At 35.0% G+C, this 144,179-nt stretch overlaps 2 protein-coding genes across 2 annotated transcripts; both read left to right on the top strand.

Moving 5' to 3' along the window:
• The first annotated feature begins 586 nt into the window (after positions 1 to 586).
• Positions 587 to 54,039, top strand: galnt13 (polypeptide N-acetylgalactosaminyltransferase 13). Its single transcript, XM_088930463.1, has 12 exons — positions 587 to 981; positions 6,309 to 6,593; positions 17,293 to 17,461; positions 18,780 to 18,946; positions 19,307 to 19,514; positions 21,130 to 21,300; positions 23,131 to 23,248; positions 23,766 to 23,946; positions 30,558 to 30,697; positions 34,121 to 34,219; positions 38,854 to 38,988; positions 50,748 to 54,039. The coding sequence occupies exons 2-12, from the start codon at positions 6,452 to 6,454 to the stop codon at positions 50,886 to 50,888; spliced, it is 1,671 nt and encodes a 556-aa protein (XP_088786589.1). The 5' UTR covers positions 587 to 981; positions 6,309 to 6,451; the 3' UTR covers positions 50,889 to 54,039.
• Positions 54,040 to 76,964: 22,925 nt separating this feature from the next.
• On the top strand, positions 76,965 to 141,565 carry kcnj3a (potassium inwardly rectifying channel subfamily J member 3a). Its single transcript, XM_088930462.1, has 3 exons — positions 76,965 to 78,444; positions 79,291 to 79,507; positions 138,821 to 141,565. Exons 1-3 carry the CDS (start codon positions 77,773 to 77,775, stop codon positions 139,402 to 139,404), a joined length of 1,473 nt encoding a protein of 490 aa, XP_088786588.1. The 5' UTR covers positions 76,965 to 77,772; the 3' UTR covers positions 139,405 to 141,565.
• The last annotated feature ends 2,614 nt before the right edge of the window (positions 141,566 to 144,179 follow it).

Genomic DNA, 144,179 nt, shown 5'->3' with positions numbered 1-144,179 from the left:
ATGAATGCACAATGATTAAGACATTTCAGTGAAGCAATATGAAGTTTTGTACATCTATTAAGAACAAAATATAGAGATATTTTATATGAGGGCCCAAATGTGTTAAAAAGCAAGGAGCTTCTAGTCAGATCTCACAAGCTAAGAATTTTTGTGCCTGGTGTGTAATGGGATAGATCTCTACAGCAAAACCAACTTGATGTGTGTTAGGTGGTGAGCAGCAGATGGTATTCTTCCCTCCGGGTCAGTATTTCAAAAGCAATTCCCCTTATGGTGACCAGCAGAAATATATTGTAGAAGATGCCATACTGTACGTCCGATGAGTTCTTAAACCTAGGTCCTAAATACCTGGTCATTAAAAATGCCATAGCACTGAGTCTAAGTGTATTTATTTGTTATTCTTCGCGAATAGTAATTTAAATATTGTTTGTACATCAGAGTGACAAAGAAATACATTTACCAGCGGTCTATGCTACATTTGCAAAAGCAGTAGAAGGAGATTGGCACTCTCTGCAACCAATCGTATCCTTATAAAGGGACACAAATCATTGGACTTTCATGTTAGACTGTGTCTGCTGTTCGAAGCTTTGCCTTTTTCCGTTATGTTTTTATAGAAAGGCAGTGAAAGCTGTAGATATCGCACAGTTTCCAATTTACATTGTAAAAACAATATAGAAACTGAGAATTGAACGAAACATATTCGTGTTGACAGATCTGTATATAAAAACGATGTCGAAGAGGAAGAATGGAAACACTGCGTCTTGTAAGAAGTGTCATTCCGTCTCAGAGGAACGTAATTTTTGCTCCCTAACGAGATCATGACCATCTTCCAGCAGCGTAACCATTACAATACAAACATTTTGTTTTGCATTAATCGCTTTTGATTGCATTTTTCCTATGCTTCGCTTTTATTTTCTTACTCCGTATACCTATGCAACACGTTGCTGGCAAACAGGACTGTACAACAGCATCTTGTTTTCCTCAGTAAGTATTTTTAAATAATAATAACAATAATGAGGACAACACCTGCAAATATAAAGTCAGTGCATTAAAAGAGGAAATGCTATTTCGATGGTGCAATTTTATATCACGCGTATAGCTGCAGTTGATGATTTGTTATTTGGCTAAATTTGTTAAGGCAATCTTTTGCCATATTTTTAATCTTTTCTAATTTAAGGTATTCACGTGAAGTATTGCGTTATTCGATCGGTAGTTTCAGATCACTTACCTTTTCTTAACTTGGCAAGTGACAATACCGTGAGTTAATTAGTATATTTTTGTATACTGTACATAGTTATCAAAGTGGCTGCTACCTAATTATTATTAAATATTAAACGTTTCACAGGTACTGTAATACTAGAGGCAGTTTGGAAATGATAGTATTTCTTTGTGCCAAAGGTACCTCTTTAATGGTTGTAGAAGTGACCTGATGATAGTTATCTAAACATCAATGATATGTGACTACGGCTTACAGTAAGTGCCTTTGTCGCAGGTACTGAAGAAGGATTTTAAATAGATGCCGTGCATATAAAAGAAATTTGTTTAACGATAGACCGAACTTATCTATAGGAAAAAGGAAATGAGTCATTTGAGTCATTTTGTAACTGTATTAGCACACTTGCCAAAAACTAAGTGTGCTATTGACTGCCCAGACCATGCTGAAATCTCTTCTTGTGTGTGTGGTTACATAAATGGAATTTATTTTTTCTGAAATGTCAAAGTAACTGGTAGAAAAGATAACTACTAAATGTAAGAATGCCGTTCTCATGTGATCAAGGAAATATTGCAATACGGGGAAATAGCTTACTTACTTCACTGCATAAATTGGTGTTGTGGACGTGTGAGTAAATCACATAAGCTCTTACATTTATCCAGCTTTCAATTATATTATATTGGATGATAAAGTGACATTTTAGTATCTGTAAATACAGTACCAGAAGAATGCCAAGGATGTCTATAACTTATCAAAGTGTTTATTGATTCTAAAGGCTCTCCTGCAACAAGGGACAATAAAAAAGCAAAAGAGAGATTTGAGTGCATTTACAGTAGCTACAGTATATAAAACCACATACTGTAGCAACATTTACTAACTTGAATGCACAGTGACTGTAAGATTGTATGTCCTATTTAATATCAATCTTTACACATTGCACAACAACACACGTGAAGCAATGCCAGCTTTCTCAGTCAGATATCATCTGACAGTCTCTTCATTATTTCCAACCTTAAATTCTGAAGTTGTTTTCATCATGCAACTTTTCATTGATATTTTCATATCATTCCAGCAAGCCTATTGACACAGCTTTCACAAAATTGTAGGAAGACAAGCTTTAATTTGCAGTCCAGGCGAAACAGAATTATTACTCACTGCAATACTACAGTAGGTGAAGAGTAAAATTTCCAAGCATGTCCGTGAAACCCTGAGCTGAGCAACCTCTTCAGGAACAGTCGCCTGAAGGATTGTCATTAATCATGAAACCTAGGAAATTATATATTTTTTTGCGCTGAGTCCTGTCTTTTTAAAACAGATTGGTTCTGTAATCAGCAGCTACAAATGAGAGGTGGCTGTTTGGCCCAACATATTCATCTGGTTTTGATTTAATCCCATTACATTACTGGTCACTCTCAAAACAGTATCCCTCCCCCACTCTCAAAAGTGACCATTGAGCCACTCAGTTATTACCTGCACATCAATGGGAGATGCGAGGTAGGAAATCAGTGAGCCCTGTGAAAAAATGAATACAGGGAGAACTTGGAAGTTTCACAAAGGGAGTTGTACAGCAAAAATCTAACTCAGCCCCTTGGAGCTGGAAGGCAGTAGTGCTAACTGCCATGCCCCTGTTGTCTGCTGCTGCCCCATGTAGAGTACATGTGAGTTTACTGTGTGATGGTTTTATAGCATCGTGGTCTTACCTGCGTGCCTTCAGCTGGCAGTTTCATGTTAAAAAGTCAACAACACGTTATGAAGTTTGTCTGGAAACTTGGCATAGTTTCAGAAGCGTTGCATTTCACTGCTGAGGTGTTTAGGTATCACATTTCGATTTTAAAGTGGTTCTGTTTTATAAATGGTGCTTATCTGTTAAACATTATTTATCCAACTGCAGACACAGAGGCTGCACACTGCCTTTGTTTATGGTTCTCTCAGTTTCCCCGTACTACACAGAAAACTTGAGAATACTTTTCTCAGAGGCAGTAAAAACATATCCCTTAAAACCGATGTTCAGCACCAGCTTCTTCAGAATGAGAAGGCATTGTTCAGTGTGGGCAGGTTGGCATATAAATGGGCAAAAAATTAAAAGGTGTAATCCAAGTTGTATTCTTTCCAAACATGTTATGATTCAGAAAATGTTTGAAAATCCTAAATCTTCAAATCTTGAATCTTGAAAATCCTAAATCTTAAACAGGAACTGTAAACTGGCACGGCACGGCATTTCCAAACTAACAAAGATTTCTCATACAGTATGTTGTATTGTTGTATTGTATAGTGTATAAAAGAAACTGTGCAGCCCAAAGTATTGTTTCAGAGCTATATTCCTTTTGCTTCTCTGTCTCTGATTCCTGATTCCATAGGTATAGTTTTTGAGACCAAACTACTGACACCAATAAGCAATATGAGTTTTTATAATTAAAAAGTTTTAACATTGGTGGCTTTGCAAAAATAGATATAAAATGCAGTGCGACTGGTTTAACTATTAAACTGTTAATGTTGGGAATAAAAAAAAAACTTAAGTTGCATTATGTTGTCATTTTACAGTAGTGTAACATTGTTTGAATGTGTAAAACTGAGCATTTACTCCCTATGTGAGCAATCAGCGAAATCGTGAATCTGCTCTTAAGTGGGTAAGTTAATTTGTTTTCCTTCCATGGCTTTAGATCCTGTGCAGAATACAATCTCTTAAAGACTTAAGAGACTCGGGACTTAATAATTGGTTGGATAAAGTGTAACAGTACAGAGAAAAGATGCCTAGGCCTGTTTTTATTGCTGGTTCCTCTGAAGATTGCTCTTTTCCTGTATTCTTTGTTCCTGCAGTGTAGTACAAGGTGGAGGGTAAGGAATTTGTATGGATCCCTGGTTTTAATAGTGTGTGAATATTGTATATAAGATAGATGGCTATGGATGCATCAGACAGAATTAAATTCTTGTCGTTATCTTTAATGCTTGGTAAGCTTGGAGGGCTAGACAACTGTTTATTTTAATTCCTAGTTGTAACGAAGGAAGACCTCATGGTACTGCTTAACAGAGGAGAAATTTCATCATGCAGATGGCTGGACTAATGAAGCAATCTTTTAAAGGGAGGGCGGGCAGTGCCTCAAGCTTGGTTGGTGGCACTTAAACCTTTAACAAAATCTGTTGCTGAACATGAAGCAGATGGCCTGAACAGCAAAAAAGGATCCAATTTGATATTTGGAACAGAAATTATTGCTGCATGGGTTTATCACGGATCTATCACTTCCAGACTTCTTGGTAAATACCGTTTCAAGGCTGCCAGTGTGTTGTGTTCAAGAGGTCAGATAAAAATCAACAGACATATATTTTGCAGTGTAGATCAACGCACATTGCTAATTTGGCTTAGGAGGTGAAGTCATGTAATGATTCACTGACATGCTTGCCAAAATATATGCTGGTAGTTCGTATTGAGAATTTAACCTTGAAAGTGTAAATCAGATTACCGGAAAGAATTATGATGCCTCTACTTCTATAACTAGGTAATACTGTATTCTTTCACCTGGTTTTGAAGCATCTCACAAATAAAATAAGTATGTCTGCACAATACATTGTATTTCTTGAGAATGAGCTGTTCTTGAATTAAACCATTTTATATTTTTTTAAATTAAATATCTACATGTTTATAATATGTTTATATTATAACAGTAGAAAGTAATACAATCACCAGTCATATTGTATTTATTTATGATCATGGTTTATAGTACAATATGGCAACAAGAGGCATCGACATTACTAAATTACTGTATAAAAATATCCCAGTTCCCTAAAGATTCCTATTCTACAGAAACCCATTGGCTAGGCCATCTACTGTATATACAGCATATGTAAATCTTTTGACATACATGTGAACATTTCTTTATGTACTGTAAGTTACTGGTAACAGCTGGTGGATGTCTTTCTAGGTGTGGTAATCGTGTCTCTCCCAAATGCTCAAGGGTTTTTTTTCTGGACCCAGGAATACTGGGTAAACTGCATTTCTGTACCCATACTGTAGCTGTGCCCTCAGTGGCAGAGGGTTTGGAGGAAATCACAGGACAACCTAAGGCAGCAGAGCAGAATTAAAGCAGTTGAATCCATTTGATAATAGTCAAATTTAATTCCCATGCTATATACATTTTTTAATTTTGGCAGATTTATGAAGCATGGCATTTTGTCTGACTTAAACCCACAAAGGGGTGTTCCTCATGGAACACATCCTGGTAAGCCCAAAGGGTGTCCGGAAAAAAAATTTCATTCCATGACCAGGACCTTGAGGTGGCTTTTAACATGCCACTATCAGAGTTTAATAAGGCCAGAGAGTGGGTTTTAAGAAACCATCTGAGATAAAAGTGAATCTTAAAGACATGGTTTTGAGTTCTTTTCCCTCTGTTTGTCAGAATCACCGTGATTTTGAAAGATGGTGATCAAGATCTGGAGCATAGAATGAATTGACATTAACAAAGGATCATTCACATCTTGCTTATATAACTTTTGGCATTATTTAACAAAAGTACAGGAGGGGGAAGTCAAATTGTAATCTTGCACTTCCACTTTCATCTGCTGTGTATAAATATTTGCTGACTTCCCATAACTCTGCGCACATCTTTTCTAACACCCCTATCACCTCACCAACTGCATCTTTACAGCAGCTCCCCGTTTCATTCCTCAGAAGTGAGGGGTGTTGTGATGGCACTAATTGTCAGCAAGTGCTGTCATTGTCTCAGCCAGGCAAGCATTCGGACAAATTTACAGATTGTTCATCTGTAAATGAACAGTAATTATTTATAATGATAAATGGTTTACATTGCTGTGTATATGAAGTAAAAAAACACAAATAATAATAATATTCACTGTAGCTGATCTTTATTATGAACTGATCATCATAGACAGATAAGAAGGAAGACCCCATGTAACGATGTCTAGGTTCCTGCTGCATTAATTTAAGGATAATAGCAACAAACAAAAAATCAATAGGAGCAAATAACAAATGCAGGGTAAGAACTTAATTACAGGTTTATAATTAATAATGTTTTAATTGATTTGCAATAGAAATATGGTGAACTTTTATTAAGTCGTTAAATATTTTTCTCCCGTTTGTTTTCAGTGGGATAAAGTTCCTCTATCATCCATGCGCCATCCCTCCTGCGTCGCCTCCTCTCTTCAAGGGAATCTCTTCTCCAGCTCAACGGGGATTCTGCTGATTCCACCGTCTGCCGTTTACAGCACTCAAAAAACAAAATTAAAGACATGAGAAGATTTGTCTACTGCAAAGTGGTGTTGGCCACATCTTTAGTCTGGGTCCTTGTAGATGTGTTCTTGCTACTGTACTTCAGTGAGTGTAACAAGTGTGATGACAGGAAAGACAGATTACTTCTTCCTGCGTTGAGAGGTGAGTTAATTCTTTGTTTACTGTGTTCTGTATGTACAGTATAACAACACAGCTGGTCCTGGACCTTTAATAAAAAAAAGGTGTATGTTAACTACTGTATGTCCGTGTTATGTACAGTTTTTGTTATCGGCAATGTTATAAAATGGGTGTCATTGCTTCCTGATCAACAGAAAACAAATCAGAAATAAATGAAAAATAAATAGCAGCAACCTGCTGTGCAGTATGTTGATAAAAAAACTCCCCTAGCTGCAGTATAACAGAAACGTTTAATGTTTTCCCTTCCATCTTTGAGGATGTTATAGAATAGTAACAGTAATGCTTTATTTAAATTTGTTTTTGCTTTTATTGCACAAATTGCACAATTGACAAAGGACATGCCATACCATTTTCTGGGCTAAGTAGCGATTTTAATAAATTAACCACAGCCTGTTGTGAAGGTTGGTAATGCAAACCTACAAGACTGTCCAAATCTACAGTATACGATAAGATAAGATCACTTTATTAGCCATATACAATTTCTAGCATTAGGAACTTGTCTTTTCGCATACTCCAGCTTGCTCTCCATGAGACACAGACACACAGACAGGGAGAGAAGCTTGGGGTCAGAGTGCAGGGTCAGCCATTGTACAGCGCCCCTGGAGCAGTTGGGGTTAAGGGCCTTGCTCAGGGGCCCAATGGAGTAGGATTCCTCTGCCAGCTCTGGGATTTGAACCGGCAACCTTCCAGCCATTTTAGAACACAATTGTTTAGTTAAAATAAACTGCTAATCATATAGTCTAGTCTAATCATTATTGCTCTGTATTATGAAAAATGTTAGATCTTTAATTTACAAGTGCAAGAGAATTGTACAGTATATTCATGTTAAAGTGTTTAATATGTTACTAAATAATAAAATAAAACATGTTCCCTATACCTTACCTAGTTTAGTTACTAAAACTCTTTGAAAAGATTTGTAAACATTTTTTTGGAACATGGTAATGACAGATTTTTCCACTTGAAGAAATACATCTCAAGAGAGAAGTTAATTGATTTGTTTTGTTTAATGTTTTTTTTCTGGGTTTTTTTTTTCAAAAGCATTCAGCTTTCAAAACACTTAAAAATGCATATTTTGTATATTTTTGGCAATTTCAAGTTGTATGTATTTATAGTGTGAGAAAGTGGCATGACAGTTAATTCTTCTCTGCAGTCTCCGGTTTGCTACTTATTCATTTGCCTAAGCAGAGAAAAGCCGATTCTGAGTTCATGAAAGGAGAAAAAACAGTGCTCAATTGAAAGATGGAAATCTAGAATTCTTATGATAATGATTCTGGCACACTTTGCCTTTCTTTTCAATTCTAAACATTTTGTGAAGTTTCAGTTGAACAAAGAGTTCTGGTATATTTAATTTTTGGTCTAAATTGTCTGTATAAGCTTTTGGGAATTAATTGTGTCAAATGAGGTCTAAGTAGTGTTTTTTTCTAGAAAAGCAGGGATTAGGCATTTGGCAGTCTGTTACTCATTCAGTGTTTCATTTTGTGGCTTACAAATGCAAGGATTAATCATAGATGTTTAGCTTTAATATCACTCTAGCATTGTCTTATTCTAAGATCGCTTTTCCTACATTGTTAAAATGAAACACCTGATTAAGTTTAATTTAGAAATGCTAAGAAGGAATTTCATAAGTGAATTAAATAGAAGTTTCTCCCTTTCATTTGCCAAGGTTTATGAATGTTTAAACTAACGGAGTACTAATACTGTTCATTCAAATGGTACTGTTGATTAATGCAAATACTTTTTATTATCTGCATATAATTATGTGTTGTAGTTGCTAGAACTACATCAGCTTTTCTTGTTCGACACTGTGTAACATCTCAGTCTATTTACTTGGAATTTTACAAATAAATCTTTACAACACATTTTTTTGTTTTTTACCTTTTGCAAAGGAAACAGCTCTAGCAACTATGATAAGTAACCTTTCTAATTACACCTGTCAAATTAAATTGATATAATTGATCTGTAAGTTCAATCCACCTGGAAGTCACCTATTACACACCCACTTTTAGATGCTCTTAAATAATTCTGATTTTACCTAATACAAACATACCATCAAATAATACATTTAGATTTTTTTTTATTATTGGCTTGTGTTGTGAGCTGAAATGTTGAATTATTCAAGACCAAATTTAATTTTATCTTTGTGCTCTCATCAGGCCTGAATTTGCTTTCTTTTCTGGTTTATTAAATAGAATACATGTATCTTGAACCAGGTACCGTTGAGCAATAAGTATGTCAAGCAGCTTTGTTTTTGAATTTAGAAGATCAGACACATGTATTCTCAAAACAGTACTTGCTACTTGTAAACTTTAAAAACACATTAGTAAAAAAAACCAATAGGAGCACACTTCGTTACTTCAGTTTTTGTTTGCATTTTGTAAAGGATCAGCTGCTCCCATGATATTATCTTTAATATATAATTGTGCAAGCACCCTGATAGGCATACAATGAAAGGATTTTGTTCATTTACTGGTTCACTGTAGCTAAGATAACAGGAAGATGTCTTGCTGACAGGCAGATATGAAAGTTCCCATTAGGCTGTTGATTAAGAGTTTGTGGGCCATTTAACATTATCATAGAATGACTTGTCATAGTTCCAGAAATAGCTACAGTTATTGAAAGCATTAAAGCTTTATATGCAGTTCCATACCTCATGAAATTACTAGCTTACTGAGCTCTTAAACTATTATTTTCCTCAGTGCTGTCAGTCTTAATAGTTTTATAAATGTCTTTGTACTCCAAGGGTTAATCCTACAGAAATGACGGCTTCCAAAATGTTGCTTTCTATAACATGTAGAGATCACAGTAGTAGATAATAACTGGAACTGATCAATAAAGCTGCATTTACATCTAAATTGTAGGTTTGATTTTGGTTATGATTCAGTGCAGATGACCTGTAATCCTCATTTTCTCCTCTACCCTATAAATTATTTTCTCAATACAATTGTAAAAAAAAATAATTCATATGTTAAAGAAAATTGCAGTAGTTAATTCATTTGATTGGCATAATCTTAATGAACAGTTTTTGAGAAAAAAGAATTACTGCATTGCATTATGTAGGGGTTGTGTAGGGCTTATATAGGAGTTATGTATTGGAATAAATTATTTTAAATGGCATAAAAATGGAAAATTAATATATGTAGAAAGAATACACTTTACCATTGAGGCTCTATTTAACTGTGGTATAAAAATGCAATTTGACAACCTGATAAGAATACAATATAATAATATCTATATATTATTATATCATATATTAACAACATGAGTAGAACAGAAATGAACATTTTTCAATGTGCACAGAATGGCCATATACTGTACATGTACATATATTTGACAATGCCTTGCTCTTTGAAAATCCATTATGTAGACTTTATTTTGTAAAAACTCAAGCACCTAACCCATTATTCCTTTTATCCCCGATGTTTACTTGACATCTCCACATTACACGTAATTAAAACTGCTTCTGAACTCTAATGTTTTCACAGCTGTTTAGTGACACACAGTATCCTAGTAGTTCAGGTGGGTAGCTGCGTCAGCATGCGTAGGCTGCAAAGGAACAAGTTATAGGTTTATTCCATGCTGAAAAAAACACACCTGAAGAAGGCTCCACGGCCGAAACGTTGTGTTCTCTTTCTTCTTTTTTTCAGCATGGAATAAACCTATTACTTGTTCCTTCACAGTATCCTAGTATTGAGATGTCAAACAGTTAAGCACCTTTTGCATGCAGGTGTAATAATTAACATTATCAAGAAAAGTTGTATTAAATCTTTATAACCTTAGTTATTTACTTTATCATTGACATGTGGCTAAAACGTTAGTATAAGTATCACAAATGTAAACTGGCATATACTGTACATTAAAATTCTAGATACAGTAAATGCCACATTTTCTTAATAACAACTTTCTTTGTGATCCTACTTATTATTTGCAAATGTACTTTTTCTTCTGTGTATATATATTTCTAGAATCTTACTGGTAAGATGAATTTAAAATATTTTATAATTCCAATGCAATACACGTTTGTCCTACATAATTTAAATTGCTTTGTTCTAGGCCGGGGCTGAAATTCAAATCAGGACATACAGTACTGGATATTGTATTTTTCTTAGATATTGTAGTCATTCATATTGTACCTACCTGCTAGAGACACAGTCTGTAGCAGTAGTATAATATTTTCTCCCATTATATTTTGCAAAGCATGCTTTGTTGCCCTCTGTAAATTTAAAGCTATCAGGTATACTTTTATGAAGCATTTCAATTAAATAGTGTCTCGTCAATCTTTACATATTTTTATCATCAGTTGTCTTCCATCCTTCACATTTCACTTCCTTCACCTCCTCTGTGATCACCAATCTCCTCCATTACATTTGACAATCCATATTCCGTGCAACTTCATCAGAAGGCAAAAATGTCATCATCTCTGTCTTCATAAGAACTGATTTCTCTGTCTCCCTAAGGAGACATGAAGGTCTCCTCGAAGGTGAAGGTGATATCTTATATCCTGGCTGATTTAATTGGTTTATTATATCATATATACTGGTAATTTCTTATTTTTCAAGTGAACGACAAATAAAAATAGGATTTTATGTTCTGGAATAGTTTGGAGAATTGTTTTGGGGAATTGGCATGGCTCATTTCATGTGACAAAGCATACTGTATACTATAAAACTGAAATATACTGTGAAATATTCCACTATCAAAAGTATGTCTGGAAGGGATACAAGCTAAATGTATTCATCCGCATCACTGTATAATCAATCTAACTCTAACAATTATAACCATTAAAATCCCACAGTGAGATCTTTTTTTTATTATCCGGCTTGATGGTACTAATCCTTCCACCAAACATTTCTCATAAAAAAACAATAAAGATACAGAATTTCAGTACAGGTGTGCCTACAACAGGTAGTAAAATACTTTACACGTATTCTCTTCTGTGCTAGTAATCTGTGCTAGTACCAGATTCTTCTAGCAGCTGAGCATGGTGCAGGAAATTTTAAGACGATTGTAATAGAAAAAGACATGAAAGAAGAAGTCTTCTCCTTTTTATTTATCTGCTAAATGGTGCAGAGTGACTAACTGCCTTGACAAGCATTCCACTCGTTCCACTGAGAACAGAACTAGTGGCTTTTTGCATATCGGATGCAGACCCCAAAACAAAAACGTCACATTTTTTAAAAAGGTTGCTCAGGCTGGAGCCAAGCTGTTTTTTTGGGAGGATCCTAATTAATCAACTCCTGCTGCATTGCTGAGCATTCTGGTAATTAATTACAATGTAAGAAAGATATCCCATGAGGGCATAGATCTACTGCATACAGTACATGTGTATACAAATTGTACATAATGTATGCACTTACTACATTTACTGTATACACGTGTGCAAACACACATGCCTCTAAACCTCTGAGGCTCCCCATGTTTTTGAAAAAGTACGTCCTTATGTTATACTAATGACAATAAATTAAAACCAAAGGATGGTTAAATCAGAGTAGAAAATACATGCTTATGGTTAAAATATTACTCATTCTCATTGTACACAGTAGTAAGTGGAAAACATGTGACAGCACAAAACTGATTTTACCTGTCAGTTTCAGCTTTGTGCAACTTTATATATAAGAAAACCGGGATACTGTTAATACCTCAGATGGGGTAGAAAAACTAGCTATTCGATTGGTAGTACTGCATGTAATGAAAAAAAAATCACAATATAATTTAATGAACAAACATCTTGAGTGCACTGTTTCACCTTTATGTGGCTTTCTTTGAGGGCTGCCATATGCAGAATTATTTTTATTTCAGGTTTAATCTTAAGTGCGATTTATTTTCATTTATTTTTCTCATTTGTTTATAGGGAATCACAAGCAGTTTTGATCTGATTTTTGTGATGCTGGTAAAATGTATTTCAGTAATGCATTGTAGTTTCCAAATGTTTTTCAGCATACTGTGTATGTTTATGAAATACAGTACCATTAGTCCAGTCCTGCAGCTGACACAATCATGGGGCACAGGGGTTCCATTGTTGCTGTTTATTATTTTAGGTGTACCTTGGTAGGCTTGGAGAGGAGTACCACTGAGGTGATTAGGAATATACAGTATAGGCATCTAGACAAACAGGAGGTGGACATGGTGGTGCTGCCTTGCAGAATAAGGGCCCTGGGTACAATTCCAGGCATAGGGTTCTATCTGTGTGGAGTTTGTATATTTTCCCTGTGTTCATGCAGGTTTCCTCCATGTGTTGTGGTGCTACTGGTACAGTAGGTGAATTGGCTTCTGTTAAAGAAAAACAGGCCTTGGTCAGTATGTGTCTGTGTGAGCCCTGTGATAGAATGGGGTCCTATTCAGGGTGTGCCTGTTACTTGCAGAGATAGGCTCCAGCTCCCCCAGAAACCCAGGATTGAATAAAGCAGTTAGAAATAGGGTGGATTACAAACAGGATAAAAAATTTATGGCTCATGGGTTCATAGTTTAAAAGTGCATAGCAATAATGTGATTTGCATGCTTGCTGAGTTTTAATTTTTAATAATGTGGGCAATTCCTCTTTACTGGACAAATGTCAGTTGACAATTAGTTGAGGTTGTACGTTGGTTGTTATGGTAATAAAAATGTTAGAGAAAAAAGTAGTCGGTTTAATGAAAAATAATATTTGGAATGATCACTAAAAGGGGTCTGTTACTGCAGCAAGGCACAGCTTCTTTCTAGACGCTTGAAAAGATTTCATATTTATGGAAAACATTCATAGATTACATAATTTTAAATATAGTCATGCAAACAATCTGTGCATGTCTTGTGCAAAGAAAAAATATTTTATCATTGTAGTGAAAAATATTCATACTTTCCAAAATGTCAAAGAGGAGACTTTAATAAAAATGTCTCAAGAAATTGACTGTACAGTAATACAGTATGTAGATTATAATCTCCACAAAGCTAACTTTTATGAAAAAGCTTGGTTTTTATTTATGGCACACGAAAACCAGTCTAAAGGTACTGTGTAGCTAAAGAATGGAAAATAATATTTGGAATGATCCAAATATTATTAGGCTATACTGATTATGTAATGTTTGGAAGGGAACATGAAATGCCCTATATGTTAAATTGCACTTAGTTACAGTGGAAGAAGATCACATTATTGTTCTCTTTTTGCTTCTTATGTGTGTTGCACATACAGTAGCTAAATGAGTACAATTTCAGAGAGCATGCTTTCGAATTTCGAAAACATTCATATTACAGATGCTGAAATATCAGTTCATGCATTTGTTAGGAAATTGTTTTATCCTTGCATGTTTTCATTCTAGTATGTTATTCAATTCAAATAAATAGCTGCTAAGGACAATGGTTCTTTATAAAGAAACCTTAATAAATTAAAATTGCTTGAAGTCTGAAAACCACGGATGTTGTTTTTTAAATCCATGGATATTTGTTTGGAAATGAAATAATGAAGATGCTTTTTCAGTTGTTTTTCTTTCCCTTCCATTAATGCTGTTTAGAAAGTTTATTAACAGTATAAACAGAATTATGGTATTAAAAAAAAACTTTAAAGGTTTCTCAGTCAAGCATTGGTTTTAGATGTTGTATACAAATTGCATTACTGATTATAGTCTTTTTACTAAGTACCAAAAGCCATCTTTTCATTAATGGAATGGAATTGGCAACCTGTTCATTCATTTTGCCTTTCTCTTATTAGGAATCTGGGATAAAGCTGCTAATTTACAATGATTTAGAAAACCTTCAGCAGCTTACCAAGAGACAGCTAAGTAAAGTAGTTGTATTGTGTTACCTTGTTTTTCCCTCAAAATATTCATGTTTGCCAGATACACGTCCAACCAAGGTTTCAAACCAAGGATAGATTATGCACAGTAGGTTGATTCTTTTTTGTCAAAATTAATTAAAACTAAATGGGTGCTTGAAATGATGTTATGCATTAGCATGCATTTGCAAAAAGTACAGGCTTATTTAACATTTTACTTGGTGTTGATTAAATGAGAGCATCCTTTCTGAACAATCTGTTACACAATATTAATTCAATTGTAATAATTGCGTCTGCTTTGCCCGTGGAAAACAGTTGTCAGATGTAGGTTAATTTACCATGACTTTGAGGTGCATAGCATAAAAAAACATTATCTATACCCAATGACACTTTCCAGTGAAACTGGCTATAACTGTAGCAGAGTTAACATTAGTGGCTACAGTTGCGCTGAAATAATGAAAGATGCAAGTGTGCTGTAAAGAGATTGATATCCATGAGTAGAAGAAACATACTGTAATTCAGAGCAATGCAACCTGGGTTTTACAAACATTTAATCTACAGTCCAAAAGGCCAGAAATGTAATAAGATGCATTGACACACTGTACTGTATATACTGTATATATACTGTATATTTGCACAAACCATAGTGCTATATGCTTCATAAATGCAGAAACATACAGTATGAAACATGATTTGATTCATTTATGCAAATCCCAAACATACCAAAACATCCCAAAAGTATCACTGCATTGTTTGTATTGCTTTAAATTACAGTTTTTCCAGTTCTCCTTTTTTGGCACTTTTTCACTTTTCAAATTTGAAAATGGGGTTGTTTTGAAATACATCACATCTCTCTCTAGCTGTATAACATTGCTCAAATATCTTTTTCTTTAGGTTAGACACCCTTTATAAATCACAATAAAATTATAATTTATGGCAAAGTATTAATGTGGTGATTGCAACAAAATTCAAATTAAAATTGGTATAATCCTTGTAAATATTGGAGGTGAATTTAGTGTATGATCCATGCCAGCATTCAGTAAAGTGTTTCAGTATGTCTGTGCCTCTACATACAGTATGTATAGAGTCTGCTCTAGTCTTCTGTTTAAGCTTTCAGAGTTACTGTATAATGAAATAGTCACATTTGTGTGGAATTATTGTAGGCTAATCTGGGGAACTGCCTTTATAAACCAGTTAAAAAGCATCTTGAACTCAGAGTCACAAATGCTGGAAAATAAGGTGTTCCTATTTTAATTTTATAACGATAATAGCACATAAGATAGTTGTTATTTACAGTGCCCTCCACTTTAAAATGCAAGACTTAAGCCAAAGTGCATAATTAATTACGCAAATGTACAATAGGCAACGTTGCACAAATTGCTGACAGTAATTTCCACAACAATGTTAACATGTAGGAGCACAAGTTCCTACTTATGTTTCCAGGCTGGTCCTGTACTTGCAGGCCAGCGCAAATTATGTTACATTGTCCTCGTGTAGAGATGATACCATCATTTTTTATTTCCACACTCCCCTGGGTTGTCAAGCTGATAAATGTTTTACCCACTGTTTGTCTGCAGGAAATAGTGCAGAAACTAAGTAGCTCAGTAATTGATTTTGCTAGGAATCTATCAATGGTCTCCAGAGACATACAGTAAGGCATAATCTCCTAACAGGTAGAATTCCTGTATAACGTAGGTTTTACATTGTAAAGTTAGTCAATACCATGAAGATTCATAGTTGTTTTGTTTTAAGTTATGTGCTTTTGATAGTCTACTTTTTTAACAGCAAAGGATACTGAATTGTAAAACACTATGTAGTGTTCTGCAATTTGATTTTTGATTATTCATTCACTAAATATAAGCATTAGCATTTGATAGTAAATACTGTATATAGTTAGCATTTAAATTAGTTGTTTAAACATTTGAAGTCATCTGAAAGCTTTTGTATAGAAATGTATTGCAACTGTGTGTGATTGTCTGCAACTGTGAAGAATGAGTTTATTATGATTTAGTCATTTTTCTTTGGTGGCGACAGCATAAAAGGGAAAAGTTGCATCCTAGATTGAAAAAATGTAACTTGATAAGGTCATGGTTTGAAGGAAAGTAACACAATTAGCCAAAAGAGGTAAGACCTCTGTTCCTCTGCTCATAGTCACAGAAGAAACCTTAATCAAGTGGATTAACAAAGGCCTTCTTGAGAACATGCAGAAAACACAGTGAAGATGCTAGTGGCTTCCAACTATTATTTTCTTGAAGTATTAAAAACAATGAGACTAAGAAACAATTAGCTATTTTTGTGCTTACTACCCATTTGCTAATTCTATATTTTTTCTTTTATGTTCAAAACAGCTATAAAAGATATACATTATGAATAAAAATCCATATTTCTTATATTCGGTATTGCCAAGAGAATTATGTTAAGAGTAAAATGTGATCATTTATGTTAAGAGTAAAATGTGATTTAGCCATGTTGGGTTGTCAAAATGCGCAAGTAAGATACAAATGGAGAACACAATTATCAGCACGAGAAACAAGACAAATTAATAAAAGGAAATTAATGCATCACGTCATTCTGGGATGTATTTCTGCAATAGCTGTTTCACATATCCCTTGTTTCTGTGTTCCAAAATACTTGATGAGGGATACTTTTTAAAATAGTGGTATTCTCTTAATTTCAGTTTTATTGTCATAAATTTAAAAGCTCAATGATCTGTCTCGTTTAACAAAAGACATCTGCAGCACACTGTACATATTACATTGCACTTTTGTAAAGAGAGATTTTTATTTTATTTAGCTTTTATTTACCTAAATAAATGCAATCCTGTGCTGAGTCTATGACAAAACCCACACCATTCTCGTATGACAAAGAATCTTGCGTAGATTAATAATCTTTCTGTGTTCTTAACTGTTTCTTTTGTTTCAGCTGTCATATCAAGAACACACGAGGGCCCTGGAGAAATGGGGAAACCAGTTGTTATACCCAAGGAGGACCAAGAAAAAATGAAGGAGCTTTTTAAAATCAACCAGTTTAACCTCATGGCCAGCGATATGATTGCACTCAATAGAAGTCTACCAGATGTGAGGTTGGAAGGGTAAGTCTACCTGCATCTAGTCAGAGACGGATAAAGAGCGACAGACACTGTTCACTGGGCTTGTACTGCAAAATACTCAATTGACCTTAAATAATATTGCTTAAAAAGGAGAGAGTACAGAGTTCTGTAAGTTAAAATAACCTTTTTATAATGTGTATTGGTATCTTTTAGTTTACAGAGACAGCCTTTTTTAGTTAACAGGGCAACATCTATGGTTTACAGCAGTTTGTTATCAATCATCTGTATTTTTGGGCAGTTCCAGACTGAAAAAAAAATTGAATGGAGGGATTTTCTGGGGATCTCAGGCTGCCCCCTTTGGGTTTTAAGGGGAAACCTGAAAACAATGCATTTCCTTGAATTGTAAGAGTTGACTGAGAGGAATCATATACAACTGTATACTGTATATATCCAGTGCTATTCAAAAGTAATTTATTTCAGGGAAACATAATTGCCATATTGTTACAACTGTATCATAATATTGCAGTTAAAACATACTGTGAAATAGTCATTTTAACACACGAATGTAGCAAAATGTGCAAATACATTACAAAATTCAATATCATACTTTGGTTAAACAAAAATAGACAAAATCAGATTAATGTCTGGACTCTATGTTGACAGTTTGAGCATGGCATAATGGAAGATATTGCGTGGTTTCAAAATTTAACACAACTAGGAATGTATGGCATACATACATGTATTTCTAATGAATGTTATCCATGGGATTATCTGGAGTGATTTTTTTGTATCTGACAAGACTACTGCTCATCACAGATTATGTTAATTTAGTGAAAATGGTTGCTCAGTCTTATGAAAATACTTAGGATCAAAGCTATTTTATAACGGTATTGTGAAACACGAGTGACAATAAGTAATAGGCAGGTTATGTAATTCTTTGTGTGAGAATGAAATGATAGGTCTACTAAAGGTTGAATAATGTACTGTAGGATATTCTAAGTTGTAGTATAATAAGTTGTTTTTTGTGTGTATTTTCTGCTGGCCTCATTCTGTCATCCTCATGACTTCCCGATTCAAAGATAATTCAGGAGGACTGAACAACATTGGCGTGAGTGCTTACCACTCACAGCTACTCTGAAAAAAAAAAACAGCAGCTTTAAAGATTCAATTTCCTATTTTTTATTAGTTCAGTTTCATAATTTCATGGAAAGTAGCCAATACCATGATATATTGGCCTGATGCTTGGAAAATGAGATACTGAATACTTCAGTATTTGTGTTGTCCGACACACCTTGAAGTAGGTGCTACAGTACCTTGTTATCTGTTTATATATCTGTTGCATATTTTATCTGTTTTGCAGCTGCAAGACAAAGGTATATCCTGATGACTTGCCCAACACAAGTGTTGTCATAGTGTTTCACAATGAGGCCTGGAGCACCCTGCTTCGAACAGTCCACAGTGTGATAAGCCGATCTCCACGACATTTACTATTAGAGATCCTGCTGGTGGATGATGCTAGTGAAAGAGGTGAGAAGATTTTCCTTTGCATGTAGTGGGAATGCTGCAGAGAAAAACTCAGCTACTCTTATTGATGTTTTACTGAAATACAAATGTAAAAAGTCACTTAAACTTTTTCTGTTAGAAAACTGATAATATTAAGCTAATATATTTTTTCTTTTTTATAACCGAATATATCTAGAATACAGATGTACATTATTTGATCATATCATTCTGTAATCTATCGGGCTGTGTCATTGAGTTTGAACCGTAAATATCATTTGTTTATACAGGCTGAACAGTGCACTAAATCTGTACAGTACTCTGGCTATAAAACGTGAACATCCATTAGGAATGAATAAAAAATATATGGCCTGTCGTTGATTGCAGATTTCTTAAAGGAGCGATTAGAAAGTTATGTGCACGGTTTGGAAGTGCCTGTAAGAATTTTGAGAATGGAGCAGAGGTCAGGGCTTATTCGTGCCAGGCTCCGAGGGGCAGCAGCCACAAGAGGTCAGGTCATAACTTTCCTGGATGCCCACTGTGAGTGTACAGTGGGCTGGCTGGAGCCACTGTTGGCGAGAATTAAAGAAGACAGGTGAGTAATAACATACATTTTCAACTGCTGCCTTCCGGGAGGTGTTTTAGAATGCCTATGGCCAAGAAAAATCTGTACAAGAAATCTTTTGTTCCAAATATTTTTTTTCCAGCTTTCTTTCTATAGGTTTAGTGTTAATTTTTTTTTGCAACTTATTTTATTCCTTTATGCATGCTGTTTTTTTATATTTTATTCGTTTCTATTACACTCATCTCTTGTTATATGAGCACCTTGATCATAAATATTCACTAAAATTAGCAATACATATACAGTGCATACCAATTTTTTTGTTATACGAGTTAACTTCCCCTGTTTATATGAGCTCCGGCATGTAGCGCAATCTTCCATTTTTATTTTTCACTCTGCTCAGCTGCTATCTTCTTAACTATTTTATACTTTTTGTAATCATAGCTTAAGAAAACGACTAATCCTTTTGTGACGTATCACAGCATATTCATATTTATTATAATTGCACATTCTCTTTGACTAAAGGTAATTAAACCTTTCAGCAGCTTTCAAAATGTTTTATATTGCGACCTATTAGATGTATTTGCATTCTATGGTATTTTCAAATCAATAATCACATGTATAACATTATCATGCTACTTGTGCTCATTATAAAGAGCAAAATCACAGCTACTCGTAGAATCTGTCTGCTCAGCATAAACATGTTTTCATAATTTTTTTTTTAATTTATGAAAAATAGTCTTGGGCTATTACCTTTGTAAATGGTTTATTCTGAGAGTATTATGATAAAGTGTTCCTGTTTTTGCCGTGCCAGCAGTTTAGCTTTATGAGAAATTTAAGTTTACAAAGTATTTGGTTTAGTTATGATGGAAAAAAGATTGAGAATATTGGTGTAAGAATGTTCTTTTGTTTTTTTGATTTTTTGGTATTGGACATTAATTGTGATGTAGCCTTAATTAATAGAATATTATTGTTATATATTCATATAACAATATTATACTGTTAGAAAAACAATATAAGCCATTTTAGATTGATAAAAGACATTTTTCAGGGTGTCAACGTAGTGGCTGGTGGAGAGCATTGCTGCCTCTCACTCCATGTGTTCAGTCCTGAGTTTGAATAGTCAACTCTGTGTGGACTTTTCATGTTCTGCCCTGATTCGTCTGGGGTTTTCCTGGGTATGTCGGTTTCCTCACAACCTCCAAGGACGTGATTGTTTCTAAAGTTTGCTGGTGCATGTGTGCTCTGTAATGGAGTGGCATGCCATCCAAGATGCAGTCCTGACATGAACCCTATGCTTGTGGTGTAGACCCAGGATTGTTGCACCCTCACCAGGGATAAGCTGGTTTCTAAAAATGCATGGATGGATCCATTTTTTTAGAATTAATTTACTGGTTTCTTAGAAGCCTCAATTCACCTTGCAAAGTTGTGTGACCCGTCAAACAGATGAAAAAATAATCAATTATGCTGCTTCGTTGTACTTCTTATCTGGAACTTTTTTCAAGGTGGCTATATAAACTATCATAACAGTACTGGATTTGTTATGACAGTGCATCTGAGGAACTGGATTTTTAAACTACAAGGATGTTTTCTCATCAGTTACATTTGAAAAATAGAAACTAGTTGAATTTCTAATTTTATTCAACAGGAAAACAGTAGTTTGTCCCATCATTGATGTCATTAGTGATGACACGTTTGAATACATGGCTGGATCTGATATGACGTACGGTGGTTTCAATTGGAAGCTGAATTTTCGATGGTACCCTGTTCCACAGAGAGAAATGGACAGACGAAAAGGAGACAGAACTTTACCAGTCAGGCAAGTAGCAAGTGGCATTATGGTTTATAATGTGGATGAGCCATTCTACCGGTATTATTTGATAAAACATGTTAAGATGTTTAAACACATTTAAATTCCCAGAGATTACAGAGACAGAGGCAGGATATTTACCATAATGAAACTGAATACATTGATTCCTGTGTACTGTAGATATTATTGTGAGTATTTTTACATGCCTTTCATCAAGACTAGACTTCTTTGAAGCCTTTCTTACTGGTGTACTAAACAGGCTTCAGTACTGTATATCAATAATTCTGTGGCTTATGTGGCATTAAAAGTAGTTTAAAATTTCTCTTTCTCCCAGTAAAATGTAAAGTGGTCTTCAAGGATCTCCTGTTCATATATAATGCACTGACTGCTCCAGATTGTTTTAGGGATTTATTGCATAAGGATAGTCCATCTTTTAATCTGAAATCTGTTGATTCAGGCCTTAGACCAGACTCAATGGGTGATCGGGCTGTCTCAAGTTCAGCACAGCTGTGAACTCACTACACAAGACATGACTGTCAACATTTTCTAAATTTAATCTTTTCATTCAAATTTTAATCTACTGTTAATAAATAATCTTAGTTTATCTTTTGGTTTCATTAAGACAGTTTTTTGTGTTCTTTTGTTTTCTGCCTTTTGTGCTGTTGTGTATGTTATGTGTGTTTTTGAATGGAGATAATAGTTTTCTTCTTAACAATGTAATAAGATAATAGTTTTCTTCATAAATCAACAAGGAATGCATTGTTAATTCATCTTCTTAGTGGTCTTTCCAGGTGAGGTGAGAATGGTGCACACTGAACATCGACAGAAAACAGGAAAATAATCTTGAGAGCATGTGTTCATCTCTGAACTCATCTTCTAGTGTGTCAGAAATAGCTTTTTATAAAGATTCTTACGATTGTTAAGAAACTTATAGGAACTATAAGTGCTTTCACAAATTATTGTACAATGACTCGGTATATAAGCTCTGAGAATAAAATTACTTACAGTATCAGATTACATTCACACACTAGTATTCTAAAATGTCAATTAACTGAAATTAATGACACAAAAATAAATTAGATGACTAATGAAACATTTTTGCAGCATATTGTATTCTTATACATTATGCAGCAGGAAGGTTACTAGACACTCATATGACCAGATTACAGTGAAAGTGTTGATGAACTTCATAACAATGCTTTACAGATACTGTAATTGTATTGGGTAGCTGATAAAATCAAATTTTCAAAAGCCCCACAAATCCCTGAGTTTATCTTCACTGTCATGAAAAATGTGTTTTATGAAAATCTTATTTTACCTGCAATTAAAGTGATTTATCCACTTTAGAAATATATTGTGCTATAAAGTGCTATAAAGCCTTTAAAATGAGTCATTAGGAAAGGAATGCTACATTTATATCAGTCTCCAGTGTAGTGTAGTGTCAATTTCCTGCCTTTTTTAAACATGACAGTACCAAATTATACATACTAAAGTTGCTGACAAGTCATGCCTGAATCTTTGTGTAGGATGTAAAATTGTATTATACATACTGTATATATATTGCATTGTTTACCATTATGTTGCCCGATTCATATTTTGTAATAAGTAATTCTGACATTAATACTGGGATTTGAATAAACTTTTTTGGCAAGTGATGTAAACTAATTAAAATAAATGGAAAAAAAAGTATTCAAATCAAACTTTAAATAAATGGTTACCATTTCCTGTTATTAGTGTTTTAGCCTTATTCAGTTTCGGCTTATATTGCATGTATGAAGTGTAATGCATTTTTTTTAATTTTAGACTTTCAAAGTACTTTTATTATTTCCTTTCATGTAGGACCCCTACAATGGCTGGTGGGCTGTTCTCAATTGACAGAGATTATTTTGAAGAAATTGGAACATATGATCCAGGAATGGATATTTGGGGTGGAGAGAACTTAGAAATGTCTTTCAGGGTAACTACAGCTCATTGCTTTAATGCCCATTGAAGGTAGAACTGTATTTAACCGCTGGAACAAATTAATTCAAAAAGTAACACAGTGTAATTTAGCTTGAAGAAAAGCAGTTTTCAGTTGTTCTCTGAATGTCATGGGCATTTCCAAGGGATATTTTTTTCATACCAAAAGTAAAGATTTTGTTTTACCAAGTCTGTTTAAGTAATTTGGAAGGCTTGTCATGATATAGAAACACATTGCAAATTTTGACTATAAAAAGTACTGTAAAACTAAATTTCAGCTTCTCAACAAGAATTACAGTACATGAATGTTCTATACCCTTTCCTCTTTTTGTTTGATTGTTATCTTTTTTAATTTATTCTTGGAGAGTCTACTAGATAGCTTTCTTTAAATATTGCGTCTGGAAATTCTTTAAGGCTAAATGAAATAATTGACTTGGGAAATTCCATTAATGTTTCACAGTTTCTGTTCATGAGATTCGTTTCTGAATATACTGTAATTGGTATCTTTTCTCTAGATTTGGCAGTGTGGAGGATCTTTGGAAATTGTTACTTGTTCACATGTGGGACATGTGTTCCGCAAAGCCACCCCATACAGTTTCCCTGGAGGCACTGGCCAAGTCATCAACAAAAACAACAGAAGGCTCGCGGAAGTCTGGATGGATGAATTTAAAGATTTTTTCTACATCATTTCACCAGGTACACTTACAAATTTGCCTCCGTCTAGCTGCAAAATGTAATTAAGGTTATATTATCCATTAAACAAAAATCAGTTAATTTTGCTTCAGGATTTTTCACATGTAAAGACTGCAGAAAAGGAACAATGCAGATCTCTGTTACGGATTGTCATCTTCACTGCAAGTGTCAATTTGAGATGATTCTAAATGTGTTGATTTTGAGAAGCTCTTAAAAAACGTGAGAAAGCTCTATACAGTGCTTTCTGATCTGTAGCCTGAACCTGGAATAATTTTTCTGTATTATTTTGAATCTACTGAAATGCATTTTTTAAGTGTTTTGTAAGAACTTGGTTACTACAGAAATAGAGTTGATAAATTATGGTGTTAAATACAAAAATAAGGAGATAATTGACTTTAGTGACTTTCGGAGAAATAAAGTTACAGGTATTTGTAGATAACCCTGATTCTGCAGAGCCCCAGTTCAGTTTTTTTTGGTTAAGGAACCCTGTACTTTAAGAAGTCCAGATTGCACAAGCTCATAGTAGAATTTAGTCAGGACACAGGGATTAACGTAAAATTATAAATTTAAAGGCTTGGAGCAATTACCTTGCTGTAAAATTAAGTATTAGAGATCATTTGGGACCACAATCTGAGTACTCCTCAGCTCTTCGGGACTGGAGTTGATTATTTGAATAAGGTATTATACAAGGTGTCAGACATAGGAGACAAAAACAAGAAAAGGAGCAAAACAAGGAAAAAAGGAACTGCCATCTGTATGACAGGGGTGGAACAAAAGAGGAAGGACAAAAAGATAAGAGACTGGAATTTGTTTATACTGGAACTATATCTTCTGATTCGCCCAACGTCTGTCGAACCAGTCTTCTTGCCTGTGTTACAGATTTCCCTTTTTTACCTCTGTCAGTTCTTCATTTCATCTGTTCTCTCTCAATCTATTCCCTGTCACTCCTCACATAATAGCTCCATATCTGTGCTGTTCCCTCTGTGCCCCTGTTCCTTCCTATATCTGTATACCAGTACATCAGTGCTATCTCTGCTCCTTTGTCTCCAAACTGAATTCTACCCTCAGCTGTATACAGTTAACTTCTACAGGTTAATTACCTAGGCAACCAAGATCTTGTGTCAACACCAGCTTATTACCTCTTATCACTGCTCAGCCTGTAGGAGGAATGCTGAAAATGCACACCTAGCCATGGTTAATTAAGGTGAGAAGAAGCATGTACAGTTACTTAAAGGAAATTTATAAATAAATAGCTAAATGTTGGCCTTCAATGTCACAATGCTGATAGCTGTGCAAGTACAGTACATGCTCTGTGGAGGTGGCCCAGAAATTCAGGAATGATGGTTAGAATGTTATGTTCTAGGAGATTTATTCCCTACTTCAGGTCTCCACCCAGGATGCCAGCTGGATCCTGACTGCTTTAATTAGGAAGAAGACTGATAGTGAGGGACTACAAATGTGAACCTTCTTTTGATGAGTGGTTTTTACATCTTGGCAAAATAGCTCCTTATGAAAAACTCTAATACAGGTTAATTAGTAGTGCTTACAAATACCAGATATGGGTTAAGCACCTGTATTATATTAATCAACTCTGACAATGCAATCTATATGCAGACCAAGTGGTACTCAAACTTCAAATTCAAAAGTCTGTTTTAAAAAATGAAAAAAAGAGTGAAATGGTGACATGCCACTGGAAAGTTAAAAGAAATGCATCGTCCCCCAATTTTCCTTTTCTCCTCTATCCTGGAATTTTACTTCTGTTTTTATTCTTACCTTTTTCCTTTCTTCACCATTGTCTATTCAATGTGCACTTGTTTTTGCCTGTCAATGTACTGTACAAGAAGTGTCTGCAACCAAGTGTAAGCTGGTTCTACATGTTGTGCAGGTAAAAAGTTTTCATCATAATTTCATCACAAAAAAGAATGGTTTAGCTGGAATGTATTTTAAAATTCATGCAATGTTTCTCAATTGTATGTTTTCAGTACTTTGTAAATAAGGAATAAGAAATTGTTTTTTAAAATATACACTTGGAATGTGCTGCCTTCTCAAGTAGTCACAATGCTAAAGAAGGCTGTGCAACAGTGTCCAGTCAAGCATGTTCTGGAGTCACATTTTAAAATGTATTCAAGGTGTCATATAAGAGGGCAATTTGAACAAAGTGAAGAATTGGACAGCAGAAAAGTGGCATTTTATAGCTGTCCTCTTGCCCTTCAAACTCACTCAGGTGCCAATAATCTCATGTACTGTAAGTGGTTGATGCCCACGCATAAGTGGGCATTAGTCACACATAAATGGGCAGTAGTCTCATATCAGCTCATATCCTCAGTTCAAATTCACATTGGTAATGGCTGAATGCTTCTACTGTATTTCTGTGGATTTCTGGACTGCTCTAAGGATGATTTATCATCAGTATACGGGACTGTTCAAGTAAAGAGAGAAAAAAAATGGAAGTATTTCTCTGTTTTCCAAACTTGGCCATTGACTGTTATTTTTTTCAGAAGCATATTTGCACATTCTCATTGCAGGCTTTCATGTAACCATTCAACTTGAAGCTGCAAAACTTTGAATACCAATATGCAGTATCTGTACCACTTGTTTACAGTACTTATAAGAACATCTCATACAACTTAGAAGGATTACTTTAAGGAAAGCTTAGATAATGTTAAACAGACAGATAAAAAGAAGAAATGGGATTTTTAAAAAGGCTGTTATGGAAAAGAGTGAAGTGCTACAGCATTGTTATACTTTTTGTACATTAATAGTAAACTGTGTTCTGTGTGAAGTATGATGTGCTTTCTTTTTGACTTTCCTTGTTACTTGATCTATTTTGACCTATTTCTTTGTAACTTGACCTATACTATATGAGCTACATCGCATGTGCCTTTTAGATTTTTTAAGTGATTTGGTTTTCTTTAAGCAGTTCTAATTATCTTAGTCACATGCTGGTCTCACTGAGAATTTGGGTATCCTTGAAACAACATGGAAGCTGAGTACTGATTATTTTTGTTTGTTGTGTTCATGTTTTCAGTCTGTGCTTGGCAGCAAAATGTCATAAAATTACATCCGTAAGATTGGTGTCACTTGTGAAATCGCCATATTGCTACGAGTAATTTCTGTTATGAATCCACTGATAAGACACAAGTGTAATCATACAGTCTTTCGGTGCCAGAGTGTTAAAGCAAAAGAGCATAGTTGATAAGATTTTGTTCTCTTACAAAAGATGCTGACAGCAACTGTAATTGTATGAAAGAATCCAACCCTTAAATGTACGCCAGGACCTTTGCAGCTAAACTAGTGCAAACAATTCTTGAGAACAAGAAATAGGCCTACTAATTTAAAAACAGCAAGCTTAAGATGAACATACATACTTAGAATAAATTAGAATAACTATAAGATTTAGTATTTTTTACTTTATATTACAGTGTATAATATTATATGTATATTCAAACAGATGTACATACATATTTCATAAGACCTTTATGGGAAGTCCCATTTCAAAGTGATTAGAATTAAATTATAATAGAACAGAACTCGGAACAAATACAGAGAAAGAACTTAAGAGGTTATTTTGAAACTATTTCTTGGGAATTATTACACCATAATTTCCTGGCATAAGATGCACATTATATGTTTAGTTAGTAAATACATAGGCCCATTATTTCACAATTTCATTAGACGGAACTTAGTCACATTTCTTTGATCAGATTGCTGTTTTTTTTCCTTTTTCTCATGCTAAGTATTTGGTCAGTATCTGTTTCATTCTGAGAACTCAAAGTCAGATTCATATTGTTGACAAAAGACTAAATTAATTGAGGCAAGTGAGCAATCTTTATTGAATTGCAAAAAAATGACATTTCTACTGGCTGAATGCCATGTAAATTTAAAACAAATATCAATGACAGGAACATGAAATAAGAGAAAAGGGAAATAGTCAATTAAAGAAGATATTGTGCTGTTATTATGAGCATTTTTGCATTTGTTGTTTTCCTTGTGCTTTATGCATTAAAATGTGATTGTGTACCAGATCATGCAGTGATCTTTAGCCTTTTCCCTCTCAAATCCCCACAGTTAACGAAATGCTCATCCCTCTTTGTGCATATGTTGAGAAATGATGACAAGCAGGCGTACTGTATGTTGTTGACATGAAAATAAAAGCAGTGAAAGAGCTGGCAGGTGGTGGCATGGTGGCACAGTGATTAGTATAGCTGGCTCGCCGCGCTGGGGCCCTGGGTTCAGTTCTGGACCTGGAGAGCTATCTGTGGGTAATTTTTTATGCTCTCCCCGTGTTTGTGTGGGTTTCCTCCCTGTGTTCCAGTTTCCTCCCACAGGCCAAAAACCAACTGGTAGTTTAAGTGGTGTTACGACCTCGAGTGTCTAGGGGTTAAGGGTAGTAACATTTAGGATAATTATTTTGGAAGCGGGTTCTGGTGAGGGACTAGGAAGCGTGATAACAAAGGTGGGTGCAAAAGTGATGATTTTAAGTTGAATAAGTGACTGGTAAGACACGATAACAGGGGTTATCACAGGGGTAAGAACTAGAGTGGTGCCAAAGAAAAGAAAATAACAAACAAAATGGAGCTGGCTAAGAAAGTGAGGGAAAGCTGACCTGACTACAAAAGAAAACCCGAAACACACGGTCTTCGGCGTCTTCAACACCCTAGCTAACCTCCACTTACTACCCAAAACCATACAAGACAAACAGCACTCACCCGTACTAAACTCACCCATGTGTAGAATGTACCCAACAACCTAAACTAACCTTATACACAAAAGTTCACACAAACACACAAGTGAACTAGGAATACAAATAAGGGAAAACAAGAGTAATCAACAGGAACAGGGTACAAAAGAACACAAAGGTTGAACATGTAACACGTTAGGGCAAGGTAATGGCGAAACAAGGATAAACACAAACGAAAGTACAAAGAAACTAACAGAAACCAACAAAACAACAAAGCCGAAGCTATATGAAAATACACACACACAAAACAAAACAACAAACCAACAAAGCTGAAGCAAAAGCAAAACGAAGCGATAACCAAAGCGAAATGAAGCAAAGCAAAACCAAGTGGGACCGAAGTCAAACGAAAGGCCTCTCCTTCCTGAAAACCTCCATGTTATATACTGAATAAGATGCAGTCTGATTGGCTGAGAGCCTGATTTATGATAATGTCATATGGAACAGTGGTGTAATGGTGGGCCAATGGGGAAGGAAGAACAATCAAAGGTCAGCAGTGTGGAACATAACAATTAAAACACACAGACCACATAGTGGGACGTAACAAATGGTTTCTGAGAAAATTTAAGTGGTTTCTTAGAAAGGCGTGCTCATGTTCGTGTCTGTAAGTGCCCTGCAATGGACTGGCTTCCCTGCCAGGGTGTATCCCGTCTTGATCCCATTGCTTACAGGGATTGGTTCCGGCTCGTCTTGTAATGAAAATGGATGAATGGAGCTGCCAGGAACTTACAGGAATGAACAATTAATTTAAAAGAGACCAAACATTTCAGTTTTTGCTTCATGGCATTACAGCTTACGGTTCTTTGGAGTAATACTGTACATCGGGAAACCCATTCTTGTTTGCCGAGATGATTTTATTGACTGTAACATGAAAGACTTTCACAATTATATTTAATGACACAGAGTTGCATCCATACCAGATTATCAGTGCTTGTCTCTTATCTGAAACAATTCCTCTTCTATAAGTAAGCCCAGGTTATGACTTAGTGATATTTATTTAAGATTTTTGATTCAACATTTTCTGATGTATGAAGTAATGTTGCAGCACTATCAAGGAAATATGCATATTGAGGTGACATTGTTAAACAAAAGAAGATAAACATGGGACCTTTTTGTTTCATACACAAATGCAGTTATTTTTTATAGCTGGGCTAATCAAGCTAACAATGGAGGTTTGCTCAAGGAAGAGCTAATGAGATGATCAACAGGGTCCATCTGGTGGTTAATATGTGTAGTACAGTTCAGGTATCTGCGGTTTTTTTTACTGTTGCATTAAAAAAATCAGGAGCGCAGCGGCATAGGTTCTCTTGAGTATTTTGTTGTCAGATGTATTCCAATAAAATGTATTTATCCATTACATGTGGCCTACTGTGGGCTGCATGCCACACTCATTGAATTCTCTGTGATTTTCACTCTGGACTACGCATGATACCTTAATAGGTTTTTGATGTTCAAATGGAAGTCAACATGATACATTATTCATACAGAGAGTCTTGCACCATAGACTGAATATTTCAGTGTTATGCTTGTTTTATATTATCTGGTGCCATGAATTATGCATCACAGGAGTCTTTTAATTTTCTAATATAAATAAATGTAAATAAAATATCATCTATATTTACATAAAATACTTTATTGATCTGTCAATATATACTGTATTAAAATTGAATAATGTAGTACAGTATATTAAATTCCAAGTATGATGTTTTTCTGAGTTTGAATTTGTTTACAGAATTAGTTTTAATTTCTTCTTGTTTTAGGAAGCCTAACTCACAGAGTCATGTTTGTATGTAAAATATTTATATTCATAGTTGTAAAACAAAGTTGATATCTTTTATAAATAAAACTTAAAATATTTGCAATGCTTTTTTCACAGGTGTAGTCAAGGTGGAATATGGAGATGTGTCCTCTCGCAAGGCACTAAGAGAAGCCCTGAAGTGTAAACCTTTTTCATGGTATCTCGAAAACGTGTATCCAGACTCGCAGATCCCAAGAAGATACCACTCACTTGGTGAAGTATGATGTCTTTAAATTACTAGTGTTCATTGTGCTTGCAGTTTTCATCAATTCAGTGTCTTGAATGCTTAATGCGAAAATAAGCATTACATGACAAAAACATATCAAATATAATGTTATATCTGATACTGTAGCTCATGGGTAAGCACTTGCATTTTTTAGAACTAACTTATATATTGCCTGCATTAAATTGCAAATGCATATGCTGCAAGATTTAGAAAATTAATCAAGGAACTTCTAGTGTAGTAAACTACAAGGCTAAATGCTAAGTTAAATACGGTCTTGAAAAAATTCAGTTAATACACTAGATTGGTCTAGTAATTTAATAGTGAACAGACTTTTAGTTCATAGTGGAGGCTATTCAGTGCACAAATTAATAACCTCTGAGTAAAAGCCATGCTTCTTTCAAAGCCATATTCATTAATTTTTATATTATTCAATTATGAAAAGGATGATAATGGCATAATAAGATGGTGATAAAACATAGTGCTTTCCTGGGTTTAAAAAGTATATTAGAATCTGATTTAAATGGTTCATTAACTTAAAAAGTAATTAAACATGAACCCATGAAACATGCAAGAATTTCTCACCCTGCCGGTGTTTCTGATTTACATAATAATTTGCACGGCTAAATATTGTTTCTCATTAAATGTGCACCATTATGAAACAGTTCAGTTGAAAACTTAGGAAAATTGGAACGGTTGATATTGTTATAGAAAGTCAATTGATAGAAAACCATTCCTTAGACTGTGTCAGTCACCTTAATAATAATGAATAGTAGGTGAGCTGTGGGTTATGGTGACTTTTAAGAGGGTGTTGCACCAAGTTACTTTTATATTAGCTTTCTTTTTAATAATGGTTTAACACTAGAAACAATAAAGTATTTTTTTTCTAGGCTCTTTTTGTGTGTCTTGTCTTATTTCATTTTTCTCCTTGTCACGTGTACCTCTAATGTTTACTATAGAGCTATGATAAAAAAAATTCAGAATTGTGAACATTAACTAATTTACCTCTGCTAAAAGGGAAATGAAGCACATTTCCTAAATACTATTTTGTGAATGATAACTTGATATTTTTAATACTGTTCTTTTGTGAAATGGTAACATTATGGAATATACTATATGCATGACTAGGCAGAATGTACATTTAGGCCCTTACTGTCATGTATTCAAATGGTACAGAGGTTGTCAATATCAGAGGCATGCAGCAGAATACATTATATAGGGAAAGATGATAGATTATTGGAAGAAAGCAACAGAGAAAGATATTCAACATTGGCTACCAACATTTCATTCTGTTGCAGTATCTCCAGATCTGTAATGTACTACATATACATTCACAAACCATAGAACATTTAACACAGTGTAATGGATGTTTGAAGTTATATTTAACAATTTATGTTCTTGGAAAAAAAAACAGGCTGATGTTTCCATTAGATCTTACAATCTGTTTTAAAATTAATGAAGTTTTTTTGTCGAACAAAGCTCTCTGTCTCAGAAAGTTTCTTTATTAATAATGTTTTTAAAGAGAATATTGAGAAGAGATTGAATTTTACATTCATGTAATAAATACAGTATCAGCACACTTTTTTATGCATTTTACCCCATCTTCACCAATGCAGCAGCCTCCCTTGTTCATTCCTCACCAGCGAGGGGGATTTGGCAGCCCTGACCTTATGGCCAGACTGTCATTTCCTCAGCCAGGCGAGTTAACACTGAATAATAAATATATGATTCCTATAAATTGTGATGTCTTTTCTTATTAATTTTAATTTGACAAAACTTCTAAAATGAATGAATAGCCTGGGGCTTTCATCCGAGATACTGTTTCATCTCTCTTTCGCTTTTTCCATTTTCAGTAGCCATCTTGACCCAGTGGTACAAGCTAGTGTCTGGAAGCATTTCATTTGCTCCATATATAACAGTGAACCAATAAAGTTTGGTTCATGTACACAGAGAACTTCAGAGAACACATTCCCATGGATTGGGAACCACTGTGTACAACAGAGGGAGAGAACATTGCAGGTTTTTACTAGATTCTAAACTATGTAATTGACAACATGCCTACTGGCATCTTCTGGTGCATGCTATCACTGTCAGTGGAATGTGTTTTCCATGGTCTCATTCATATAATTAACAATTATAAAACGGATAGTTCCGGTCCTGAAATCTGATTGGCTGACGCGCTTTCGAAGCCGTGCTATATTATCTGATATACGCACGCCCCGGAAGGAATTTTGACTTTTTACTGTGTGATAAAGAAATATCAATGCACTGACCGATAAATAATGGCCAATCAAATAAATCGCATAGGCTTTTAAAGACTACTTAGCGTAGATAAGAAAGCTTGGATTCTCAGGTATTTGATACATGTATCTTCTTCTGCTGTCTTTGTTGCGCTGTTGAGGATCCTTGTGATTTTTTGTGCTCTCGATGAATGATAGTGTCGCGTAGTTTAAATCATTTTCATTCTTAGAAATGATCAAACGCTCGGTTAAAAGCAAGGGAGATTATGTCTGTTATAGTTATAGCAAGATTACGCTACGGCGTTATTGGAAACTCAATTTTAATAAGAAAGCACCGGAGTGATATCCGACACGCACTGAGACCAGCAGCAGTGGGAGCGCTCCCGCAGCGAAAAAGAAAATGCCTGACGAGCTCGGGACTGGACACTTTTTCAATGCTTGTACGATCAATGGAAATGTTCAAATAAATGTGCTAAAGAAATAAAAAAACAAGTAATTTATTCCTTTATCATATTGGCTAGCTAATGTCCTCTCTTTGCTAGTTGATGTTACTTATGGCTGTGTTTCTGTGTTTCTATATTCTCAGGCGGAGGAACGTAGACATTAATTTTCGTGTTAAATAATTTTTTTAATTAAAAGTTCATTCTATACAGCAATCGCATATTTGGGGACCGTTTCATAAAAGCAATAAGGCACTCGAGGCCTGTGCTATATCGTGAATATAGTCAAAGTTAAAAGGGTTGCCGGCCCTCCGCATCGCGGCGGGCCTAACAACGCCTGTTAACTGTGACTATATTCACTATATAACACGGCCTCTCGTGCCTTATTGCTTAAATATCAATGCCCCACAGTGTACTGTTTTAATGTGATATTTTTTGAATATGCCAGTAAATTTGATAAATGCCTGGTTAGCTGAAAATACAGTATGTTGTTATTTTTAGGAACATAACAAGGTTGCAAAAGAGAGGAGGTCATCTGGCTTATCTAGCCTGTTTGGTAGTTAATTGATCCACAGATCTCATCCAGCAATTACTTGAAAGATACCAGGTTTATTAAGGTCATTTGTAAGGTAAATTTTTAACAACCTGTAAAAACAGAGATGTAAGAGAGAAGATGAAAATCTGTGCAATCCCAGTCTTTTAAATTAAGCAACCTTCATCACTTTGTCTTCTGTGTAGATCAGGAATGTTGAAACCAACCAGTGCTTGGACAACATGGGAAGAAAGGAAAATGAAAAAGTAGGCTTTTTTAACTGCCATGGAATGGGTGGAAATCAGGTAAGAATATAATATTACCTTTAAAGTCTAATATGTTGCAATACGTACGTATGTGTCCGACTTCACAAGATTAACTGCAGCATTGGATTTCAGATTGCTGGTATGCTTCTAATCCCTGAGACATCATAACATTGTTTTGTCAGCAGTGTAATAATGTAATTAATTTATATTCATAATTTATTTAGGTTTTGTAACTACAGGAAGCATACCATTACATGTTGTTGTTCAGTATGACATAATCAAAAATTACATTATCTGAAATAAATGGCTTTGTTTCTACTTTATGAATGGCACTCCCTTGATGACAAAAGGAGATTTAAAGGAGATATACTGTATAGAATCCTTCTATTGCTGGTCAGATAGTAAGCTTTTAAGATTAGGTGACAAAGACAAACACACATGGCATTTAAATTTAATGAAGTACTGAGTTCAAACCATGATACATATCAGTGTCTACTATGACCAGTTACTCAATGTATTTTCTTTTAGCAAAAACCCAGATCTGGATTGGCTACCAATTGTAATTCATCCTGTCAGACACAAAAAAAGATTCAACCCTTCAAACTGACCTTAAAATCCCTTTTGAAGTTTTATTGATATGACATCTTTCCATTTTTTTAAATGTAACATTCTCAAACGTTTTTAACAACTGAAATATAAAATATGAAAAAAATTGTCACAGTATTATTTGTCGACTTAAAAATACATGGCAATAAAAAATGTTTTTCTTTGTTGTATCGTTTCTTGCATGAATAAGTGTTTTGTATTCTTGTATCTTAAACATTAATCACCCGATAGTCCTGTAATATTGGTTTCTTTTAATGTGACCTTGCCAGGTAAACCTTTTATTCTAGGAGAGAAATTAATCTCTGTTCCATATGAATCATCACCAGAACAAATCAGATATGAAATGAAGTGCAATTTAATATGTAGAGTATTTGTAATGACCCCTTTTTCTCTTTGTAGTAGTGCACCTCATTGCAAATTTAATCTATTTCTTTTTAATTGTTAAACGATTAAATTAAATTTGTTTTAATTTAATGTCAGTTGTATTGTTTCCCTCTTAAAGTGTAGCTCTTCTATTCAGAACCTCTTCTAACATTTGATTTTGTTTCCATTGCTTATTTCCAATTGTCAAATGTATAGATTAAGGGGCAGCACTTGATTCAGGAACTACAGGATATGTCATCCAGTCAACACTTATCTATTATTATTTAATAATAATACACAGTAAATTAAAGAGACATAATGGCTACTGAAGACATACTGTAAATGAGATGTCTGAGACTACAGTATATGACACATAGTTTAGACAAGTGAATTTTGAGACAAGATTTGATATGAGCTGAGAGATCATTCCACAGCTTTGGAGCAGCACAACAGAAAGCATCGCCTTAGTGTTCAGAACCCAATTCGGGGAACTGACAGAAGGTTCGAGCACAGACAATGTGTAGGTGTACAGGGAGTTAACAGTTCCCTAATGGAGCCAGGCGATAAACTGTTCAGGTCCTTAGAACATCAGTATTTTGAATTATATTCCAAAATCCACAGGGTGTCAGTGCAAGAAAGCTAGAACAGGTGATAATGTGCTCATGCATTTTAGTTTTACTTAAGATCCCAGCAGCTGAGTTCTGAACATGCTGCAACAGGTTTCAGCAAGCACTGCAATATTGCAGCAAGCACTGTATTTCAATTATAAATCCTAGGAAGGATACAATCATGCTTTAGCTTTTGTGCACCAGATTGAAAGAGATGTGAACGAGAGGTGAGAACAATGTTATGAAGATGAAACAATGACACCTTTTCAATATGTGAATGTGGCTTTCAAATATTTAAGGCTTGGGTCAAAGATGACCCTATGATTCCTTGACCTCATTAATGGACTAATTCCGGGACCATCACTAGTCAATTGTAAGTTGTTGGTCAATTAAATAAGTAACTAAGGAAGTTGAGGGCTGGATATTTCTGCTTCAAATCATTTCTAAGTTACCTACTTGAATACATCACCTCCAATTGTAAAAAAATTCTTTAGATTTTAAATTTAGAAATCTAAAGATTTGGGATTTGGGCTCTCCAAGTGCCGAGTTGGGTGATATACAGTAGATACTAAAAGGAATGGGATTTAAACAATGACAAAAAAGTCTCAGTAATGCCCTGAACCTTCCAAAACCTGTTCAGCAAGATGATCAACCGTTTTGAAAGCAGCACTCAGGTCCAGCAAGAGACAAATCGAAAACAAACAGAGTTGTCAGCCATCATCATCTTATCAGCTCTGACATGTTTAAGTGTGTATGTGAATGCATATAACAATACTACTGTTTAAAAAAATGTTCACAATTATATTGTGTCATAAATAAATGTCTACATGTGTAAAGAGTATTGTAATGGTCACCATTTCCCTGAGAGATATTTGGCTGGGAAACACACTAGGGCTAATGTGGCTATCTCTGGTACTGGAAGGCCCTGTTTTGGAAAGGAAGACAAGGGTAATTGGGGCTGGAACTGCTTGTTTCCCTGGTAACCACAGTTCCTCTGGATTCTAAAATGCTCAACCTGTACTTCAGTTCTTATTTTATTTAGATGTGGCTCCCATGTAAATAGTTAGGAATTGGTTGGTTGGTTCTCTGCACATTGGTGTGTTGGAGTCTAACATCACAGTACAATATATTGGTCTAATTAGCATGACAACACTACAAAGATCATCATCACTTTCGTAAATCCATAATGCTTGTATTAGTGAATGTGAGGCAACACTCTTAGTTCTTGAATAAGTAAGCCTGTGTAGTAGCCTACAGAGTTAAATGTTATTTTAATATTAATGTTTTGTGTGACTTTTAATGGCCTAAGATGGCCTTTTATGATTTAATAGTAAATGACAGTGACAGTTTCTTCATATTATACAACATTGTTTGGTTTTGATTAAGTAAAGGTTAATATGAGGGCATAACTGCAAAGAAAATCTAACATGCATCCAGAAAGAGCTTTCCAGTACTCTGTGACAGGTACTGTGAACCATGGAGGATGAAATGTCATGTAGCAAGAATACATGTCAGTACAGAGTTGTAAGGCTAACCCCTTTATGTAAATGTTTTTTTTCTGCTTTTGTTATGCCTTTGGAATTTGTGAAAATAAAATATTCCAAAAATTTGCTTTGTGGGAAACCTGCATAGTTTCTGTCCATGAAAATAAATGGTCACACAGAGCAAATATTGAAAAGATGAGAAGCATAATTTTCTTGATATAGAGTGACATTCTCATTTAATCCATAAATCTTGTTTATCAGACTCTTGATAAGACCCCTGTCTGTAGAAATCACGTTCCTTTTTGTGAACAACACTGTCAGGTTTTTCTGTAACCAGTCATATGTGACTAAAATATAAATACAGTACTACCAAAAAACAAAGAAAGCCAAATATTTGCATTCCCATTAACTTGAATAGCATTAAAATATTACTCTTCTATATATTAGTAGTATTTATGCATGCACATTAAAATTATAACCTTATGCATATTAAGTGGGTATATTTCTGATCTCATAACTTGTGGATTATGAGGGCTATGAGATCAGATCAGGGTTCAAGTGACTGCCCTGGTGCTGTTGTACACTTGAGTGATATACTTTACCACAATCACTCCAGTCCACACAGCTGTATAAATAGGGCCAGAATTTCTGAGTAGAAGCCCTGCTTTGGATTGGTATCTTATCTGGGTGGTCACATGGTTTCTTGACCACTTACTGTACCTACATGGAAACCAGGATACATTCTAATCCAATGAGCCATCGTGGCTCAAATATTAACTTTACCTACAGTATATATTGGTTAGTATTGCATATGTACTGTACTACTAATGCATATAAGATAAGAGAGATAATATAAGATCACTTTAAGACACACAGGCGGGGAGAGAGAAACTTGGGGTCAGAGCACAGGGTCAGCCATTTATACGGCGCCCCTGGAGCAGTTGGGGTTAAGGGCCTTGCTCAGGGGCCCAATGGAGTAGGATTCCTCTGCCAGCCTCAGGATTTGAGCCGGCAACCTTCCAACCACAGGCACAGATCCTTAGCCACAGTGCCACCACTCCACCCGGTGGTGTCTTAAACATTTTAGAAAAAATGGAAACTTAGAATACATTTGTATTATGAACATCAGCGATTTACTCAAAACCTCCACTAGAGTTCTCTACCATTACCACAGTATTGACTGTTACTAATACAGATGAGTTTGGGTGAGAAGAATTGAGTTTATTATTTCACAGTCTTTAATTGACATTGATTAAAAAATTCAAAAACATGAACAATTCAATGTGATCTATACATGACATTTCCCAGTCAAATTTAATTGACTCATTGTCAGGTGTTCTTTGTTCTTAATTTAGTTTGTTTCTCACTGTAAATCCCTAAGCTTAAAAAGACTACTTTTTGTACTATGAACTTCAACTCCTTTAGGACTAACATTTTAAATGTGGTTAAAAGTTCAATAGAAGACAATAGTGTTTCTGTGTACAGGAGAAAAACTTCTAATATCTAAGACCTTTACAGTGTATTTCAAATTTAATAATTATTCTTCAGCAATAATACATTATAATCATTTTGAGTAATACTCTAAAAACAGGTGTTAATTCTGTCTTTTCAGGTCTTTTCTTATACTTCTGACAAGGAGATCAGGACAGATGATCTGTGTCTGGACGTATCTAGGCTTAACGGCCCAGTTGTAATGCTGAAATGCCATCACATGAGAGGAAACCAGCTGTTTGAGTATGATGCTGAGGTAAGGATTCTTGTATTTTTTCTTCAGCTAAAGTGGTTGGTATCTAGGACATAAAAATAGTCAAATACTAAAAAACACAGTAGTTATATACATTTAATTTGGTGTAATGTGTTCATACGTATAATACAAAAATGTACAGTATAAATTCAGTAACTGATTTTGAACCACATTGAATCAAATGTTTGACTGATCACCAACCTCACAATGTCTCCTGTTTCTTTGTTAACAAGAAACTTTCTGCCTAGTCGAATCCTGCTGTTAAACAGGTTTGAAAACTTGACACTGGCTGCTGAATAGACGTTTTGAAGTTTAGGACCCTGTGCAATAATGATTGTGCTTCTTACTACAATTTGAGCACACCTATAAAATGTCATGTACTGTAAGTAGTTAATCTTTTTGCAGATCAATTATGTATTTATTTTTAAATATACTTTTAACAATTAAATGTGTATTATCCACTGATGAAAAGTAATTATGCCAGAATGTTTGATATTAGAAGAAGATTAGGCATATTAAAATTAAATTTAAAAGTTTATTAAACAACAAAGGAAGAATGTCCAAATTAATTAAACGTGAATTTAAATCACATCAGCAACTAATTAAGATCTCTAAATAAGGTTGCACTTTACCAAGCGGGATCATGTGCATGGCTGTGTTGACTTTTCAATCAGTATTTTCTCATTTCTAATCACTATGAGTTATCCTGTTGCCAGAGAAGTGGAAGTTTTTTAAAAAGCACAAAAGCAGAGCTGTAACTACATTTCAGTTCTGCAAAACTGTTCTTATGAATTGAAACTACAGAGTAAGTGTTCATATTCTCCTTGTATAACACATGACTGTGTGACTATTGTACAGCAGTGTATTTTGTACCTTTTAGCATTGATTGTAAGTTTAACAATTATTACTGCAGTAAAAGTGTAACTCTAATTGTAACTGATGGTAGCTGCAAAAGTGGTGCAATTGTAATTTCAGCATCAGTGCTGGTCTGTTAGTAACATACTTTTTTGATATTACTGATAAATGCCATTGATGCAATATTACTAATTCTTCTGTTCAAAATCATTTCAAAGTAGATGCAATTTAGGATTTGTAAATACAAAACTTTACTCTTATTTTAATAAGAAGTAAAGCATTATAGTACTTAATGCAGCTTAGTTTGGACAACAGTCAACTTTTACAATTTTTTGTTTTTGGTAGGGCATTACAATGTTCTATTCCCAATATATTTTAAATAAAAATATATTTTGAAATATGATTTTGAATCTAAAAGGTCTAATCATAACCTTTAAAAATAAGTAAAATTAATTTTACTTCAGCCACCAGATGGAGCTGAAGTACAGTTACACATGTAATGTAATAAATCCTTTTAGATTTACTGTACTGTGCTATTAAAACCTATTATGTGTTAAATATTTCATATTTTTACTTTTTAAAAATAATTTTAAAAACATAACTGTGAGATTATTATTAAAATGTTCATACTTTTTTAAAAATTAACTGCCTCATAAAAGCTTCTTTGTGTATCAATCCAATTATTAAAACAATTCTTTATTGGCAGTGAATCCTTGATGCAGTTGTATGTAGAGTTATACTCGGCAGAAGATCCATAAACAAATGATCATTTGATTTTGTGGCCAAATTATTACACATAAATAGCATGGTTATTCTGTGCTCTAAAATAAAGACTCCCAACCAAGTTTTGTAGGTGAGTTTAACCTTGTGAAATTGCTAAATCATAAAAAAAAATGAAAAGTAGCGAGACAATTCTTTATTATTACTCTAGAACAGTGAAGCTGTTAAAAAAGGAGAACAAATTATTTGAACCTTCAACCTTCTTACCAGTGAGCTTGTTACATTTCTGCAGAATGTGTCTAATTAATCTTAGACCTTCGATTTTCTTGACTTCATTGAAAGCAATAAACAGTTCCTTCAGAAAGTTGGCAATTTCTGACCCTTTTTAATGTATCATGGAATGCAAAATCCCAAATGATTTCCAGATATTGTGCTGTACAATAGATAATTCCAAACTTTTCAGCACTACATTTCTTACATTGTTTTTCAAGGCTTCACTTTGAGCTATTGAGTCTTCCTTTCATTTTCTGTATTCAGATTCCTTAACTATACCACTTTATTGGTGATTCTTTCTGGTCCCTTAAATTGTTCAGAATTGCTACTTTTCCTGAGACCCTGCATGACTTGTTACTGGCTGAGCTGGCGTCACTGTGCCATCTGGGCAAGATCTCTAATCCCATCTGGAGTATAATTTTTGAACTAAATCTTTTTGTCTTGATCGTGTATAATGAAAGGAAGATGACACTGAAACAAAAGGGAGATGAGCATTCAAATAAAAAGTGTGGAGATGCTCTTACTTTAAACAAAAAGCAGTGTACTATATGAATAACTTAAATCTAAGTGTATAATAAATTATTAGATATTTAACTGGTTAAACAAAACGTCCTTTTGAAACAAGATGCAGAAAGGGTTTCTTGATAGAGTACTGTATCAATTACACTGAAATATCACTTGAATATTCTAGATGCTTTGGAGACATTAAGCGAATTATAAACTGTATTGATTTTTCTTTCTACCTCACATTCAGTATGTAGGAAAATGGGAATATGATTTTAAGGTAAGCTGCCTTTTGAATGGTTAAAAGGATGTTCTTTATGCTTAAGCACAGTAGAGCTCTCCTGTGGCACAGACTCTGCCACTAGAGCACTCTTCCATTTACATTCAGGAAGTGTTTTGTAGATTTTAGAGCATTTCATGTTTTTGTGCTTTATTTATTTATATAGCACTTAATATTTTATGTTTAAATATTTAATGATTTAAAAGGGTTTGACACATCTTGCATAACTTAGTGTTTCTTGTCAGTCAAATTGTCTTTTTTCTTCTAACAAAGTCAAGTGTCCTTCAGTAAGATCTACATGTATTTGTTTTATCTTAAAACTGGAGGACAAATTTGCTATAAATGCTTAGTGTACAAAGCCTTATCTTTGGTTAAAACGTTGTTTAACCAGTCTTTTCATTTGGTGTTGGATTAGTAATGGTAGTAAATTTCTAGTACAATATCATCGTAGACATCATGGTCCATGTTGTGGCATTATCTTGGAAGGTTACCTCTGTTTTTATACTTATTTGTGTGTTAAATACTGTAAGTATAATTAAGTGATTGACAGCATAAGTCACCTCAACTGATTTGTGTTGATTGACTGGAAATTATTTTTCTGGCAATATCATCTTGCTCATCAAATGCCTCTATATCTGTTTGATAAAAGAATACAGTAGATTTAGCACTTTCAGCATGGTCAACTAACTTTAAAACATTTTTTTCTTAGGAAATATTTACAAACCTAAGGCTATTGGTGACATAAAATATTTGTGAATTATTGTTGAAACTTCTGAGAGAAACATGGCATACTGTAAATATTTTAAGCATCATAATATATCATTTGGGGTGCCTATGTGTTAACTTGTACCATAAATCCTAACAGACCTCCCCCTTATCTTGTAGCTGTTGCCATATCTGCTAAGCTAATGTGCAATGCTCAGTGGGTCCTGGGGTATTCTAGCATTTTGTAAAATTAAATGTTTGCCAGTCATCAAGTATGTGGCTATGAACCTTACATACTTTATACTGTATATTGTATTAAATCTACACGAGACATCTGGAATCCACGTTTTTAATGCTTTCTGTCTATCAGAGCAGCTACTCTTCTGAGCCTCTGAAAACAAGAAAGACACTCAGCAAGTACACACAGAATACTATCACGCTTCGAATGTTTATTGCAGGTTTTATTTTTTGTGACATAAACAATGCAAATTTAACAGTAATTAAAATCAACGCCTAATCTGATTTCCCCTGAGTTTATTATTCAATGAAGCTGAGGATCTGGCAACTATTGTACTGTGGTCTGAGAATGAGTTGTTTGTTGTATTTTGTGCTCTGTGCTTTATTAGTACTTCCTGTGATTGCACTGTGTGTTTTCACTGGATCAATGGCTTTACAAACAAGAGAGCTACAGCAATAGTTGTGCGACTGTCTATGTTAGTCTCTTCATCAGGTTTACTTTTTGTTTTCTATTTCAATGCTTCATTTTTATCACACAGAAACACACTTTTCTTCACATCATCACCCAGTCATGTCTAACAATTAGCAAACTTGAGGATGGGAGTTACGGTCCTACTGTGGAGTATTGTGATAATAGCCCTTTGCAAACTTGGATTCTAAGGAACTACACAAGACTCGAAGTTTTTAGGAAGATCTTTTACAGTCCAACAGATTATTTTCTGTAACAGGTCTTAATACTTCCAGGTCAGTATTCTAGCCCTTGCCATTGTGTATTGTGATGATTTAGAAAATTAGTATGCAGGTGCTTAAAACCTCTTTAAACCTGCAGTACTACAGTATGTGTTGTTTTGTTGTTTTTACACATTTGAAGTGATGCATATTTTTATGTGTTCCTCGTGTTCCATCCACTTACTGAAGTTCCTGCTGTAATGAAATTACTGTTTTATATATCTCCATGCAGTATTCACCCCCTTCCAATGATGTCCCACAAATAATGTATAACATGTTTTTAAAGTCAGTATTTATAATCGAAACTTGAATTCTCAAACAAAAACAGAGTAATACAGTATGTCTGCACAGACAAACCATAAAAGCTATATAAAAAATGAAAATGCTGATTGGGTAAGTATTCACCTCCTTAAGTCAGTATTTGGTAGAAGTGTGGTGATCAGTTAGCAAGATCAGAACAATTTAGCAACATTAAAATTAGTAAAAAAGTCAAAAATTAGATCCCTTTAAAACACAAAGACACTACTACAAAAAAACTAGATAGTATGTGAGTGGTGCTAGCCTCATCTTTTCCACTGCTTAAAGATAAAAATCCACTTGACATTAATTTTTCTGTATAAATTTTTTATTACTTTTTTAATGATTTCAGTATCTCTTTTACTGCTTTTGTCAGACATAGACTGAGCCTGAAATTAGATCTATTGTTTGATTTTTATATACCTCATTTTTATATTACCTCATGTACTCAGTATCAAAAGAAACATATTACTTTATTTCTGCATCTATGTTCTTAGAAAAACAAATGCAATTGATTTTGGATATTGATTGTTTTCAGTGTCATTTTAATTAATTGATCATTCATGACAGATACACTCAAGTGAGTTGATGGGGTGCAGGTAATAAGGCGATTTAATCTGTTGAATGTCAAGTCTGATAAAACTCAAGAAAGAAAAACACAGAAAAGAGCCAATATACCCCACTTATCAAGATAACAGTGCCTTAGTACCTTCAGTATGTTGAGGCTGGACTAAGTCAGCACACTATTGCTGGAATGTTCACTGCAAGCAATTTCTAACATGATAAGTTGGTGCTCCAAAACACATTTTATTGATTACAGGCCATGATCTGAGAGACAGCGAGTCACAATACTTCACCAACAGATCATCATGTTCTATCTTAGGGGTTGTTTTCATTCTATCATTTTCACAGCTTCAGAAATGCCAGACTGCAATGTGAATAGTACAACAAATGGCAACATTTGATTTTTAGCAGCAATGCTAAATAAATCTAAAGCTGCACGACCTCAGTTTAGAAGCACACTTTATCTATATTTCTAATGAAATTTTTCCACTGCTATTTGAGTACATCTAGTCAAGATGAATCAATTGTATATTAAATTACAATAAATTAATATTGGACATAACCATCTCTTGCAGCAGTTACTACATTGACTGATTATTTACCCAATTACAATTTGAATCTGATATCCTTGGACTCATATTCCATTCTCTGATGAGATCCACTCAGGGCCTGCAAGGCTTTGAAGGTGACTTTGAAGAGCATTGACCTAGTGGTCAGTGATGTCCCTGAGATGCTTGATCCTGTATGATTTATAGATTGATTCAAAGAAAAGCATATTCACCCTTTTGAACCCATTTAATCAGCCAATGTGCCAATTAGCCAAATTCATTTAAACTTGTAAGAATCTGAAAGCATGAAGGATGTCAATAACGATAGGTGGCTCGCAACAGAATGTGTAGCGGGATTGTTTCAGTCATTCACTAAGGAATTTGGAAACAATTCTATAGATGTGTCATTACAACAGTCCTTGTACAGGACATAACTTTCAGTCATCCACTTTGTGATCATCCTAATCATGTGATCCCAGCTTCTCGGGAATGTCACAGTAATTGCAGACTATCTCTCTAAATGTTAAAAAGATTTACAACTTGCCAATTTAGGAAATTGTAGACAAACTGTAGTAGGAGTTGTTTCTACTTAGATTTTGACATTCAATGGCGTAACTACTGTAGGCATTAGACTTAAGATTGTTGACCTAATTTCACAATATACTCATCTCTAAGAAATAGGTTTTTCAATATAAACATCTAACAGAGGATGACTTAACCTTAAAGCTGTAAGCAACCTCAGCTGACTACAGAGCACGTGTTGGACGTTAAGTTCAAGCGAGTGATTTGTCATCTCGGAAATGTTCTCAGTCATTGACACCCGTTCTAACCAATTTATCAACATGCCATACTGTATATATTTAATTTCTACTGTGCTAAAAATATCTGCAGGTCTTCCTGAAGGCCTTGCTGGTTAACACTGCTTAGCTTGCAGCAGCTTCAGGGTGTTCGGTTCAGTGCCAACTTTGGGTGCTGTCCGTGTGCAATTCACGTTCTCCTCATATTTGCATTGAAGCTCTGATTTCCTCCCGTTTCCTAAGGATATGCAAATTAGGATGGACTGCCAACTCTATTTTTTTTCTCTCATGGTACATAGTGGAAATGCATTTTAAACCAAGAACAGGAAGCACTTCCTTACCTAAAGCAATGTGGGAATATGGAACAAGTTACAAAGTTGCTTTCAAGAAAAAGCTAGATGATTTCCTTAGATCAGTTAGCCATGCATTCCCAAATTACTGTGGCTAGACTGGTTGAATGGCCCCCTCTTATTTGTAACCTTGTTATATTCATATGGTTGTCCTTAACTGGGTTGACTTCCTCACCTTTTTAAATGGCTTCAGAAACTGTAATTCCTTTACCCTGTGCTGGGATGAGATTGCACAGATTCCCTTTTAAATGTACTAAATATGTTTACCCTCATGGATAAATTCATGTGTCCCAAAGGTTGGTTGCTTTATTGTTTTTTCAGCAGAGTGGGTTTGTTTATGGTACTTACAACTTGTTACATTGACAGTTATTATAATTGTAAGTGTAAGAGGTACTGTAGGGCATTGACAGGCTTGGAGTATTATTCCTTCCATCTGTTAGAGCAGGTGAAACACAGGGAAACATGCTATCAGCTGTCCCTGTCACCCCTATAGAGCCTCATGCGAGACCTGGTGAGACTCTCAATTACTGGGGTGGTAGGTTAATTAAGAACCCTTTTTGAGGTTTGCGTTCCTGTTGTGCATCACTGAGACACTTTGTGATTAAAAGACAATAATGATGGTATAACAATCACAATGTAGCTTCTTCATGTTAAATGTATCGCCATTTTTCATTGGCGATACATCTTTCTGTATGAGAAAGACATTTCTGGATTGGCTTTTGCACAAATTGCATTGAGCTGTTTCTATTTTAAGGAAAGCAGTGAGTATTCACCATAAATACAAAGTCAGCAAAAAGAGCAAATTCTTTAGACATTCAGTATCTTTTTTAAATTGTTCTTTTTATGCATTGCAACATAGTAAATGTGGTAAATCAGCTGTACTGAAAGCAGACTTACAAGTCATATTCATTAGGTTGTAGGACTTCAGATGTGCACATTTATAGAGACTACCTTATGAGACTTTTAAAGTAGATAGCACGCTTTTAATGAGAGTTTTTATTTCCAGTGAACAGTGATAAAATAGTAATGTAAGAGGGAACTGCTCTATGTGTTTTTAATATTTCCATTAAATATAGATTCTCCCTGTTCATTTCTTCAAAAAAGTGAAATACAGAATCACCACAATGTCAAAAGTACTCTATAATGGTACTGTATCAAAGGTTTTATTGAATAGGTTAATCAGTACACTATATGAATCAGATATTCTTATATTAATCAATTTGAAATGTGTATGCATCTATTAATAGTAATTAAAAAACAGTACATTAGAAGACATTACATTCAGCAAGGCATAAAAATGCAACAAGTATTGGAACTAGAAGCATTTGTTTAATTTTAAAGTCATTCTCTATATTAATGATTTAACAATTATGATGTGTTATTTTTTATTTGTTGTTTACTCTAAAGCTTACATTTTCTTTAGGGTACATGCTTTAGGTTACAAAAGTTAACCTCTGGGATTTGTGTTTGCTTTGCTGATTTTCTCTAACTTGTAAACTACAGTAGGACAGCTGGTTTATCTATAGACTAACTAGAAAACTAGATATCTACAGTATGTGATAACAGACTTGTGTATGTGTGTTGTTTTCTTTGCACTTTGCCTAGGTAAAGAAGAGGCATGCTATTTTCATAAGGAACAATAAATATGTTTATTCCATGCTGAAAAGAGAAGAGAGAAAACACAATGTTTCGGCTGTGGAGCCTTCTTCAGGTGATAGACTCACACCCAAAGAAGGCTTCACAGCCGAAACGTTGTGTTTTTTCTCTTCTCTTTTCAGCATGGAATAAACCTATTACTTATTCCTTTGCAGACTATGCATGCTGACACAGCTACCCACCTGAACTATTTTCATAATATTTAGATTCATTAGAACTATACTATTCAAGGACACAAAAACGTTTTAATATTTTTATACAGTAAAATGTAAACTGCTATCTACTTAAAACTCTGATATGCGTTATTTTTAAATCATTTTTGGTGAAAATTGTGCTTTACAAATAGTGTAAAAAAGTTCAGTCTAATAAGATGCGCCTAGAACATTTACTAAATGAGTCATTCCTTGGATACAAGTAAAATGTTTAATCAAGGTTTAATTAAGGATTTTGCACAGTAAGATATCAATCAGAGTAAAGGAGTTCTATCCATTGAGTTCAACTTATCTTTTAACCCAGTTAAGTATTTTTGCTTTGAAATTTGAGGAGATTATATAAGCAGTTGCCTGAGGACATTCAGTAAACTGAAATAATTGTATTTTAGCTCTAATTTTTATTGACCGTTTTGTTTCTTCTTTATTTTACTTATGACACTAAAACAAATGTGGCATATTTTGCATCAGCATATCATGGTTAATTTTAAAGCCCCCCATTTTAACTCAATTTGATTTTATAATTGCTATAAATGGATGAAACAATAAACCTTATTGTCAGAGCAGAGATTTTATTTTGTTTTGAAGCATACAGTCTTCTCTTAAATAGGCAGACTGCAGAGTCCATCCTTTGAAACCTGCAGAGAGGAACAAGAGCTGCTTATGGTATTTCAGATGACACTGCAGAATTGCGGTTTAAAGTACAGATTTTTTTTCCTTAATATAAAATACATTCTTGAGATATGTGACTTCAAAAAAAATGACAGCAATTTTTTTCCAATTCTGTTTTTGCTGATGCTGCTTTACTGAGAAATGCAATGTAAAACTTAAAAATTAGTTTTGATATATTTAATTATTTTATTGAATTAAGTTGCTCATACTTGCATTTTAGGTGAGATTTGCTCCCTCAGTGTTTTATTGCGCTTTGTGACTGAATCATAGTCTGTAGACTCTGGAGAGGGGTTAATTATTTTTTAAGGGATTCCTGTTTATTAGTCACTTTAGTTACCTTTACAAGTGCCAGAAATCAATAAATACAGTAAAATCTGTAATTACATGTAAGTAGCTACAATTAATTCCTTTCATTTGCATTCAGTTGTGGGATTTTGTTTAGCTTCTATCACTTTTTACTGATGCATGTAGCCTGCAGAAAGTCAGGGATTAGATTAATGGAGCAGTATGTAAAAAGTGAGGAATGGAAAAGATAAGACAAGCAGAGATTATATTCAGGATGAGCTGGAGTGGACACGGCATTGGTTAGACAGCAGTGTACCAGGGCCTGGAGCAGAAGACGTGTAGAATAGTTGGTAGGTAATGGATTCTTCAAATGGTGCTCATGATCAAGTGGCAGGAAAATGCCAGAGAAACACTGTCCTGAAAATAGGAGGGGGGAGAGGTCAAGGTCAATACTGAAGACTTCCAAAAAGAGAGGAAGGAAAGAAGATGGAGAGACTGGATAAGAGAGAGGCCCATGGAAAGGGAAGAAGCGAAAAGGAGAAAAATGAGGAGTGGCATTTAAGATGAAGACCATTTATCCAAGTGTAGATGGCTATGGGTCAAGCAGAGATAATGGAGGAAACATAAGATTCAGAGGAGGGGAAAGAGCGGACATTTCAAGCATCATCAACATGATTACAATATGGTAAACCTGGCAGAGAGATGAAAGGACCTAGAGAGTGGGTGTAGAGAGAGACCAGCCATAGTTCCAGGAAAGAGCCTTGGGGGACACCGTGGGCAGAACGTGAGCCTAGATCTTGAACATTTCTGTGTATTATAAGTAAGCTAATTCATGATTAGAGTACCATTTATATGAAGCAGAAACCTGAAATGGATCAAGCTAAACAAATCAGATCCACAGATATAAGTACTATTCTGTTTCTTGAGTACTTGAATATATATCTTTAAAATACTGTATATTCGTTTTGCAACTTCACATATTTGCAGGTGTTCCACTGCTGCCGTTATCAAGTAAATCTTGAAAATATAAATGCACATGCAAAGGTTAACTAAAAATCAAGTGTTTTAGTGCTTCTTTTACATATATACTGTTGTGTATGTACTGTAATGCACTAAATCTGATTATATGAATTAAAGTTAAGTTAAAAACCACATTTTGTGCGGGATTTGTTTTGTGTTAAGTGAAATCTCACAGTTTAAAGCAGTTTAAACAGTTTAAGGGGATATATTTCAGAATGTCAGTCACCATTTCCTTGAGCCAGCCCTGGTTAAGTCTTAATTTAATACTCAGTATTGCTCAGTATTATTGTACTTTGTGTTGAAACAGGAGACTAAACTAAAGCATAGATGCAATGATTTAGGTCTGAAGGGCCACATTGTCTAGGTCTCTATAAATCATCAACTAAAAGTAAAGACCTTTGAAAATTGTTAAATGGATGTAGTCAAGATAATTATGTCAAGTAGTTTATTATGGGCTGAAATGAAAAATAAAAGCCCTATAGCTAGGCCACGTCTATAGATGAGTTTCTACCACTAGGTGGGGGTAAACTGCCAATAAGAAACAATGATATTGTAATAAAAATATTCAAAATTGTGTTATAGAGAATTATACCATTCTCTGCAAATTGACTTTTAACCTGTGTAAAACGATTGCGATCTAGAAATATGCTTGTGTTCAGGCTCATCAGTAGAATTATAGCTTCAAGTTGACACCAATAAATGAAGTCTGATTTTATGCTTTGAGCTTTATCTTAACCTTGTTTCACTCAAGCTGTCAAACAAGCTGTGATGCTAAATCATTTAGTGTCCTTTGGTACTTTCCAGTAAAGGTAAAACTTAAATCAATCAAACTCCCTTGGAGAAAAAAAAAACTGACTCATTTTTTAATGTTTTTTTAATTGTGTTCATTCATACAGTTTGATAGGCCCTGAAATCCACTCGTGAAAAGAACAGGGGTAGCAGCCCTGGCTTTCAGCATGCAAATATTAGGTCTTCATTTAGAAAAGTTAAAAGGATCACATTGCATTTTTAGAGATTCTCCCAAAATGAACTTAAAGTCTGTATTTTTTTAAATTTCTCAGAAGATGACACTTCGGCATGTGAACAGCAACCAGTGTCTCGACATGCCGTCAGAGGAGGACAAAATGGTTCCCACCTTGAGGGACTGCAATGGCAGCCGATCCCAACAGTGGCTGCTGAGGAACATGACCCTGAGTGCTTGAGGCCGATGAGGACTCGACACAGACTGGCAGTATCCCCAGGGTTCTCACCATTTCATATCTAGGTTCTTTTAATGTGGATGAAGCAATGTCACCAACACTGCCTGGCTCCTTTAGTACTGTATGTACAGAATCTGGTGGACTTGTGGACCATGGCTTTTCTTCTTCACAGCCTTGACACTGGAAGCGTACTCAACATGAAGCACTGTAGGATGCCGCAAGAGACGCTGAATGCAATTAGCCATTAACATTTTGTGGTGCAAACAGACCAGAGAAGGGTTTAGCCATTCAGGTTCATTACAAAACTGTTAAATTATATCAAGGGAAATTAAAGATCATTCAAGATGTTTCTGCCATACTCCTGAAATTGGACTTGGCAGAGTACAGAAATGTATCCTTCATAAGTAGTAAACATTGAAAACAGTCACCGATATCTGTGTACAGATGCCATGTTATTGGATAGACTTAATCAAATTAACACTCAGGGGATTTAGGGTATGTTTTGAGACTGTGCCCTATAAAAGTTCTTGGTAATGCCAAATTCACTAGGAGTATTAATTCTAATAAAGGGGCCAGACAGAGTACATTAACCTTTTTATCAAACCCAGTTGGAGATAAATGGCATAATTTGGCAGCTGTAATGAAACTGCATATACTGTTCACTTTTTTTTCTCATTTTTTTCTGGACTTGAATCCAACAGTTTGTGAATGCTTGTCAGATCTTTGAAAAAAAATGAGGTAAATGCTTTTACAGATTGTGCAAGAGGGGAGATTGTGGGAACTTCTCTGTATTTTCAGGACTTGACACTGTATATATCAAGAGGTATAATGAGGATTTTTTTTCATAGCATAAAAGAAGAGAAAATGAAGATGATGATGATTAGTGCTATTTCAACCTTTGTGTTCACAATGACTGACTTGTGTTTTGCTCTTTTCCGTTAGCTAAGCTAATTGGTTAAAGTGAGCATGAGCAATTACAGATCAGTTTTAACTTAATTCTTATGAGAGATGAAAACCAGGCGCTACAGGATCTGCATTGTATATACTGTAATAATAAAACGTTTTATTAATACGTAATATCTTAAAGGATTAATAAATGCGTAAAACAAAACGGGGAAAAAGAAAGACTAGTAGTGCCTAGTAGATGCGGTGTCAATGGGAGTTTATTTTTGGTACAAACTTTTAATTATACTCTAATAGCAAAATATATCAATGCATTAGAACATGTGTAATAGTCATTGCATTTTTATCATTTTTTACATGGACCAAATTATTAGTAAAAAAGATCAATTGTAAAACAATTGTTTAGGACTCCAAAGCCTTTTTCCCAGTTAGAAAGGGTTAATCATGTGAGGAGTCATGTCTCGCCTAGAATTTGTGTTGTTGTCAAACATACTTTCTTAACTGTTTGTATAATATTTGTGTTTTGGGTATTTCACTTTCTTTTTGGTTATTTTCATATTCTTTTCATATAATGTGCTCTGAATAATTGACAAAAGCTAAAGAAGGCAAAAGTAGAGTGGGGGGTTACTAAAAAACAGAAGACTTAGTGGAAGATTAGTTCAGATGTTAGTGGTCCATTCTTTGGAAATGGACTTGCTGGTGTCTCTTTCTATCGTACTGCAATGTGGCTGAGAAAAATTAAAATGGAGTAGGAAAAAGTTTATGGATTATATAATTTCAAAACTGCTCATCGCATTGTGTTTGTTTGAACCAACATCATACTGTATGTTCCAGTGCTCAGTTGCATGGTTTTTATTCTGTAAAATAGAGTTGTTAAAGTTGTTGCTTGAAATCATATGGAATTGTGTAGAAAATCGGCTTGAGAATGCGCAACCCTTCCCTTTTACAGCAAGCCAAAAAAGGAGCTTCTAGGCCTCAGGGGGAAGTGATGAGAGTTGTATCCTTCCTCCGTTAGTTTTCTTCTTTTGTGTTTTTGGAAGTTTGAAAGGAAACAGTCAGCCTGACAGCACAAGTCAAAAGAAGATGCTCTGTAGTTCTCTGAGGGCACAGCCACTGGACGGTGCAGAGTCAGACTGAACAGTAAATACAATTATGTCTTGAAAAAAAAAAGAAACAAATTAAAAATGATTTGAAATTTTTCAGGTGATACATAATCCAGAGAAAGTTTACATAGCCTATTCCAATAAGCAACCTCAAAAACCTGTACTATCACGGCTAAACTCTTTTTCTTCGGTCTACTGTTAAATACGGAGGACTGTAAATGTACCACTCTCGGCAAGGTTCAACAACAGTAGTTTTGTATCACTGTTTAAATGCATTTATATGAACTCGCTCTAGGTTTTAGAAGTTCTGTACATATCTTGTTCAAACCAATGAAATGTTAACCATTCACATTTATAGAAATATTTTAGCTTACATTTGTTACATTTTTTGAAGAATTGCAGTGTAATATTCTCACACAAAACACTTTACATTGTAAATAATTGTCTATGATCAGATAATGTATGTACTGTATACTGTATACAAAACAAAATATTTTTTTAAAGAAATATTAATGGGATAAAGCCCTATTTAAAATGCAGGTAAGAAAGTTAACTCACTTGTAAGTATGCTCTGCAATTATTTTACATGTTATTATTCACCAATAGTGGAAGAAATGCCATGTTATGTTTAAAAATATTTAGTTTCGAAATGGGCCTGTAATACACGTATGCATAAATAATTGACCTATAGTTTTGCTCAAGTTTCATCCAAAATCAGCAGAAAATTTGCAAGCCAGAAAAAAAAAGATTTAATCTCCAGGATATTTGTAGGTAGCTCTCTGATAGAAAACGTTTTCTTTTTACAAAACAACTTGTGAAAAATTGTTGCTGTGCTGAAGTTTTATTCACTCTAATCTTGAATACTCAAAACTTGCCATTGAAAACTGTTCAGTGATTTTATTTTAATTATACTCTCAGTTCTCTGTACATATCAGGTATACACCATTAAGATGGCTAGTACTGTAAAGTTGGGCTTTTCTAATGGTCCTCTGATGCTGCTATTTTCAGTGCATGGTTCAGAATTAAAAAGATGTTTCTGTTCAAAGGATTCTAAAAAACTGTTGTACCAGTCTTCAAGTGATGTCAATTGCCATTGCTGTATAATTAAAAATTTGTACATTTTTGACTTATTAAACTTTACAACTTTATGTTTGAGTTCATTATTCTTTACTCTTGAGAAAATATTCTGGGTCTAGTTTCTAGCTACTGTATAGGTCTACATATTAAGTAGACCTTGGAGTTCTAAACAAAGATATAGATTTTCATATATGCTCTATGTGTGAATAATGGCTTTGTGGTTTTTAAAATTCTTTATACAAGGAGAGTGTTCATATGTTATTTTGGTTACAGTGATCTTTATCTCATGATGTTTGACTTTGTCAGTCTCAGCACAGTTCCTGTTATACATTCAATAATGTGAATGCTCCTGAATAAGGGCATTACCCAGAGTGAACTTGTTGAAAGTGTTTAAGAAGAGAACAAATCACTGAAAAAAAAACAATTTTCATAACTTTATGAAGCAACAAATAACATGCCAGGTAATTTTAAAGTGGCAGATGGGAGATGCCACACCAATGACAAATGAATCAATTACTGTATGTATAGGAGCGTGAACCCATAGTATCAAATTAAAAAGGTTGGACAAAATAATAAGTACCTAAGGAAGAAAATCGGGCAATCAAAGCTTACTCTCCCTAAGAAAGTACACACCTGAAGAAGGCTCCACGGCCGAAACGTTGTGTTCTCTTTCTTCTTTTTTTCAGCATGGAAAAACCTATTACTTGTTCCTAAGAAAGTACATGCAAGTTCTATTTTCTAATACTCATGGCACCACCAGAACCATATTTCTGAATTCCAAGGATTTTTTAATACTTCTGACATCTAATAAAACAACATGTGCCTCGGTGCTTGCTTTGTTGCATTAACATGATCATGCACCCCCCCCAATTGCAATGTATCCAAGGATACGCATTCTTCAAATTACACTATAGTGGTACAAACAGACCAGGATGCATCACAAACATGGTATTCAACCTCTGAGACTTCCACTGAAATAGGGAATAGTGAACATGACTGTCGCCAGGAAACACTTCATCAATTTTTTTATCTCCTGCAGACGCTACAGTATGTGCGTTGAATTTAATATTGATTAAATCCAGTATGTTTTATTCATGTTTTACTGATAATTATATAGTAATGACTAGATGGCTTTTGCCATTAAAACATATTATACACATTTTGTAAGTTAAATCTTAAGTGTTTTATTATCTCTTGATTTGGTTTTTAGGTCTTGTAAAATGGATAGGGCAGGTAAAATGTGCAAGCTTGTTACTGAGTTATTATGATATGCTTCTTAAGACATGATATGATAGCAAGTCAGATTGTATCTTGTGATTATATACTCTCTGTATAGTACAGAATATACAGTACTTTTATATTTAGTACATCTCATCTTGCAGAGTTTCATACATTCTCTCCTCAGCAACAATCTGAAATCCATGCTATAATGAAACTCACAACAAGTATCCTTGTATCTCATTTCCACTGTAATAATATCTCTAGCCATCAAACTTGTGGTTATTACTGGCTTCTAAACTTACAGTGATAACTACATCTCTCTGTTAAAAAAAAACAAACTTAAACTCGGTCTTGCTCTATAATTATCGACCATTATCTAACTTAACGCTTTTGGCAAAGGGCCTACAGAGGAATGTTCCCTTCCAGTTACAAGATCACTTATGTGCAAATACGCTCTATGAGCTGTTTCAGTCTGGGTTCAGATCGATGCCGAGTACAGAAGCTGCTCTTATTAGGGTTACTAATGATCTGCTGATGTCTGCTGACTCTTTTTTATCCATTCTTGTCTTGCTGAACCCCAGTGCTGCCTTTGATCATATGTTCTTGCAGAATAGCTTAGAGAGAGTTGTTGATATTACCTCTACTGTTTTTTCAGTTTCATGGTAATTCTTATCTAATTGATAGGTATCTGCCTACAGTATGTGCTACCATTGAGTCAGATTCTTTGTAGGTACAGTGTGCCATCAGTTCGTATTTCTATGCTGATGACATCATACATTTATGTTTGTGCAAAATGTGTCATTAATCAAAGCTTGTCACACTGCTTAGATTATGTTAAAAATAAATGTGACAAAATATTTTATATCTGTACTCAGACAAGACTAAGGTTAAAGTAGTTCAAGTAGGTAGCTGTGTCAGCATGCATAGGCTGAAAAAGGAACAAGTAAGGGTTTATTCCATGCTGAAAAGAGAGGAAAAGAAACACACCGTTTTACTTGTTCCTTTGCAAGACTAAGGTTATGCTGATTTGCTATCAACTCTGCAAAATTGTTAACCTTAGTTTGGCCATTAAATGTTCCTTGAATAGGTCCAAGTTGTCAGGTCAGGAATCTTGGTGTCATCTTTGATCCAACTCTTGCATCTAAATATCATACTTTGAATATTTTGTCAAGGTGCTTTTTTCATTTTTTAAAATTGCACATATCCATTCTCATATTTCCCAAACTGATTCAGAAAAGCGAATGCATGCTTTACTCTAATTCAAGCCTGACTGTTGCAATGCAGTACTAGCTGATGTATCCAAACATTCTTAATAAATTGCAGCATATTATGGATTCAGCTGCTTGGGTCTTAACTAAAACTAAAATGAGCATGAACGCATGAGCATTAATAATCTGTTTTAGCTTCCTTGCAGAGGCACCCTGTGGATATTTGAATGAAATTCAAATTACTGAGGCTTTCCTTTAAGGGCTTGAACAGTTTTGCTCAAGTTGTTGGAGAACTAGTTCTCAGTACACCAGCATGTTGTTCTGACCCTTACCTTTCAGTTCCCAAAACTAGGTATTTGGACACTGGGAAACTGTGATTTCTGGATTCCAAGCATACGGAATAAAGGCCCAGACCATCCCATATCTATACAAGTCAGTCAGCAACTCCTTTCTCATAATTAATTTGATGTTCTAGCCTTTGTGTTTGTTCAGTTTACTGTGTTCATCTGCGTATACAGTTCCTGCCTCTAATACTTTATTGTAAAGCAACTTGAGATGATGTTCAGTATCAAGAAAGTCGGTATATAAAATAAAAATTACGATAATGAGTATTGTTGTTGGTAGTGGTGTGCATTTACTGGGTGCATAGCCAGAGATGTATGTCTCTGTGTAAAACAAAGAGCATTTTGAATATTAGTCAAGGTTATAATGAAGGGCTCAATCAAAATCACAGAACCTAAGGAAACAAAACATTTTGTAAAAGTGTCCTGTGATCATGAAACTATTCCTTTGATGTCTTTTATAAATGACATTATTTTAAATCTTCTCTGAATGCCATCGGCACATCTCTATTTGAACTTGCCCACGTAAAATACTGCTTTGTTAGACTTGATTTCCATTTAATCTTTTCGTTCTTGCCTCATTACCTCAGTGCAAGAGAAGAAGATTGTCCTTTTCTTCATTTAGATTCCCTGGGGTGCTAATGAACCTATATCCTGCACAGTATATTAACCCATATTCTATTATCTATCATAACCTTCCAATGAATATTCCAGACTTGAATTCAGCTGTGGCTAGCTATGTAGAAAAGTGTCTAGCTTTTTTCTTGCGTTCATTTTTCCTGCAAAATAAAATGCCTGAAAAAGGCTGTTCTAGATGATTTTTAGATTTAGTGCTTCACAACACACTTTTATGTTCACTCGTTTTGTTTCAAATTTCAAAATTCACAAGTCTATAAACATCTGTCACAGAGAAATCATCGAAGATCTGCTTAAAATTTGAATTTGAGTCTAAGCAAATGGGAGAAGTGGTGCAATTAATTTACTGTGTGATTAACGCAATTTGCTTAGGTTTAAACAATTGCACTGTAGCAGGCTCATTTTCGCTGAGGTGATGTATTTTGAATAAATATTTGTAAACCTCTCCTAGGCAACCACTCCAACTTAATTAATGACACTTCACACAACTAAATCTCGCCCTGGCTGTACAACACTTCACCACATATGCACAGCAGGAGTACAGGGTGAACAATCAACCAGCCTCACACCTGTGTGCTGCAGTGCTCTGCTCAATATAAACAGCATCTGTGGATAAGATAGCAACAACACAGTAAGCAGTAAAGTGAGTTGATTAGAGAGCAAGCAGTTTAAAATAACACTTTAATGGGTTTCTTATCACTCCCTTAACTTTGTATTATGCTTGCTATGGTTCTGAAAGGTTCTGACATTTTTTTAAATAACACTCAAGTGTTCTTCTCAAATCTTTTTAAATTAATCTATGCTTATATTTACATCATATTCAGTTACCTGTACACTGTCTTGTTAATCTGAGCCAAAAATTGAAGACCCATTGAATTTAAAATATGATAAATGTTAGCTGACGTCCTCAATGTTTAAAAAACTTTTCCAAGATTTTTTTCAAGAAGTAAAACTTAATTTAAAAAAAAACCTGAGGGGAAAATGAATCTAAAATAAAGAGTAATTAGTGAGAGACACTACACTGCAGGTCAGTAGGCCAATTGAAATACTGCAAAGTTAGAATATACTGTATTAGACCAATTAGCTGTTTTAAAGATATCAGAAGATAGAAATTAAAGAAAAACTTTTCATCTAACAAGAATATCTTAAAAGCCACACCTGTGTCTTATGAGACTATTTTTATTACAGTGAAGTGAAAATGTATTTAAGGTATTTTTAAAAAATAGGACTGTTGAAGATTATACTAAAATCTAACAGGAACTTTACTTTCATTTGCTCTTCATAGAAGTGAAAATAAGACTATAGTCTTTGTGGTGGAGGAGGGGAGTCCCCATTACCTGTAAAGTGTTTTGAGTGGAGCGTCCAGAAAAGCGCTATATAAGTGTAAACAATTATTATTATTAATTATATAAAAACACTTCTAATGTGTCACCTAAAGGTGAACACAGTTTTATTATATAGCATTATTGATTCATGGGGCTCATCTGATTGCTCCTCAACAAGGCCAAACCAGAAATACTGTAATTATTTGCTTGCATTTGTATAATACTTTTTCCACCCCCAGAGAATCCTAAAGAACTTTTCCTATATTATGGGATATTCCTCTTCCACGACTGAAGTGCAGCACCCACCTTGGTGACATGCAGTATTCATTCTTCACCAGCAGCTCCAGTACACTGTATATCAGGTGAAGAAATGAGAAATTGCTTCTTCAATTGAAAAAAAAGGGGATCTTTTGGGAGGCATAATACATTCTTATGCTTAAAGGAATGTCTTACTCTCACAGGCTACACTTTAGTAGAAAAGACTATGAACCTATACAAGCCTTCATATATTCAAATTCCTCCAAGGCCCTGACAAAATTAAACCACTGGTCTTCTTCAAAATCACAGTGAGATACAATCAGAGGACACAGAAGGAAACTAAGGGCATTGGCTTTTAAAAGTAATAAACTTTCCTAGCCATGTTGTCAAAGACAAGACACTGGCTTCAAACAAGGTCAATTTACAGAAGCTCTCAGTATCCAAATGACATTGAATGGTCAAATGACCTCTTTTCTTTTGTTACCTTTCTAATGGCTTTTTATGTTGCAGGTATCAGTAAAACACTTTAAAAATGTGAAACCTAGAAGAGTTGTTTCTCTAGTTTCTTAACTGGAAAATAAAACCATGGTTATTTGTCGCATTCATTATCTGCAAGATGAAAGGTTTTGGCTTTTGGTGTGACTGCGAAAAAACAACCTTATTACAATGTATTAAAAGCAAAAGCACAGAAAAACACAAACTTCAAAAATGCCTGTCTGCTTAACATCTTTTAAAAATGAACTAATTTTTTTTTCCCAGTTTCATGCTCGGGATTGTAATTCTGCAGTAAATGGTATTATTGAACAGAAGTTCCAGTGGAGGTCAAATGCTAATATTGCGCTCCTATGTTACAATGTGGCTGATGATTAGTCAGAACCGAAGTGCAAGGAACCAGAGAGTGTCGGAAGCACCCGATAAGGCCTAACTGGTTGGGGCTCAAGTGGTCTGGGAAGGAGGGAAAGTGTGTTGAAAGGGAGTGATAATAGAATAATTGATTACTGGCCAGCCCTTGTTCAAACTGCCCAACTCAGCCCATTGATAGGAATCAGACAGCCTCGTCTTTGGAACCTACTGCAGATCTCCCCGAAGAAAAGAGGACCGTACAAGTCTGTGGGATGGCCCTCTTGAGTAGTCAGGAATGCAGGTCAGAAAACTGAAAGGCTGATGCGCCGAACAGGGAAACAGCCACCAGGAATCACAGCAGTGTTTCTCCCCGAATGCTTCTTTGAGAGGAGCGGTGTCACCGAAGTCCTTAGCCATTAGTCCCCTCTTATCTGAGTAACCACAGCTGCAGTGGACAGTCCCAGTCAGAGCCCAAGAAGAAATGAATCCACAGGGAGCTCAGGATAATAGGGTGATGCTGTCCAAGCATCGGAGCAAATTCATGATGCCTGGCTCCCTTGGAAAAAGTGCTGGGGCACTGGAAGGTGGATAGGAAATGAACAAAATAGAAAAAGAGAAAAGTGACCCAGGCAGCCCCAAAAGCAGGAGGTGAGAGAAAGCAAAATGAGTCCTGAAGGTCTGGAGAGAAAAAAATTGCCCCAGAGAGAAGCCAGAATTGTGGTAGAGATGAGGGCAATCGGAGAGAAAACTAAAGTGCGGGACTCTTATGGAACAAGAGCGGGGCTACCAGGCTGAGGGACGGATGACTGCATGTAGAGAGTCTTTGGGTCCTGAACGATGAAGGCAGCCTCCTGAAGCGACTCAGAACCGCTGGGGAAGAGGCGGCCAGCGGAAAAGAGACCACAGTTCCATGGAGAAGGCCATGAGCCACTGTGAAGACTGGAGTGTTGACTGGAGTGAAGAAGCTGCAGTGCAGGTGGAGTGAGACTTGATGCTGGTGCTGCAGTGGTAGCTGCAGTGGTGGAGCAGGCTTTAAATGCACAGGCTGCTTCAGTGGAGATAGTTAGCAAAGAGCCCTGGAGATCAGGAGCCTGGGCTTAGCCCTTTGACCGGGATTGGGTAACCTCAGATTTTGGGGTGTCACTCACTCTGATTTGGGGAGCAGACTCTGAGCTCCCAGGAAAAGGAGGACACATGGGCCTAGTATTGCAGGGCAACTTAATTCTGCAGTAAACCCGGAACAGCTTAATTTGCTGCAGCTTCAGGCTGCCGGACTGGAGAAATATGGAGAGAGTCTAGAAGCAGTACTGCAACTGGGATGAGAAGTGGAGAAGAAATGGATATGACAATGTGAAGTAATTGCTCATTAAGACAGATCACTAGAAGGGGATCTGATCAGAGTGGCAAAATCTGGAAAACCATGAGCCTTTGTGTGAATGTGACAGTTTCCTAGGGCAACCGTGGGCCAAGAGATGTTGCAGGATAGAGGTCATAACACCATACACATAAAAGTTCCCTGGCAGAACACTTTGTGCACCTTTTTAACCATTTGACTCTTTGCTTTATTGCAGAAGGACGGGTTTCAGGTTCGTTATTGTTGGGATCTTATCATCATTGCTTCATGTCCTCTGAAATTCTGCACAACTGCAGTAGTTTTGTCCCCCCTTTTCCCTTCCTTTCTGTCTCTTCCTAACCTTGCTTACACTGCTCCTTCCTTATCTCTTTTTTTCTGTTTCGGGTTGAGCATCCAACTCTCAGTACCTATGGCCCCAGCCATTATATGCTGTCTTGTCTCTCCCCTCTCCCCAATCCTTCTTTTCGCTGTCTCCCACTCTACCCTTTGGGTAAGGGCCCAAGGCATCAGTCTGTACTGGATTCGGGTTCATACCCATAATGCCACTAACGTGGGGAGCCTAGGGTTCCAGCGATGGGTTCCCCATCCCATTTACACCTCCTTCAGTTAGTATACAACTGGTACAGTGTCAGCCTTCAACTCTTTCCCCCTCCAAAAGCTTCCAAATGCATGCATAACTAATATTCCTTCTTTTTGTGGGTTCAGCATGGAATACGTTCTCATCTCTGCTGTCTAGCAATCTTCAGTAAGCGGCAGCTGTCTTCCAGTTTCTGTGCCAAGCCACTCTTCCAGGTCACCACAGTGTCTTTTGCTGCACATCACAGAGTTCTGTTTTCAAGCTTGTCCTTCTAGACCCTGTTAGTGCTTCTAACCCCTTGCACTGCCACCAGTTATCTGACTCACCTTCTGACATCCACATCATAGTGCCTGTTATACTGTACACTGCATATCTGAATCTGGTCACTCAATGAAGCTCAAGCCTGCATCACACACACTTCTTATGCACTGCATATCCAAATTTACATGATCAAACAAGCTGAAGGCCAACTTCTATGCACTTTTATTTGTTCCAGGCTACAAGCAAGTTCTGCTCAGTTTTGGCCAAATCGCAGCTGAACCGATTCTTAGATCTGTGTTTTGGGGTGGGGGGTTAACAGCACTAATCTCTGACCAGCGTTGTCATTTCCTCAGCCAGGTGAGTTCAAACCAAAGTATTGAACACGCTATCACTTCATGTTTGTTGGCTCATTCCATTATTATTAGAATTGGACCGAACAACAACAAAAGTAATTCTCTATTCCATCTCATATTATGTACAATATGACAATGAGAGTATTTTCAAAATATTTTTTTGGTTTATAAATTATGATTTAAAGTAAACATGTATAAGAATGGCATGGTGTGCAGTGGTTAACACCGCAGCGCTGGGGCCCTGGATCCAGTTCTGGACCTGGGGCGCAACCTGTGTGGAGTTTCTATGTAATGCCTGTGTTTACATGGGTTTCCTCCGGATGCTCCTTTTTTCTCCCACTGTCCAAAGATAGGTTGGTACGTTAATTGTTAGGTTAAATGGCTTTTGCAAAAACTGGTGTGAGTGTGTGTCTGCCCTGCAATGGACAGGCTTCCCTTCCAGATCATATCGTGCCTTGCGCCCAATATATTTAGTTCCCCCACAACCCTGTATTACATAAAGTAGTTAGTTAGACAATGGATGGAACAACCTGTCTAAATCCCCAAACTGATACAGCAAAAATTTGAACTTTCTCATATGCAGTACATCAACCATTATTTGTGCCAGGTAAATGCTTTATCTGCAATATTTGGATTCTGCCACAGATAGTATTAATAACACAAGTTGTTAACCACCTATAGCAATTACATCCATTTGCATTTTGTTATTCCTTTAATACCTGTGAAATCAATGATTAACTATGGCTGTGTAGACTAATAGAGACAAGAAAACCAAAATATAAAGGTTTTGTATTTAAAGTATTCATTCCAGGATTTTATTTTTTAAAATCTTAAAACCTTGAAGATGACTGATCACATTGCTATTTAACTACTAGAAAGCCTAATTATCATTGCAAGACTGCATTCTTTCTATGACAATTACCAATTACTTACCTCATATTACAGTTTACTTTTTGGATTCATTTTGCCTCTAACGGAAGATTTGAAATGAACAAATACAAGCCATTAGGCAAAGCAGAAAGGGTCTACAATATGAATGTCAAGATTCAGAGAGAGTCTTAGCTATACATACATGTTTAATAAGTTACTGTCATCCTGGGGACATGTAGCCCATATTGGACAATTTAGTGCATTCTGGGAAATCTAGCAAATATGTAATATTTGGCAGATCAACATTAATAAATCCCCACGGAATCACCAATGTGTTATAAAATGCATTTTCTCTAATGCTGTGTGAGGAGAACACTGTGGTTGCCTGTGTGTGGGTGTGTATTTAGACAGTTCTCTAAAAACACTCTTTCCAAGGCCTTGAAAAGCAAAGAATATTCTAAATTACAAATGAATTTGCTTTTGAGCATCAACACTTGTCGTTTCTATGGTGACTAGGCATGCAGGTTTTACTTAGCTGAAACCAGAAAAAAATTCAATATACTGTACTTGTCTTTTATAAAATAAAGTGTAAAATAAAATACTGATACATAGTAATTATTAAGTATACCCTTTTCGAAATGAGAAAGATATATAGTCTTAATAATCCAAAATTTCTGTACAGTAAGGTGAAGTAGACAAAATTCTGAAAATGTTTAATTTTTTGCTTTGAATTAACAGACAAGCTATTTTGAAAAGCATTATGAAAGATTCAAAAGCTTTTGTCTCCTAGCATAAATTCATATGAAAGGTTCTGAAATATTTGAATGACAATAATAAAAGTAGAGAATATTAATATTGAAACCAGTTGTATTATTCTAATCTGATATCAGGATTTTTTTTATTTGCCCAAGGCAATCCCACATGAATTAATGAGTTTTTAAATCTCTAGGTGTAGCATTTATCTTTTCATCTTCACAACCTAAATGAAATGCATGACTAAAAGGTTAAATGCGAGTTAGTTGTCAATTGCTAGCTCTTTTGGCACATGTGCAGTAGTCACCAAAAATGGCACATCCAGTGTGAAAATGTGTGAAGTGCAAGGCAGTTATTGTAAAACCAAAGAAGAGAAGCAAATCAATTGAAACAAAATTGATGGCATGGAGCATTGAAATTTTCCAAATGTATTTAAGTATTAGTATACAAAGAAAGTGATCATAAATGGCTAAAGCACTAAGGGAGAGCCAAGATTAAAACTATTGCTTTCCAAGCACATGAAAGAATCAAGAACACAATTGTACAGACAGCAGCATCAGTCCTTTATTTCTCCTTTTTCACTTACTCATCCCTTTCACTCTTAGTGTCTACCAATTGAATCTATAATCGATTTTCTTAGATCTCCACACATATATGGCAAGAATAACTCGGTGGAGGTATTTTATGAGGCTTAAGCACTGGCTATCTAGAAACCATGCCATTGTTTTGCAATAGCACTAGTAAGGAATAAAGAAGGGCAAGGGTTGAATTTCCAGATCAAAATCAGTTACACTGATGTGACTTATACTAATTGTAATACTGTATACACAGTATAGTTGTTGTTTATCACATCAGAATCATGAGCGATTGGATTATATTAAATCATTTTGCAGAACAAAACAGAACATATAGCCTATTCAATTTTGTTATGCTATTTGAGAAATAGTAGATTTTATTAAATGTCAGATATCTTGCATTTTATTCAAATTTCATTCCCTTTACAGGGATCAGAAATGAGTTTTCATGCTATATGCAGGCATATTCATTTCATGAGAAATAACTTTAATGAAGAGAATAGCACCGACCTCAACTGTACTTCAAGAACATGCTGTAATTTTGCATACTAATTTTAGTGGTGACATTTCTATAAACCTTCAGTTGTAATAAACACACTCAAAAATGTGCTCTTTATTGTACTTTATTAAAGTCACAGCTTACAATGTCTGTTACTCACAGAAAGCAGAAAACACACAATACAGTAGTTAAACCTAAGTCATTGTAACCTGACTCTTACAATTAAGCATTATCTGAAGCCATAGAAAACTCTATAAAGGCAATCATGGCGAGAAACTGTAGTATCCTTTTACTGGTCTATTAACCTAATGACACAGGAATTTGGGTCATTAGCTTAGTCTTTTGTTCTTGTTCACTTGGTTTTTCTGGAGATGTTTCTCACTCCTAAGTAGCACTAAAGGCCAAAAGAAAATAAATAGATTACGTTATAAGCAGCACGATTTACTTTTCATTTCATGCATGAGGGAAAGCTCTGTGAATCAACGGATACTCATGACAAAAGTAAATTATTCGTTTTTATACATGGTAGTGAATGCTGATGAAACACACTTTGTATTTCTTTAAATAGAAAAAAGATTCCTTTTTGCTTAATTTGACTCAGATTAGAGTTATTCTGTCGGCTCAGCTCATGTTTGCATACTCATGAGTGAAATTAACCCGGCACAGATCCTAAAAGTGAAAATGTAAATTATATGCGCATGTAGTGTGCAAATATCAAATAGAATTTCTGTTATCAGCATCACAGGATGCACAATGGGCAATTTGATAAAGGAGGTTATGCAAAGAGCAGGAGCTAGTGGATCAGAATCATTGATCTGAAGCAGTTTAATCTGAAAGTGATTACATGTAATTAGCCACTCTTCTGCGTAGGATTTAAGAAGTGCATCAAACCAAAGTCTAATATCCTGTCTTTAGTTATTGCCCTGACAGCTGTTTTGTTGTTGATGTTTTCACTTTACTCTATTCATAAATGCTTGTTATTGCAGACCAGTGCAGTGCTTTTTCATTTAAATTACAAGTAAAGATTTAGTTTATTACATATCTTATGCAAGTAATGCTAAAGCATAAAACTGAATGTTTTATGCTTTAACATTCAGTTCTGCATCAGGGGTGTCATTATGGCACAAATCAATTCCAGGACTAACATCATACCCCCAAAAAGTGTCTTTTAATTTAGAAATTGGCAGATGTAGGAATATTCCCATCTGTTCATAGTAACATTGTCATTTTATGGAAAACAGTGAGAAAGAACTGTGAATTTCATTTTATAAAAAAAGACTAGGTATGTCCCCAGACACAACTACAGTATGAGACTTCATGCTGTAAGCATGCACTGAGTGATTAACAAATAAGACCGTAAATTAGGATTGTGCTTCTGAAGTGATTGGTTGAGTATTGCAGAAATAAAAGTGGTTTCTGTGCTGATGTAAAGTGCGTGATAAATGCATTGTTCTAGGCACCTCTGATTAAATTAATAAAGCAATTCTAGTTTTCTTATCAGATTCCTCATTCCTACTTTTTTATGAAATGCATTACACAGCAAGTACCTAAACACTTTCATCAAATTCTAATGGGAAGCGGGACAAGTAATAAATTAGACGTATTTGCAGCAAGCAAAGATAACACATATTATGGTATATTTACGAATGAAATTTCTCAAACAGATTACAACAATTTTAACACCATAATCTTAAAAACAGGCAATTTGTGACTGGAGACTCCTTTTCCAGATCACCTGGCACTCGTGAGGTATCCACACGTGTACACACACACACACACACACACACACACACACACACACACACACACACACACACACACACACACACACGCACAAACATTTCACTATCTAAACCAAGGCGATAACTCTGGTTTCCAACGTAAACAAACTAGTGTGGAATTCCGGGGATAGCTATGCTTGCTCTGTAGGTGCACATACAGAGTAAAGTAAGGTTGTTCCCGTATTATCAACATTAAACATTAATTCAAACCAAACACCTGTTTTCCTTTGTTTTAGAAGTGAAATGAACCAAATCGGTGATCAGCTCACATGTTTAAAATAAACAAGTTGTTTGGATTTCTCACCGGCAAAATGGTTTCTCCCGCAACCTGTACAACCCAAATTTCGGCATGATAACAGGGGCTGGTTTAGTAGTAGTGCCCGTTTTTGGATTACGCATGCGTGGATTGATTTGTAAGAAGATACCATTAAGAGGGGGTAGCATTTTCTTAAACAATATTTATGTACATAAAAGGAGTATGATATTTTATTTTTGGTAATAATATGTTCATTGTTTAGTTGTGTACTCAATGGAGTAATGTGTATATCAGAATTCTGATTATTATTTTGTAAAATTATTTTTGCTTTATAATGGAATATACTAGTGGGAGAAGTTTAACCTAGAAAAGGAGCTCTTCAAGATAGGAGGGGGGAGATAGGAGAAAGCTGGCGGTGGGGTAGAATAGGAGCTGCCTACTGTAGTAAAGTGATATATACTGTAACGCTTTGGGGTTCACGTGGGCGCCCTCACTGCTGCCGCATCAGGTCGGCCCCCCCATCTGTCGGGGACTTGAACCCGGGCCTCCGGCGTCACTCAACAGGGACCCAGCCTCTTGAGTCAAAGGGAAATCTCCCGTCAGCCCAGCGGCTGCGGTCCCTGCTATCCACAGGGAAGGGCAGTGACATAACCTCTCTGGTAAGCCATCTCTCACAAGCAATGGAGGCCATATGCGTTACACTCTCCCCCGCTTAACTCAACGTCCTCGGCAAAGGGCTATCTCATCCCACTTCTAACACCAATGTAACGCTACGGGGTTCATGTGGGCACCCTCGCCACTGCCGCATCAGGTCAGCCCTCCACCGTCGGGGACTCGAACCCGGGCCTCCGGCGTCGCTCAACAGGGACCCAGCCTCTTGAGCCAAAAGGGAAATCTCCCGTCAGCCCAGCAGCTGCGGTCCCTGCTATCCACAAGGAAGGGCGATGACGTCACCGCTCTGGTAAGCCAGCTCTCGCAAGCAATGGAGGCCGTGTGCGTTACAATATATAAATAAAGGTATAAGTATTATTTAGAATTACAAGTAATAATCCATCAGATGGCTCTATCCCATTTCCCTAAGTTTTATGAGTCACCCGGCGGTTATAGTTTTGGCACCAGAAAGAAAAGGAGAAAACCGGGAAGAACTGGGGGAGCTTGGTGACAGTTGAAGAGAGCTAGCGTGAGAGAAAGATGTCGGATCAGTAGTCTAATGTCATGTACAAACAAACTTAACTTTAATATATAGTTCATTGTTCCACATCCGCCTCCGTGTCATTCTTTGATTCATGTGAAGATACAACACCTACAACAATTGTATTTTTTTTACATTAATTAATGTTTATATTATTCTTCTATAGCTCTGTGGGGTTTTTTTCCTGGTTAGTTTGTATTTTTCACTTTTTTGGGGGGTGTGGACTTTCGGAACACAGTTCCTCTTAATAAACACCACTGCACGTCTTTGCAATTGTGGCTGTGCCATCGTTATTGCTGCATTCCACCTGTGCCTCTAAACTCTTCAAGGAGGAGACTGACAGTTTTTTGTATAGCTTTTGTGGAACTATATATACTGTACTTAACAGTTTCAAAGGAAGGTTAAAGTGTAATGTACAAAATAAAAGGCGTAGAAAAGAAAACAATCTCCTGTGTTGCTCACAAGGTTTAAATGATTGAAAAATGATTAGTTATGTGTCGTTTACGTTGCATATGCAACCTGGCACAAAGCATGGAGTACAGTTTGTATGGTATCCAATGGTAGCCACATGCTACAAACGTTGCTAGACTTTCATAGTATGCTCCCTTTTGATTAATTCTTTTCATAAAAAATATGAATTCGCATAATGAGTTTACCTTATCATTACTAATGCATTGTCTTATGGCAGTGCACCTGCTGATCCACCTGACACAAAGAACTTGGTCATTTTTTTTTGCAGTTCGAAGTTTATTGTGATACATACAATAATTAAGATCAAATGTTAAGGTTAAAATTTTTCAGAGTATAATAAATCAAATACACAACAGAAGTATCATTTTAATACCTCACAACCCCCACCATCACCCAAAGAGGCAGTATTCTCCGCTGCTTTCCCTTCTAAAACGCTCCAGAAGTGAAATCACTCAGGACTGCTGGAAGTACACTGTAATAAGCACCGTCTACAGCAGTGCTCCAATTAAAAAATACAACAGAAGAAATATTTATGACCTTTAAAGATAATATAAACCTTAATTTCAGACAAGGAAAATGGTCTTATCTGATTAATGAAAACCCACTTAGGGGCCTGTGTTGACCCCTATAGCCATTATAAAGCTATTGATTGTTTCATAGGAAGGTGGATGGACCCTTATTTTGCTCATGAACAGAGAGTACAGCTGCTCTTCCCTACTCGTTGTACATAGTGTACTGTATGTGAATACAGTATACTGTACAGAGCATAGCCTGTGTTTTTTTCTTTACTCTTTCTTCTTTGCGGACACAAAAGAATCAGCTGGTGGAAGCATTTGAGAAATGGTAGTCTTGAAGATGAAAACAATTATTATCATAAACATTTAAGACCTAAGGTGGCTACTTCCAGCTCAGACTTTCCTATTTTATATCTATAGTTTATGTTTTTATCACCTGAATGCAATATTCTGCATGTAATATTTAGTCATAATATTAATATTTATTTCTGTGACTTTGTCTATCCTTTAGTTTGGAATGCACTGTGAGAATAAAAGTTGCGGCAGCTTCACTTTACCTGGTGTTAAATTCAGAGGCTTTCTTAATTTGAAAACATACCACTAGTACCACGGGAAAAAAAATGCTTTTACTACTATTATTTTTGTACATTTGTTTTTTTTTATTAGCATGACTAGAATTAATATATTTATTCTGTAAACATAAGACAGTACAAATAATTATAATAATGTTCATATTTAGAAAGGATATTACAACACTAAACCATTTCTTGTAATGAGACTTGGGGGAACCACTATACTGTAAAACCATTAGATTACGGGGTTTTGGAAAGACTACATCAGTAAGTTTATACTTAATTATAATAATAATAATTGCTTACACTTACTGTATACAGCACTTTTCTGGACACTCCACTCAAAGCGTTTTACAGGTAATGGGGACTCCCCTCCACCACCACCAATGTGCAGCCCCACCTGGATGATGCAACGGCAGCCATAGTGCGCCAGAACGCTCACCACACATCAGCTATCAGTGGGGAGGAGAGCAGAGTGATGTAGCCAATTCATAGAGGGGGATTATTAGGAGGCCATGATTGGTAAGGGCCAATGGGAAATTTGGCCAGGACACCAGGGTTACACCCCTACTCTTTTCGAGAAACGCCCTGGGATTTTTAATGACCACAGAGAGTCAGGACCTCGGTTTTACGTCTCATCTGAAGGACGGCACCTGTTTACAGTATAGTGTCCCCGTCACTATACTGGGGCATTAGGACCCATATGGACCGCAGGGTGAGCACCCCCTGCTGGCCCCACTAACACCACTTCCAGCAGCAACCTTAGTTTTTCCCAGGAGGTCTCCCATCCAGGTACTGACCAGGCTCACACCTGCTTAGCTTCAGTGGGTTGCCAGTTGTGAGTTGCAGGGTGGCTGCTGGCTACTTAGTCATATTGTTCTGTTGAATGGTGAATGAAAAAGCTGCTAAAACTGCTGATAATTTTTATACAATTCAAAAAGAATCTACAAGTTGTTAGATGCATTTACAAATGTTAGAATGGACATTTTCAAGTTAAGGTCAATTGATTATGCAGTCTTGACATGCTAAAGAGTTTAATATAATCATTCCCTGCACACAGATGACAAAAAATGCAAATGTTTTCAGTGGTATTAGTCAATGATTGTATAATTATCCCAATACTATTAAGATGGATAAACTACACAGCCAGGAGTTGCACATGGTTGCTCACACTGTAGCACCGTGGGCTTCAGAGTCATTCAACTGCATTCCCCCAACAGAGGAGGTCAGCTGCATCAAACTGCTGGGCATCCCTGCATACACAAATTCACTGGATACACAAAAAGATCCAGTCACAACCCAGCAGTGACTTCAGTGTCTGCTCTCTTGGGTGTAGGCCTGGGATTAATTGTCCAGGGTAATCTTGGTTACTGACAAAACAGTGACCTCTGAGTTTTCCCTGGCACCTGCTGGTAAAGGATGCACCTCTTCTTCATTTACTGCTGAAGCTCCTGTATGGCATTGCAGAACTTGTAACATGCCAAAAACAGAAAAGGCTCAAAGCTGAATAGTTCACACTTCCTGTGTGAATTTCCTAATTCTGCCCATGTGGGTTCAAGGACATCAGTCTGAGCCAAGACAAAGCTTCACTAGGAAATTATAAATTATTAAAACAAAGTAAATGATCCGCACAATGCATAAATGGAAAAAATAAATACAGAAAAAATTACTTTAATAAAGCTGTAACGTTTATGCTGTACATAGAACTCTGTCTGGATACTTGGGCCTAGAGCAAAACTGTTTTCTGTGCTTTGCTTTCTTGTCCCCTTGCAGATTGAACAGTGAACTGTACTGTTGTTTCACTTTGCAGAAAATATAAACAAGCTTCATGTTTCAGCCGTTAATGAATATTTTGGAGAGCGTTCAACGAGAAAATAAAATTCACCATCGAAATTCCCATTTTTTCACATTCATTGCTTTCAATGCTTTTTTTTACATGCTAAAATAAAATGTCCTGAAACACTTTGTAGCACACTCAGGGGTGGGATGCTGTAACAGGATCTTTAAAGAGATGGATCTCAGGTACAACAAAGACACTCAGGCAGCCATGAAATAAAAGATTAGTAATCTCTTATTGACAGTGTGGGGATACGTGCCAAAACAAAACCTCACAACAAAGCAAAAGCCTAAGCTCTTCTTTGAGCTCTAGCTAATTTGTGCTGTTCCTCTCTAAATCACAGCTGGGTAACTACACTGGCTACTACAGTAGCTTCACAACGTAGTCTCTCGGTATCCAGCTCTCCTCCCAAGTAAACTTCTCAAAACTTCAGTTATTTCTCAGACTACTCCAAAACTCACATCATTCACTTCCTTTTGCTCCCTTCACACTTTGTGCAGCACATTGCAGAGATTTTGCTCTCTTACATTGCTTTTTCAAAGACATACACAAAAAGGAAAAAAGGCAGACACTAAAGAAGCTGAAAAAAAAGTATGTATCAAGATTGCTCATATTTCCAGCCAATGAGGTTAAATTCTGATTGCATCACTGGGCAAGGTGATAAACTGCAAAATGTAATGTTTGATTACTTTTCAGATCATAATGGGAACATAACAAACTATTGCTTCTTTTGCACACACTGTGATTCCTTACTGACCATGCTGTAGGGATCTGACCTACAGTAGAGTGTGGAAAAACACGTACAGTATAAGTCATCCTGGTTTGCACATTTCTGCCGAATCACAAAGACAACACAAGGAAACTGCCTTACTGTAAAAGGAAAAAAAAGAGCTGGGAATATTACTGGTAAGTACCAGCGCAACCATTCTATTCAGATTATTGGGTTTACATTGAACAGAACAGGTATCCCATCCACTAAAAATAACACAAGTTCCTTGTTGTTGCTTATTACATTTATTTTATTTATTCATTCATATATATATATATATTACCAAGAAGTTAAGATCTTGAGGAAATAATACTTACTCATTAGAATTAATGATCCATACTTGCCATTTTTAGTATGTATCATTTTCTGTACTGAAGCTTTAGTTTGTTTAAACATAAATATTTGACTTGTGTAGAAGAAAAAGGATTTGGAGAATTTGTGGATAACCTAATTAATTCTTATTCTGATTTCATCAGATCTCACAAGTAAAGCAAGATGGGACCTTGTTAATACTGGGATAAGAGAGCTATAAAAGAAAATCAGACTCCTAAAAAAATCAAATCAGTCTGATCTTTTGTCTGCTTGGTCATTAAAAATCTCAAGGTGCTGTTTGAATGAGCATGGGTGTTACACTCTAGTCCCAGCTTAATTCCACTTTTGGCTCGCACGCAAAAGGCCTGCCTGTATCTGCTTCTTAATGCAGTTGTTTAAGTAAGTTGTTACTTCTGCTACGTAGTGGGGTTGGTGTACAGTAAATCACCCAGGTAAGTGCTACACTAAAGTCTTAGAAGAAGTGAGTCATCTCCTACACTCCATATGTAGTAGGTGTATGGTATATCCTAAATGCAAGGGATCATAATTATTACTGTCAAATATTAGAATTCAGCATTCAGAAGAAGGCTCAATAGCTGAAACTTTGTGCTTCTTGATTCTACTTTTCACGGTGGAATTAACCTTTATTTCTACCCTTGCAGTCAACACATGCTGAAGTACAGTAGCTGCCCAGTTGAAACTACTATGCATATAGTATGTTATAACATAGAATATAGATTAGTTAAACAATCTGATAAATCTTTCTCCTTCAAGAATACAGTCTAGACGTTTTCAACATGAATATGACATTGCAGAACCTTAAAAGCTTCAATGTGGCCAAATGGAATCAGGCTTATTCATTTAGCCTACTATTGATCATTAAGAGTGAACCCCAATCCAGGAAACAGGCCTTGTAGTCTTGATATTACCGAACTGTATATTACATAGCAATGTAGGTAAAGTAAATAATGAACTTTCGTTGCTAAATATGAGAACATGTATTTCATTAACACTTGTTTTCTGGTTACTTAATGAACACCATAGTAACACAGAAGACACATATTGTTAAATACTGTAATTATGAATAATGACAATAAAGCATTGCATTTATATACCACTACAGAATATACAGTATCTAAAGTTGTTCAATAAAGTTAATTACTGTATTAACAATTTGTAAAGCACTGAACTAAGCTGGTTTATATAAATCAATGTATGATATGAACAAGGCATTTCAGACAAATTGGGTTTTTTTTTAATGTGCAGCAGGATACAGACGGAAAAGCCCGACAACATAAAAATACTCCTGGAGCTCACAGTGTATGAGCCCTAGGAATGACTGTGTAGCAGAGCACCATGTGTTGAAATCAGAGGGAATGGACATATAGTACACAGTAAGCTGTCCTGTCCTAAAAATTTAAAGGGAAATCTTCATACAGTACCACCAGGAAAGACAAGATCAGAGAGCTTGCTCCCAGGAGCCACATCATGCAGTCAGTGGGTAGAGATGATATTTCTGTGTCAGTCATCTTTCAATAAAGATTATGAAAGCTATGGGTTTTTTTTTCTCTAGCCGTAAAAAGGTAATTTAGGAAACAGCAAAAAAATGTGCTTCACAGGGGAACTGACCAGAGATAATTGGGAGTTCAAGTGAGTTACTGTAGATCCATCATCCTGTCTTCCTTAGGAATAACACAGATGATATTGCTCTGTGTTGCATTTTGTAATTTTAATTTTCAGATAACTTGCTATACTTTAATGTATTTTAATATTATTCATTTTAAACCTGAAAAACAGGTTTTTGTTTTATGTTTAGTAATAGAGTCATATATTAAATAACATTTAGTAATTGAAATGTTAACAGTTCTTTTTAAATTATTTTATTAAGACAATTCTGCATTTGACTGTGGATTATTTAGGACATTTCTTGTTTTAACTGCTGAACATGAATATTATACACATTTACAAAGAATTAATCTGAGTCCATGAAAAATGTTATATAATCATATAAAAACTGTAATCACTGTGAATAGAAGACACCCCTTTGTCTTTCAAAAATACCTGGATAATGATACAATGTAGCCAATTACTTTGATAAATATAAATAATAAAGTAAGGAAATCCATATAATGTTCAATAAGAAAACTGCAATTGCCCAGTTGTATCACTCTATACAGTACCTACAGCATGTAAGCTGTGCAGAAATTATATACAGCTGATATGGAAATTTTAGGAAAACCAGAAGAATCACCTTTAGCTACAAAAAACATGATCATTACTTCTTGCAATGGGAACTTCATTAACCTTTTTGACCATTATTGACTGATATATTCATCAGGACAATCTTACAGTGTGATCAGCCAAAGGTATAGCTCTTGTCATGAGCTGGTAATAACACACTGAGCTCAGAGACACATTGTGACAAGCAGCAGAAGGGCTCCCCTGGTCCAATTAACAGAAATGTCAACAATGGGCAAACCACAGCTGTTTGTGCAAGAACAATGTGCCAAGAGATATAGATTGTCGGGTTTAGATGGCAGTTAATTTATATTTTGTCCAATCAGTGTATAACAGTGTCCATCAAGGGCATCACAGGTTATTTTGTATGCACTGCCCTTAGACCTACACCAACACAATAGTGTACAGACATAAGATACTGTAGGACACATAAATGTAACTAAAGCAAATTAAATGCTTGCATGACAGCTACAGTAAATGACAAAATGCTTAGTTCAAGGGGATCATTGTATTCTTTCCTTCATTATCCCAGTGCTTATTTTACTTTAAGTACACCGAAAGCTTTACAGTAATTAGTAGTAGCTATTTAAGATGAGCTAAAAATGAATGGACTCTGAGAGTGTTTCTTCTAACTTTACTTAAAGTATATGAGCAAAATGTCTGTTTCACACTTTAATAGAAGTAATATAAAAGCTCCATAAAAAGCCTGATAATCATACACACACATTGCAGAATGAAGCAGTAAGAAAATAATAAACTAATATATAGTTTTCCTATATACAATTTCCCTCACGGGATCAATAAAGTATCTATCTATCTATCTACTGTATGTTAATATATAATATTCTTTACACTGTATATTATGGATTTTTGTTATCATCCATCTGACATAAGTTGTGATATGTATCAGATCTTAATATTCTGTATTAGGGCACATACAATAATTTGCAAAATCAACAATATGGTACAGGTTAGATTGTGTGGTATTTTTACCACTCAACTAAAAAAAATGTTAAACAAGATGTGTTTTTTCTTTGTCTGCAGAGATAAAGTAATGTTTTTCCAACAAAATCAACAATTTTAACCTTTTTAGTTGCTTTATTATTATTCTACAACCTACACTACATGTAAAACATCTATTTTTATTATTTATTTAGCATGGATGTATTTTTTCCATGGGCAGATAAGAAAGAAAAAAAAAGCTCTAAACAAGAACAGAATGAAAACACACCTTTTCTTTTGTTTACGATATCTCTAGTTGATTTGTTGCAGGTCAAAGGACAAGCAATCTTTGAATATTTCAGAATATTTCAAAGTTTTTTCAGATAACCATTTCATCGTTAATTAAAGAAAAACCCAATTTGGGGGCCAAGCAGACAATAATTGCTGCATAAAGTGTAATCATGTGTAAAAGCTAAGCTATTTTTAGTCAACAAAAACAGCACGTGCTCAAATAACTATTAGAGCACATCCTGTATTACATCATTTCTTATTGTGTTTTCTTAGAAGGTGTCTTAATGCATTACTATTGTAAATTCCACATATTGCATACAATATTAACAAAAGATGCGGTCTCCTTGTTTGATACGCCTATACTGTACATCACGTTTAAACACACAAATCGCTAAAACTGCAGTATTAAAGCACAGGAAAACAAAGAGATTAAACATAGTCAATCCTCCAAATATCACCACAATGCGTCAGAACAGGGAGATAAAATATATTCGTTCTCTATCAATACAGTTAGCAATTTTTTTTAAGGTTGACCTGCATGCAGCAATAATAAGTGATCGCACTGTGAAGTAATAATTCTACATTTTTGGCTGTCAGAGAGGATGCTTCTCTTGCCCTCGTTGCTGGTACTGCAGATCAGTCTTTAGGTACCACAAGGCTAAGCACAGCAGTACTTCTCAGCAGGAGGAGCATTCAGTGCGCAGGAGCTGAGGAGGGGGAGAGCCTGAGAAAACTGAGCAGCCTTTTCTACATTTTCCTTCACCTGAAAGAAGACCTTCACGCCGATTCCAAAAAAAAACCCGCTTCAGCACCTGGCGGTCTCAAACAGTGCAACTCTCCTCAAGACCACACAAGATTTCTAAAGCCGTTACCACACCGTCCATGTTTATGATATGAACCCAGAAAAGAAGCAGAGGTTTCGGAACCGACGCATGTCCAACACCAACGCATAAAATCTGAGCTTTCGCTGCAGAAGTATGAGACCGTTTCATCGAAACAATTGCATTTGACATTTCTCTGGATCTCTTCCTGAAGGAAACCTTTTGCTTGATGAAGCCCTAAAACGCTTACAACTTCAAACTGAAGGTATGGACTCTGTAGAAACTCAGCATTCAAACTCCTGAACCAACCTGTGTTGTACCAACCTGGGGAAGAGCTGATGAGTAATCTTTGGCTCTCAGAAGAGCGTACTGTTCAAAGCTGTAACAGCGGGTGATGCATCCCTATAGGCAGCAAGTCCATTGCTTCTCTGTTTCGCTTACTGTACTGAGAGAAAATTGTCAGCTGAGATTTGTTATTTTGTTTTTATGGTCTTTCTGTTGAACCGATTCAGCACTTCAGTTTTCAGCGTGTTTAATAACTGTAGCGTGAAGAAATACGAAAGGTAACCAATAACGAACAGTTCAGCTACTCGCTGCTTCCCTAATTTTAGTAACTATTAAGAGCGTGCGAAAGCCAGAGAGAACTGTACTGTAAGTCTAATTAAGGCGCTGAAAAAAATAGGACGGCAAATTGAATCCTAAGGACCATTACTCTGGCTGCTGTCATCGTATTATGTCTGCACTTCGAAAGAAATTTGGGGACGATTACCAGGTAGTGACCACTTCGTCTAGTGGCTCTGGATTTAATCACCCTGCACCGAAGAGGAAGAGACAACGTTTTGTTGATAAGAACGGGCGGTGTAACGTCCAACATGGTAACCTTGGAAGTGAAACAAGCAGATACCTTTCGGATTTATTTACTACCCTAGTAGATCTGAAATGGCGCTGGAATTTATTTATTTTTATCCTGACTTACACTGTAGCGTGGCTTTTCATGGCATCGATGTGGTGGGTCATTGCATACATAAGAGGCGATCTCAATAGAGCTCATGATGACAAGTATACACCGTGTGTAGCCAACGTCTACAACTTTCCTTCGGCTTTTTTGTTCTTTATTGAGACAGAAGCTACAATAGGCTACGGCTATAGGTATATCACAGACAAATGTCCCGAAGGGATCATTTTATTCCTTTTTCAGTCTATCCTTGGATCCATCGTAGATGCCTTTTTGATCGGCTGTATGTTCATTAAGATGTCTCAGCCCAAAAAACGGGCAGAGACTTTGATGTTTAGTGAACATGCAGTTATTTCAATGAGAGATGGGAAACTGACTCTAATGTTCAGAGTCGGGAACCTGCGCAATAGCCATATGGTCTCAGCTCAGATTCGCTGCAAATTGCTTAAAGTAAGTGGCGCTGTGCATTTTCTGTAGCCTTTTGTGTGTCACTGAAATCTTTACAGTAAAGTCTGTGCTTAAGGGTGACTGGGTCGATAAGTATACCATTGCACATAAATACAATGTTATTGCTGTTTACAACAGAGCAACAATTACAGTCCATAAAGTTCACTTAAGTCAGTCTTAAATTTGCTAGGATGTTTGGCATGCACACATTTCAGATCAGCCATTACTGATTTTTAAATAATTTCTTACTGCTTATGAAATTATTCAAATAGAGCACATCATAATCTTCTTTACACATATATAATATTATTTCATGTTTTATTCATTGTTTTGATTATTTTTTTTTTGCTGATGTAATCACATCCAATAAAATTCTAACATTACGAGATACTGTACCAGGAACAAAAAATCTTTCCCCATTCGGGACATCTTTATAAAGGAGCACTTAAAAGAAACACTTTATGCTCCTTTTGTAGAAAACTCTTTCAAGTTTTCGCTTATCTGTAATACTGTATGTACACAATATATTTAACTTTAAAGTTATAATTACACAATTCCCCTTTTCTGTCTGGAGTCGTTTAAGTGTTTGGGCTCTTTGCCAATGAACGAATTTAACGATTTCGAAAATAATTTCTTGTTCAGTTTATTCTTACACCCTTTAAAAGTACGCACATTATACAGTATTCCTTAAAAGAGATCAAAGTCACGATTCATTGGCTTTATATTCTCTGTGTATATCAAATGACTGATTGCATGAAATGCTGACAAAATGTGATCTGCTGTCACCATGGCTTGCTGAATTGCCGTGGTTTTGCTGATATTTCCCCCTTTCTCTGCACGCTTGCTTAGTCTCGGCAGACGCCTGAAGGCGAGTTTCTCCCGCTGGATCAACTAGAGTTGGATGTGGGCTTTAGCACCGGGGCAGATCAGCTTTTTCTGGTTTCCCCCCTTACAATTTGCCATGTGATCGACACCAAGAGTCCATTCTACGACCTCTCCCAGAGATCAATGCAAACTGAACAGTTTGAAATTGTTGTCATCCTAGAGGGAATCGTGGAAACCACTGGTGAGTTAGTTCAACGAGCATATTTGTACCTTTACAATTTTAATAAGGCCCCCATGCATTTTCAGTGCAAGATATGATGTTTCACTGTGAAGTATAACAGTATATAGGTCATATATTCTGGAAATGTAGTGTAGAATCCCTGATATATAAGGCCTTTTTTTTTACGTTATTCACATTTTTCTTCTATTAGAAAATATGCAATACCGATTATTTGGTGTGGAAATCTGATGGGTTTGCTGTAGAGTTACTGGTGAATTTGTGAGAACAAACTGTTAATAGTATATTGCACACTGGACATAATGCTTAGAAACACATAGAAAGCAATGACTGACCAAAAAACAGGTGCTATGCTCACCGTTTAAATTTCAAGTTTTAATGAAATAATATTTAACCTAATCTGAAGGTTGTTTAAGGAAGCTGTTATTTTATTATGATTTTAGTCTTCTTGACTATGTTAAAACAACATTTTGCAGCCTGTAATAAACTGGAATATATAAAATATGTCTTAAAAGTTAAAATCTCTAAACCCACTGGTGTCAGTGGTGCCTACATTAAGAAAAAATTGGCTACAAATTTGATTGGGTCAAAGGTTGAACAACAACAAAATACTTTTTAAAAATTGAATATCACATTTGAGCATTGCATCTTTTTATGTTAAGAGCTCTTGCCAAATATAGGTCATAAAAAGTTCATCAGGAAATACACACTGAAATCCGAAGCCTTGATTAGCCGATGGACAGAAATGTAGAATCTATAGCTTTATAAAGCAGGCACTCAACAAATCTAACATCATTCAAACAGCTTTATTTTTAACACAACACAATAAGTATTGATGGTAAAGCAATGCATGACTGAGGATGTGCAACATTAAAGAATTAGCCCCTGGTGCAAACTAATAATGACTGCATTTTAGCATGATTCTAAAAGGAAATGTTTATAAATATTTAAGTATTTTTCTATTTATACGGTGGAGTATTAGATAATCGTATTGAATTATTTACACACAGCTCTGTTCACATTAAGCTTTTCCGTGCTTCATATCAAGATCACAGGGTTGCATGCAATTTGAATACATCAAATTGGTATATACACCTTGTAAGTACAAAGCTTGCATTTTATTCAGCAGTGCTAAATTGTTTCCTCTCCCCGTACCGGTAAGATAAAAAGCCATTGTAATAAAATTATATTGGATTTATCTATATACTGTATCTACATTTACTAATGTAGATACATTGATTATAATTTATTTTGTAAAAGCTAGCAGTTGCCTTGTTTTCCAGAAGTAATCCTCCTATAATAAGCTGATCTTTTTTGTGGAAGAGCCTTTTCAAATGTCTACTTACATGTTCTATTTATAGCCTACAATAGTGCTGTGATACTAAATGTTTTGACTAAACTATAGATTACAGGTTTTCTCAAAGCCCACTTGGTTGTCCCAGAATACAATGGCCTTTTCTATTAATAAACAGAAAAGAATATTGGCGAGATTGATTCACTAAGGTACAGAATGTTGATTAGTATCTGTATAAGAAACTCTACCAGTATCATATGACTTGAGTGTAATACACTCCATGTTTTCCAGCTTTGTTCTTTATTGACACTTACAATGAAATAGGAACTGATATTCAATCATAAGGCCAATGCTACGTTGTACTCTGCAAAAGTAGCTAAAAATGGTCATAAATAATTAATATTGCCATTATGCATCATGATATTTGTAATAGAGACATTTGTTTTTACATAAAAATGGCTAACATTCTGTAATATGGACAATTATTGTAGCTGGTAAGATTTGGGATGTGTAGAATAGTGTTACTTTAACATTCTTTTATTCATTTTTTCTACATACAGTAACATCATAACATAACAAAATGCCTTCAGAAGTTTACCCTGTAAATGTGCCTATTCTGTCAAGAATAATTGTATTTTACTATAGAGCCAGAAGTGGAAAATAGAACTTTAGTGTTTAGATGACTTTGGCTACAGAAGTGTTTTGCAAATGAAGTAGAAATATCTTATCAGCCATGAAAGGGTTTATACACTTGTATTACCCTGCAAGTTACTGATAAGAAGAAGAAGTGCATTATGTAAGGAATGCTTAATCAGAGTATGAACCCTTTTCAGTTCAGAGCTAAGCTGCATTCTTCATGAACTGTAGTGGAGAATCATTCTTAAAGCTCATTAAAAGTTACTTCGGAACCACTCTTTAATTTGTCTTTGGAGAGCATTAAACTACAGACATTAGATTGTGACTAGAAGACCTAGAATAACTATGTACACATTTTAATTCAATAATAGTTGTTAAGATTTTGTGATTAAACAAAAATATTTTTTTTGGGGGGGGGGGAATTAGTCCACACTACAGTATGTTTGCACTGGAGGCAAAGACTCTTTCTTTGAATTTCTTCTAAATTCAAGAACAGGGATAACTTTCAACAGTAAGGATCAGGGCAACACAATATTTACCTATTTCTAAACTGGAAATGCTCAGTTCAGTAATTTGGTCAACTTCTACTAATAAGGAAACAAGCCAATGATTATGTACTGTACTTTATACTTTGGTGTTAACTGGTATATGGATGCGGAAATGACAGCACTGTCACAACCTCCCTCACTTACAAGGAATGAACGGGGGAGCTGCTGTAAGAGTGCAGTAGGGGTGGAATGAGGGGGGCTAGAAAAGATGCCCTCAGAGTTGTAGACAACAGGAAAGGATTTATATGGAGGACAGCAGAAGTGCAACATTAGAATTTGCTCTGAACACCATTTTGTTTTCACAATACAGACTTCTTTAGTTATTTTTGGATTATAATTTTAGAATTTTGTTTTATTTATTTTTGTTTAAGACTTTTATTTATTTTAACACAGATATGTTATTATATTTGTGCTTGCTTGATTTGTCTCGATTTTGTTGTGGGCGGTTTTGTACAGTATTTAATATATATGCTTGAAGTCATCTGGTGATGAAACTAAAGGTTAGTTTAAACGGTAAGTGAAAACTGTATTTGTCCAAAGGAAGATAAATGTGCAGGGATTTGAGATAAGATAAACATGTTGTAAAATAGTAGTTTTTTACACTTTTTAATTGGAAATATAAAAATACATCCCAGTCATATAGAGTACACATTGCTGTGGGAGCTTGGGTAATTATTCAACAAGGGGTTTGTTTTAACTCCTGTGGGTTTCTGGGTGTCCGTGGATGGGATATTGATGCAATATATAGCATGTGCTGTTACTCCCTGTTCCAGATGAACAGAAAAGATCCTTGCCAAATTGGTGATATCATAAACCAGCACCAGCATTTACCTCACTGTTGGACTAAGGATCTGACCTGGATATCTATTAACCAGACTGTCTTTATAGATTCTACTTTTTTGAGACTGTATTTTAAATGCATACGGAAAAATGAGTGACATGATGTTGACTTGTCTCATTTTTAAGCAACCAGTGATATTAAGTTACTAATGACAAAGCATGCACTCAGGGGACTGTCAAATGTGAACTAACGAGCATTTTTTGACTGATTTCGTATAATTGAGTAACAATACAATCCTTGACAATAGCCCACTAATTGCTAAATGAGATTAATCTGCTTTTGTTTCATTTTCACAAGTGGTGTTTACAGCACTACTCCAGTGTCTGACGAACTTTAAAATTTGTTATAATTTACAGATTGTTATCTGTTGTATGTGCTGATGTTATCTGAACTGTGTATTTATATTATACATTTAACAGTGATTAATGTTGTACAGTGGAGTCATGGGGTCAACAGATTCCACCTGAAGCACAATTCCGAATGAAGTGTCGTTTACAATAAGAAGCAGGTGACAAGAGTTTCTTGTGTTTAGAAAAATGTGGTGGATTTAAATTTTCCTTGTTTTAAGTGATCTGCTCGACCTATATTACTTAACATATTAGTCAAATTAAACAATCTTTATGTGCATTTAGCCTTCTTTAATTCATGTCCATATTTCAAATTTGTATGAAAATGCATTTTACATAATATCGGTGATTAGTTTACTACTGAAATGAACATATGCACTGAAAAGAAGGGGAATGTGAGAATCTTGTTTTGCAGTTAGCACAGTATTGACAAATCCTTTTGAGTTTCATCTGTCAGTTTAAAAGGTGCTTAAAGGATTGACACGTGGCTAGCCCTTGTGTGAACGCCTTGTCAATGGTCACTGGACACCATGGCAACGCGCCAGTGCCCATGATCATGCCAGCATTATTTCAGTGACATCTAATTTGTCTATGAGTCACTAAAATTGATGTTAAGACAATGTTAAGTTTTTAACAAAGCACTCTCTCCTTCATTTACTGCGCATCAGTCTGCTGAGTTCAACATGACACATGCTTTGTGAGGTGAAAGGTTTAACAGAAGATAGCGATTAGTTTTAGACAGGAATGTAATTGAAACAGAACTGATTCCACATTTTCCTTTAAATTTTCTTAATAGCAAGTAGTATGGATAGTACAGTATATAACAGAATTAAATGGAAATACTGGTCATACTCATACTATAATAATGATAATTGTTTTCATAATTATGTAAGTTACAGTAAATGTAATTTTAAGTACATTTGGAAACATTTTTTGGGACAGAAATATACAAATTCACATTTTCATCTACTGGTCAACATACATGTCCATAAGTTCTCATGAATCTCATATTTGCTTATGGTTGTCTGCAGACTGAGGCTTCATCTGGTCTCCACTTCTTCTCATAGCAAGTACTTCATCATGTGATTGGAATGGTAATAATATAAAAAAATCCTCTTTGCTTAAATCTAGTCCCTGTGTAAAGTGTACTGTATCTCATAACAGGTTTTGTGTATTCTATAAACCTTCTTTTCTGGTATGGGTCAGAGATCATTGCATATTAAATGCACAACTCTGTTTTGGGATTTGACAATGCTGGTGTAATAGAGTGAAGTGTTAGCAAACCCCATTTAAGATGCAAATGAGTTGGGACAAATGTGTGTAGTAATTGGAGAAGTCAAGTGTGTGTGAGTGTATGTCACTGCAAGGGGGCTGTGGAGTTGTAATTCTTACATACAGTAGATAATAATAGTTAATAAAAGTTCAGAAAATTAACAGTCCATTTCTTATAGTAGCTATATCTTAGTAGCAGGTCTGCAGTAGAAAGTAAGATATAACAGTTTTTAACACTGAATCTTTACCTCCTGGTATTGTTATACTGGGTACCAGCAAGTAAAGATAAATTGATGGACCCTATGCAGGTGACAAAATGGCAAGGAAGCCTTTAAAGGGGTGATCCAAATTCATGGTCAAAGGGGAAAGCAAAAAAGTCCAAAAGCCAAAAAGTAAGCAACAAGTCTTGAACATCCAATACAAGTTCCAGAAATCAAGGTCCAAAAAGGCAATCCTAAAGTCCATAAACAAGGGAGCTGTCCAGTAACAAGAAGGCTCTGATGTGAAGTCCACAAAGTACAACCCACTACAGAGCCTAGACAGAGGCAGACAGCAGGGTTTAAATAGACAGGAGGGGAGGCGTGGTGATGGATTAACAAGGGCTGGTTAACCCACGCCTCCCCAGAGTGGATGAAGTAAGCCAAAATTGTGTAGGCGCCCTCTGGTGGCTGGAAGCCGGTCCTGTAATGCGTATTTAGTTCAAATGAGTTATTTTTAAAAGATCCCTTGCACATTATAAAATGTTTCTAAACTAGAAATATGCAAATTTATAGTCATATGCTGTACATATGTCTAACCCAAAGTCTGTGACTGTGCTGTTTTTCAAAGGCTCAGTTTGTAATGATAAAGCACCATGTCTGAGTGATTGCCTAGCCTATTCAATTGATTGAAGCTCAGCTGAGAGTAATTTTTTTTCCCTTTTATTTCCTGATGGATGAAATGCCGGAAGAGCAGTACTATGGCCCTGTATTGTTTAGGCTTATGCCATAGTGCACACTACCTGTTGTTTTCTCGCACTGCATTGCATTGTGAGACACTGCATCTCAAACACTGCATTTACTGTACTAAAGGTTAGAAATGAAACCATATTACAGCTTTCCTAAAAAAACACAAAGTCTTTCCTATACATTGTGTGCAGTCTCATATTTGCTAGACAACGTAAAAACACTTCTTTCCAGGGGTTCACAGACAATAATTCTCAAAAAACTATCGGGATAACTTTGACGCTCATTAAACAGCTGCATAAAATAAAGAAATCAAATAAAAAAATTAAGTCATTGTATAATTTTACGTATGTGCTTTGATCAAGTGTGAAGTTTAACTCTGTTCCTTATAAAGTACTTTATTACGTAAATATCTGTGCTATATACTGTATATTACAATAATATATACAGTTGGCCAATCTGCAGGTCTTGTTTTAAGGTCTAAGGATCCTGCTCCCTACTCAGGATTGTTGGACCCCTAGTGATGGTGGCCCAAAATGCAAAAGATAAGCAAATAAAACATGTGGCGTAAACTGAAAAGGGCTGGCACAAACTAAAAAACGTGCAGATGCAAATTCAGAAGCTGTGCAAATTAAAAAGAGTAGACACGCATTCTAAAAAGTGGCAAGACGCAAACTAAAAATAAAGGGCATCTAATAAAAGAGTGTGCCGGAAGCGGTAGGCAGGAATTTGACGGTTGTGTAAGGAGTAACCTCAACCTGGTTGGAGAAACAATCGTTCAGTCACTACTACAATCTACTGCTTCTGGTTCCTGGTTTAACCAGGTCGGGCCGTGAGGTAAATTTGCTGGTTCTGTAGTTGGGTAGTAGAAAACAAAATCAAAGTAGTAGCATTCACTTTTTGATTATTATTATTTGATTAATATAATTTAAAAAAGGCCTTTGAAAAACAAAACAATGTGATTTAGGTGCATTCCCTAATATTTTCTTTGACAATATTATGATCTACAGTAGTTGGTGCATAGTGCATATTAGATAGTTAAGAACAATTGGCAGTATTAGTAGCACATAGATTGTGATTGTTAATAGTAGCAAGGAAAGATGACTACAGATTAATTTTAAATAAAAATTAACGTGAGCATCACGTCCTTCATCCCAGCCAGCAAAATCACAGCGAAAGAATGTGTGTCTTAATCCAGAGACCATGAATTACGGCTCTTCATGGAAAACTATGAAGATTAAATCTGTTGTGATGGCGAGGAACTATACTGTAGTTACAGCAAAAGCCAGAGGAGACACCTGAGAAACAATCGCTGATAAATTGAATGTGGAAGTTAATTACAAAATCCAATGGAATATCTCAAGATTAAACAAATGATAAAAATTGCGCGAACACTCAAGTGTGGATATTACTTAATTTAGTTCAGGTCGGTTGCCGAGTCAGCATGCGTTGTCTGCAAAGGAACATGTAATAGGTTTATTCCATGTTGGAAAGAGAAGAGAGAAAACACAACGTTTCGGCCGTGGAGCCTTCTTTAGTTGACACCTGAAGAAGGTTCTACAGCTGAAACGTTGTGTTTCAGCATGGAATAAACCTATTACTTGTTCCATTACTTAATTTATATTATTACAGGATTGTGGAGCCTCTCTTTAAGCTATTGTGTAGTTGCACAATATTGTTTTTATGCAGTAGTAATTTATACATTTGCAGTAGGTGGAGCACAATGGGAGGACCTGGCAGCAGATCAGGACACAAAACAAGAATACCATCTACAGTGGTCCTGTACACTGCAGTGTAGTCCTTAAGCCTTAAGAGTCTTAAGCCTCCCTCACATTGCAGAAAGTCTTAAACCAGGTTTAAAAAATCTATTTTTAGGCAATAGTTTTATTTTTAATCATATATTGATGCTGTGAATTGATTTACTATTAAAAAACGTATCAGCCTCGTTGGGCCCTGTGGAGGCTTTAATTAGGATTACTGTGCAGTCCAGAGAACCTATTATATTAGGAAAGAAATGTGTACAGGGAACAGAAGCTACATTTATGGATACAATTAAGTATGAGAATAACATATTCCAAGTTATTTCATTAAATTTGATGGTATTTACTAATAAATAGCCGAGAACCATTATGAATATACACAAAAGCTGTTTTAGTGCAAATACCTCTATCCTTATTGCATTATATAATGTTGTCTTACTGATGTGCTTTGAGACAATAGTGTAAAAAAACTGCTTTAGTCACAACAAATTTCAACCCTGTGACTCATAATATAGACAGTTCTTTTAATGGATACTTACAGTCCCAATTTCTCAGACTGGTTTTAAATCACAGTAATAATTAAAACTGATTGACGTTCTAGAACAATTTTACAAATTTCGTATTAAGCATGAAATCGTGAACTTTGTGAAAATACTGTACGTTGCCATGTAGTTGCACACTGCATTCGAATTATCACGAATTGCGACGTGAAGAGGCCCTTTCTGCTCACTAGTCACCACAATGACTTATTTAATGCAATGTGCGAGCGAGAAAGTACAGGTTGAGCAACAGGCATTTCACAGCAGAAATGTTCCAATGTGATCTGCATGCGGAGTTAATAAGTAGTATTTGTCTGGAAAACCGTCACGAAATCGAAAGCAATATTTCTATTGGATTAAAAGGGATATATTCACAAGCTTGCTTTTTTACAATGCATTAAGACTGCAATATATCACTGGAAGAACATAGCGCTAGGCATGCCTGCCAATTTTTGTCTATTTTGTCTATTTCTATCAATGGGAGGTTTTACAAGTTACTGTGTACATTTTACATTTATTGCAGTCTGAAATGTAACCATCGATGTTGATACTTTCTAACCCCGAAATATAAAAATAGCATTACAGTTAAAACGTAGCCATGATGAGCACTACTATACTGTATATGTACTAATACAATAATGTATTAGTGCCTACTCAAGTAAAATAATGCCAGAAAAATGTACTGTATCCACAAGGAACACGTAACGCAAAAACAAATGAACACCTTAGTCCCCAGTAACCAAAACAAATTTCCCCAAAACAATCCAACAGCACTACTCTCTTGAAACAGCTTAGTCTACTGTGCTGTCAGACCTCCTTCTGTCACATTGAAGAAATAAATGAAACTCCATGTAGTCCATCTATTCCCTATCGCCTAACAACAGTTCCAACAGTCTCAAACAGTACAGTATGTTTAATTATGCTCCCCCTAGCCTACTCCCATGTGTCTGCAGTATATGCTGTATAGGGCAGGGAGAAGACAACCAAGGCATAAGCCTCCACATGACCTGGCCTCTGCTGGATGAAACTTATTTATCCTCTTTGAGACAGAACTCCAAGACTTGAATGAGGGGCAAGAGTGTCTGGGTGCTCACAAGGGGTAGGCAGACCTATCAAGTGGGGACTAATTAAAGAACTGACAGTTCATGTTGGACCAGGCATCATAGCACACTGTCCCACTTTCCTTTGTCCTTTGTCTCTCCTCTCTGTCCTTCTATTCCAGGTACAGTTCTAGCCTGCTCAACACCCCCACACATCCAGTGTATCACCACTGATGGTGTGGTAATTGATGGGTATCTAGGCAAAGACTGCATCGTGCAATCCATAATGATTGTCACCTGCCATATTTTATGTGCCACAGGGCAGGAAAACCTTGAGCGAATAGGGCAACAGACACTAAAGAGAAGGAAAAATCACCTTTCCTGGCAAAAACACTAGCCATTATATGCATAAGTAAAATAAATATATCCTCAAAGCCATTACCCTACATCCACTTTTGTCAATCTGTGAGAAAAACACATACATAAGCTATATAATGCAATGTAGATATTTATGTTATTCATTATACCATCCTCAATTAATTTGTCAATGGCTCACACCATCATGTTTAACCAGTTGATGCTAGTTTCCCTGAGCTGTCCAATTCGAAACTCTGTGGCTGAGGTACTTGACTGATTGGTGAGGTCACAGACTGATAAATACTGATAAGTGGTCAAAGCACATCTCAGAGCCTGTCTGCTTTCAGGAATGGTTTAAAACAAAACTGAACAAACATAAAACTGTTGAATAATTGTTTAAGGTGTTTAATACAAATGCTTAAACAATTATTCAGTAGTTTTACCAACTGTGTTACCAGAATCACCAGAAAATCTATTTTGGTATTTCCACAGCCACCTGTATATACAGTAATTGCTAGATAATCAAGGTGAATCCTAATTTTTAAAGATCTTACTGAGCTGATTGAGATGGCTTATTTAAAATGTGCAATGTGAAATATGTGGGTTCCTAAGGATTGGTCTTATTGGTCCTAGCATTAGAACATCATTTAGATATTTTAATATATTTTTGATTGTACTGAAAACGTATTTCTTTGGCCCTCTTATTATTGCATCCTTAAATCATTAATTTGTTAAAATACAATGTCTACATTTAATAGCATCATAAATTGTAGGTAGACTGGGAGGAATTGAAAATACAACAAATACTATTGACTAATACTAATATTTCACATTTTTAATGACCTTTGGTATAGAAAATGGGGGGAAATTGCTTGTAGGTACTATTTTGTTATTTTAAGTAATCTTAAGGAAAAAATTATATGAAGAATTGAACCTAAAAAAGCTACCCATGTTCTTGGCTTGACCTACCTTCACACTTAAGTTACTGGAGGAGCATCTGAAGAAAGCTGGTGTTTGACGAGAACAAGAATACTGTCCATTAATTATTAAACATGATACTACTGTCTTGCAATAACATAATGCATTTCAACCCAAAGGCTTTCAAAGTGCTTTATATATTGGAATAGTCCCATTCATTTACCACTGATGTGCAGCCTCCATATGAGGTTTGCATACCAGCTGCAGTACACAGCAGATCCGGTTTTTAAATTGCTTGATCACTTGAAGTAAAGGAAAACTCTAGAAAATCCAGATTATACCAGCCTATTGTAGAATTAGGAAACGTGCTGTGGCATCTTACTGACTGAGTGGTCAGGACCTTGGTTTAATGTTACATTGGCAGTGTCCCCTGGTCACAACCTTGCTTTACATCTGTGATCTGATGAGAGGATATGCAAGAAGGTGGTTACACTGATACTTCAAAATATGTGCTGGATTATTTTTCCTTGCTTTTTGTGTAGCAATTGGTTCAACAACAGAGCACCTTTAGGGAACGGTGGAATGAATGAATGATGGAAAGCTTGCAAGGTAGCCTTCCTTTGCTTTTGCTGCTTTCCATCTCTCTGACATGCTGATTAAGTCACATTTCTATTGTTTGAAATCCTGCAGTAATAGTGCACTTTATTCCACCCATTCAGCCTCCACTTGGGGATTCATACCATTTAAATACCCCATGGCCCATGGTTCAGGTGTATCTACCTAGATATATTCTGAGTCTAATGCTTAGAAGAAAGATATTTCTGTGCTGAAAATGTAAATACTCATAAAACGCTTCATTTTGTCTGAAACAAATGTATCATAATAATTACCCAATTTTCTGTGCAATTGACTAAGCACCCATAAATTAAAATGTATGGAAAGTTTAAAGAACTAAGCACCTTCAAAACAAGCCATAATTATTATTAATATATTCTGTCCAACCACTAATAGAATTCTATTAGAAAAGAGATAACATGCACAACATATTTTTCCTGAACAAGTACAGTATAAATGTGCTTAATACTGAATATATTATAAACGTGTTAAATTTAGTATTACAACAGTTTATAACAATTTAGTATTCTGCCATTTGAGTGCCATTTTTGGGTTATATTGTTTCTCTAATGTTATGTGCTTAATATTATTTACTAATAACTTACTAATTAGTTTATTAATTTTATATTTTTAAATCACTTTGGACCAAAGCACATTTGACTGAAATAATACCTCAAAGGCTCAATGATGGTTTGGATACAAATGGCACACTTTTTTGCTTAATATTATGCATTGTATTACATGTTATGCAGACATAAAAATATAGCTCACAATTTGTTATACAGTATGCTGGAAGTCCCCAGACATTCAGTTCTGTCCATTGGAACTCTGTCTCCATAGCAACCTATTTTTTTGCTTTCAAAATCTAAAATCTCAGCACTGGTAGTTTGCTTCTTATATATTTTATATAGTGAAAACAAAGTTTAAATAAAACTGCAATGTCATCAAGAGAAACATTGCTAGTAAACTGAAATTTGTGTTGGTGAATTGAAAGTGAATGTTGCAGCTCGACACAATATTAATCCACCTGATTAATGTAAGTGTCTTAGACTATATACTGTATATCGTACATATTTCAGCAGTGTTTTTGAGTGTTCTGTTTGTGAACTGGGAGTGATTTTTGTGCAAAATAGTGTGGCATGTTGTTGACCAACATTAAGAGCAAGTGTTATTAATTAATCTACAGTTTATTTGTTATTTCATTCTAAAGTTGTTACTGTACATATGTTCCTTATTTTATATAATTTTCTTTCATATATTTACATATTCATTTAATAAATGAACTGGAACTTCAGGCCTTAATATTAAAATGATGTGCAGAAACATTATGTTCAAAATACATGATTGCTGTATCACAAAGTCTGTCAGTAAAGTTTAAAAAAGTATTTTACACCAGTTAGCATTGCTGCCTTGCTGCACAGGGGCCCTACTGTAGGTTCCATTCCTGGGGTGCTCTCTTCGTGGAGTTTGCATGTTCTCCCCATGTTTACCTGGGTTTCCTCCCACTGTCCAAAGACATGCTGAGGGGCTAGTTGACTTCTGGGAAAATTGACCTTGGTGTGAGTGTGTGCATGGTTGTGTCTGTGTGTGCCTTGTGATGGACTGGTATCTGTCACGAACAGTTCTTTCCGGACCCTGTGCGAACAACACAATCCGGGGTAGAGTGAGGAAACACTAGGAAAAAGTCATGCAGGATACGGGAATAAAAACAGGGGGCGTGTCCAAGGAGTGCGGGTGGTCGGGGAAGGTGTAGTGAGGCAGACAAATCCAGGGACGAGTCCAAAGAGATATCCAAAAACAAGCATAAGTCCATGGCCAGGCGATCCATCCAGGAGATTAAAAACGGGAACCGGGTCGTGACCGGCAGTGGGAACGGGAACAGGAACAGAAAGTTAAAAACATAACGGAGCCAGACGCATCCAGGACCCGGGCTCACATGATGCGGAAACCAATGTAGAGCCCCGAACTGAGTGGGTGTCTGGTTTTTAAGGGGGGCGGGAAGGAGGCTGGAACAAGGGGCAGGTGCCCCTTACCCCTAACCCTAACCCTAACCCTAAGGGCCCCTTACAAAATTAGGTCCGAAGTGAAAGATCCGGAACACCCTTAAGGAGGAGGGACTACAATCGTGACAGTATCCGAACCAGGTGCATCCGCTGGGATATGCTTTGGAACTGCCATGACTCTGTATTGGATAAAGTGGTTAGGAAATGGGTGGGTGGCCGGATCTTTATATATACCATCCAACAAGTATGTATAAAAGTATCTCATATTTTTTGTACTGGAAATTGACTTATGTCAGTGTAGAAAATATGTGTATTTAGTCTGTAATTTAGTATAATATATTTGTAATATTGTTTTCTTTTATTAATTCATGTATGTGAACAGGATAATTTGAATATTGAGTATAAATAGTATATTTTTTCATGCCTTATACAAATAAATACTATGCAGTAAGTATGTTTACATGTATAAATTCTTGTTTCCTTTGGATTACTTGTTGGAATCTCACTACTGCAGGAAGAATTATACAGTATGTAAATTTTTAATGTGCAATTCCTGCATTGGAAAATTCTAAAAATAAACCAAAAAGCATCTTATATATGCATATACTGTATGTAGAAGATAAAACAACCAAATAGTTTCAGAATGAGGCTACACCCCATATACTGTATAGTAGATATTGCTTGTGAGGTGAATAGATTGTTAATATACTGCTTATATTGACTATTCCCTTTTTTTAAAAAAAAACATAGGCCATGTGGTGTTAAAGAAATGCTACAATTATATACAAAATTCTACATTTAGCTGTCATGAAAAACATTTTGTTATAATATATTTTACATGACTTTGATGTAGCAAATAAATGACTGCATCCAGCTGTTTCTTATGCTGCAGATTTTACTGGAGCCTTAAAACTTACTTTATTATCCAGTCAAGTCCTCATTTACATATACTGACTCAATTTAAAAATCCAGCTCCTAAAAAGTCAGAATAGGGCAAGACAGACACTGATTATACTGCTATTGAACTGACACTGGCTGTGAAAATAAAGCCTGTGTTATCTAGAAGAGATGATGAGATGAAGGCAGATGATTTTATTACCTCTCCTGTGTAAAACTGAAATTAATTGTTTCTTAGCTTACTAGGTGTACATAGACTAGAACATCTTCAGCGTACTTCAGTCAAATTGCATATAAAACAAGTTATATTATTAGCAAATTATTTATATTTAACCTTTGATATAGTTTTATCTAAAATCCTTAATTAATTTTTAAGATTTGTTTATGGCTCATATGTATTCTAACCCTCTAATCACATCGCATAAAATGATAGCTAATGAAAATATATTTGTCCCCAGTGTGCAAAATATTTGTTTTGACAACCAACAGAAGAGGGAATTCTGTCAGCAATGGGAATTTTTCATATTGAATTTCAATCTTGAATTTTTTCATATTAAAGTAGTTGCAGCTCGTGTTAGCCCTTTTGCGTTTGTATATGACTTAATTTACTGTAATTATAGGTTCGGGCCTTTTTGTGACTAAAATGTCCTGTATTGCAACACTCTTTTATTTTATCAGAATCTCTTTAAAATTGAGCAGTTGAATTTAAAATTGCATCATCAAAATAATATTGGTTTTAGAAAAGCTTTTGCTGTGTGGTTATTTTATACATTTGCAATTTCTTGCTTAGTGTAGCTTCGATAGAAACTCACAGTACAGATTTCTTTTGGACTAGCAAGAATATAAATACCTTAGTAAAATGTTTTCTTTGGAGCTTTGACATGCGCTTCATTCAGAGTTAATTTTGCTGTTTACGGTTAGGAGTACAAACTCTTATGCATGCTGTATTACCATAAATGAATAATCAGCTTATGTCCCATCTCAAGATACAGTAGCAGAAAAAAAAAACTTCACAGAGGAGTGAAATACCTTCAGATTTCTTATGACAGGACATGATACTCATAGGATGATGAACTTCTAATAATTGTTCTCCTGTTTGTCAGAAGAGAGGATGGCAGGGCAGATGGAGAACAAACCATAGTTGTTGGGATCTGTACCCATACAGTCATTTTTAACTGCATTTTATTCTAAGAACAGCTATTTAAATGAATACCTTTAGTCTGTAGAAGAGTGTATATCCAAGAGACTTAATTCAGAAATCTCAAAAGCATTTATAAATTCAACCCAGTGGACTTCTTCAGGATCAGTATTGGAATGTTTACACAGAGGGTTTTGGTAGTCTTTAATAAGCTACTCATCCATGATTGTTGAAGCTGATGCCCTGGGAATCTTCAAGAATGGGTAAAAGAAATCACTGGATAATTATTATTTATTTTCTCAGCAGAGGCTCTTATCATGGTGACTTACAAAGAATACAGTTTTACTGTACATTAAGTGTCAGTGCAAAGAAAACAGTAACTACAGATTACATGCAAGTAAAATAAAACAACATTACAGTAAGGAAAGCACAATAACATTGAAAATTCAGCACAAAACAACAAAAAGTGAAACAAAGAAGTAAAACAATAGTAAGCATATACAGATCAGTTATGATATACAGGTATGAGTCCATGCTTAGAGGAAAGTGCAACAAGCAAATTACATTACAAATCTGAGAATTATAAACAGTGTGATTCTATGTAAGACTCACTAAAGGTTGCATTACAGTCTGAACCCATGAATTTGAGCAGACACCAAAAGGGTAGTTCATTCTATCACTAAGAAGTGAAGGTGAAAAATAAACAGATCTGAAACAGGGGTTTCAGAAACAGGTTATATGGAAACTCTGGCTTAAAATGAGCAATGGTCAAGAAAGGGGGTGTAGGCATTCATAAAAGACAATTACAGTAGATAGCTTTTGCTACTAGCAAGCAAAGACATTGCAGTAGATGAATGAGATGCTCTCTTTGATATGTAACTTTTCCTACAGTATATTCATGTAATCACAAAACGTGGATATTGCAATACTGATATTGATGGTGAATTCAGAAGATGGCCATGTGAAAATGTAGGCATATTCAGATGTTCTCACTGGTAAGATGGAAACATTTTCCCAGGTAATTAGATGTACCCAATTATTGGTTAGTTAAAACATCAATGAGATTGACACCTACAGTATATAATCTTATCATCTTTTGAATGAGTCATCACTGTTAAAGCATAACATTGAGTGTCCAGAGTGAGTCATGAGGTCAGACTGGCAGAAGGTATTTTAACCTTACTTGGTATTCAGAAGATTTGGTTTTCATCATTAAAAGCACTTTGTGAAATAACTGTTGTTTCCTTATTGATCGAGAAAGCCAAGGACATTGAGCTTGCAAGAAATTAATTAAGCTTCCATTTTCGTCTGTATCAGAATTACATTTATTAAGTGACAAAAATCATCAGACAGTTGTTCCTGTTTTCTGTTTCTCTGACTCGACTCACCCATTTGCACCTACGGGGTGCCAGAGTACATCTAAGTGTGACAGTGCTGTACAGCCCCTGAATGTTCCTTCTCAGGGATGACTGCTCAATTGCAATCAATCTCAAGGCATGGTGGCATTTGCTGATGGGTCTTACTGCGGCTAAAAATCTTGCAGTTGTGTGGAGGATAAGGTGCCCTTCGATGGCACTTGGTTGTTTTAAAAAATTGTTCTTTTGAAAACACATACAGCAAAATTACATTCTGTTAGGGCAAAAAAAAAACTGTGACAGCATGGTCAGATACAATGAGGCCAAATCTTCTGGAGCTGAGTGTAATGGGGTGGTATGATGATTTCTGTTCAGCAAAATTCAGTACTACTGCAGTTCCCCTCTTCACTGCATGCATGCATGATAACATGAGAGTATACCTCCTGATTCAATGCATCCGTGCAGTGAAAGAAAGAACTGAACTAAATGCAGGCACCTCTGTTCTGTCCATCATGCGTGAACAATCTCTTTCTTCTGCTGTTGGGCTTAACAAAGAATGAATTATTATTACAGCCTAAGATGTGTTATTACAGTTTTAGTACAAAGAGGCAACTGTTTTGATAATAAGAACATTAATTGTAGCTGTCTCGATCAGGGTGATATGTTTGTGTACAGTATTTGGTAATAGTTTAAAGTATTCCTTTGGTACTATATACCATACAATGTAGTATATTTTTATACTATATTGTATATAGTACCAGAGGAATTACAGTTTAGTTGGTTTGAGGGAAGCAAAGTATCTGTGCCTGCAGAACAATAGGTTTTAAACGTTTCTGAAATGAGCAATCATGTTTTTTTTAAAAATTTCAGCCAATATTTGTGTTGTAAAGTTATTCTATAATGATAACAAACATCTTAGTACATAAAAGTGTGTTAATGAAAGACAATGTAAAACCCACCTATCTGAATTAGTAGAAAATAATTACTCATTCATCTGTAGCACCATAAAAATGAATTTCTGCAGCAGCGGGTTGATATTTTTTAATCAATACATTTTCGGTTAAACCACAGGTTGCAGCCATCACATGCAATCTGGAGAATATTTTTAAAATTAATATTAGAATTTCAGTTAACGTAGAATATTAGCTGTAAATGAAATACGGTTTTATATTAGTGCTGCCAATCATCCAAAGTTATGGTTTGTTATTAATTTTCATCAAGATTACATTCTCATTTTCTAAAAGATCTTTCGTCAAAGTCCGGTTTTGATATTCTAGCATGGCATGGGTCTGTATGTTATAGTTTAGTTTCTTCTGCTTCACACACGATTTAAAGCTGAAAGCCGTTGGACTGCTATACTGTAAGTGCTAAACATGGGATTGGATTACTTTTAAAGAATTAATTATGATTACTTTTATTAAACAAGTAAATAATCATTAGCCTACTAAATAACTGCTTTCTGTTCACAGCTTTAGTTATAAGTACGTATACACACAGTAAAATAAAGAAGTTCTTTGTTTAATATAGACTAAGAATACAGTAGGTGTAAATATTACCACAGGCAAGCCTCATATTTCACAAACACACCTTCAGAAATAAACTAAAATAAACATCTGTATTTTACATTCAGAGAATATGAACTGATATTTAGTGCTTTACAACAAAGCATACCCATTTTTCTTGTCTTTCTCATCATCAGATCTCCCTAGAATTTTATCTCCACAGACTCAGCACATATCAATAAACTCTCTAAAAATAACAGAAACATTAGAATTCTGCATATGGGGACAATATGTCTGTCTGCATTTCCCAAATGTGCTTTTTTACACTTAAGGCCCCATTAAAACCTTAGATTTGCATATATCTATAAAGCTGTGCATACATGGTTTAACGAGAAGCCTCCAGGATTTTGTGTACAAGGATTTCTAATTTGACACCCGAGTTATTTAGCTGCATGCAGAATCATAGAATGCTGAAGTATAATCATTACAAGTTGTATTTTTGTCATTCCCAAAGCACATACTGAAGAGTTTTCCTTATGAAGGTCACATGGAATAAATTTAATTACGCTGTTTTCCATACGTAAGGAAGAAAGAATGAAAAGTGAAACTCAGAGGCTTTTTCTACTGTAAAGAGAATAACAGACACATGCAGAATACATCAACAACAACAGTTTGAAAATTTCCAAACAAATGCAAATTGGGTCACACCACTTATTTCCATTTTACTAGTTCACAATTAAAAGAAATTGTTCTTTAAATTAATTGTTGTATAATAAAGCTGTTCAGCTTTTCTAAAATTTGATTTTATTCTTACGTGATAAATGGAGGTTACAATTAACATTTGGACAGGATAACAACAGCCAAGTTCAATGGTAATCATTCTTGATGTAATTTCTTCACGTTAGAAAACTATAAATACTATACAAATGTTCCTTCTCTCTTTTGCATTTGACTTCTGTATCCATCCTGAAGTCCATCACCAACAAATGGTCAGGAAGTTGGTACTCTGCTAAGTGTTCTAAGCCAGACTGTCTATTACAAAAACACTCAATAAACATTTTAAAAACACTTCTTGTTATTAATGCTGCATGTTGTTATTCCTAGTGAATACAATGTTTTCTTTCTTAGCCTCACACAAATAATCAGTTTGAAGTTGCTACAACACAAAGCAATTTAAGATCCACTGCCTGCTATCTTTTGTATTTGTCAATGGTAATAATAAAAATGGAAAAATCCCTTGCTACGTGAAGTGGAGTTAGAGAAAAACCTCAAAATCCTTGTAACATCTTAGTACTTCCAGGTGTGTGAAGTTGAAGTGCCGTGTTTCTTTTTTTCTTGACTGAATCACCTACAGAATTTTTTTTTTCTGAAGAAGAACCATTCTCATTAGTCCATTCTGAGTACTCAAGAAAAAAGTGTTTACTGTGAAAAACCAAGTATCTTTAAGACGTGTAATTGTAGAGATCCTTAAAAATGAAATTAGTTCTGGACAAATGAAAGGGACCAGTTAAGAATATACACAAGCACCTTAAGGAAGTCTGTCACTTGAAATGAGAATGGGGAACTTACCACAACTGATGGTAAACATATTTCATTTTTTTATGTCAGGCTTTCAGATAATATTACAAACATAGTAGGGCTGAAGCTTAACATCCTATTACAAGGATGCATGTTGAAAAGTAATACAGAAAATGCAGAATGAATTTAGGAAATATTAGTTGTAAGAGCTGTAACACACACATTGGGACCTCTAAGTTAAGTGGGAAAGGACTATGATTATTGGACTTGAACATTGTTAATAAAAATAGAATTAGATCAATTTTCCTAACCACTTCTTCCAATTCGGGTTTGTTTGGGAATCCAGAGCCTATTAAGCAAGAGGCATAAGGCAGGATACACCCTGGACAGGGCACCGACACAGACAGGCACACACTCACACCAGTTTTCCCTGAAACCAGGTACAGTAACCTAGCAATATGTCTTTGAACTGTGGGAGGAAACTGGTGGACCTGGAGGAAACCCACTTGAACCGGAGGAGAACATACAAACTCCACACAGCACCCCAGGAATTGCATCCTGGCCTACTATATATACCATACATTTAAAATAAATAAATTTGTTTCTTGACAACCTGGTGATGCATAATCAATAATGCATAATAGATGAAAACAAACAAAAAGATGTTTTCAGAAAACAAGATTAATCGTATGAAAAAATATTTCAAAAGGTTGTTTTTGCTATTGATGTTACTTATTTTACTCTCTCGTCCTTGTTATTTTTTAGTAGTGCGAACAGTAGTAGTACATTATGGTATGAAGTGAATAACTGTGCTGTTTAAGTGGACTTCCTGCTACAGGGAAGAGCAGTTAAATAACAGTAGAAGTCAGATTAATTAATCAGTACATGAGATAAGGTAAACAGGAACAAGAATCTGTGATAGAATTAAAAACAAGAAGCCATTTATTTTCCGCACGATAACTCAAAAATAAATATGTTGAACTATACTATGATACAATTCAGCACAATATTGAGGTACACTGTGTACAGTACACTATAATACATTTCAATACAGCACAGTATAATACAGCATAATATAATGTAATACAACATAATATTTCCCATCATAACATAATAACATAACATTCATATTATTACTCCCTGTGGATTGCACTGTGCTATGTGTACTGTCCCCACTTGTATGTTCAATAGCAACTGAAAAACCTGTTCAGGGAGTATTCCACCTACTGTCCCTCAGGCTGTGACAGACAAATGTGTACTGTGCCAAGAGCTTTTGTGTTTGCACTAGTCCCTAGGATGGTTTTTATCCGAGTCAGAGCTGAAAGTATTTGCATTTCGTTCTGTGACATAAAATTTTGGGGACGTATAGGTTTCTTTTATTTATTTGTACTGTATGTACAGTAGATAACGTCAGCATGAAAAGTGTCTCTGTATAGACCTGTCACAGCTCATAGTGAGAACATAGCCTGTCCTTTGTGGTGGCCCATGCTTTTTTCACAACAACCAATTACTCTGGTCAGGCTGTGGTCATTGAGCCTGTATATTGTCAGTGTGCATCAGAGTTTTGGATGTTTTCCCCTGACAAGATAGGATCTTTTAAGGATTTTGTGTATTTTAAGTTCCAATACATTTTCAGTTCCAATACAATTTGTTCTTATTTTCTAGGCACAGTATGTATTTTCAGGTTATTACTGCTGCTGAGATTTTGTTTTGGATGAATTGCAGAACTCGCTGATGCTAATTTGGTTTATTTGGGTGAGATCCAGTGCTATCTGGCAGAGGAGACTCACTCCTGGGGGAAGTGAGGAGTCCTGCGTTTCTTTGTGGTTGAAGTGTGGGTTAGCTTTGTGCAGATGGACCCAGTATCATGTTTTTGTATGGAGTGGAATGAGGGGCCAGCCCCATTCCGCTTTGCAAACAGTGTTGGCTTCACTCCTGTGTATCTGCAGGTTTCTTTTTCCAAACATTAATGACATGATGCACTGTAGGTGTTACGTTCATTATTTTACATCTGTGGTTTCCTTGATACAAACATTAGAACTGGGAGATAACTACATTGATATCATTCAATATATAATGGTGATATAATGGTGATTTTTTTTCAAAAGACATCAAGCTAAATAAAACCACAAAAGAAGACAGAATAATTAAATTTAGCCGAATATTGTGGTTTATCCTTTTGTGTTATTTATAACTTTTACAATGATATTGTAGTTCCCTCTTTTGCCTCCAATATAATATTGGTCATTTTCAAAATACAAGCTTTATATTGAAGTACAGAAAGGATACATGTATATTTATTTAAAGAAAAGGCTTACCAGTTATTATATAAATGTCCAACTTGAAATCTCCACATTGGATTTTACTTATAGGCATACAGCAAACAACATACAGTACAGAACCCTATCTCAAAAATATTTCTCCAAACAGTTTGGTGGTTCAGTGAAAAGGCTGGTTTTCTTTACAATATTGGTTTGATCTTAATCTTGCACACTTTTAGATAGATAGAGTAAGACTTTATTGATCCCGAAGGGAAATTGATAATTATTAATGATTATTTTGCCATATGCTTGCCTATGTAACTATGTAATCCCGGTCTTTCCTTAAGGTTTCCACCCTGCCACCCAATCTTTACCCTTGCAGCTACTCCCTAGCTCAATTCTCATGACTAAACTGCTGTTCTCTCAGCTAGGTGAATCTCTATACACATTTTGTCCTTCTGTCACATTCATTAGGACCTAATGTCCTACTGAAAGCTCATTTAACTGAAAATACAAATACATATTATATGTCTACACTGCATATTATGCATATACTGTACGTATATATGATCCATTTGTGGTTGAGTATAATATACAGTAGCATCTTTCTGTGGCTATTTCTTGTTTGTATTGTAAAGGGTATGGGGACGTAGGAGCACAGGGCAATGGGTTTACAATTATATTACAAGGCCTTAATTTAAATGATTATTTGTGTGTGCGTATGTAAGGAAAAAGTCTAATGTGTTAATATTTAAAAAAAATATATGAACAACCTTTCACTCATCTCAAATCCACCTTATTTAGGCCAGTCTAGTACTGTACACAACATGAATGAATTAATTCTGAAAATCATAATATCATTACACATATAAAAAACAGGACGTTTATTATTATATAAAAATAACTGTAAATTGCTTAAATATTAGCTAAAGAATATTAGTTTATTCTATGGTGGTTAACCCTTACAATGTAATAATAAAAAAATACTGCAAAGCATTTATGGCACTGAAAATAGCCCAGTGGTCAAGCCTGTTAATAATAACCTGTGTACTAAAAACAATTATATAAAAGCTGAATTTGAAAATGTGATGAATAAAGAATGTGGCACTTGTAGGCAAATTACTTTCAAATTTGAATGAAAGTAATTTAGAATTTATAGACTATAGAATTATATACAAATATAACTTAAAAGAACATCTTTTAGGTCGAAAATTAAAACAAAACAAACATATATTATTTATTGTGCTAGGTATTGCTTACCAATTAATAGATTCTGACATCATAAATCATAAATCTAACATTTTTAAAGAAAGAAGTATTGGTTTTTCAAATCCTATTTAAGGACAGTGACTATCTTATACTCCTCTTTTAAATGAATTATCTGTTGACATTACAGCTCTTTAGGTTATAATTGTATGGTTTTATGGTCCAGTTTTAATGGCCTGGATTTATAAATGCTGTAACATTCCTTGGGATTGTCTGAAAGCATTCATTCTAAATTATACCTTGTGGGTTGTAAAAGACAGACATAGTAGAACATATTTTCTAATGGATGGTCCTTTTACTTCAGTACAATGTTTTTTTTCTTTACCCTTTACCTGTATAGTACAGATCCCTAGGGTTTTTATTTTTAAAATATATCATGCCACAATATACTGCATTTATTCATTTTAATTTTGGAGCAAAATGATGATGCAGTTAGAGGTTTTTTAATTGCTCCAATATATGCTTAAAAACAAATATTACAATTTACTGCTCTAATAAAATAAATACTTTATGTACTTCACTTCATAATAACTTAGAATTTGAGTTAAAACAGTAATTTTACTAAATGTAAACAATGGCTTTTGAAAAAGTACCAACAAAATCATCTTACATGAAACATCAGTGCTGAAATTGTGTGGTAACTGCAAGCAGGACTTGCAATGGTATTGATAAGATAGGAGAGAAAAATAGACAGGTCCCTAGAGAAGGTTCCTATTATTCATTCTACGTGACAATAGTAAGAACATCTGCTTTTGCTTGATCCACTGTGAGTCCTCTGTATTCCATAGTTCAAGGGGTTAATGTCAGAGCAGCTGAGAAGTCAACTCAGCAGCTCAGGTGAAGGCAGCAGCCTCTGATTAAAGCTAATGAGCCCTGGGTCAGTACACAGGAGTCTTGTGCTCTTGAAGGCGCCTGTCACATTGTTCCCAACTGAAAACTGGAAACATGGAGGTAATCAGCAGTTTTCATGTTCTTTTTCTCTTCTGAATCTTCCTTTTAGAAATTATATGATAACTTTAAAACTTTCTCTCATTGGTTCCAGTACTGTATACTGTACAGTATATGCAGTATATATTTCACTGCAAATGTTCCAGATGTTCCAGGGAACCAAATGTCCTGAAAAATGTTTCAAACACGTTTAACTGGAAGATGGGTTGCAGTTACATCTGGCTTTAGTCATTTGAAGTGCATTCTAGAACAATGTGCATTGGTCAGCTTTTATGGAGTATCAGGTAAAGGTAAATGAAAAACTGTACATTCTATTACTATCTACTTTCAGTGTGACAATGTTGCTTGGCAAATCTAACTGCAGATAAAATTCTTATGAGTTTGAGTAACAGCTAAAATACCCCAAGATCATGGTCGGCTGTATTCATTCACAGAAATTGTTTAAAGGAAACAAGTATACAGTATCTAGGTTCTATTTTGACACTGTGACAGTGTGGTCATATCCTTTTTTTATCTTAGAATCCTATTGGATTTGTTTGGGCCTTTTCCTTCTTGTGTGATTTTCCATACCTTTTGTATGTTGTTTATTTGTGTTTGTTGTACTTTGGAAAATGAAAACCTTTTTTTATTTTGAAATAAAATGTTACATCTGTAGCAAAGGGCCTAAAAACCTATAGGAAAGTTCCAGAATTAAATTATGATTGCTGATCAATATTCAGTATTAGTATTTACAAATGTCCTTGGCTGGTTATAGTTCAGACTTATTTTTTATTATTAAATGAGAGATGGACAGAGTATTAAAATACAAAGTTAAATCAAAGATGATTCAAACCCTTTTCTGATTTTTCTATTTCACTGCCTTAATATTGAAATGAAATAAAAGCTTTTCAGAGGTGAAGTTGGACATATAAATTTTCAGGATCTGTATTCACTTTCTATGACAAGTTTTGGTTTAATGTTTTTGGTTTTTAAGTATATTCATGTTTTTATTTCTTGAAACCCCAACCCCAGAGGGAAGGAAACACACATGCAATTACACACCAGACCACATAAACGTCTTCCAGAGATACATTACATTGTTTCAGTCAAAGAGCAAAGGAGAAAGAAAAAAGGTGGAAATAAGACAAGGACCGTGAAAGATCACATCATCTACAGTAAGTAGTATCCAAAGCCAGAGATCTTGTAATTGATGAGGATCTGTTATATCCTCTATTGGTTTCCAGCCAGTAATAAAGTTGAACATTTGGCAAGGCAAGTCCCCCAGCCTCTCTGAAGAGGTACTGAAGAACACATAATCAGATTCTGGGGTCCTTGCCACTTGAAACAAAGTCAGAACATAATCATTTACGATGCACAATGAATTTGGGAAGATGTGGCAGTGGTAGCATAGCTCTGAAGTGGCAGTGTTTTATTGTTTTGTCAGTCCTACTCATTATAACTCCTTATAATCTGACACTATAACGAATAGGTTCTGGCATTTTTAAGAAGGGATGTAATGAAAGCATTATGCCTTTCATTAATTTTTATCATTACTGCAATAAACACAGCAGTAATCAGTAATTATCATTACTATTATTAATGAACATTATTCTAAATATTCTGAACTATATTAATAATTCAGGTATAAAGATGTACAATAGGAACTTGTCATTTATATCAACCCTAAGTGTATGTTTACTTACTTTATTGTGTGGGATGGGGGTTTTGTTTTGCAGGCAGGTAAAAAGACATACACAATACATAATATACACATTACACACAATATACACAATTAACACAACATGCATTCATTACTGTAGCAAATTAAAAAATACATACTGTACGTAAGATTAAAAAACAAGTCAGAAGCTTTAAATACTCCTCATTGATCAGCAGTTACTGTATTTCAGCCCAGTTCAATTTAGTTATCAAATAAGTAGGATAACAAGAAAGCAATAAAGGTTTTTATTCTACAGACTTAATTAAATATTAAAGAATACTTCAAATTTAAGGACAGGACTGTATGTTCAAAACATACAAACTGCATAAAACACATTTTTTCTTTGGGGTTATAAACAACTACAGTACAGTATGTACTGTAGAATAATTTAAGTTCTTCTTAGCATAAAAAACCCAAAGGTTTAGGAATTAAATTGTTATTTTTGAAGCATATTTTTCTAATGAACATTTTTTTCATGTCAAATTAATGTCGGATAATGATCAGCTTGAAATTGATTTTTTCATCTCTTTGCAAGACATTTTGAGGCAGTGTGCAAAGGGATGTTTATCTGTTTAAACAATAACAAAGGCCTTTTTGAAATGTACATAGTTTTAAAGCATGTAACTGCTTTAAAATAAAGCAAGGAGGATGCACAGACTTGCATGGAGTTTTGAAGAGATAGTCTGCATTAATTTAGATCACAAAGGTTCCAATTAAAATCAGGAAAGCAAGAAGTACTGCTGCTGGTCGTATTATTTTAAAAATAGGATATTAGTCCTTAATAATTCTTACCATCGTGTAAAAAAAAAACCTCATTATTATACAGTATATCAACAATTGCTTAAATTATAAAGAACATGATGAGCTGCATGACCTAATGTCTTTAGTCATTTGATGTCATGTCCAAGTAAAAAGCAAACCACCAAAGAAGCTTGCTCTGATTTGGGAGAACAGAGTAGAAAAGATTTCAATTAATAAGACAGCAGCGGACCAGGCACCAGCTGGGCAAGTGACCTGGTGTCAGTGTTCAAACAAGGCCATGCAAGCGACAGTAGCATGATGATATCAAGACGAAGTTTACCAGACAAGAACTGAGATATCAATAGAGACTGGTGGGTCATAAAAGAAAAGATATGAAAAGGGGCAAAAAGCTTCAAACCATGTTTCTTTCAGACCTGCTGTAGATAAGAACATATAGCATCCAGTTTAAAAACATTTAAAACATTTAATAAACAGATAACCCCTTGTGAAACTGTGTCCCTGTACAGTGGGTTAGACCACTGGAAAAATTCTGGAAACATTAATCTAGAGGGAGAGGTTTAACACTGCTCACAAATATGTCTATTTTAAAAAGCACACTGCTTTTATAATATGAATAAGCAGTATGTAAGAAATATATTTTTAGTACCACTACCTCCAGTGAAATACAGCAGCAAATAAAGAAGGTTTGCTTACCTCCTCTACATATACCTTAATAAAGAGACGGAAAATACAACAATGCTCACTCCTGTGGAAACTTTCCATAAAGCAAATGTTCCCAGAATATTTTGGAGTGGGACACCTACCAAGAATGGTACACTGCATTTTACAAAACAAAACAAAAGTCCTAGGCTCTTTCAAGTTAAAGTTATTCTAGAAAGCACTCTTTGTGACTCATCATTTTCAGAAATGTACTGTATTTTCTGACAGCTGTGTAAAGGCCCTGCTTAACCAAATAATTATTAACCTTTGTGATTTGCTTTATATGACTTGCTGTTCAATTACAAGTGCAGCAGTGATCAACTAGTACACAATTCGAGTTCTTGCTGTCAATTGTATTATAACATGCTGTCATATCACAGTAAGGTTCAACAAAACAGACAGCAAATTTCAAACTGCCTTCATTTTGCCCACATGAGGTGTGACAGTCATACAGAAGCCTAAAATATTGCATTTTTCAAAAGATAAAGTTTCCACAAAGTTATTAATTGAATCCAATAAAACTATATGACTTTTGTCATTAAATAAATTGTATATATGTGTATATACTGTAATATGTAAATGTTGCAAACATATTGTATATGCGATATAGTTTAATAGTTTTTGAAACTAATAAAGGAAATCTAATGTAATTATAATATGAAAAGGCTAGCTTGTTTTTCAAGCATGACAGTTTTTAGATTTTATTAGTTTATTTTTTCTTAGACCCCTGAAACACCATTCTCTTGTATACTTTCTATGCAGTCATTAACAAAAGCCTAAATTACCCAGTATTTTGTGTATATCTCTCTTGAGTAATTAGTGCAATTTAATCTAATTGACAGATTTCTGGAATTTCTGCATTTTTTTCAGGCAAAAGAAATTAAAAAATGCTTAATGTCCCTAAAGACGAATACTGGTAGGTCTGCACAAAGTGTATTTTTTTGGCTTTTGTGTACCTATTTGTCAACACTAGGTGATTAGATCTGTAGTCTGCATTCATATTTGGTTTTGTTTGAATATTGATAGATGGTGCCTAAATGTTCCAGTGGTCAGCAGCAGACAATTTTTGTCTGCATCCTTGTATATTTCACTCATTCAGGCTACTTTACATCATTCATTTAGTATCATACCTTGTATCTGCTTTATTAGGAGAATTTGGTGATTGAATGGAAATGTTGCACGTGAGTTTTATTATCAGAAGCATAGGTCACTTTAAGGAAAGCTTTTTTTTTTCTATTTATATGTAAAAGTCAACCTTTTAAACATCTTCATGAATAAACCATATCTAGTTAGAAACATCTGCTTGGTGCTGGTTTTTAGCCCAGACCAATTTATTTCTTTATTCAAATTTCACTTCAAGAGAGGATAGTCCAATCGTAGAAAATACAACCCAAATTCATAAAGCATTTCAGAATATCTTTAAATGCTAAGAATATTTTTAAACCATAACATTATTAAATGTTCTATTCTATATGCTAGACTACACACATACTGTACAATTTAATATAGCATTTATGGTGAGAGATTATACCAAGGTCACACCTGTCGTAACGCTATTGAAAGGTTTATGTATTCTATTTCAGATGCAATGACAGTGTTCACAATTAATGGTTGAAATGTAATCTGAAGGGACCTACAGTCCTCAGTATGGTAATTGTCTGGACAGAGCTGGGTACTTTACAGGGTTATCAAGAGGGCACGTTCCACCTTTGGTGTTTTGTTGATTTGTTGATTTATTAACAAATGTGACAAACACATCTCTTCAAAAAGGAAAATAAAATACCAAAACATCATGTACAATTATTTTCCACCTAAATTGTTTAATTATTGATTCAGATTACACTAAGTTTCCTCTCATTTAGTTTCTCTTCTTCATTTCCTTATAACCTGGCACTTGTGGGGTATCCAGACAAATGAACACATTATGTCACTACTTTTGTGCAAGGACAGACGAGACGCCATTCAACTCCATCAAACATTCTCTACTGATGTGAACTTATTCATAAGAAAAGAAGCAGCAGCAGCAGAAAAAGCATTTTGACTGTGAGCCATGCCCAACGAATATCATGAGAGGGTGAACCATAACCCTTTTGATAACGGTGCACCCTCGGTTGCTCGCGTACTTTAACTTTATGTCCACGCTTGTGCTATGTCACAGAAGTGCAGACTTGGAGGGAGGGTTGTGCTTAGTGAGGCATTTGGGACATGGCCTAAGAACTTCATACGGCAATTTACTTTTTGAAAGTACATATTCTTATACTGTAAACTGTTATGTTTTTTTCCTTTGGTTAAATTGCTATTTTTCACAATGTTTTTTTGTGTGTGGACTTTGGGAACACAGCTACCATACTCTCAATTAACACCTTTGCACTTCAATGCGATTGTTGCTGTGCCATCATTATTGCGCCGCTCCATCTGCACCTCCAAACAACGAGACTGCGACACAAATAAGCAAGCAGTGCGGTGTTGTTGTTATAAATAGAGTTCCTAATTTTAGGGCGAATTTATTCTTTCAAATAAAGGCATGTTTTTTTTATTTAAAGGGGAACTGCAGTGCTATTACTGTATGTAAAGCCTCCAAGTCACATCTCAAAATAGAGGAAATTTCCAGGTACAGTATGTGCAGTGCCATATTGTCTGTGATTTAGAATGAGGCATCACAATTTCTGGTGATGTAGAAAGACCCTATTACATTGTTAACAAGCAGGCTTGTGAATCCTATAGAAATATTGCTCTAGACCAGTGGTTCTCAAACTTTTTGGGCCAAGTACCACCCCCAATCAAACCAAAGCATCCAAGTACCATCTACAAGCCATCTTCTCATAGGAACCACAGAAAATCTCAATGACCAATATGAGTGCACATATTCACTCTGTTCTTGGATCCAGAAATCCAACAGTGACGTTTCAATTCTGACATCAAAGTCTCATCAGATGATAACTCGAGCAACTTCTCTAGTTCAGCACAGGTCAGATCCTTGGGTATTCCTACGACTTCAACAGTAAAGGGATTCCTGGTCCACTCTGATGTGGCCTGTGACAGAGGGATCTCTGTCACCGTCCGCAGACAGTACATTACAAGACACTCATTATCCATCTTGAGTTACACACGATCTCGCATACACTTTCCTGTTGGCTAGCTAGCTCATGAGGGTGCACACTCGGGGCTTGGCTATCAGTTTCCTATTTTCATTCACGCAATACATTATCACCTCTTATTTCAAAATCTGTTTCTGTTACCTGAAGAGACACAAACAGAAACTCTGTTTCTCTTTATTTTTACTTATCTGTGTGAGAGAGCGCTCTGTTTGTTTGTCTCTTCCGTGTTGCTGTCCGACTTCCTGGTATGGTGGCCTCTTGGGTCCAAACCCGATACCAGTTTTCAGCTTGGCTTTATAATGTCAACGTGGAGTGGTGCATGCGCACATCTTCCGGTAAAGGAAGTACCATTTTTACAGGAGGTTAAAAATAAGTGAAATGTATTCAGGGTTGGTGTTTTTTTTGTACATTCTGTTTACACTATTCTTTAAAAGAAAGAAGGAATTCCCATGTTAGGGAAATTAGTTTATCTGGGGTGAAATGCAGCTCCATAATTTTTTAACAGTGGTACAGTCGAAGGGGGCAGGGCTATTGGTACCTATTTAGGAAGGGGGGAGAGATCTAACTGGGCTTAGTCTCGCTATCGCTATATTGTGGAGCTGATAGGACGTAAGTGTGCTAGAACTCCTGACCTCTTTCTTAGAGAAAGGGTTTGTTTTTTTTGTGTGTGTGTACTAGTTCAACTTTGTTGTTTGTTTTTTTTTGTTTTGCTATATATAAATTGTCTGTGAGGAACATTGTCATAATATACCATCATCTTTGCACCTAAGTGCAATTGTGGCTGAGCCATCATTTAGTTTTAAAAGGACTCACTTGGGCACCCCTCCTGCCCTCCCTGTGACATGGCCTCAACTGGAAATTATCTGAGAACTGTTCTTCCAATGACAAGAGGTGCACTGCAATCACATCACAGACAGCAGCATCAAGTGCCACACCATATGTGTGCAGATAGTTTTCCAAAGTTGGGAAACCAGAGACATAACTTGCATTGGTTTTATTAACAAAAAGCTGCAGCTTTTTCTTGGGAGTGTAGCACAGAGATACTCGGTGTATTTTTCTCAGATTAACCTAGAACAGTACTTAAATATTTTTCTGTTATTTATCATGCTTTCCTGTGCTCACAAGATTGGCAGTGTTCCAAAATCATGCACATTCTCCTACATCCCTATTTGCTAAAGATAACATTTTAATACTATTGGTCACTTAGGTTCATAGCACACAATCCTATACAATGGTATAGAATTACATAGTAGCTCTTGTGTCCACTCATGTATTAGCGCGCACTGTATCGTCGTAGCTAGTACATAGGCTGCGTATTTGATACATAAGCTAATTTGATTAAAATATGAAAATATGAAAACCCGTCCCAATTTTGCAGTGCACACAACAAATTTCCAGGGTCATCTGGCATACCACCTGGGGGTGCTGGTACATGTACCACAGTTTAAGAACCACGGCTCTAGACTTTGAGACAGATTTGCTGACAAGCACTACTTGTCAACTCTGCATTCACATCACCTTGGAACATTTCTGTGGTAAAATATCTGTTGCACAACCTGTACTTATTCACTTGTACATCGCATTACATTAGGCATTACAGTGACTAGTGAACAGTAAGGGGTACTTTAACTCACATTCTCGCGTTCTCGAGAATGGAGAGACCAGCGATTTGGATGCACTGGTCACATTCACAATTCTTGCAAACTCTTTCTCACTCCCATGGAGAGGCCAGCGATTTGTGACAACATGGTGAAAATACAGTACTTTCACAAAGTTCACAATTTTGTGCGTTATTCAGAATTTGTAAAATTTTGAGATACCATCAATTTATTTTCTTTCTGAGATTTAATAACCTGTCTGAGAAATGGGGGCTGCAGTTCCTCTTTAAAGAGGGGAGAATTATTTAATGAAACATTGGTGAAATTGTAATCAAATAATTAATATTTGGATAGAAATCTTTTTATAACAAAATAACTCTACTTTTCATAAGGTGATCATCAGTCCAAAAACAAAACTACAATGAAAGTTATATCTCTTAAATACAAATAGAAAGGATAAAATTCTCTTTCTATCCTCTTTTGTTTCTGAATTTTGAACACCAAAATAAATCTGTAATATGAAAACCTGCATTTCAAATAATGAAGATATACAGTATTATAGTGTATAAGTTATTTTTTGGTTTTATGTTATGTTGCACTGTATATAGATATCATTTCTGATGTAGAGAATACAGCACCTCATGCAACTCAGCACATTGGTCTGAGCTCAGTATATGCCTAGACTATATTCCTTTTAAGTTCAACAAGTTTAAAATGTAAAATTACTCAAATTTAAGTTCTCACACCAGATCTGTATTCATAACATCGAATTAAGTGACAAATGTACGAGATTTATTTGAAGAGTACATCTGGGGTGAGAAACTGTTAAATCAAAAAAACAGACTGCTGAGGTGTAAACAAACATGAGTCAATGAGTCATTTTTAATAATTATAGAAATCCTTTTAATTTGCCAAAACCAGCATTATTTACACATTAATACATACGGTACAATTTTACAATATAATTACATATGTATTGCTCTTGCATTGTGATTCATCTTCACAAGATAGTATGTAATAGAGTATTGCAACATACTGTACTTCCTACAGAAGAACCAATTAATTTGTTTTCCCCCAGTTATACAGTATATACAGTATGTTCCTGTATACTTAGTACTGAATGTTTTTTGTCATGTGACAAGCCTTTGAAGTCAAGAGTTTACAACTTATGCTGATAACTAAGAACCTGTTTATTTAGCATTTCAGTTATGCTGTTTACTTACCTGCAGTTACAGTAGTCCTGTAATATAATACATGTACATATATGTTTATGTTGTTACACATTTATTTTCACCATCTGCTACAGCTTGAGTTCCCTTTGCAAGCTCAAATTTCTGACATAACACCATGAATGTAAGAAAAGGAGGATGCAGAAAAAATAAGGATTGAGTAAAATATCAATTCTACATACAGTGGAAATGGATTAAATATGTAAAATATAAGTGATCTCACTGATCTGGTAGCTCAACAGATAAGTCACATCTGCATTGTTCAATACTGCATATAAATATTCACCTTAATTACATAATTCAATAAATTAAAGAAATTATGCTAAATAACCACAATTTCTGGTTAAGTACAGTATACTGTTGATTTACATATTATACTGTAAATAATTATCAAAGTATGTATTGTTAAATAGAACTATCATTTCAAGGACCTTTACATGAAAGTGTATATTTTGATTTTAGCACAAAAATATGTTGTCAAATGTATGAAATAACAAAAGAAATCTTGCTCTTACTGTATAACAAATTAAATTTGTTCCTTTGATTCGCGAATAAGACCTAACCACACCTGGAACTTTGTAGTAAAGTCTGCATTTTAAAAATAAACTTAGTTTAAATGAAATGGTTAAATCTAAGTCACGGCAGCTGATATTCAATTTCTATAACATTTTATGAATAAAGCAAGCCGGTAGTAGGTTTATTTTCAAAAAGTCTGCATTTTCTAATGAAAGTATATAGTTTAAATCAAACAACAATATGGGATATTATCCTCACCATTCAGATGTTTTCATTTTTTGTCTAACTTCAGGCATTTCTATGCTGAAATGAAATCATAAATAAATAAAAACGACTCCTATTCTAATCAATCATGCAGACATAATTGACAATAATTGAAAATGTTGAACGTGGATGACGGGAATGCTTTTATTATGTGTCTTTTTAATCAGCCTCATAATTTAATGGTGGTTCACTCATCCCACAGGTGCTCATTTGGGGTAAGATAAATACAGCAAAATATTACTATGTGATCTAAATCATAGATGAAACATGAAGTCTTCCATGATACTTGCTTAAAATATAAAAGGTTTATTTACTGTATATGCAATGTAAAGTGTATTTATACAGTGAAATTCGTATCAGTATATACTATTCAAACCAGACGTATTGTACCACAAACACAACATGGAAAAGTAGTCTTCCTGTTTGACTTTGTCAGTACCTTTCAGAATATATATAGAATGTCTTGAATAGGCCCTTTGTAGTCTCTTCTATTCAGGATTAAAGACATTCAGTTCCTTTAACCTGTCTCTGAAAAGTCTTTCTTTAAGGTCTGAAATTAACGTGTTCCTTTTTACAAAAATGCCCTTTTTGTCACAGCCTAACCAGAATTGTCATGTCAAGTCAATGTGGTGATTATTTATGAGACTGTGCAATAACTTTTAACTACTTGATATTAAAATATGGAAATATCTTAATAAATGTCCATAAGGGACAGATAATTTAATAATAAAATATGGGATGTCCAGGGTAGAACAGGACTCAGTAAGCAACCCAACTTTACGAGTGAGTTCTGAAAAGATGGAGGGATCAAACATTGTTATTTTTTTATTGATACTTGGGCACATGTTTCTGATAATGCGCTGGTTGATCTCTTGTGAAAGTGAAAGTTCATCTATAAGGTGGCAGATCAGGTTAGCCCAATATATTCTATTTTTATCCACTTCAAATCGTTATAGCTGTAGGTGACTATGGAAGTGTCTCTAAAATCTGTAAACGTGTAAACGTTTCCAGTTTCAAAGGAAAGATGTTTGTTAAGATGTAGGAGGTTAGATTCCGAGATCTAAGCAATCCTAATGGTTTACCTTAATAAGTTAAGTTCTGGGTATATGATTAATTGTCAATCAACAGTCCAGAAAGAAACCATTATAGGAAGATGAAGGACAACACTGGGGGATCAGAACAGAGCATAGAGAATATAGAGGAAACAGGAGGGCAGAACGTACAGCATGTGGCAGGCAAGACGCCCTTGTCCAGATCATCCATAAAGACCCGATTGGATCTAAGTATTTGAACCTTGATAAGAGAGATCCTATTGTGTGTTTTTTTAGGGAACTCTGATTTACTGAGTGAAGAATCCCTCTGTTAAAAATGGTCTCTCCTGGTTAGAGCAAGCATTTTTAGAATAGGAAGATACTGTAGGTTTCCATTTATTTTGTGACATCTGAGTTTGCAAAGATAGATATTTATCTTTTTACTTGCTATTTGCAACATCCCATTTTTAATAATATCCCTCTTGATTTTACCCAAGCCAAGGTACTGCAGATTTTTCTTTGGAGAGAAATGTAGGCTGAAATGTCCATGCCGATGCACTCATTCAAAATCAGAGCAACATGGCAACATCTTGCTAAATCAGTGTAAATTAATTGTCAGATATGTTTGTAATTTTCATGGGTACCCACCTGTTGCTCCACATAAGTATTTTCACTTTTGCCTGGAAGATGTTACATGGCATTGATTTAATTGAAGGTGCATCAAGAATTATCGTGCTGCCAAGATATGTGATGGTGAGGTTGGGCAGTCCTCCACACACCAGGTGTGTCAACAAGCTGTAAACCTGTCAGTAGCAAAAAAAAGTCCATGTCTGCTGCAGCATCTCAGTTCCCAGCTGGCATATCTGGCTCTTGCGTTATACTTCCTTTAGATTTAAGGACCTTCTCACCTTTAAGAGTGACGTGGTTCCTCTAACCATCACTTACATGCCATCTAATCATCAAGCCTTCCACTCTCATTTTCCTCTGGTAACCATCAAGCTGCCCATTTATGTACAAACGTAGAAATGCTGGTTAAGCTCCCATCAGTTCAAGAAAGAGGTTCGCAAGGGTGCGTCCTTAATTTGGTGTTGTAGAAATATGAAAGAGTGCACCTGGCTACTAAATCTCTGCAAAACTTTTGGGTTGTCCACAGAATATGTGGTGGGCTCACTATGCCTTTTTTTCCCCATTCTGTTAGCCTGTTCTTGCAATGAGAGGCTCAGCTTTCTTAAATAAACTTTCTTTAATTCCTCCTATTTATGTACATAACTCTTAGACCTTTTTTGGAAGTGGATCTTTAACATCTGACTGCATTATTAAATTAACAGTATGTGATGCAGAAGAAGCCTGCTAGCATGGAAGTCGTGGGTCTTGGCATTAGTCACTAAACTCATTTCTGTCTTCTTGTAAAATTGAATTGAGTAGCCAATTCACTGAGCTAGTTCAGTTACAAGGCCTATTAAATCAGGCTGAACTCATGTGGGCAGAGTAACTCAATGTGGAGCAAAGCATACTGCAGGTTAATTGAATACTGAAACCAAAATATTCAGCAACCCATGTTGATTATGTAAAGTACACTACGCCTTTCGTTTTGATGTCATAGCTATATACTGTATATGCACACAGTTGACTGCCTTACACAAGCTTCATACTGGTATAGAAAATGGAGCTGCCTTCAACTTCCTGTCAGGCAAACAAATGCAGATCCCAGGATCTGGGTCACGGCACCATAGTGTGTCTCCATCTCTCTCAATACTAGTGCACGCTATGGATCCCGCAATTTGTTGTTTTGAGTCAAACTAGATGGAGACTGTTGATAAGAATGTGTTTTTATTGTTTAACAGAAAAAAAATAAGTATGACCCATTGACAGTTCTGTGCACCTCTGCTTAACGTAGACACTGGCAACTATATTTTTTTTACTTGAGAAAATAATAAAAAAACATTTATGGCTTGAAATTGAAACAGAAACAATGTAAATTCTCTTTAACAGAACAAGTAAAAAATAACTGTGGCCCAAAATTAGTTTGGTCTTCCTACAAGGATGAAACAGAAAATGACTCACAGCCATGGAACACAAGCTTATTTTAAAGATACTGTATTTCCAGTAAATGTAAAATAATTCTCCGCTTTATAACAATAATGAAGATTTATCCTACTATACAAGTAACGATAAAATGCCAGTCTAATCAAAATGACTCCACTCTCACAGTCCCCAGTCCCACTACTGTACAACAAGGCGCTGGATTGGGATCTTTGCTGTACAGTACGTAGCTCAGTGGTTTTCAGGTCTGTGTTTTCTGGTTTTACCTCCATACACTTTCTTACTTTCTTAATCACAAACTAATTAATTTAAAATATTTGAAGCCTATTTTTAAATTTGCTTTCAATGTAAAATGGCTCATTTGGCCCTATTACAGTGATGTAATCCCCTAAGAACCTAGAAATTGTCCCTCAACAGAAGACCCAGTTGTCTGGTGTAGCAGAGATTGAGCTGTCTATGGAGTGGAACTGTGGCCCTATTACATCCACGAGCGATTTTGATCAAATCCCAGTAGATAGAGAACAGAGTTGCTCCCATGTCACTTCACCAACATCAGCTCCTTAAGTGTTTTAATTTTAAACTGGTTTCAATCATGTATTAATTAGTGAGTTTATGTGCTACTCTCATTCAGGCACAGGTTACATACACTTGTACAGTATGTTAGCTGCAAGGTGACCCATTGGACATTTTAGTCAAAATTAGCAAGATGAGGAGGGACCGCTTAAAGTTCCATGTGCTGAAATAACATGCTTTAACTAGGGTATTTTTAAAACCAAGGTCTGAGTGCAAAAAAAGTCCAATCTAGCAAGCAGATCAGCCAAGGGCACTAGTTATCAACAGTGATTAAGGCCCCATTTGAAATTAAAATCAGTTGACACAGGGGTCCCTCAGGACCAGAAATGAGAAGCACTGAATTAATGAACGGGGTACGCAATTTCTGATTTATCTGAGATATATATCTGAGAAATAGACAAAAACATTATATTTATATACTGTATTAGGTACAATGATTTTTATTCAGATTAATAACTAATAATACTGATTAGAGATTTGCAAAATAGGGTACTTGATAGGGTATTCTCTATCTCCCTCTATCCCCACTTTCTATCCCAACAGCAGTATCTGTAAGTCCTGATTTTTTAATATCTTTTTTACATTCTATGTTCTATATTTTTAGAACATTACAGTATACTAAAACCATCTTGCTGGCTTCCCTTTGTGTTCTTTAGTCTTGAATTTACTAGAACTTTAATTAATATGCTGTTAAATGTCTTGTGGAATATTCAGACAATTATTCATGCAACTATACAGTCACCTTGCCCAATTTAGAAATATAAAAAAATGACATTTTTAAGCCTCTGCATAGTCCACTCCCACAATTGGCTGTGTTTTTGGACTTCACTGTGGAACCCCATCCCCCACAGAAACATTTTATACATAATTTCTTTCAAGTGCAATCTTTTCTATTTTTCTCCTTGAATCTTATTTTGTATTTTGTGTTTATTTAAACGGACTGGATAAAGCCTCTAGATGTAACCTTGCTAATTTAGTAAGTGCTAAAAACATTTATTCAGTGTGGAGTTGTTCTGTCTGGGGAGAATCACGCTGCAAAACCAGGCACTGAAAGCAATCCAATAGTTTTCTATGTATAACACTTGATGATGGTCACCATAGAAACAGATTATCTCTCTAGGAGATATAAATTGTGTCCATAATAGCTGAATTTATAGCAAAATGAGACACCTTCATCTTCTTGTATTACACAAAGTTACTGGAACATTCTGTTGTATATTTTTGTGCCTCTGGGATATCCAAATGTTTAGTTTTCCAATCAAAAGCTATACTGTAAATTAAAACATTGGTCATTCTTTGAGTGCTTGTGTAAACTGTTCCCTTACATCATCTTACTTGAGGCAGTCACAGTGGCCAATGAGCCAGTTGGCCAAGCAGTTGTACTAATCTTCAGCTCGGGCTGAACCAATTCTCAGTACAATTGTTTAGTCAGCCCTCTTACAGCACCAATAAATGCGGAGAGAAAATAGAGAAATATAAGATGTCTCAGAGTAGAAAGAAGACAGAAAAGAGAAGGAATGGCAAGAGACAAACCTCCTTCACCAAGACTAAGATATCCAAATTTGTCAGGTAATTTGAGCACCCAAAGGACTAGACTCAATAACGGCACTTGTTTTTATTTGTTAGAAATACTATTTTCTTTTTTGGATTACCTTTAGGCTAGAGAAACTCTATCTTCAATGATGCTTTATTTTATGTAGGGAAATAGGTTCCCATTTATTTAGCAACCCTTTTAGAGTATTATTTAATGGAATAAGACCTTTTTATTTGTGAAGCCACATATTCCTTCTTTTATACTATGCAGTATTTACAGTATATCTCAGTTAAAGGGAGTGTTCTTTGTGTTCTATGTCTGTAGAAGGCTCTGAGTTCTGATCTGTTAATTGTTATAAGTGCATACTAAAGCTGTGAAATGTGTTTGGTGTATTTGTGGAATTTATTGCAATAAATATTTGTCTTTTTACAATACATTTACTTTTTATAACTGCTGTCTGGTTATTAATTCCTTGCCAAGCTATACTAGAGAAACCAAGTAAACAAATGTCATCTAATGCTTGGTATTCTTTGACATATAGGGATGTATCGTTGTTAACTTTTATAAATTTGTTTGCATGGGAAGCAGGTGTGAGGCCCCAAAAATCAAATATTTGATTTGATTGATACTTTTTTAGTAATTGATTGAAACAATACTTTTCAATAACATGCATTAATTGTGGTGACTACTGTATCTACAATAAAATAAAATAAAATAAAACAAATAATAAAAAAAATTGCCAATCAGAAAACAACTCAGAAGAGATGTATCCATTTGCACAGAAACTGTATTAAATCTTACTCCTATCACTTTAATTAGCAATGCAATTTTAAGTAAAAAAGTTAAATAAAAATTAAGGTGATCAATATGAGGGTCTGGTACATGCAGCCCAATCTCAATCAGACACAAACTATATCTTAAGGAAACTTGTAAAGTGAGATGAAAATAACTGCTTTTTTGACGTGTAACCTGAATATCAAGTAGCAGTGAACACAGACTTACAGTATCTACAGTAGCTTAAAGGACTATTTTGGAACACAGTTTGAGAACATTTTATTGCATTTATCCAAAGTGACTTACATTTGTGCCTATTTATACAGCTACATGTACAGTAGGTGTTATACTGAAGCAATATAAGTTAAGAACCTTGCTCCACCCAAGATTTGAATCTGCACTTGCATTTAAAGTATAACCGTAGATTGTGAGAGAGTTTGAGGGCAAGTCATATTTTTCTTTTTATGATGTTAGGTACAGCATTTTTTTCATTATACTGTATATAGTAGCAGCATTTTATTCTTCACATGACTAAGACAGCTAATGCTAATCAAATTTTTAATTAGAGATACTACTTCTATAAAACACAAGCAGCACAGGAAGTGTGTAGGATATTGTCATGTGTGTTTATAAGCTAATTGAAGGTTATATGCTAAAAATGTCGCTAAAGAGTCATATCATTTCAATCAAGATAATGGGATTAAAAAACATAGCTATATTTTAAATAACAAAATGCTTAATGGTGCCAAACGTATTATGAGCTGCCTTATTATTTACAGTATATGTGTCTATAAATTCAGTGAAGAAAACAAAGATTAAACAAATATCCGAAGTTCACCTTCAACTTTATAATCAAAGTTAGCAATGCTTGTTTTCTTGTTTACACAAAGAGACATAAAAGCTATTAAATAACTAAAATGTTTTTTGTATCATATGTTACAGTGTATAGTACATTAAATGAAAAATAACAATGATGATAAAGTTATAAAATAATGTATGCTGTATGTTTAAATGCTGTATGAATTCAGCTTGTACTATCCTACGGAGGAAAGTAATTAAAATAATATAAAGTACAGTATAGTATTTTTCCAAAGAATATGGAAACTTGAGGACTATACACTATTTTGTACTGGTGCTGTTTTATACAGTAGTATAAAATATGTGGGAGAAGTTTAACATTGCAAAATGTTCAAAATGGTCAATTATGTTTGGCCCTATGTGTTAGCTGGGGTTAAAGATGGGAGCAGCTATTAGAAATTTATTTAGGCTGTTGCAAATGATGTAGCCTATAGATAGATACTTTATTGATCCCGTGAGGGAAATTGCAGAATTCAATGTACAATAGTATACATTGTCTGTGTGAAATGGAGGATGTTTTGTAAGCTTGGGGAAAAAACAGTGTAGTAGACTTTGAGATATGAAATCATGAAAAATATTAAAGCCTTTTTTATCTATGACAGTGGTTTACGGCTCATTTGAAACTTAATTAATTGAATTAAATTTAATGAAAAAAATAATTAAAAAGCAATTTAGCTTGCTGTATATTTCGGTTTTAACTGTTAGAAGTTTAGTAAAGCTTTTTGCACATTAAAAACAATATCCCTTATGTAAACTTGTTCCACAACAGAACATAGAGCATAAAAATATAATTGTGAAATATGTTAGTTATACTGTAAGGGTGCCATGCCTCCCTTAATAGACAATAAGACATAATTTTCATTATTGTTAATTATTTTTAATAATTTTTGCCATCTTTATATATTATTTTACTATTCATTATATAATAATATTTATTATTCTCCATTATTTTTAAGTGTAATGTACCCTCAGCAATGACAAAACTAATTGTAATAGAGAAAGAAAATTGACAAAGCTAACAGTGATAGAGAAAAGATTGGAATATCCAATCCAGCAATAGACAACAACATGGTGTCTTTTTGGCTGACTGTGCTCTATTTAGAATTGTTGGTCCTGTATGCCTCTCACTTCGGAGTTGTTTTAAATTCCTCTGTCTCATCCCTTTTGTACTCTCGATCCCTCAAAGCTTACAGGACCCCAGGATCTTAACTTGCCCTATTTAGTTCCTGGGGTGAATGCTTTTTTTATGTATACTGAACAGCCTCATATTTTCCACACTCTGTTTCACACTGTTTGCCAATCTAATTTAATGTGACTGTTAAATATTTCATATGCTGAGCCAGGAATTTGTCAAGTAGGAATTTTTTTGTCCTTTTCAGAGAAACTGGAAAGAAGATTTTTTGCCAGAAATGCATAAACAAAAGGCCCAAAATAGATTCTGTTGAAGTGCTAGTAATTTGAAAGCATGAACTCACACACATACACAAAGCAAATGCAGCTGCCTTTATTAGCATTATACTACAGTACTGTATATGTACTAATAGGTCTTATTTTAACTCAAGGATTGTCATTATTGGAATGAAAAATGATGAAATTGTAAATGTTCTATTTGTTTCTCTATAAAGTGTTAGCAACTGTAGTCTACTGAGATTTTGCATCTCTGATATTTACTTTCATGAGTAATATATTGAATGGTTAAGTCATAAAGTTTTTTTCATTTTTGTGTAACCGAATAATATGAAAGAACAAACAACAACAAAAAAATCTATTTTTTATACTGTAATGACCCAGTAAAAGACCTGGTCATTACAGAGTTGCTGTCTAAGTAGTGTAATACTATTTATGCTACTATAAGTAAAAATGTTGAACAAGGAAATGTGATTAATGATGACTCACATTGCTTATAACTTCAAATTCTAAAATAAAAACTAATGCCTGTGTATTGACTCTCAACAAGAATATTTCTTTGTCTTTCATCTTTAAGTTATGTAATGTATCAGGTCACTTCCATAATGTCACACTGCCAGTGTCAAAAATCACCCTTTCAGTGCAGCCTGCTAACTTAGAAAAGATGCCTTCACCATAGTGCAACAATGATGTATTCTGACACATCACACCTATTGCAAACAAGCTAACACATATACTGTATATGGAGGAAACAAAGCTTACAGCTGTAAACAACAAAGGGAAAAATGGTCTTAGACAATACAACGATGATCCACATTCATTTCTATCTCCAAAACTCACCACACACAAGAACACAGACACACTGGTTGAAGCCTATAAACATTAAAATGCTTAACCATCCCTAATTAAGTACAGTAATCACTGGTAGTACATCCTCACAAAAAAACCTGAAAGCTAAGAAACCTTAAGAATGCAATAAAGAAAGCCACCATATTTACCTGACAGGCATCCCTATAGCAAATTGTTCCGAACAGTGTTAGCATGTGTTTTACAGTCTGTTCACTCCCATAGGCGAGGAACCCTAATAGAAATCTCCACGAGGACATGACAATATGAAGTATTGTTTCAAATTGGGGAAAAAGCAATTGTATGGCAGAATATTTCAAGAAAAGAAAATGTAAGACGTCCTTTTGTATTTGCACATAGCCGAAAGATATACAGTACAGTAAATGTAGAAATTTCAAAACAATAATTAAATGGTATCACCTACATTCTAACATAGCTGAGGAATGGAGTTTTGGTAATAGTAATAGAGACATTCTTGTAAGAAATTTAGCGTTTGACACCCTCACCTTTATCAGTCATTCTATGTAACTGGTTAAAAGATGTTAAGATGTTACTGGTACCACAGATGTTAAGATTGCTCACTGATAACATTTATAAAACACTAGCTTTGGTGTCTAACCAATTAACACTGAAGAAGTTTCACTGAGGTGATTAAAGATAAGATTAACCCACTGGTCACTGACCTAATTCCAACACTTTATACATCATTTTGAGGATTTATACAGAGCTGCTGTGCTTTAAAAGCAGTTCAGCTTTCAAAGCACAACAGTTCTATTTGTTTTTTTACGTGCTGCTTTTAATAATAAAATAAACATGCTGACAGCTTCACAGTGATTCCTTAGAGTGCCTGACATCTGTAAATCCCTACCACTGATGGTTTATAAAGGTCAAGCAAGATATTGAAACTCCTTGTAGACTGTTTGATTTGACATAAGAGAGTTTGTGTGAACAGTGCTAATGGGGAATTTTAGGCCTTTAAAATGTATTGTAGGCTGCCCAATAAAATATACAATTTCCTCCTTCAGCTTCAGAGGTTTTGAAGATCTGTCTTTAAATAATGGTGCGTACAGTAAATACCATAGAATGTTGATCTGTCTCATAGAGGTTTTTGACTTTGTTTTCTGCACAGAATTTCCACTTACCATTCATCGAACCTGTGTGTGCTTCCATAAATATTATCCACTGCAGACATCACAGTGTTCGGGTTTAGAGCTCAACAATGCCAAACTACATTTTGGCTGAAACATGAAGTGTATAGAGAAGAGCTTCTGCTCCACTGTTGCATGATTTTGGCAAAGCCACTGGCCAGGCTTATTTTGCTCCAACAGCCAGCAAGCTTACAGAGCTAGCAACTAGAAATTCTGGAAAGCTCTGCATTTCCTTGGCACTACACAGGGATACATTCAGTTCTTTATCATTGCCCTCTGCTTCTCACTGCTAGGAGGCATATTATTCTTCCTTTCAGCACTTGAATTGAATCCTCTTTTGTTTGTACATAGCTGTAGTCACAGCTACTGCATTTTTTCTACCACTTCCAACTGCAAAAGCTTAATGTTCTCCACCTACATAGTAGAACACATCCATTTATTAAGTCTAAAGCTAAGATGTCCTGATTTTTTTTGCCTAGAATGTTAAAGAAATGATTGATTGCTATTGGATTCCCTGTTGTGTGCAGATATGTCAATGTTTGACCATAGCACACATATAATGTATACGTGGCCCCTGGAAAGAATGCATCAATCATTCGCCCCCTATTTTTTTAATATAGCCTTATCAAATTCAGCATCATCTCACAATGTCTTACAAAATCTAAGGAAGTGTAGGGCAGGCTAAAAACAGTAGAACATTTTATAAAAAATAAAATTAAGAATCAAAATAACAGAATTGTAAACATCAAATTTTGAAAAATGCGATAAATTGACATTGCATAAGGGAACCACATCATGTGGCCAAATCATTACAATTGATTAACTTAATTTCTTCATTCACTGTAGACCTACAAGTATGTGACTTATGAGTCCATGTGAGAGGTTTCATGAGCCTTTCAGACCATACCAGTGAAAGATATGAGAAAAATGAAATATAAAGTGAAATATATGCAAACTATCCAATCCTTGAGTTTCACTGGCTCATGGATGTCATGTTTTAACCCGTTTTGTAGCAAATTGCAATAGATAATATTGACAAACGATGCAGCCTTTGCTCTGCAGGATAGTTACAGATAAGTCATTGAAGTGTTTTTCTGCCAGTCCAAAATGGTTTCCAAACTGTGTAACAGATATGCTTGTCGAGAATATGTTATCACATGTCTTAAGGAATTGGAAATCTCTATGAAGAAAACCTAATGCTCCAGTATAGTGACGGGGCATACACTATACTGTAAAAAGGCGCCGTCCTTCGAATGAGATGTTAAACCAATGTCCCGACTCTCTGTGGTCATTAAAAATCCCAGGGCGTTTCTCGAAAAGAGTAGGGGTGTAACCCGGGCATACTGCCCAAATTTACCGTTGGCCTTTACCAATCATGGCCTCCTATTAATCCCCTAATCTATGAATTGGCTTCATTACTCTGTTTCCTATCCCACTGATAGCTGATGTGCGGCACACTGGTGGTGGTGGAGGAGAGTCCCCATTACCTGTAAAGTGCTTTGAGTGGAGTGTCCAGAAAAGTGCTATAAGTGTAAGGAATTATTATTTTAATTACATTTTATGAAAACTCCAAAATGGTAGCTAAACTATGTGACCAGCATTCACACACATTCACACTGACGCAACTTCCCATAAACCTTTACAATCCTGCCATGTTTCATGAGTTTTTGTCCAGGGGTTGGGGTTGGATTTCATAGTCATTTGAAAATATTGTAAGGAAAAAAACAATAGGAATATTGATGCTTTGTCCTTGTGCGTAAAATATACAAGAGTCTCAGGCCTTATCTTCTGGATTATAAAAGCACATTAATTCCTTGCATTTACACAAATGTTCCAACATTTTCAGTCATGCTTGAACATAAGTAAAAAAAGGATAATGGAATTACTAGCAAGCAGAGAAAGCACTATTCTGGTACCTTGTAAAATATGCTATGAGATTCAGGCATGAGATTCTTTCAATACTAGCATTGAAATATTGTATGTACTGTTAAAGATTTATCAAAATTGAATACGTTTTGCATTGTTGCCATTAGTAATGTATTTGCAGAGAGTTAAGCTCTGGTCTTCACATCTCTAGTTCCTTTGATCCCACGTCAGGTTAATCAATTGTTGATTATTGAATGCACCTAATAATAGAGTAATCTGTCAGCTGCTTGTCTGCTGAACTTGCAAGCATTAGAATGAACACTCTTTCCATGGCTTATCTATTATTTGCTTGACATTTGTTAGTACTGTACCTATGAAAAACAATGAAATTGTATGATGGCTATGTACAAAGTGGTAAAGAACAGATTTCCTGCAATTTATAGACATGTGTTTTGTGACCTGAGTAAGAAATAAAAAAAAATGTTCCATATTCCATAGCTTGGACAATATACTCTTGTTAGTGAAGTTAATTTCCAGATTGGAAGCTAAGGTCCACATGACCTTTTTTAATTCTTTGTAAATGGCTTATTATAATGCAGTATTAAATGAATGTGAATTATCAAAGTATGTACAGTATTTTGGTTTGGTTTTAAATACAAACAATTCACTTCAACAGGTTGTCAGTGCATGGAAAAAAATGAAAATACTAAGAGGTTTCATTATTTATCCATTCTGCATTACATTTGGAAAATATTACACATAATTGCCACCATAAATGCCACCGAAAATATATCTGCATTTATCATTTTTTTAGATGTTATCATCTTTTCATATTTGCTTTTTTGCACATTGGAAAATATCCTAGTCACAAGAGAGTCAAGTAGAAAAATAATAAGAAAGATGCACAGTGTACTGAAGAACTTACAGTACACAGTACCTTTTTTGTGTTCAATAGCTCAATTTATTCAGTTCCAGTATCCTGTCAGAATGAATATCCTATTTTTTATCCATGATTGATGCTGGCAGGGTGAAGAAAAAAACAACTTTGTTTTCTTTACACCTTTACAGGATCACATCCCATAAATATTGTGATAGATGATGAATTGAGTTTCAACCTTCCAATCGTTTTTTACACACTTTTAAAATAATAATGTTTTTGAACTCTAGAAAACAGATCACTACACTTGTAGACTGTGGGGGTATTTAGTTAAAAATACCAGAACCAGAACTGTATATTTGAGCTTATTTTTGCTAACCTCTTTAGGTCTTTTAGGAATGAACTGTACTGTATGTGTGTGGGAGTGTTTTATTAATTTTAGATTTTCTGTGCCTTTTTTAAATATGGACAGTCCTGAGCAAGATGTTATTTAAAAAAAAGAATTCAATGAATTCATGGATATTACTTCATTTGTGGATGCTTGGACATTGGAATTTTGCAATGGTTCAATTTTTATACATTGTTTTACATCATTGTACTGTACAGTATGTTATGGAAGTCGTATGTTGTGGAAAACACAACAAGCTCCAATAAGAACATTTAAAGTGTTTCAGATAAATGGGACATAATCTCGTTAAATTCAATAAAAGAGAATCTGTAGGGTAAAGTTCTAATCTACACCTGAATTGTATATACTGTAAGTGGGTTTCACGGTTTAACCTCGGTTAATAAGAAGCAGGCTAATCTCTGCATTTTCACTCTATATTTATTTCTATTTCCACTGTAGCAAACAAGCAAACAGACTTTAAAGACGTTAAGGCTGAATTTTGAATTGCAACTTGGATTACTGACCTGAATGTAATGGTTTCACTGCCATTTACATTACTTTACATTTTGTTAAATAATTTATCATTGAAATTAACTTTTAAAATAAGAGTTCAGTCTAACAGTTGCAAGGGGGTCTTCTTACATGTTTCGCCCTAGTGTTGAACATCTTCATGTATGGTTTTAATAAAAGTTAGATCAATGGAAAACTGTCTGAAAATGCTCCCATCAAAATGAACCAGATATTAATATAATAAGTTTTGTAGGTGCAAATTTCCTCTCAACTACATACAGAATTTTTTACTAGCTTTCCACACAGGTGCATGTACTGTACTTTATTAATTCTGTGCAATGGTCATTCAATTACCATTAAATATTTATGTTAAATATTCAAATCAAAATTGTCCTTTTAACTCCTGATATGTTAAAAAAAAACACTTAAACTTTTTTCTAGCTTTTTTGTCCACTGGTAGACATTTCTCTGGGTTGTGTGGTGTTTCTCAGGGTGCTTTCTGCTGTCAGAGAGAGCACAGGGTCAGGCCTGAAACTATTTCACTGCTGGAGAGATAGAATGGAGGAGCTATCCTCCCTGTTTTTTTTTTCACTTCTTAGGATGTGATAAACAGCAAGGATTTTGCAGGGTCCAGACTAGTGACCTACCATTTGGATAATTGCCTTCTAAGAAAAAATAGATCACATACTAAGACCGACAGGCTTTTTTCAAAGATAAAAATACTTCTCTCTTAGTCATAACATTATGAATTTGTTAATGATCATGGGCATATTTTTTTTGCATTTCATGTTTAATTTCTAGCTTAAATAATAAGTATAATTCTAGTACTAAATTGTATATTTTCTTATTATTTGTACTGTATTTTTTTGGATATAATGTGGCTTATTCCTGTGTTTGTACGTCTACTCAGGGGCCCATCTATATAAAAGCTCTATGAAATTATGGATTTCCGTTATCATGTGTAATTGGATTACTTTGCTTTCTTTGTCCTTTTTTTAGTAATAATTATATGATAGATAGCTGTTTCTTATCTTCCTCAGCTGATTTTTCCTTCAAAGAGTTTGCTGTTGGCAGCTTTTCTGGGATCTGTCAATGTTTAGCTTTGGCACAGACTCCTTGGCAAAATTGGCACAATTTTAGATATTCATCTGTGTAGGACTGTATTCAGTTTTAATCCTGCATATAAACGTATTACCAGTAACTAAGAAATATTAACTGAAGCCTTCAGACAAACAGTTTTGATCAGTCAGATTGCTATGAAGCATCATTGCATTTTTAGCATTGCAATGCTATACTTGGATTGTTTGCATAACATAATAATATTACCTTTTATGCTGTCTGACATCACAGTCCATACAGTATATTTCGTCTTATTTAGTAAGTGCATATGTTTCTCTGTTATTTCTTTTTTTAAACCAATTATTAAAATAACTATTTTTATTTGCATTTTTAATTTAAGGATTTTGGATCAAAATGACATTTAGAAACATGCACATGGTAATTTGCTATTAATACATTTAGAATTATAGCCACAAAATGCCCAGATGGTTGAAAAGGGTATTGTTTTTTTAAGTATAATTTGTTAAAATGTATACTGTACATTTAATAAGTCTTCCTACATAATAACTATAGCATTACATGTCCCAAGCTGTACTCTATCAATATTTGTGTACTTTAGGATAAGAACTATTCTGATTTTATTTACAATACTTCACTTTCATGAATCCAGACCTGAGAAGGCTCTAGGTCAGATCGACCTGTTTACAGCAGTGTTTAGTCAGGTGAACTGTGCATTGTTCTGTTCTTTTGCTAAATGTGTCACTATTATTTACTGGAATACCTGTGATTGCATCAGTGGAAATGTCAGATGAGAACATTTAAGTAACTACTTTTTTTTTTCTTTTATCAAGACTTTGCCTCTGAATAATGCAAAATGAAAAAATAATTAAACAGGGATCTTCAAACCAATGTACAATTCAAAATGTCTTTCCAAATGTAATGTTGTTATAAGTTCTTAAGTTTTATTTATATATAAAAGCTTTGTATATGTCTAGATATATTTACAGGCCTTAAAACACAACATATGCTATCTTAGAAGGAACACCTTTCAAGGTTATACTGTGTTTTAAGAGCATGCATTTGCTTTGAATTATGAGAATGTGAATCTTAAGAGGTACTGAACTGTTTCACAATGCCAAAGAACAGAACTGTCTGCTTAAACACTTCTGCTTTGTGTATATAAAGTCAAAGTTGACTGTTTAGTTAGTGTACACCATCATGGCGTAGCTACCTTGACCAGTGAAGTGTGTGTATATACGCACCTTTCAAGAAACACCATTCAGGGTTATGCTGTTTCTATCAGAACAAAAAGCTCACTCAAAATGTGAAATGTAACTATTCCTTTTACATTTTAATTAATATTTGCTATTTATGCATGCTATTTTGGGTTTTATAAACACCAAGCAGATTTAGAATTTAGATGGTTCTGCTTTCCAGCAAGGTAAAATGTCCCGAATAAATCAATATAAATTAATTATAAATCAATTGAAATTAATGAAAAACATCAAATGAAAACTGGAATGCACTAAACATGACATCATGAGTATAGAACGTATATATTACATTTGTATAATTATGCTAGTTGACAAAAGGTCTTTCCTGATATGTGTAAACAATGCTGAAACTTGAAACAATGCTGTAACTGACGTTACATACTGTAAATCTATGCACTATTAGGAAGCCACTTATTTGTGGTGAGATTTATAGCAACACAGGATGCAAGGCGATACTGTACTACACCCTGAATGGGATGCCTGTTCATTACAGGGCACATACAAGCACACAATTGACGTAGTAATGAAAACCTATGCAAACATGTGGAAAACATACAGACTCCACATAGAAGGTACCCCTGTCCAGAATTCAACCCAGGAACTAAGAGCTATGAGGCAACACAACTCTTTACTGGCAAGTCTTGTTTTCTTTACATTGCAATAGCCTTTTCAAACTCTGTAACAGTGGGTTGGTATATACAGTATATAATATATATATACAATGTATAAATTATACTGTATCTACATAACTTTAGGGTCATTCAATAAATAACTGAAATATCTAAATTATAAACCATCTGCGATTTACAAGTGAGGAAGAATTATTTTTTAATATAATCCATTGCATTTCAACACACTTCTAATTACAGTACATAGATGCAATACTGTATATGTCTTGATAAACACCATGCCATCTTAAAATTACATTAAAATTTGTAAACCCCTGTTAACATTATCTGAAAATTTAAAACACTTAATTGGTATCTTTTAAAAAAAAACAGTATGTACTGTATAGATGTATATTGACTAATGGTAGATGGCTGCAATGTAGACATAATCCCCAATTATTAGTTTTCTCAGCATTGGAGAATGCAGTGTCAAACAAGCTATAATTTCCATTTTGTTCTGCATCAATAACTGAGAAAAGAAACTGTCAGACCTGAGTGGAGCACAGCAAAAATAGAATCGAGAGCAGCATCAAAGTAATGGCAGTTTGGAGCCTTATACTTGGCTACAAGAGAGAGTGACATAAGATGAGCATGGGTGACGACCACTGAGTACAGTATGTCCATTAGTTTGGCAGAGAAGCACATGTGGCTCAGCTTTAATTGCTCTGCATTTATTTTTTTGTTCCTTGCTGGATTTAAAACAGAAAAACCCTGATGCTGTAGGTTTTATGTTCATACTTGTAGACTTGGTTTCCATAGGAACACATATTTCTAATGTTAGGTATTAAAGCTTTCAAGAAACAAAGCAGTGTTGAAAGACCTACAGTATACTGTATGCTGCATTTTCCATTTTTTCCCTTTATCATAAATACCTTATTGTTGCATGGTTTTTGATACTTGATGTTTATTGTGTAGAAACTTAATTTTGAAAATGCCTTATATATTTTTTAAAACAGTGTAAAATAAAATTGTATAATACAATGGGAGAAACCATAAATATCTGCTTTATTACTGTACTGAGAGAACTTAGTGTAACATCTTCTTTAGGTCTGTGTAATGCCTCTCATGACATTTCCATAGCTGTTATGCTCACGGTTTTTATTTCATGCTAGTGGAAAGGAGAGAACAGCTGTAACTGATTTCAGTGTTGGTGCAGGCTTGTAAAAGACAATTTAATTGACCAACAAATGGATTAAATGGTAACATTGAGGGGAAAAGGGACTTAATTTATTGATTAAAGAACACCCAGATCTTTCTTGGCAGTGCTTTTAAAGGATTGCTTCTGAAGAATCCATTCAGTTGTTAAATATGCACTGCACACATGACAAAGCTGGGTTTAAATGCTTTGTTGTTAAGAAACTAAAATAAAACAAACGTTTGACTGCTGCCCCCATTTAAGATGTGTTTTTGTTTACATACAAAGACATATACAGATGCAGCCATCTAGAATGTGCAAAGTGTTAGTAGGTATGTATTCCGTGGAGTCACAAAGTGCAGTGTGTCATCACATTTTTTATTTTTGTTCAAATAATCTGATGCAGTTTTACTACTTTGTAAAACTGCCAGGTGGCGCAGTGAATCCTTAAGGTATTGTAGGTGTGTATGTTTGTCAGACATCAGAACAGTTTTAAATGTTTATTAGCCCATTAGTGTTTTCCTACGCTAATCATACTGTACTGTATGTATACATTGCTGAGACAGGTTGTTGCTATTACGTTTCTAACACAACTTCAAATGTAATGTGTCACAATACTGTACAAAACTAATAGAATTATTATTTTAATTGTAATTAGAAAACAGATTATTTTATTTTAGATTTTAATAATAAAAACATTATACACAGTGGCTTTAAAACATATTATATTTAAAAGCAATACACACAAACAAAACACAGAGGCCAGATTAAAATAAAGGTTTTGAGTAGTGATTTGAATGACTTTGTTGTGTACTGTTAGTTGCATTGTAGTTGATGCAAGTCTGCACTTTATTTAGGTCAGTATATTTAAATTGTTTATATTGCAATTTGCCATTATATTGTTGAGGTACTGAATGTGCTGCTTGAAATATTTTATTCTCATTTTAATTATTGCTTGCAAAACAAAATAACTGCATCTAGATGAAAGCAGTGAACATGAACGACAGCAATACTGTAGTTGATGTACAGTATGGATATCTGTGGATATTCATTGAATTGTTTAACGTGTGGGATGTCTTACACACCAAATTATAATCTTTTGCTTTGCTGCTTTACATGCCTGCTCCTGGGATTACCTTTCACATACAGTACTTAACATTCTGCTTCTTAACTCTATCACGAGCAAAAGACATTACAATCCTCTTTTCAGAAAAAAATACTGTACAGCCATGTTACAGTTTTAAACAGTAGCTAACTGCATTATATATGTGCACATAACATAAAAATGTCATATTTTCAAGAAATACTATTATGAGATAAAAAACAGATTAAGTTCAGCTAGTGTTTCAGTAACATCTAACACAGCACAAGTACTGTACCACCTATTGATCTGTTTTTAGCAGTGAAAACAATATGCCAGAAAAGACTCCAGCATATAGTAGTGGGCTTTCCACTGATAGTTTTGATGCTAATTCTGGATGACTGAGTATGTAGTATGCTTTTTTAAGGATTTAATTTCCCCCTCTAAGGTTTTATATTATCATTCTATGTGTCAAACATCAATACATAGTAGATTGAAAAGTGTTTTAATCATTTGTAAAAGTAAATTGTTGTATACTATAGTTAAGTTGACACCTGGAGCAGTCAAAAACCCATGTTTTTTTTTATTTTGGAAGTGATGAAGATAAATAGCTTCGTCTATGAATGTCTATAAAGGAGATGTAGGATGTACATTTTGAGAGTGGCTGTTATTTGAGAGTGGGGTTATTTTGTTATTTCTTTTTGGTGCAAGCAAATATTTTGTTTTAAAGGAAATCCTGTATAACTCTTTGAAATACAGGCTTTACAGATTCATTAATGTGTTTGAAGAGCTCACTTGCAGCCACAGCTGTAGAAAGGAAAAGCCATTTAACTTGCTGACACTCACTGCCATGACCAAGACATTAAACGTAATCAAATGAATTATGTTAGTCTTGTAAGAAGGATGCCAGATCATTTTTAAAGAGAATAGTTTATCCAGATTCCAAGCATGAGCCTGTAAGGCACTGATGTAAAGTAAAAGAAGGGGCTGTTTATACTGTACATACTGTATATGTCATTGCAGCAGCCATTTTTGTTGTGAGTTACTGTACCAATGTCAGCACTCTTATGACCTGGCCATTTGAGTATTCTCAGCATAGATTATGGATAATGATTTTTTGCATTTTCTTCTGTACTCATAACATTTTAGCATCAGTCTCTGTAAATCTAGAAAAATATGAATTCTGATAGAAGCCTTTTTAATACTCCACATTTCATATAGCATGAAATATTACTGTCTCTTGGGAAAGCTCCTTTCGTAAACTGCACACTATCTTTATATCTGCAGCTATTTAAGACAGCCCATATTTATCACTGTACTAGTTACAGATTCTGAGTGTACTCTAGCTCAGCCTGTTAGGCTGGCTCAGATGAGATTTTTAATTTGTTTTTCTGTAATTGATAGTGCTGGAGCCCAAGCGATATGACAGTGAGCTTCTGAGAATGCTCCTTCACATCAGAAAAAAAAAAGAAAGCCACCCGTTTTTTCTAGGAATCATGTAAAAGCAAGCTCCCCTGTGATGTCTACTGTGTGGTTCCTAAATGACAGTCATGTGAACAGTTCAGTGCCTAATAAAATGTCCAACATACTGTACATAAGATAAAAGATAAAATGTTATACTTACAGTATGTATACAGTCGTTTAATTTCTTTCTTTCAGTATTCAGTAGCATGTCATTGTAATGTACTAATATATTTTTAAAAAATAAATAAATGCAAATACGATATCAAGGGTTCTAGACATATAAAACAGGAATAATTGTAAAAATGCTGGTAGATAGCACTTGATGTTTAGGTCTATTGCCACACATCTGAAAACTCTGTAAAAAGCTCTAATCAGAATATCATTATACAACCTTGGGAAAATCACTCCAAAACACAAAGCTTATTTTTATATTACTTTTTTAATGATGCTGTGTGAGGATGATCTCAACATGATTTAACATGAATTCAATCTATGAATATTAAAACTGAGAGTTTAAGGTATTGCTTTCTGTAATATTTAATTAGATTCTAAAATATTTTGAACTATGCTATTAACTTTTTAAAATTTCCCAGAAAGGACCACATTGAATACTGGCTATAATTTAAATTTAAATTTATAATTTTATATTTTGAACATATAAATATTAGTTTGTTTTTTTCTACAAAGAATTCTACAGGATATACTGTATACGCCTTATTGAAACTGCAATATTGATGATTAACATTCAATGATGTGTTCCTATTTGTCTGTTTGACAGTACACATTTTTTATGCCTGTTATACACCGATTTTAAAGTTTTATGGACACTCTTAAAATGGAATATTATGGAATGAAGAAATCTGTGAACCACTCAGAACACACATTCATTCTTATTACCACATTGGCGGTACTACAGAGTGGTAGGGTGTGTGATTCACTGGCCAAAGTCAATCTGGAGGTGGCTGACAATGAAAATCTGACAAAAGCTGACAATAAAAATAACAGAAGTATAACATCTCTGAACATGATGAATGATAATAATTTGTGAATATAAATATACATACTGTATATAGCTAGTAGTGGTAACTTAAAAATAAAAAATAAAGGCACACAACAGTATTCCAGCTTCTTCACACACATTTTCTGCATCAACCTCTTTAACTTGAACACTTGCTGTGGTTATTGTGGGAAGGTGTTGACATGCTCCTTTAACTAAATCTGTTGTAAATGGAAAATCAAAAGCTTGTTCCATATTCCCACAGTCCTTTCTATTAAAGAAGTGCCTCAAGTTTTTAAGACACTTCGGCATTTAAGATTTATCACTTCCCTATAAGACTATGAGACTTATAACAGAACATAATGTGTTTATGCAAAGCAAGTTTAGCACTTTATACATTTTTGTATACTGTACATGTGTGAAAAATTATTATTAAGCTTGGGTTACAACTGTTTTAATATTTTTGAGGGAATTACATCTGGATTGCTGTGAACTTGAGAGACTTAGTGATGTAAATTACTTTACCAAGCAGTTTGAAAAGATAGCTACTGTATTACAAGGTCAGCCTTGAAAATGATAACTGTATAAAGGTAGTATATCTGAAATTATTATTACTTTTTTGTGTAAAGGAAGTATCACAGTATAAAGGTAGTATGAGGAATCATTATTTCTTTCTCTATGCGAAGTACACTTCCAGTATTTGCTGTATGCTTGCTACAGTAGATCATTGTCCTTGAAAGTCTGACTTTTTAGTTTATAACAATAATTGTATTAGGAATGTAAACTGCCTTTAGTCTATCTGGGATTAAATGGAAATTATCCCAATATCCATATTAGCTGTATCATTCTGCAACTTCTAGTACAGATTTCCACTGTAGATAACATTATCAGGCAATCAGGGACAAACTAAAGTATAGACGATATTGAGTAGTTATTAAAAGTACACTGACAATATGTTTCCCCGAAGCCAATTCTACAATGAAACTTGGTTTCCTGGGACAGAGATGTTTATGGACATAAATTCATCACTGTTGAACTTCAATTTTTGTTTTCTGAAAAGTCAAAGTGTCTCTCTCTTTGGAACTTCTGCACCCACTGAATGCAGTCTTGACAGGTTTCATCAACACTCAAACCAGCTTCAGAAATATACCTTATAACCTTGCAGGTTGTACAAGGGGACCTGGTTTTATGTTGTCTTTATGTACAGTACTGTACATTTCTCCATGTTGATGTTGTTGAAATATTGGGAATCTAGTAAAAAATACCCAATAACCTCCCTTGAGTTTTTGACTAAGTCACTTTTGTTTAGAAAAAGTCCTGAATGTTGTGTTTTGTCCAACTGGTGGGGGAATGTATGCGGCTGCAACTTTATCATTCTTTGCATCTTTGCAAGGTGCATTGATAAGTTGCAAATGTGATAGTACATGTGCTTTATTTCCTTCAACACATCAACAATCAAACACAACTCAGCTACAGTACTTCTCAAGGTATAAACAAGTGTTTGGTTAAGACGTGTGTGTTTAACATGTCACTTAAAATGCTTAATATGACATTATTTTGAATGATTGGTTAGTCAAGATACAAGTGAGTGATAGGTTAGAGTAAAATAATTTCAAAATGTTTAAAGTAATGTATTGTATTTTGATAGCTACCAGTGACACATACACTTGACACACTGTAATACTGTAGTACTGTAATACAGAAGTTTAACTTCTGGTCCCTAATCCTGAAGTACAGTATATCAAGGCTCCTTTGAGGTGATATGTTTAACACACGAACTGGCATAATTTTTTACACCTTTGTCATGTGCAACCTGTACCCCTAACTGGTCCTCTTCAAACACTGTTAATCCAGTGAAGACCAGTTGATATTTATCTCCAAGTGTCTTGTTTGATAGCTGATGCAAATACAAATGGTGAAGTAAGATTTGTATACAAAGGTTTTTGTAAAGATCAAGATTATCTCCTTACAGCTTTTCATTTGTTTTATGAATGTGAAAAGTTCGCAGGACAGGGTTCTGCAGTTTTTATTAGCATCAAAAGTAACCACTCTTCTTTCCACAGTGTCCTTAAGGTCCTTTGGTAATTAGGTTGGTTCCCTTTCTGTCTGGGACAGTGCATAACTGAATATCTCCTATCTCCTTCAGACATCATTGGGACTAACCCCAAAAGATTCCTAATTTTTATGATGTGACAACAAGATCATTCTCCAATACTACAGTATATATGTCCTCTTGCAAAATGCAATTTCAATGTTATACACAAGATTGTAACATTTTTGTTGTACGGTGAAGAATTGTTCAGTGGACAATTAAAAAATTTACATCTGAACTATTTGGTTACTGTTCATCCACACATACTGAATTATTCAACCAGAGACATTCTGTCTTCACATTTTGCATGTACTGTAAATAGTATGAGATTTTATTAAAAAAACCTTTATTTTTCAATGCCTATAGGCATGAGCACATGTGCAAAGCAGAGCATACGGGGTGTCTGGAAGCTGTGCTATAATAAACAACTGATTCTAACACTGCTTTCAAAATATATTTCCCTCTTGTCCTAAATAAGGTGAAACGTGATGAAGAAGCTCAAGATAGTTGAAACATTATAGTGCCTCTGTTGCCTTTTCAGAGTGAAATTAACATATACAGTACTTGTTCCTTAAGTATAAGAGGGTCCATCCATTAATCTACTTTAAGAAATCTATTTGTATTTAGAGGATTAGGGTGAGTCAGAGCCTAATCCAGCAGGTGTAAAACAGGACTACACCCTGGACAGCATTCTAGTCCATAACATGGCACGCACACATGCATTCACTGGTGCAGAGGTGTGAATGGGAGAGCAGTTTAAAAGAAGGAAAGTGGAGCACCAGAAGAAAACCCATACAAACACAGGGAGAACATATAAACTTCACACAGATAGAGCCGGATTCAATATCAGGAGCCCGTAGCTGTAAAATGTGAATGCTACCCACCGTGCTACTTGATTATATGGTATATTGCTTTATAAGATCATGAGTGTTTGTGAACTCCTGAATGCTTTAATTGTCCTCTTTTGTTTGCATGAGTGCTGTACCATAGTAATAAACAGTTTAAAACCAAAATAAAATCTAATGCTTATTTTTTTTTCTTACTGGCTGATATGGATAAGAGTAATTCTTTTACCCAACTTGTTTTTCACTTGATATTTAAAGTGCACTGTAATATTGAAGAACATTTCATTGTCAGAGGGTATGGCACAGTGCCAGAGATTTAATTGAGTGAGGTCTCTACTGTGGCTTTTGAATGGGTAGATGAAATTTATGACATTAAAAATATTTCACCTTGAAAATTATAACCTTTGTGGAAGAAAAGGAAAATTTCTTTCTAATTGTACAATTTTTCCTCTATCAAAGCAAGAACAAATATTTGTGTATACTTTAATGCATATTTATTGAAAAATGTAATATGCTAAAGATTATCTCTCCTGAAAAGAGGTAATAAGGAAAAAGGAAACAGAAAACTATGTATAATGATTAAAATGTTGTTTTATGAACTTCCTATTCATGTAATCAATACATAAAATAGGGTTGCTTAGTTAAACACAAACAAAAATATTGGCCTCAATAATCCTTGAGATCCAGTCAGTCAATTTATTAGTATTACATTTTCAGGTACTAAATAAAAATTGTAATTCAACCAAAATATGTTACTTTTGCTGCCTTTTTATTTAGTTTTTATTTCCTGAACTGTAAAGAGGAAGAAACACTTTTAAACTATAAAAACATACAAAACTAACCACACATACAGGAATTCTAATCCACTTATGAAACAATTAAAGATATTTTCTTAGTAATGTCTTTTATAAAGTGATTGTGTTTTCCAATTGCTCATACTGTACATCTGCTGCCTAATGTTTCTTTAATTATTCTTTTGTAGGAATGACATGCCAGGCACGGACTTCCTATACCGAGGACGAAGTTCTTTGGGGTCACAGGTTTTTCCCTGTGATTTCTCTTGAAGAGGGCTTCTTTAAAGTTGACTACTCCCAATTCCATGCAACATTTGAAGTTCCAACCCCCCCTTACAGTGTGAAAGAACAAGAGGAAATGCTTCTCATGTCTTCTCCATTGATGGCACCCTCACTGAGCAACAGTGGAGAAAAGAATAATTCTGTTGATGGCTTGGAAACACTTGAGGACACAAGCACCAAGCTGCCATCTAAATTGCAAAAGATAACAGGGAGGGAGGATTTGCCCAGAAAGCTACTGCGGATGAGCTCCACCACCTCTGAGAAAGCGTACAGCTTGGGGGACTTGCCAATGAAACTGCAGCGCATCAGCTCTGTCCCTGGAAACTCAGAGGAAAAACTTGTTTCCAAAACAACGAAGGTAAGCTCTGACCCAATGAGCCAGTCAGTCGCAGACTTGCCACCTAAACTGCAGAAGCTGGCCACTGGAGGAAGGATGGATGGACACCTGCCTCCAAAACTCAGAAAAATGAATTCAGACCGGTTTACATAACTAATAATACAGGAACCCCCCCTCCCCTCCCCCTGACTGCCTTGACAATATTTTCAAATTTGAAATGACGGACAAGATTGTGAAATTGAAATTTAAAAATTTATATAATTATATATATATTGAGTAGGATAAATTCAGCACTACCTGTATGCTTGGGTGCAAGTATAAATGCTTTGATGGGAGACCTCAGATATTTTTCAGGTCATTGTATTATTAATATAAACTGGCATGTAAGCGTCACAAAGCGCATGTAATACAGCATTGAATTTTTTCTGGCATGGCATTTATAAATCTTCAATGATTATTTTGCAAAAAATAAATAAAAATGAAATAAATAAACCCTAGGAGCCAAAGTGTGCTCTAACGTTCTAGCAAAGTCTTTTGCAAAATATGGATGAGAGATGCTGCTGAAGAGGTTTTGAGCGCTGATTTTATTACTATTTTATTATTTGGAATAATGTGAAATTGTGTTTCTGAAGTACTATTTTTGAATGCATGCTAGTGTTAGGGAATTCTAGAGAAAGGGAGAGGCTGGAGCCAGATCTTTAGCCTTAAATACAGTTCATTGCCCTGTTTTATTTTCACTTCTCATTGCTTTTATTTATTTTGTCTAATCTTTATTCTGAGCATTTCATTATATTTTATCTGTATGGAAGATTTGGCATTTGTTAAGACTGGGCAAAACTTTATATTGATGATTTGCAAATCTTCATTTTCGTCTTATTATTATGCATATTTTAAATTGCATGATTTAAAGGAAGAATATAAATATCACACTCGATTTTGACTTTCACTCATTGTACTTTTAGATAATTGAATTGAATAGATGTTGGAAGGCAAAAAACCTACATCTGGTTATTAAGACATCATTAATTATTATAAATGTTTTAAACTTTTCTACATAAATGAACTGTAGCAATAATGACACATACAGTGAGCAATTATCTTGGTGGGACTGTGTGAAGTCCTTTACAGAAATGGAAAAGATGACCTATAGGTTTCTATAAAAATGTCCCAATTGTTAGCAAAAGTGAAATTAAAGATTGGTTCTGACAAAGAGCTTGGTTATTTTGGACTATGATTAAAAACTTCAGCCTTCAGGGTTTCTTTAAGGAGTGCTTTTAATCAAGCATTGACATTGTTCACTTCACTGACTCTGCATAAACACTATCATGCTTGGTTAATGTAAGAATAACTACAGGCTTAATCAGTTGTGGCTAATTTGTGATATTAATTTGCACAATTGTCAAGTCTCTAAAATGAGAGAAATTTAAAAACATTTTATTTTGGATACTGTTAATATCTATTTCGGTTTCATACAGTAATTGTGATTATGCCAAGATTTATTATTTTATGCAAACATTTTTTCTCTCATTCCCATTTTTGATAATTTAGTATCTGTATAATTAAACTGGCAAATGTAGTTGATTGAATATTGCATCATGGAGTTGATAAATATATTCAAAAAGATGATCTCTTGATCCTCTGAAGTTTGCAGGAGTTATATAAGTACCGCTAAACTAATCCCAGAGACACACAGTAACAAGTTTCTTTTCCTTGATAGCACATGGCACAATGGCAGTCCTCTCATTAGGAACCTTTCTTACGTTCTTAAGATCCTCTTGTGAAATGTACTCTGTTTCATGAGGTGCCAAAACAATGGAATGTTTTGTGTACCTTTAATGAACAAATCATTCCTTATTCCACATAATGTATCAATTTTCTTGTAAAGTTAGAATGTTCTATATAAATTTATAACACATAACAGATGAATTAATAGATAAAGAAGCTAGATGTTTTTTGTTATTTGTTAACTTTTATTGTGAAAGTGGCAGGGAATTAAATACAAGTACAACCTGTACTGTAATCAATGTACTGGGTTTTGGTTTGGTTTGATCAGATGATGCAATTTTGTTTTGCCCAGCCTTAAAATGTTTGCTGTAAATGGTTGATGAAGCTGATTGCACAGCCGGTCTGTGTTTTCAAAAAGCACTGTAGAATTTGAGCCTGCTAAATGCTGTAAATTGTACATAGAGATGTCTACCAAACAAACTAGATTTTCAGGCATGCAGAATATTTATTGTAATAATACACAAGTTTTAAATGGACTTGTACGCATTAATACTGTAACCTAATTCTGTATTAAACTTTTCAGCAATTCGATGAGTTTAGATTTTTACAAAGTCTGGTTTTGCTACTTGCATATGTTGTCTTTTTTGTCAGCTCTTTCATAATAAATTTTAACTGTGTTAACTTAAAAATGTAGATTTCTAAGTTATACAGGGCCTTAAATTTCAAATGTTTTGGGATTATACCCCTAAAAATCAGTTTAAAATGAGTCACATTTTGCTTCTTATTTTGAATTTTACAATAGTGCAACTGACTCTAGATTATATATTAGTACATAGGTGGAAATTATGTACAGTACTTCCAATCTGAAGCGTGAACATCTGTTGAATTGAAAAATGACTCGTACATTTTTAAAGCATTCATTGAATTTAATTCTGTAAATGTAATATTGTTGCACTCCTGCTTTTTAATCTAAGGAAATAGAAATTGCCAGTATATTCTAACTAGATATTATGACTATACAATGTTTTTTTAAAAGCATGCCAAAGAACTGGTAAACTTAATCAATATCACTTAATTTCAATTAAAAATGAATAAAATTCAAGTCAGATAAATTTAAACACTTACTGTACATCTTTGTATGTGATAAAAATGTTTCTTGTTTCATACAGACTTGTAAGAAAAACGTAAAAGATCTTGCACATATGCTTCTCTTCTATTCAACCAGGAAAAGAGGAGACACCTTTTCGAAATTGGGTTTCTACACATTTGTGCCTGATATAAGTCAAACGTTCAATCCTTACACCAATCAAATGACAAAATCGGGATCTAGTGAAGGATTCTGCTTGGTAGAAGAAAGAGGCCAGAGGCAAGCAAGTATCTTAATAGCAATCTACAATCAGCCAGCAGACCAAGGTTTTGTTTTAACTCAGGCCTTAACTGAGGGAAAAGCAATTAAGTTATACAGGTAAAAGGATTTTTCCTTATTACACTATGGTTTTAAAAATTGCTGTTACTTGCCTTTATTGTCCCACTAATTTTACGTAGTTATTGAAAGCCTGAATTGAGAAGGTTGAAGGGTTTTGAAATTCTATTTAAGTATCATCATGTCAACCCTAAGGATGAAAGCAAAACATTTATTCAAATCAAATTTCAATTTCAGCATAATGTACCTGTTTATACCAGAGCAGTGTACTTCAAATGTCACTGCAGTACCTTTAAAGTTTGCATAGCCTTGGTGTACAGCCTAATCAAAAACAGTAACAATGAGTGTAGGGATGCCACAGGGCATGCCAATTAATGTGAGTTAATGCCAATTAAAATAGTCAGTCTGACTTAATGAGAGTTTGATGATAACCATTGATTTGATTGTTCCTGCCATGATTATTAGTATGGTAAAACACATGACGATAGCTGGAATTTTAATGGTTCCAAGGCATGTTCCAAATGTGGCATAACTGACAGAATTCTTTAGTTATGGTTGTCTGTCAGTGTTTTAAATGCTTATCTTTCTTTGATAATGAATGGAAAGCTGTGCTGACAAGTCAATATTTCATTTTACTTTATGGTAAAATATTTTTGAAATGTTTAATGGTATAAAACTATTTTTATATAACCAGAAAAGGTACTGATACTTTTGGCCTTTGAAAGACTATGCTCTTTTCACGGTTATTTCGTCTTATCATTAAAAATACAAAGACCACAATCCCCACATTGTTTATATTTCCAAAGAATGCCACAAGGCTCTTAATGTTACTTATTCTTGTCAACAGTAATAAGCTATGAAATTTACAAATTAGTCCAAGATCAAATGAAAAATGAATTACACACAAATAATATCATTCTAAGACTAGTAAATATAATTTGGGTGCTTTGACATACTAGAAAGAAGCGGTTTGCAAGCATTTTTAGTAAAACTGATTTATTCCTTCTAACAAAAACTCTTGGATTGCAGCATTTGCAGTCAATCTCTTAGCCTTAAGTGTGAGATTCCCTGTAGCACCTGTTTTTTTCCCTTCTAATCAATACAGGAGTGAACAGGCAAATGACATTAGTTACATTTAGATTATTATGCTGCTCCCTACTGCCCTCAATCAAAGAGAAAGCTCACTGTCTTTTCAGTGTCCTACATAAATAACTTAAAATCATTTAAATTAAACCTGTCCTTAAACACTTAAAATAGACACAATTCTTGTTTATGCTGATTAGCATTGCCTATGTTCTTTTATATCTGTTATGTGAACCCACTTTCCTTATGTGGGATGTTAGTTTTACAAACCACAAAACTGCACAATGCCTCCTTGACAGCTGAAAATTTTTTCATCAGTGGTAAAGTGACTCATGTTTAGTTCAATTGATCTCATGTTGGTTGTTTAAGGTCTGTTGTGGAAGTACATTGGAAATTAAGTTGTCATGGTCCTATTCTTTACCTTAAGGTGCACAAAGAGAATTGACGAGGACGTGTTAAATGATACCACTGACCTTAAAAATGGTTCAGTGCTGCCTTTTTTCATTTACAGGCTCCAGTAGCAGATCTGTGATAAGAAAACTGTATTATGTTCTGATTATACAAATAAATGACACTTAGAAGCAGAAAGTGTTACAGTTTAATTTTGTAAGCTTCAGTAATGACTTTTTCAGTAAAATGTTAAGTTTTGCTTTTAATCTGTATATCATTCAATAACTTACAAATATCTAAACAAGGA

This window comes from Atractosteus spatula, chromosome 13, assembly GCF_055471065.1.
Source record: "Atractosteus spatula isolate fAtrSpa1 chromosome 13, fAtrSpa1.hap1, whole genome shotgun sequence".
Classification (NCBI taxonomy): domain Eukaryota; kingdom Metazoa; phylum Chordata; class Actinopteri; order Semionotiformes; family Lepisosteidae; genus Atractosteus; species Atractosteus spatula.
Note: the sequence above shows the minus strand (reverse complement) of the source record. Positions and strands in the feature narration are given on the sequence as shown.

Excerpts from the sequence above, each read along its gene's own strand:
- kcnj3a (XM_088930462.1), top strand. The coding sequence starts at position 77,773 with ATGTCTGCACTTCGAAAGAAATTTGGGGACGATTACCAGGTAGTGACC. Across the intron at positions 78,445-79,290 it reads TTCGCTGCAAATTGCTTAAA|TCTCGGCAGACGCCTGAAGG; the intron begins GTAAGTGGCGCT and ends ACGCTTGCTTAG. Across the intron at positions 79,508-138,820 it reads GGGAATCGTGGAAACCACTG|GAATGACATGCCAGGCACGG; the intron begins GTGAGTTAGTTC and ends ATTCTTTTGTAG.
- galnt13 (XM_088930463.1), top strand. The coding sequence starts at position 6,452 with ATGAGAAGATTTGTCTACTGCAAAGTGGTGTTGGCCACATCTTTAGTC. Across the intron at positions 34,220-38,853 it reads ATGGAATGGGTGGAAATCAG|GTCTTTTCTTATACTTCTGA; the intron begins GTAAGAATATAA and ends CTGTCTTTTCAG. Across the intron at positions 38,989-50,747 it reads TGTTTGAGTATGATGCTGAG|AAGATGACACTTCGGCATGT; the intron begins GTAAGGATTCTT and ends TAAATTTCTCAG.